A 141,228-nucleotide genomic window follows, 5' to 3' on the forward strand; every position below is an offset into this window, starting at 1 on the left:
ATCTTTGGGAACGATCAAGTCAGGAACCCATTCAAATATAAATCAGTTGGTGTAACTGGAGATGGATTGGCCACACCTTGAGGAAACATTCAGTGTTACAAGGTAAGCTTTAAAATGGAATCCCCAGGGCAAGTGGAAAAGAGGACGCCCCAAAAACACCTGGAGGCGTGATGTTAAGGCTGTGATGAAGAGCTGGGGCCACACCTGGAACACACTTGAGAGGCTAGCCCAAAACAGGACAAGATGGAGGAGGAAGCAAGTACTCATTTTCTTATGTTTCGATGTTAAAAGCTATCAAACAAAAAGTTGGACATGTACTGAAATGGAATCAAATGAATTGAATGGGAAATTAGCCTAGTAGTTGTTTTACTGATTCCCAGTGAAAGTGTTCAAAACCTCTTGAATAAACTAATCATTTTGCCATGCAGATTTCATGATTGCTCTTTTTAAATGGATGTTCAGTGATTATTTGGCCCTCGATTACTTTTTATTTATTTATTTATTTATTTATTGAGGATGCCAACGTCACAGAGTGATTTACAGAAGGGTCCTTGAAATAATAAATAACAAAAATTAAATATAAACTATAAAAGTAATACAAAATAAAATATGAAAAACACACTATTGCTCTCCATTTCATTTAGACTCCAATAGTCTTTCCAAGTGCAAGGCAGAGCAATAACATCGAAACGAACAGAAGTTTTAGGTGAGTCCATGCGATGTGCTATGCGTGGTACACAAATGATAGCCTTCCCCATGCTCACCCCACGCCAAACCGAACTGAAGCACAGGTGTCAGGTAAGGCTAATTAAGGCTCCCAATTGCGCACCGTACACGCCCAGCGCCACACCATGTCCAAAAGTAACCAATAAAATGAAAACAACACAAACGAAATAAACCAATACCCATAAAGCTGACACCATAATGAAAAGCAAAAAATAAGAAAGTAAGTATTTATGGCTCCTACACACACTTTAATAAAGTGGTTTACATCAACCCATGAATAATGAATGAACTTAGAAATTTGGTGATGTGGCCCTTAGTGAAAATGAGTTTGACACCCCTGGCTTAAAGCCTTCTATAAAGGGAAAGTTTATTACAGCATTCTACAAAGAACCTCAAGGCTCTTCCAGAGGGAAAAGTCAACAAATCCTTTTGAGTTCTAAATTTAACCCTTTTTTTTTCTGTATATGAAATTTTCAGGGTTTAGTATGTACACACCAGCAGTCATGAGTGTTGCAGGGCACCTTATGTGAATTCAAGCAAAAATTCATTAAAGATTAAGGAATTGGCATGGGTGACTTAGTTTGGGTTGCTCACGACCATTAAAACAAACCCGTCTGGTTGATCAATACTTCACTATGTGAGGTGAAGTCACGGACTCTGCACCAAAATTACTGAAATTAAGACAAAGCAAATTGACTAAACTGTTGGGGGGGGGTCACTCTTCGTTTTCCCCAAATAAAGACATTAACCACTCTGTTTGAACAGGCTGCAATTTGTACATTTCATATGAAACTCTTTAATGAATAGGCTTACACCCCTTAAATGACACTTTTTTTTCTTCTTTCCATTAAAGTGGATCTCACATGCACACAAACTTTCACTCAGTTGATTTCTTTCAGCAGTTTAAAAACTCAGTGTTAACATATCACAAATCCTTTCATAATGGCCCCTCTTCTCCAGCCTCAGAGCGGAGGTCCACAGCTGCTGTTCTCGCCTCAAGGTGCTGTGCCCCTGCTTTGGAGCTTCTGTCATTAACTGCACCAAATACCAGGAAAGCTGGAAGAATAAGCACTTTCCATGGATGACGTCATCTCCAGGATTTCGCCATTGTATGTCTATTTTAACTTTCTTCACAGAAGAAAACCCTCTTCTACGGCCTGTGAAACCTGCATGGACAAATATAGTGGATGTGAGCTTGTATGTTTTGGATCATGAGCAGATCCTTTCTTCCTCCACACATTAGCTCTTCTTTGGTAGAGGTTAATCTTGGTTCCAGACCTTTTGTGGCTCATATCTGTATTTCTTTGTGAATTCCAATCTGACCTGATTGTTAGTGCTGATGAGTGATATGCATCTTGTGGTTTGGCCTCTGTATTTCTGCTCTCAAAGTCTTCAAACAGTGGATTGTGATACATTTACCCCTGTGGAGGTTGTTGGCAATATACAGTGGTGCTTGAAAGTTTGTGGTGAACCCTTTTGAATGTTCTATATTTCTGCATAAATATGATCTAAAAGATAATCAGATTTTCACACAAATCCAAAAAGTAGATAAAGAGAACCCAGTTAAACAAATTAGACAAAAATATTATACTTGGTCATTTATTTATTGAGGAAAATGATCCAATATTACATATCTGTGAGGGGCAAAAGTATGTGAACCTTTGCTTTCAGTATCTGGTGTGACCCCCTTGTGCAGCAATAACTGCAACTAAACATTTCCGATAACTGTTGATTAGTCCTGCACACCGGCTTGGAGGAATTTTAGCCCATTCCTCCATACAGAACAGCTTCAGCTCTGGGATGTTGGTGGGTTTCCTCACATTAACTGCTCGCTTCAGGTCCTTCCACAACATTTCGATTGGATTAAGGTCAGGACATTGACTTGGCCATTCCAAAACATTAACTTTATTCTTCTTTAACCATTCTTTGGTAGAACGACTTGTGTGCTTAGGGTCGTTGTCTTGCTGCATGACCCACCTTCTCTTGAGATTCAGTTCATGGACAGATGTCCTGATATTTTCCTTTAGAATTCGCTGGTATAATTCAGAATTTATTGTTCCATCAATGATGCCAAGCCGTCCTGGCCCAGATGCAGCAAAACAGAACCAAACCATGATACTACCACCACCATGTTTCACAGATGGGATAAGGTTCTTATGCTGGAATGCAGTGTTTTCCTTTCTCTAAATATAATGCTTCTCATTTAAACCAAAATGTTCTATTTTGGTCTCAGCTGTCCACAAAACATTTTTCCAATAGCCTTCTGGCTTGTCCACGTAATCTTTAGCAAACTGCAGATGAGCAGCAATGTTCTTTTTGGAGAGCAGTGGCTTTTTCCTTGCAACTCTGCCATACACACCATTGTTGTTCAGTGTTCTCCAGATGGTGGACTCATGAGCATTAACATTTAACATTAGCCAATATGAGAGAGGTCTTCAGTTGCTTAGAAGTTATCCTGGGGTCCTTTGTGACCTCGCCGACTATTCCATGCCTTGTTCTTGCAGTGATCTTTGTTGGTCGACCACTCCTGGGGAGGGTAACAATGGCCTTGAATTTCTTCCATTTGTACACAATCTGTCTGACTGTGGATTGGTGGAGTCCAAACTCTTTAGAGATGGTTTTGTAACCTTTTCCAGCCTGATGAGCATCAACAACGCTTTTTCTGAGGTCCTCAGAAATCTCCTTTGTTCGTGCCATGATACACTTCCACAAACATGTGTTGTGAAGATCAGACTTTGATAGATCCCGGTTCTTTAAATAAAACAGGGTGCCCACTCACACCTGATTGTCAACCCATTGATTGAAAACACCGGACTCTAATTTCACCTTCAAATTAATTGCTAATCCTAGAGGTTCATGTACTTTTGCCACTCACAGATATGTAATACTAGATTATTTTCCTCAATAAATAAATAAATGACCAAGTATAATATTTTTGTCTCATCTGTTTAACTGGGTTCTCTTTATCTACTTTTAGGACTTGTGTGAAAATCTGATGATGTTTTAGGTCATATTTATGCAGAAATATAGAAAATTCTAAAGGGTTCACCACAAACTTTCAAGCACCACTGTACACAGCTTCAGCTCTGAGTGATTAATAGTCCATATTACAGTATGTGCATGTGCAGTAAAATGTTAAGCTCCCTGTTAGCTGAGAATGCCAAAAGCTATATGTCTGCTGCCTTAGCATTGGCCATCACAGAGAAACAGTCTCTGGTTTGGACATCAGCATACTGACTGTGCATTGTTCCTGGCCCTGATTCTGAGTCGAATGCGACCCAAGTACCACAGCTTAAACAACCTTCTGATTGTAAATGTCCATGCCCAGTGATGACTGATCGTAACAAGCCAAGAAAACAACTGGAGTCTCAGTTGGAATTAGTGTTGACTTGTTGACAACTTGATTCCAGACATGGCTCAACTGAAATTTTTGATCCTGTAAATGAAACCACATGCAGTAGAATTCCATACCCTTGAGCAAATCCTCCTTCGAGCCTGACAGCTGATTCTCCCACGCGCTCACCATCCAACCGTAGAAATGTCTCCAATACTTTTCCATTCTGACACTGAATCAGCAATATTGGTTGTCCCGATATTCAACCTCAATATTCAACACTAGCTTCAGAGTAGTCTGGAAATAAATCTGAATGAACCTCTAGCAGCTTGCATCACTAGCAGGCTCCAAACAGGCTAGGACAGCCACCCTCAAGATGGTGGCAGCTCAGATTGGACTGGATGCTTGCTTACAGCATCCAGCATCATGGTGTCAGTCATGAAGGATTTCACTGACCCTATTGAGTGGTTTTGGACTCTGTCCCTTGCCTTACCCAGCATGTCTGATTGCAAGCAAGTTGGCCTGTACTACATGCATGCCACTGACATTTGCACTGCTTCATTGGTGGGTCCACCAGCCACAATGTCAGACCTGTGCTGCCCAATCAGCAAATTCAGATGCACTAATGATATGCTGGTGAGGTGTTACGATACTGTTTCACATGTAGTGTAAAACAGGCAATTTTCTGTTTTATGGACAGCATCCTCCTGCCACTAATGAGTCCCATGGAGCCTGCCCATGAAGGACAGGGGCTGCAGCCAGGACGCTTTACATCTCATTTGGCAAAAATTACATCAGACCATTGGATACTGATGGTTGACAATGTGACAGTTTCAGTTCTAACACCAGCCCCCAACTGGAACTAAGAGCAGGCTCAAACATGTTTTTAACAGTTCAGACATTACCATGGGCTGGTCAGCTCAGACAGTGTTGCGACATCAGATGGTCATTTATCTATGGTAGGGATGTAACTGAATTATTCACATTGAACAGATAATGCATCCTTATTAAATATAAATACAGATAACAGTAGGCAGAGTATTCATGTTTTTTGGGATTTTTTGTTTGTTTGGTTTTTTAGAGGGACATTAACCACTTGATCATGGATCACTTGATCATGGATCTTGTTTCTGATTGGCTGCTAATGGCAAAAGAAGCTACTCTGTGCGACAAATTCTGAGTGACAGTACTAGTTAAGATGCACCTGTGATGGAAGTGAAATTCTACACATTGTTAGTTTTAAGTGACTTACTCTCAACCTACACTACAAAAAAGACATCTTAGCAAGTGAAAGTACCTTGAATATAGTGAAATTTATTGAGTATTTACTGCTGTAAGGTTACCAAACATCAAATGTAAGATTATTAAACGTATTTCTAGACTTTTTTTTAAATACCAATTTCAAACTTTAAACAGACTCGTTCTATTAGCTGTTAAATTTGATCATTTTATGCATTTATTTAGATGGTGATTTTAAATTATTTAGATTTAATTTTGGAAGCAAAATTATCTGCCAATTGAATGAGAAAATGTCTCCTCTCATTATCTCTAGCTGCTTTATCCTGTTCTACAGGGTCGCAGGCAAGCTGGAGCCTATCCCAGCTGACTACGGGCGAAAGGCGGGGTACACCCTGGACAAGTCGCCAGGTCATCATAGGGCTGACACAGAGACACAGGCAACCATTCACACTCACATTCTCACCTACGGTCAATTTAGCAGTGGCGTGCACAGACATTTGGGGGGCAAGTGCTCTGGGGGGAAAAAGGGCACTTTTTTGCGCATGTGGAACACCTTATTATAAAAGTCTGAGATTTAACCCTCCTCTTGTGTTCGGGTCGCCACTGACCTGTTTTAGTTTTTAAAGGTGTAAAACAACCACTTAATTTATTACATCAAGGCTTTTTGACTTTGCCAGGAATCTCTAGTTGAACAAAATAGAAAAAGAAATTTTTGTTTTCCTAAATCTGAAAATGGTCTAGCAAAAAATACAATACTTATGTGCAGTTGTTTCTGTATGCGACGGGCTACTTCACGACAAAATAATTACAGCTTGGGCTTAGAGGGCAAACAATACATTTTCACTCGATTCATGTGTTACCTGGCTGGTGGGGCAGGGGAAGAGCTGACTGACTGCCCGATGTGTTGTCTGCGCTACGACAAGGCCGTGGCTTCCAGGACGCTATGCTGCTGCAACCTCACATTGAATGCACTGCACGCTTGTTCACGTGACAGAGCAAGAGAGACAGAGGTCCGGTGTGTGTGCGGAGGGGGCACACATCGGGACATTATTTTCACACACGCTTTTAATGCCGCGGCTTTTCTAAAAGATCATGTCGACATTGGCCTCAGTAAACTGTAAAAAAAAAAAAAATTCAAAAGGGCACTTTTTTGGACAGAGGGCAGAGGGGCAGGTGCTTGAGCACCACCTCGTGTCTATCTGTGCACGCCACTGCAATTTAGTGTCACCAGTTAACCTAACCTGCATGTCTTTGGACTGTGGGGGAAACTGGAGCACCCGGAGGAAACCCACACAGACACGGGGAGAACATGCAAACTCCGCACAGAAAGGCCGTCAGGAGCCACGGGGCTCGAACCCAGACCTTCTTGCTGTGAGGCAACAGCGCTAACCACTACACCACCGTGCCGCCCCATCTCATCTCATCTCATTATCTCTAGCCGCTTTATCCTGTTCTATAGGGTCGCAGGCAAGCTGGAGCCTATCCCAGCTGACTACGGGCGAAAGGCGGGGTACACCCTGGACAAGTCGCCAGGTCATCACAGGGCTGACACATAGACACAGGCAACCATTCACACTCACATTCACACCTACGGTCAATTTAGAGTCACCAGTTAACCTAACCTGCATGTCTTTGGACTGTGGGGGAAACCGGAGCACCCGGAGGAAACCCACGCGGACATGGGGAGAACATGCAAACTCCGCACAGAAAGGCCCTCGTCAGCCATGGGGCTCGAACCCGGACCTTCTTGCTGTGAGACGACAGCGCTAATCACTACACCACCGTGCCGCCCCATGAGAAAATGTAATGCTTAAAATGAGTTTAAACATGTCTTGAAATGGGTGTAGTAATCTTATATTTGGTTTACTGTAATCTTATAATGCGGACCGGCATAGTGGTGTATTGGTTAGCACTGTCGCCTCACGGCAAGAAGGTTCTGGGTTCGAGCCCAGTGACTGATGGGGTCCTTTCTGTGTGGAGTTTGCAAGTTCTCCATGTGTCTGCGTGGGTTTCTTCTGGTTGCTCCAGGTTCCCCCACAGTTCAAAGACGTGTGGTTAGGTTAACATGGAGCGGCCTTGGGCTTCACTTGAGCAAGGTAGCTAACCCCCAACTGCTCCCCGGGCGCTGTAGCATAGCTGCCCACTGGTCTGGGTATCATGTGTGTGTGTGCGCGCGCATGTGTGTTCACTGCTTCAGATGGGTTAAATGCAGAGGAGACATTTCATTGTGCTCAAGTGTACATGTGATAAAGTTGTTCTTCTAATGAACAATTTTCTGACTTCGTCAAGGTTATTATTCACCAATATTCACTGAGCCAGAGGTGGATAATTGTTTTAGTATAAATACACCGATGACTATTACATTTTTTTTATTGTATTTTTAAAAATTATTTTAGTCTTCAAAAGTGGCAGGCAAATGTTAATACGTGCAGACTTCTCAATTATCTTTGCCGACTCACATGAAATACTTTGTTTTGAAACTGATAAAATGAATCACAATTCCAGCTTACCTTTGAATAGTTTTAGACCAAACTTCGTAGCATCTTTAGTACCTTTAGGAACAGCATTTTCTTTCATAATTTGTAATTTTTCCTCACGGTGATGAAGCGCTTGGCTGCCATTTTGCAGAGTCGCTGGATGTGGTTATCGAGAAATAGTCCGAATCTTTCGACCAATCAGTGCACGATTTCTTATAATGACCTCTCTATTTATACTAATAAAATGTTTGATAAACCTGACTATATTTAACATATTTTCACTTACCAAGATGTCCATTTTTGCATAATGATTTAGACTTGTCTTCCGATCAAACTTAGTTAGCTGCAAACAGCTGAAAGTATGTTGTACAGAACTGGACATGGTTAATGCAGAAGAGTTTTTCAAGGGTAGTTTGGATAGTTAATCAATCATTCTTGCTTCCTATAAGGGGTTCTATGTGGAAGTCTATGAAAGGAAAGTCCTCTGTTGTAAGGTTCTTCATCGAACCTTTAAGGGTTCCCCTTGTCAGAAAAGCTGAAGAACCCTCAAGTGTTTTTATCTTTGACATTTTTTTTCTAAGTGCTTCCAATATTAAATTGTTACCATTATAAATAAACCCAAGCAAAATTAGCAAAGTCATGGCCAGCCATGTGTTAGTTTTGGTCACATACATTCCATGTCCGGTCCAAGTTATATGAGTATCTTTAGCTCTGTAGTTGTGATCACAGAGCTATAAATAGTAAATAATTGTATGGACACAGCTTTGCACACTGACCTTGTTAGGTGCTTGCTTGATGCATGTACCTCCATCTCCGTGCTTTTGAACTCATTCAGCTCTTTCCGGATGGCAGCCTGAAAGATAATAAATAAGCAGAGTGCATCACAATAATAGATTTTATCTGTGCATTACTACAATTTCAGTAATAAACTGGTGTTTTTTTGAAAGGTCAGTAGATATGCACATTTTTGAATAGTTTAATCTGACTGTAGACCTTAATAAGGACTCACTGATTTGTTCATTATCACTTACCTTGTCAGCTGCAGACAGTCTAGTCCAGGGTTTGTCAGCTCTCCTGTCATAATCCTGGGCTTTAGCAACCTCTACGTAGTCACTAAAGCGAATCAGGATCTTTCTCTCCCTCAGTTCATCGACTGTTGGCCGCTGATTGAGCTAAATATCAAAAGAAATAATATATATATATTTTTTTGCAGTCCACTTTCCATCAAATCCTGCGCTCTGATTGGCTGGCAAGCGGGTCCGTATCCTACAATACGGACCCCAGATACAGACCTCTGGCAACTCGCTCGTTCACAACAAACATAGTAGCAATTTTTGTCAACACTTATCTTTTTTTTTTTTTAATAAGATTTATTTATAAGATTTTTATCAAAAATCTTATAAATTTTTGCCAGCATTTCTCAGGAGAATAGCATTAATTTGACATCATGGATAGTGAGAACGACAGTCTTCACAGTGAAAGCGAGTTTTACTACCCTGAGGAAGACGAAATAAAAGAAAACATTTCAGGAGAAAGCTAAAAACCTGTAACTGCTGCCAATGCCGAGCAAAAACATGGCTGAATCTTGAATGACTCAGTTTTGTATAAATAGGGGACTACATAGGCGGCAAATGTAGTTTTTTTTTTTTTTCTTGCCATGGAAGTGCACTTGTATACCGAGGAGGAAGCCATTTACATTACAGCCGTGAATGAGGATTCAAAATGGCACCTCGGCTCGGTTTTCCCTTTCGGGCGCTCTTGTTTTCTGTTAGAATTTGGTAAAGAAAAAAATAAATATATTATTTACCAGCTTAAGGTCGGTCCGTATGGTGAAATACCGTGACCTCGGTCTTGAATACTGATCTTGGCCCAGAGGGCCTCGCTCAGTTCTTTCAAGACCTTGGTCACGGTATTTCACGGTACGAACCTCCCAGCTGGTAAATAACATATATGTATGTTTTGCTCAAATAACGTCCAGGCATGTCCTTTTTAATAACACTGAGCAGTCTGCATGTGACACTGATATGTAAACTCAGGATCTGTAGTTTCCTAATTTGGACTGCAGAGACATCACTGAAATGGAATGTGCAAAACAAATGTACTATCTCCTACAAAAAGCTAAGAGTACTGACTAATTTTAGACTTTTTTTGGGGGGATGGTGCATCAAAAAAACCTTTTATTGCAAATGTTTATGTATTTTTACATTATCTCTCTTACAACCCCAAATCAGAAAAAGTTGGGATGATATGTTGAAATTGAAATTAAAACTGAATTTGATTTATAAATAATGTTTGACCTTTGTTGCACTCAAAACAGTGATTGTTTTACCTCATTTTTATTTTTTTCAAAATAAAAACTTGTCAGTTTTGCTTCTTGCAATCCATTTAAAAAAAAGTTGGGACAGTAAAGCATTTACCACTTTTATCATGTTGCCGTTCCATCTCACAACACTTAAAAGATGTTGAGGGGCTGAAGACACCAAGTAATGAAGTGTTTCAGGTCTTATTTTGCCCCATTCTTCCTGCAAACAGGTCTTTATGGTATGCAACAGTACAGTTTTATTTCAAAATTTACTATACATTCTCTCTTGGGGACACAAGGGACAGGAACCCTTTCCTTCCACAGCCATGCCTTTTGTAATGTGTGAAGAATGTGGTTTTGCATTGTCTTATTGAAATAGCCCTGGAAAAAATATCGTCTTGATGGCAGCATATGTTGCTCCAAAATCTCAATGTATTTTTCTGAATTAATGCTGCCATTACAGGCGGCATGGTGGTGTAGTGGTTAGTGCTGTCGCCTCACAGCAAGAAGGTCCGGGTTCGAGCCCCATGGCCGGCAAGGGCCTTTCTGTGTGGAGTTTGCATGGTGTCCGTGTGGGTTTCCTCCGGGTGCTCCGGTTTCCCCCACAGTCCAAAGACAGGCAGGTTAGGTTAACTGGTGACTCTAAATTGACCGTAGGTGTGAATGTGAGTGTGAATGGTTGTCTGTGTCTATGTGTCAGCCCTGTGATGACCTGGCGACTTGTCCAGGGTGTACCCCACCTTTCGCCCATAGTCAGCTGGGATAGGCTCCAGCTTGCCTGCGACCCTGTAGAACAGGATAAAGGGCTAGAGATAATGAGATGAGATGAGAAGTTTTAACTGCCATTTGTGGATGTAACTCTGCATTGTAGTGCTTGACAAAGGTTTCCCGAAGTAATCCTGAGTCCATGTGGTTATATCAGCTACAGATGAATGATGGTTCTTGATGCAGTGCCGTCTGAGGAATTGGAGATCACAGGTGTTCAGCTTTGGCTTGTGCCCTTCCCCCATACACACTGAAATTCCTCCAGATTCCTTGAATCATTTAAGAATATTATGCATCACAGAGGGTGAAATATCCAAATCCCTTCTTGTCTTTCTTTGAGGAACATAGTTTTTAAACATTTCAATAATTTTCTGATGTACTTGTTGACGAACTGGAGATTCTCGGCCCATCTGTGCTCCTCAAAACTAGGCCTTTCCTGGATACTGATTTTGAACCAAATCATGATTACAATCGCCTGTTCACCTGTTTCAAATTACATAATTATTTAATTGTTTTACCTCATTAGTAGCCCTAAATTACCCCATCCCAAATTTTTTTTTTGGAATGTCTTGCAGGCCTGAAATGCAGGAATGAACGTATACTAACAAATGAAATGAAGTTGACCAGACAACACATGAAATATCTTGGGTTCATACTGTCTTTAATGAAATACAAGTCAAAGTACAGTAAATTTAGAAAGCACTACTTTTCTTTTTATATTTCTGTACCATCCCAACTTTTCTGATTTGAGGTTGAATAACAATGTATGACTGGCTTTTTTTTTCTTCAAATAGATATGTGATGTTTGGAGGATGTCATACCTTTCTATTTAATCTCTGTTTTATTTCTCTCCTCTCCTCTTGCTCTGTCTGGTCATTCCGCTCTACAGAGAATCAGATTATCATGACATAGTGACACACAGGTTGATTTGACTGCTGCAAAAGGAACACTTTCACTTTCAGAAGATTCTGCAGAACAGTATAGTCAGACTTATCGCCTAACTTTAAGCAGTATTATTTGCTAATTGCTAATAACTTCATGAAAAGTTTAATTTGTTAATCTTCAGTAAGCAATACAAGATATTCAATACTTTAATGATAATGGAGACTATGATCATTTGACTTGATATGAAACTTTTTAACACTAATAAAGCAAGAGTTTAAAAATCCCTTGGCTTTTACATTTACTCTATATCTCTAGTCAGTGTTCAGGTCGTTTCCGTATTTTAAACCTGCTCGTACCCATGATGCTTGAAATGCCTGACATTTTAAAATTATTATAATACTTACGTTTTAAGATATTTCGGCTCTCAAGCTCCTCAACGGCCGGCCGTTGACTGAGTCTCCTGTGGAAAAGAAATGAAATCAGGTTGTGAACCACGGGTTTTAAAGAGAGTTCTGATTAATCCACAAATTAAGAGTTTATAGCAAGGAATCTGTGCTTAAAGTGACAGTCTCTAGCCCAAAGTCTTTCTGCCTTGCCTGCAAAACCTGACTGTAATTATTCAGCTGAGGTGCCCTCCAGATTTGGTTTTCAGGAAACGATGTGAGAATATCAGACAGTCGTATCTGTAATAATGCAGTGCCTTACAGAAGCACACGTGTTGATGCAGAGCCTCTTTTAACTCGATCTATAAGAGCTGCTCTACCCATGTGATTTCCACATACTGGTACACTCGGGGGGCGGCACGGTGGTGTAGTGGTTAGTGCTGTCACCTCACAGCAAGAAGGTCCGGGTTCGAGCCCCGTGGCCGGCGAGGGCCTTTCTGTGCGGAGTTTGCATGTTCTCCCCGTGTCCGCGTGGGTTTCCTCCGGGTGCTCCGGTTTCCCCCACAGTCCAAAGACATGCAGGTTAGGTTAACTGGTGACTCTAAATTGAGCGTAGGTGTGAATGTGAGTGTGAATGGTTGTCTGTGCCTATGTGTCAGCCCTGTGATGACCTGGCGACTTGTCCAGGGTGTACCCCGCCTTTCGCCCGTAGTCAGCTGGGATAGGCTCCAGCTTGCCTGCGACCCTGTAGAACAGGATGAAGTGGCTACAGATAATGAGATGAGATGGTACACTCGGGGGTAATGGGAGAGTTTATCCTTTCAAAGACCACATTTTTCTGAATATTTTTGAAATTCATAAACACATTTCAGCTGTGCTTAAGTTATCAACAGAATAATGTACAATAAAAGTCATTTACTCTAATAACACAAGATAAAAAAATAGCCACAAAGTTTTTTTTTGTCTATAGCCAAAAAAGACATTACTTTCCATTTACTATATCTGACATCCTCGCCAATGAATAAGCAAGCTTCTCAACATCTGTACATTTTGCTGGGGATTTCCATAAATGCCCAGATGTAACAGCATGAATATTTTCATGAGGTAAATTTGAGATTCATTTTTAATGGGCCTGTGGAAGCTGAACTTGTACTAATCTGTGTCATTCCCCCAAAACACTGTAAGGGATGAAACAGACATCAAACTGTAATTCACCCTTCCTAGGCAACAAGCATGTTGTTTTGTTTTATCACCTTTTTTAGTATAAATATGGAGGTGATTTATAGAAAATCACGCGCTGATTATCGAGGAATAGTCCAAATTTCTCAACCAATCACCTCAAGCGACTCTGCAAAATCGCTTTGTCACCGTGAGAAAGAATTACAAATTATGAAAGAAAATGCTGTTCCTGAAAGCATGAAATATGCTACAAAGTTTGATCTAAAACTATTCAGAGGTTAGGTGGAATTGTGATTTTATTTTAACTCTATCAAAACAAAGTATTTTATGCAAGTTGGCATAGATAAGTGACAGGTCTGTGCGCGCCGTTATTACACTTGTATTATCCACCTCAGGCTCAGTGAATATTGGTGAATAATAACCTTGACTTTATTATTCACCAATATTCACTTTGCCTTCAGCAAATAATTGTTAAATATAAATCATCCAAAAGTTGCATTTTGGATGGAAATAAGCAAATACTTAAGAGTCTCCAATTAAATAATTACTGCAGTGGTTAATGTTTCAGCTGGCAATAATTTTTTTAACCCTGACTGATGCAGTGAGCAGCTTCTCATTTCTTAAACAACCATGTTCACGTATCCCGTGGTCATGGGAATGATTTATGGTGTTTCAGAAGGGTCAAATTATTGGCCTGCATCAAGCAAACACAACAACTAAGGAGATTGCTGAAATTACTGGAATTGGGTTAAGAACAATCCAACACATTATTAAAACCTGGAAGGATCATAGTGAACTGTCAACTTTGTGGAAGAAATGTGGGCTGAAAAAATTTTAACTGACTGTGACTGGAGATCAATTAAACACTTGGTGAAGTTGAATAGTCAAAAATCAACAGTAGAACTTATGACCATGTTTAACAGTGAAAGTAAGCGCATTAACACAGTACACTGCAAGGAGGACTCACGGGATTGCCACTAAACAACTGTGGGGCCATAAGAAAACTGCTTGTTAGTGAGGCTAATTGGAATAAAATGCTTCAATTTGCATGAAGATTGGACTCTGGAGCAATGGAAAAAGGTCACGTGGTCTGATGAGTCCAAGTTTACGCTATCCTAGAGTGATGTGTGTGTCAGGGTAAGAAGGGAAGCTCATGAAGCGATGCACCCATCATGCATAGCGGCCACTGTACAAGCCTCTGGAGGCAATGTTTTGATCTGGGGTTGCTTCAGTTGGTCAGATTGAGGCTCAGCAATGTTATGGGGCAATAAAATGAAATCAGCTGACGACCTGAATGGATCATGTTTTCTCATCAATGGATTTTTCCTTCCCTGATGGTACGGGCATATTCCAGGACGAGAACACCAGGATTCCTGGGGCTCAAATTGTGAAAACGTGGTTTAGGGAGCATGAGGACTCATTTTCACACATGAATTGGCCACCGCAGAGTCCTGACCTTAACCCCATTGAAAGCCTTTGAGATGTGCTGGAGAAGACTTTTTACTGAGTGGTTTGACTTTCTCATTATGAATACAAGATTTCGGTGAAAAATTAATGCAGTTCTGGACGGAAATAATTGTAGTGACGTTGCATAAAGTTGTTGAAGCAGTGCCATAGTGAATGCGTGCCATAATCAAAGCTAATGGCTGTCCAACCAAATATTAGTGTGTGTGACAGTGAATGTAACAAGAAGCAACTTTCTTGTGAAGCAGTGAATGGAATCATGGTTTAAAACAGTCTTCATCCATGCAATTTCTTTTTAAACCATTTAACATTTATAACTGTCTGGCTACCAAGCTCCAGGGGTCCATGGTCGCACATGTTGAAAAAGATCTAGAAACTGTTTTACACATCTCATCTCCTCTAGCCGCTTTATCCTGTTCTACAGGGTCACAAGCAAGCTGGAGCCTATCCCAGCTGACTACGGGTGAAAGGTGGGGTACACCCTGGACAAGTCGCCAGGTCATCACAGGGCTGACACATAGACACAGACAACCATTCACACTCACATTCACACCTACGGTCAATTTAGAGTCACCAGTTAACCTAACCTGCATGTCTTTGGACTGTGGGGGAAACTGGAGCACCTGGAGGAAACCCACGTGGACACGGGGAGAACATGCAAACTCCACACAGAAAGGACCTTCTTGCTGTGAGGCGACAGCGCTAACCACTACACCACCGTGCCGCCCCTGTTTTACACATTTCATTTGAAAAACAAAGATTAAGTTAGGTCGTGACCAAAATAAAGGCCTGGTTTGTGAAGACAGCAGCAATAAACCTAATACTGGCTGAGGAATGGTTGGCTTGTAGCTTCCACCCTGTTTTCCCATTAATCTTCCACATTTTCCTTGCATGTTCTATCTATGGGTCGAAGCCCTGTGCTTTTGAGACACTTTCTAAAACCGGATTATAAAAGTTAGTTGACTGTGCATTGTAATTCATTCTAATTATTAGCTCAAGTGAATATTTTATAAAGGACATATCATTAACTTGTATTTACATGTGTGCCTGTGATGGAGTCCCACACTGGGCCAAGTGTTTCTGGGATTAGCTCAGGATAAAGTGGTGACTGAAAATGAATGAATAAATGTATTGATGTTCTCAAATTCTGCGCAAGGCCTCGAGCAAGAACAGTTAAAGTAAACCAGTTGATGGAACACAAATACCATTTTAATTACCACAAAATTACTATCTTTTGTCTTTGGATGACCGTTTCCCTTGAGTGATAGACTGGGCGATAGAATGTGTGGCTCTGTATTCCAGTAATAGCTAAAGTGAGTACCAATTTCCTAGATTCAGTATGAATGAGAGAGTGTGCAGCGCAATCCAGTATTTATCTGTGCAAACTCCTAAAAATAGCATGCATGTCTTACTCCTGCAAAGTGCAGAAAACTGCAAGGCTATAAATAGTAAGGTTGTCGAGACTGCGTTGATGAAGAATCAGGCATTTTTTTCTGTGAGATACCATGTAGAGTCTTGGCTGAATTGCTTTTTATGCTGATTCAAGCCAAATTCTTCTTGTTTTGAGCCTCTAATTGCTTTTATTATTATTATTATTATTAAGTGTTCTAACATTTACCAGATGTAATTTAGTCATTTTCCCATCTGCTCCCAAATACAGGCAGAGGATAATAAATGTCTTTCTTGATGAATATGAAACCGCCACCCCTCTTTTAAAATAACCAGAGAGCTCAACTATGTCTGTCTCATATCTGTCTTACTACGTAATTTATGGTTAACCTACCCCCCCCCCCCCCCCCCCCCCGCCTTTTCCTTTTATCCTAAGCAGCAAAACTCCTTTTCTCCAAGATTTTTCTAAAAGAGTACCTTCTGCATTTTTAGAGGCAAAGGGGGTGACACACAGATTATAGACTTTTAGTTTAATATTGTTTACTACTTGTTATAAAGTATTCTTTAATTTAGAAAATATTTAATTGCATTATTTTTGAAAGCGTTTTTCTTGACATTTCTTCATATGCCTAAGATCTTTACACAGCAATGTACATACGTATGTTTTCAGACATATCAATATTGTTATATATGCATATGCCCAATCTATGTGACCAAAATCGACTTTATTTTGCCTTCACAGCTGCTGCCACTGCAAAGCAGTCTCTAACACTATGTATCAGGCATACATTCTGTACAAAATATTTGTAGAAAAAAAAAGTGTGTGTGTGTCAGAGAGAGAGAGAGAGAGAACAGAACAGCAGGTGCTACATTAAGTGGTGAGAAATACCACGAATTACATGCACTGACAGCACTGTGTATTGTTATATGCTTTTTATATTGAGTTTAAGTGTTTGATATGAAATGAAAAAAAAAATCACCTGCTGAAATAGATTTGGTGGTTTATAGTAGCACAAAGCAAAATTCTTATTTTCAAACCTTAATACTTTTCTTCTAAAGATGCTTATTTGAAAATATTGTGTGTTTTTAATTTGGCCTGCAGCTAGAAATATGACTGATTTTCATTTTCTCACTCAGGGCAGCATGGTGGTGTAGTGGTTAGCGCTGTTGCCTCACAGCAAGAAGGTCCGGGTTCAAGCCCCGTGGCCGACGAGGGCCATTCTGTGCGGAGTTTGCATGTTCTCCCCTGGTGCTCCGGTTTCCCCCACAGTCCAAAGACATGCAGGTTAGGTTAACTGGTGACTCTAAAATGACCGTAGGTGTGAATATGAGTGTGAATGGTTGTCTGTGTCTATGTGTCAGCCCTGTGATGACCTGGCGACTTGTCCAGGGTGTACCCCGCCTTTCGCCCGTAGTCAGCTGGGATAGGCTCCAGCTTGCCTGTGACCCTGTAGAACAGGATAAAGCGGCTACAGATAATGAGTTGAGATGAGATTTTCTCACTCAAACATCTGCAGTACATATACTGTACAATAAGGACACACGTATATGTGAAATTTTGCTGATGGTGCAGACAAATAATAATCGGTGTAAAATGCTCACCAGGGTGATGTATTGATTCTCCTGGGAAACATTGTATTAGACCATCATCACGCCTTGCTGAGACGGTTTGTTTCATGCGTTTCAGGTAAAGGTAATTTTGCCAATTTATACACTTTTTTAAATTTCACCAATCTGTCAGATTTTCTTAACTGGCAAAATCTGGGTAAAGTTGAGGCTGAAATGTGGCCTTTTCCATTATGTTTTAAAAAAAATCAATTAAACACACAAGCAGTTCCAGAAATATATTGTACTTGCAGTCACCCAGCGATAAGTCTGAGGGAAGATACAGATTGTATTACATATACCTGATGAATGCTTCCTTTAAAATACAAGCAACTTCACATAATTTTCACAAATTAAACTGATGAAAAGAAGCAGACCATGAACCGTTAAGTGATTTTTTTTTTTTTTTTTTTTTTTAAATCTCACCTCTACAATCCCAATCTATGTTTACATCAAATTTAAACAGAAATGTCACTACTGACCAATACAGGTTATACTGTGAAAGTGCATGATTTGGGAATGCTTAAAGGAATACACTTTTTTTTTTTTAAGCATTATTCATTTCAAGATTAACATAATTGTTTAACTTGGCAGTGCAATCTTTAATTCATTTATTTTTTGTCACTGAACGTAGTTTATTTAGTTTTTCTCACATTGTCATTTGACACATTATTGATTTGAACAATTTTTATAATTGAACAACTCTTTCCTGCCTACAAGGCTTGAGACCTGTACAGAATAACAATCACGGGGCCCGAGTGATTGCTCGTAGTCAGTGAATGAGTAGTGAGTGCTTACTTGGCGAGCTTCATTTCAATTTGCTGGCGGATTTCTTGTCTCTCCTGGTCACTGCGCACAGGGAAGATGTTCCTGTCTTCCAGCTCCTGTTTGCTGGGTCGATTCCGCAGCTTCACCGCCAGCAGCTCCTTTCTCATTCTACGCGGCAGTGTGCCTGTACACAAACACATCCTCTTCTTTAAAGTGGAACAACACAATAGATAAAGCTACTTCCTGAACCCCAAGCTGAAGTTGATGAAACTATACAAACTGTAAAAAAAAAAAAAAAATTATCAAGTGTCTAAGAGTAAAAGTGCACATCCAGTATGAGCCTCCTTATTAATATAAGTGCATTTGTGGTAAAAGAAAATATACATGTTCCAAAGTGATTGAAATACTGTTCTATCCCTGATACAAGAAGTACACTTGTTTTTTGGAAGGTATGAGTCAAAACGAAAAAATAAGTCACAGAAATAACCCCTGCCATTTCATAATTAGCGTGTCTTATTAATATACTGTATTTTTAAGTTATTTACCAGAAATGACAGACTCGTTCCAGCTGTCGATGTCATATATGATTCCTGAGGCATCAGTGAAGCAGTTGCTTTGTCTCATGTTCTCTTTATTCTCCTCTGCCTCCTTTCTGCTTTCCACCTCCCCACTTGACTCTCGCTCCGTACTGTGGGCAAAAGGTATTTCTATTTATTCTACCCACATTCACTGGATATTAGCAATCACATGCTCTGATTGGCTACTCTACTACTAGAATATCAGCTCATATACTGTGAGTAGAGAAAAACAAAATGGTGGCTTTATAAAGTATTTAAAAGAAACAGAAATAGCTAAAAGAATATAGTCATGTGTGGCGGCATCCCCCCCCCCCCCAAAAAAAATCCTCCTGTTCCACACTCCAGCTCAGTCGGTCGCAGTAATGAACCTTTAAGTCGGTTTGCCAACCGCAAAAAAAAAACATAAAGAAGAACAAAATGGCAGAGTGTTACTGAACCAACAGAGGACAAAATAAAAACTATTCGAAAACAAAACCCCCAAAAATACAAAAATAAGCAACAAAATATGGAATAAAAGTATTTGATGGTAAGAACATCTTTTTTTTTTTAATTTCTCAATTATTATTATAGCTTTTTTCACAAATTGCTACTGTCACTTCGCTGGTTTGTTTACATTCTAAGTGGAAATTATTTTGTCGGATGTTTTGTATAAAGTTTTTATTTATCAAATTTGCAAAAAATAAAAACAAAAATGCTCTGTTTCTTAAAATCCAGTGAATGTGGATAGAATAAAACAGTTATTCCATTCAATCTGGTCATACATGGCTTATAGCCAACTCAGCGCTACGTGCCTCGTCAGCTATCAGCTCATGTATGACTCGATTTCATGGAATAACTGTTAAATATATAGTCATATTTTACACACAATCAGAACCTTTATGACAGAGCTCATCATAACTTTACATTTTACTAACTTCCTCCAGCTTGCCCATTCTCTTCTGTAGCTTTAGGTGGTGGTGTGCTTTGGCATCAATAGTTCCAATATAGTGCATAAACTTTCTCACCCCAGAACCATACCTCCTCAACCCAGCCTCATGGATGAGTAAAGACTTTTCAAGCAAGTGCTTGAACACAGGACAAGATCTTCATATCGTGAAATCAGTAAGTACAATTGTGTTCACCCTGCTGCTCACCTGGAGAGGTAACGAGTCAAGCAAAACAGACTGGAAATCCTCACTCACCTATCTTGCCGAAGCTTTGTTGCCAGGGCACGGTGCAGTTCCTCAATGATACTGCTAGGGGGCAAAGGAGGATGCAAGGTTCCTATATGAGGTGAACTCACTGTATTGGAGAAAGGCCCTCGAAGAAGTACAGGACTAGGGCCTTCTGGGACTCTGGGCACCTCTTTAGGGAGAAATGAGTTGGGCTGAGGCACTGCTGTGAGAGTGAAGCCAGCAGGGTCTGAACAAAAATATGCAAATACGAAAATGTTTGAGCTGTCTAAATATTTCTCTAAATTGTAAATTGTGTTCATGCGAACCAACTCACCTTCCTCAGTGTTAAACTGAGTGACCTGAATACAATGATTGCTCAGAGGAGACTGTCTTTGAGGCACTTCATCTTGCTCTCTTTCCTCTATATTCGCATCTATATCCTCATCTACGGGAGTGGGGTCTTCCTCTTCTTCCTCCTCCTCCTCATCAACCTCTTCCTCCTCCTCCTCTGGGCTGTTAGGTTCTTCTGTTGTTGCACCATCTTCTATGGAATCAGGAACTGACAGGCAAGAGAACCATGTTTGTTGAAGCTCAACAGACCCACATAACTGGCACCATAGTAGTAAAAAGCGTGAAGTAAATATTGCCACCTATTGGCCTAAGTGTGTAGTTTGCAAGAAATAATTTTCCTAGTTAAAAAATACGCGTTTTTGAACGTTTTCAGTGATACAAGTCACAGAATCTGTAGTTTTTGTAAGTCGTGGTGACTGGACCTACAGTTACAGTCTTGAAGATGTTTCTCCAAACTGTAGAACAAGAACAACAACTTTATTCATCACACGTACACTTAAGCACAGTGAAATTCCTCTCTGCATATAACCCATCTGAAGTAGTAAACACACATGCGAGCAGTGAGCACACACACACACACACACACACACACACCCAGAACAGTGGACAGCTATGCTACAGCACCCGGGGAGCAGTTGGAGGTTAGGTGCCTTGCTCAAGGGCACTTTAGCCCAAGGCTGCCCCATGTTAACCTAGCCGCATGTCTTTGAACTGTGGGGGAAACAGGAGCACCCGGAGGAAACCCACACAGACAGGGGGAGAACATGCAAACTCAACATAGAAAGGCCCCCATCGGCTGCTGGGCTCAAACTCAGAATCTTCTTGCTGTGAGGCGACAATACTAACCACTACACCACCATGCCGCCAGTACGACTTTATACTTTGTTCTAAACTACTTTTATCCTGTTTTTAATGTGTATATATAGGCTTATTAAGTGTTTAGGTTTATATACAATGCAGACAAAATATGAAGCATTTATCTATCTATCTATTTATAATTCTCATTATTATCTCTAGCCGCTTTATCCTGTTCTACAGGGTCGCAGGCAAGCTGGAGCCTATCCCAGCTGACTACGGGTGAAAGGCGGGGTACACCCTGGACAAGTCGCCAGGTCATCACAGGGCTGACACATAGACACAGACAACCATTCACACTCACATTCACACCTACAGTCACCAGTTAACCTAACCTGCATGTCTTTGGACTGTGGGGGAAACCGGAGCACCCGGAGGAAACCCATGCGGACACGGGGAGAACATGCAAACTCCACACAGAAAGGCCCTCGCCGGCCACGGGGCTCGAACCCGGACCTTCTTGCTGTGAGGCGACAGCGCTAACCACTACACCACCGTGCCGCCCTCTATTTATAATTTTTTTTTAAAATGTAATTAATTAATCAATCTATTTATAATTGATTGATTAATTAATTACATTTTTAAAAATCAGTTTTCTCCCTAAGAAATTCCCAATTGATGAGACATATTGTCACACTATTGTAATGCTGAGTTATGGGTTAGGATAGGCTGCTAATGGCCCTTACCCGTAGGTAGACGCTCATGTTCTGAGCTGAGATACTCCATGCTGCTGATGCTGAGGATAGGTCCATGTGAGCCAGGAAGCCGGAGCTCAGCATCCGAAACACTCTGAATGGGAGAGCTGATATTCAGAGAGTGGAGACCACTGGCCAAGGCCACATCTACAGAGATAGATAGATAGATAGATAGATAGATAGATAGATAGATAGATAGATAGATAGATATTTAAAATAGTCATACTAATTAATGCTTGAACATTTACACATTCAGCAACAATTACACATACACATTAAGAAGAACTTATTGGGAACCATCAATTATGCAACACAACTTGTAACACACACACACACACACATATATACAGTGGTGCTTGAAAGTTTGTGAACCCTTTAGAATTTTCTATATTTCTGCATAAATATGACCTAAAACATCATCAGATTTTCACACAAGTCCTAAAAGTAGATAAAGAGAACCCAGTTAAACAAATGAGACAAAAATATTATACTTGGTCATTTATTTATTGAGGAAAATCATCCAATATTACATATCTGTGAGTGGCAAAAGTATGTGAACCTTTGCTTTCAGTATCTGGTGTGACCCCCTTGTGCAGCAATAACTGCAACTAAATGTTTGCGGTAACTGCTGATCAGTCCTGCACACTGGCTTGGAGGAATTTTAGCCCATTCCTCCATACAGAACAGCTTCAACTCTGGGATGTTGGTGGGTTTCCTCACATGAACTGCTCGCTTCAGGTCCTTCCACAATATTTTGATTGGATTAAGGTCAGGACTTTGACTTGGCCATTCCAAAACATTAACTTTATTCTTCTTTAACCATTCTTTGGTAGAACGACTTGTGTGCTTAGGGTCGTTGTCTTGCTGCATGACCCACCTTCTCTTGAGATGGACAGATGTCCTGACATTTTCCTTTAGAATTCGCTGCTATAATTCAGAATTCATTGTTCCAGCAATGATGGCAAGCTGTCCTGGCCCAGATGCAGCAAAACAGGCCCAAACCATGATACTACCACCACCATGTTTCACAGATGGGATAAGGTTCTTATGCTGGAATGCAGTGTTTTTCCTTTCTCCAAACATAACGCTTCTCATTTAAACCAAAAAGTTCTATTTTGGTCTCATCTGTCCACAAAACATTTTCAATAGACTTCTGGCTTGTCCACGTGATCTTTAGCAAACTACAGACGAGCAGCAATGTTCTTTTTGGAGAGCAGTGACTTTCTCCTTGCAACCCTGCCATGCACACCACTGTTGTTCAGTGTTCTCCTGATGGTGGACTCATGAACATTAACATTAGCCAATGTGAGAGAGGCCTTCAGTTGCTTAGAAGTTACCCTGGGGTCCTTTGTGACCTCGCCGACTATTACACGCCTTGCTCTTGGAGTGATCTTTGTTGGTCGACCACTCCTGGGGAGGGTAACAATGGTCTTGAATTTCCTCCATTTGTTCACAATGTGTCTGACTGTGGATGGGTGGAGTCCAAACTCTTTAGAGATGGTTTTGTTACCTTTTCCAGCCTGATGAGCATCAACAACGCTTTTTCTGAGGTCCTCAGAAATCTCCTTTGTTCGTGGCATGATACACTTCCACAAACATGTGTTGTGAAGATCAGATGTTGATAGATCCCTGTTCTTTAAATAAAACAGGGTGCCTACTCACACCTGATTGTCATCCCATTGATTGAAAAGACCTGACTCTAATTTCACCTTCAAATTAACTGCTAATCCTAGGGGTTCACATACTTTTGCCACTCACAGATATGTAATATTGGATAATTTTCCTCAATAAGTAAATGACCAAGTATAATATTTTTGGCTCATTTGTTTAAGTGGGTTCTCTTTATCTACTTTTAGGACTTGTGTGGAAATCTGATGATGTTTTCGGTCATATTTATGCAGAAATATAGAAAATTCTAAAGGGTTCACAAACTTTCAAGCACCACTGTGTGTGTGTGTGTGTGTGTGTGTGTGTGTGTGTGTGTGTATATATATATATATATATATATATATATATATATATATATATATATATACCAGTATATACACACACAAATAAAGTGTTCATTTTATTTTAGCCTGCTTTAATTTATTATGACTGCTCATCTGAATTAAACAACACCTAAATGGTAGGGGCAGAGCAATCTATGGTGCTGGTACATGTAGCCAGCACCATTGTGGAGTTTTAAAAAGCTTCCTGGCCACTTGATAAGACACAACTACCTTGTGAAGTACCATTCCCTGCAGAGTGTATTAATAGTCTTCTAATCATAAGCAGTTATTATCACAGGGAGGCTACTGACTAGATATTTTTAGTTGATGAATTGTTCTCAACCTAGCAGTGATGCCGAGGACATTGTCTCTGCTGTGCTGAGAACGATCCATCAGCTAAATAATAGCTGGTCAGTGGCGGCCCTGTGAAGGTCTTTTTTGCATTGACAGACATGATAGAAGAGCACTAACGTATTGTACGTATCTATCGATGGGCTACAATCAGTAATTCTATACATAGTAAATAAACAAATTCAGTGCACTCCTCTAAAAGGCTTTCTATTAAGTCACACAATATTTTACCCCTTTATTCATATGTCATGAAAAACGCAATGTATTCAATATGCTTAAAATGAGCTCAATCTATTTATTACCCTACGTATAGATCTTATTCAAGTATGTTGCTATTCGTTATATGTTGGATGCTTCATTGTATATGAAGCTTTTTTTCTCTATGAGACCATTTAAAACAGTAAATTGACTGATGTCATCCCTCACCTGTGGAGCTCTGCTTCATTTTCTCGTTCTTCTTTTTCCTCCACTTCCAAGGCCGGAAGAGACGCCCCAGCGTAGCCAGCTTGCTGTGACGGCGGATGGGAGGAGTGTGCACACCGCTTACCAGGCAACTGGAGCGCATGACCCTCTGCTGCTCCATCACATCTACAACACACATAAAGAGGGAGAGAAGAGTGAGTAAACAGTGAGTACAGTACAGATGCTTTCTACACACAGGTAATTGTTACAAGCTGATCATGTCCAGTGTAACCAGATGACTGACCATGGAGTATCAGTATTCAAGTAAATAACTATAGTAAATATCATCACTGATCCTGATGAAACTGACTGTATTGATTTTCAGAATAGAAGCAGTGAGGTGGGTGTGACTGCATGATTTTACACCCGCAAATCAGAAAAAGTTGGTATCTCATCTCATTATCTCTAGCCGCTTTATCCTGTCCTACAGGGTCGCAGGCAAGCTGCAGCCTATCCCAGCTGACTACGGGCAAAAGGCAGGGTACACCCTGGACAAGTCGCCAGGTCATCACAGGGCTGACACATAGACACAGACAACCATTCACACTCACACCTACGGTCAATTTAGAGTCACCAGTTAACCTAACCTGCATGTCTTTTGGACTGTGGGGGAAACCGGAGCACCCGGAGGAAACCCACGTGGACACGGGGAGAACATGCACACTCCGCACAGAAAGGCCCTCGCCAGCCACGTGGCTTGAACCCGGACCTTCTTGCTGTGAGGCAACAGTGCTAACCACTACACCACCATGCCGCCCAAAAAGTTGGGATGGTTTGGAAAATGCAAATTTAAAAAAGCAGTGATTTTCTGAATTTACTCTGACTTGTATTTCATTGCAGACAGTGTGAACTCAAGATATTTCATATTTTGTCTGGTCAACTTCATTTCATTTGTTAATATACATCCATTCCTGCATTTCAGGCCTGCAACACAGATGAGGGCAGTTTAGGGCTAGTAATGAAGTAAAACAATTAAATCAATATGTGATTTGAAACAGGTGATTCTGATCAGGATTTGGTACAAATCAGTATTCAGAAAAGGCCTATTGTTTGAGGAGCACAGATGGGCCGAGGATCTCCAGTTCGTCAACAAGTGCATGAGAAAATTATTGAAAAGCAATGTTCCTCAAAGAAAGATAGGAAGGGATTTGGATATTTCACCCTCTATGATGCATAATATCCTAAAACAATTCAAGGAATCTGGAGGAATTTCAGTGCATAAAGTGCAAGGGCGCAAGCCAAAGCTGAACACCTGTCATCTTTGATCCCTCAGACGGCACTGCATCGAGAACAGTCAACTTCTCTGGGCTCGGAGGCGTCTGGGACGGACCATCACACAGTGGAAATGTGTATTGTGGTCATATGAATCAGTATTCCAGGTCGTTTTTGTAAAGCAAATGGATGCCATGTGTGCCAGACCAAAGATGAAAAAGACCATCCAGACTGTGACCAGCAACAAGTCCAAAAGCCAGGGTCTGTCATGGTATGGGGTTGTGTCAGTGCCCTTGGCAAAGGTAATTTGCACTTCTGTGAGGGAGCATTAATGCAAAAAAGTACACTGAGATTTTGGAGCAACATATGCTGCCATCAAGATGACATCATTTCCAGGGATATTTCAACAAGACAATGCAAAACCACATTCTGCACACATTACAAAGGCATGGCTGTGGAAGAAGAGGGTTCCTGTCCCCTCTTTTCCCAATAAAGAATGTGTCATGAATTTTGAAATGAAAAATATGACAATAACCCCATACTGTTGTACACCTTAAGACCTGTTTGCAGGAAGAATGGGACAAAACAACAGCTGAAACACTTCATCACTTGGTGTCTTCAGTGACTAAACATAGTGTTGTGAGAAGGAATGGCAACATTACAAAGTGGTAAATGCTTTACCATCCCAACTTTTTTTTTTTAAATGTGTTGCAAGAATCAAACTTGAAATGTGTTTGTTTAAAAAAAAGTGAATGAGGTAGAACATCAAATAATGGGCTGTTGTACGGTTTTGAATGAATACAGGACAAATATTATTTAAAAATCACTGTTTTCAGTTTTAATTTCAAATTCAACATCCCCTCCCAACTTTTTCTGATATGGGGTTGTCTGCATCTGAGCAGTATACCAGAAAAAAAGTTACATTTATCTAAAATTAAATTTATGAAATGAAAGCTTCTTCCAGTTTTGGCATGGCTGACCAAGGTTTGTTTATATTTAGCAACCAACAATGTTACACAACATGATAATAATGTTATAATGAGCTATGACCAGTAACCCCAAGAGAGCTGCAGAAGGCTAGTAGGAGTGGGTTTGTAATGAGTTTGCTCATACATCCAACTGCATATGAGTCAGTGATAGGATTTGCGAGGAGAACTGTACACATAAAGGGACTGGCCCTATCTGATCACAGAAGTGACAGGGCTACAGACACACCAGCAGTCTTATTATTTTATTTTATTAACCCTATTGAACTTATATATTAGGGTTTATGTAAGGTATCATTATAGAAGCACCACAGAACAGATAATATTTAACAGTGGCATGCAAGCATGTGGCACTGGTGAGCTGACCAGGTATTGCAGCATTGTTATCAAGTTTATAAACACATCACTTTCAGTGCTGGGTCAGTAGAAGTCCATTCACTAAAAATATACAGCCGATAGCAGTCCTTTGAAACTTCTCAATGATGAAGAAATATAGGATGATTAACACAAATTGTGCATGGGAAAAGTGTCTGTCGCTGACCAACCTGTAAAAAAAAAAGCAGAGCAACTTTGCAGCACATGATGCAAACAATCATAGCAAATGTGGTAGGGCATGGCTACCCTTCTAGTCACCCCAGTAAGACATTTATTATTATTATCCATCCATCCATTATCCATAACCACTTATCCTGTGCAGGGTTGTGGGCAAGCTGGAGCCTATCCCAGCTGACTATGGGCAAGAGGTGGGGTTACACCCTGGACAAGTCACCAGGTATTGCAGGGCTGACACAGAGAGACAAACAACCATTCACACTCGCATTCACACCTACGGTCAATTTAGAGCCACCAATTAACCTAACCTGAATGTCTTTGGACTGTGGGGGAAACCAGAGCACCCGGAGGAAACCCATGCAGACACGGGGAGAACATGCAAGCTCCACACAGAAAGGCCCCTGTCGGCCACTGGGCTCAAACCCAGAACCTTCTTGCTGTGAGGCGACAGTGCTAACCACTACACCACCATGCCACCCATTATTATGTTGTCTTCATCGTCATTGCAGTTATATAGGATCTGAAACTGAAGGACTTGAGAAAGCTTCATGTACTGGGCTAGCTTGAATAATAACCCAATGCTCGATATAACATCCCTGTGAAATCTGAAAGTTAATTTAATCAAAGTCCAATTTGTGAACAACTGTAATGTCAGGTTGAAACAAGCACAGTCAACTAGTTAACACACTACTCCTTGGCCCCACTGACCACAATGATAAGTTGAGCAAACACTGTTCAAACTTTTTTTAAATACATTAACAATATTCCTTATTCGGAGGCATTGCATTTCTTCAGTTCATGATTAATTGCCATTAGGTAATGGTACTAAATTCATAATGTTAGTGTACTTAATAAGATGTAGCCTAATTTCAATGGTTGCTAAAGTAGCTTTTATTTTATTTTTTTTGCATCTTGCTAGATGACAAGTAAATGTTGCATTGCTTAGTTGTGTGCCTTATATGTGTAACTCAGGCTCCCACTCAGACCAAACACAGACCGGTGTAACCATCCATCCATCCCTCCATTATCTGTAGCTGCTTATCCTGTCCTACAGGGTCGCAGGCAAGCTGGAGCCTATTCCAGCTGACTATGGACGAGAGGCGGGGTACACCCTGGACAAGTTGCCAGGTTATCGCAGGGCTAACCTAGAAACAAACAACCATTCACATTCACACCTACGGTCAATTTAGAGCCAACAATTAGCCTAACCTGCATGTCTTTGGACTGTGGGGGAAACCGGAGCACCCAGAGGAAACCCACACAGACATGGGGAGAACATCCACACAGAAAGGCCCTCGTTGGCCGCTGGGCTCGAACCCAGGACCTTCTTGCTGTGAAGCGACAGTGCTAACCACTACAACAGGTGTAACCATATAATGTTTATGAGGTAAAGGAGTAGATCTGGAGGGTCCTCAGACATAGTGTTTTGGTAAACTGGGATGTATGGATGCTGTCAGTCCCCACTTGCTTGCTCACTTGAGTTTGTTGACTGTGTAGTGGCTGGCTGCTTTATGTCCCGGGGCTCCCTCATGCCTGTGTTACCTTCTGGCTCTCCCCTTTTAGTTATGCTGTCATAGTTAGTTGCCGGAGACCCTGCTTGTATGCAGTGCAATATGTATACTGTTCCTACTTATTCAGGTGACATTGGGCATACCTAACAACCTGTGTTTTCTCTCTCTTCTTTTCTCCCTCCACGCCCAACTCTGTCCCTCTGAGTTACATGTCGGTCCTGGGATCGAGATGCTGACCTCTTCTGCTCCTCGGACCTGCCTGATCCATCCTGGTGCCCTGTGTCTGGTTGGAGTCTCATCGCATCGCTCCTGTGGAGGGCGGCCCCATGTGGACAGTTGGGGGTCGCGCCTGGAGGACACTCTGGACTCTTGCAGTGGTGCTTTTGTGGCTGGGGACTGCAGTTGACTTGCTGACTTTGGGACTACGGTTGTCGTGAACGGTTTTGTGCTCGGGTTTCCGTCGGTGGGGGGTTTACAGTATCAACGAAACTGACTTTATGTTAGGACTGTTAATGTTACAGTCATGTTGTCTGTTGTTGCCCAAATGAGGATGGGTTCCCTTTTGAGTCTGGTTCCTCTCAAGGTTTCTTCCTCATGTCGTCTGAGGGAGTGTTTCCTTGCCACCATCGCCACAGGCGTGCTCATTGGGGATAGATTAGGGATAAAATTAGCTCATATTTTAAGTCATGCAAATTCTATAAAGGGGCAGCACGGTGGTGTAGTGGTTAGCACTGTCGCCTCACAGCAAGGTCCGGGTTCGAGCCCCGTGGCCGGCAAGGGCCTTTCTGTGCGGAGTTTGCATGTTCTCCCCGTGTCTGCGTGCGTTTCCTCCGGGTGCACAGTTCAAAGACATGCAGGTTAGGTTAACTGTTGACTCTAAATTGACCGTAGGTGTGAATGTGAGTGTGAATGGTTGTCTGTGTCTATGTGTCAGCCCTGTGATGACCTGGCGACTTGTCCAGGGTGTACCCCGCCTTTCGCCTGTAGTCAGCTGGGATAGGCTCCAGCTTAGCTTGCCTGCGACCCTGTAGAACAGGATAAAGCGGCTAGAGATGATGAGATGAAATGAGATGAGAAATAAACTTGACTTGAATATCATTTTCTATGGATGTGAATTAGTATTTTGACCCACCCTAGATTGCCACTCCAGTAAAGTCATTGGGGTTAAACTGTTCCTTATGACCTACAGACGACAGTTAGAACAAGTATGCCTTGTAAGGTGTAGCAGATAACACAGCCTGAGTGTATGTAGACAGACAGAATAGATAGATAGATAGATAGATAGATAGATAGATAGATAGATAGATAGATAGATAGATAGATAGATAACCATAATGAAGGTGCAGCTCTTCACACGCGACTGCGAGGAAGGCAACTCGGGTTCAAACACACACACACACCCGCCTTGTTCACTCAGCACACAAGCCGAACTGTCTGTTCTTAAAATAGCGTTTTGTGGGCAGAGGACAACGGCGCCGTCAGTGGGAATCAGGAGAGCTCCACTGCTCTCTGTGCTCACTGACTGAGTGTATGGACCTCTTCTCGACCTGCCTCTAGAGCCTATGTCTGCCCAAATAAAACACGTGACCCGGGTCAAGCCCTACAGAACCGCACAGCTCGCTGTAGTTCGGCAAATCCTGCGCGAGCTGTTCACATGGTTACAGTTACTCCTGACGCGGATGCGAGCAGCGCGCGCGCCCCTCAGAGACACAGGCTGCGTCCCAAACCTTATGCTGCATATCTTACTATATGCTGCAGTGCATACCACATAGTACTAGCACCCGGACACCATTTTGGATAGTCCTATCCTTACTTTTTATTTAGATATAGACTACAACAACCTGGTAAATCCCAAAAGCTTTTCTTTAATTATTAATGAGCAACAGATGGATGCTAATTGTGCAGTAGATATTTTGGGGAATGCGCTATATATATATATATATATATATATATATATATATATATATATATATATAGTTTATTGAGTCTACCACATATATTCCTACCGTTAATCTAATCTAATCTGGACATCCTGTTTAGTATGTGTTTGGAGCTGCGCGAGGGGCTGTTGCTACGAGAAAGTGTACAGCAGGGGGATGATGGGCGGGGCTACGAAGAGAAGGGTGGCTGTTGCTATACGGAAGTGCTTGCAGAAGATCACAACCAGCCAATCACGGGCCGGCTATTCATAATAAACATGTAATCAAGCACACCACCCTTCTTAATAGAATAAATGGGTGGGTCACAACCGTAGGGCCAATCTGAGATGCATTTAATGCAGTATTTCTTTCTTTCTTTCTTGCTACAAATTGAAGCACAAGCTTCAGTTAAAAAAAAAAAAAGGAGTGTGCAACTGGAAAAGATACGCCCATTCCAGCATGGGAGTGTTTCAGTGTTTCAGGAAAATCCACGGGAGACCAGTTTATTCATGAAAGAGCAAAGCAGAGCATTTTAATCACGCCAGTGCAGTCAGAACATGAATCCAGTATACCAGGGAGAAAAAGAAATACTCTGACAATGCACTGGGATACTTTGAATTGCTCACAAGATTTTTACATTCTGTTACCACTTTAATAGTATGTAAAATTTACCACATCTACCGTATCTAGGATTGGAAAAGGATAACCATTGCAGCTGATCTGGTATCAGGTGTTGCAACGTTGCTAGGGTTTTATACACTGTATACATTGTTTTGGAGACATCTAACATGTTGGTTAGGTACCATAGTTGATCTTTAGTCCATGCCCAATTTGCATTAATTGTCTTATATCCCTTCAGTCAACTGTAATTTCTGACCACAAGACTGCTGTTTGCCAGACATTAGCTGGACATTGTTTGTTTGGCAGACTGTCCTCAATTCAGCAGTGATACTGAGGTATTTAAAAATCCCAGCAACACTGCTGTGCCTGATGTATGTAATGCACCTCCCAAGTAATCTATTCACTGGTGAACCTGTGATGGATGGGGCATAAGGTGCTGTGAGATTTTGCATAGTAACAGAAAACAAGACATCTACGAAGTGAAACGAAACGGTGATACACTTAAAGGTTAGTTTATTTTGATTCGTTACATAAAAAAGACAAAAGAACAAGATAACATATAACAAAATAACATGAAGAAAAAAGGGAAAATGGTTTGTGACTGGAAGAATACAGAGTAAGGTCCCAATTGAATTTCAACATGTTACAAAAGTAATAATAATAAATAACTTACAATGCATCCATCCATCCATTATCCGTAACCACTTATCCTGTGCAGGGTCGTGGGCAAGCTGGAGCCTATCTCAGCTGAGTATGGGTGAGAGGCAGGGTACACCCTTGACAAGTCACCAGGTCATCGCAGGGTTGACACATAGAGACAAACAACCATTCACACTCACGGTCAATTTAGAGCCACCAGTTAGCCTAACCTGCGTCTTTGGAGGAAACCCACGCAGACACGGGGCGAACATGCAAACTCCATACAGAAAGGCCCTTGTCAGCCACTGGGATTGAACCCAGGACCTTTTTGCTGTGAGGCGACAGTGCTAACCACTACACCACCGTGCTGCCCACTTACAATGTAAAAGTGTCAAAATATAAAAGAAAAAAACAACTTTACAATAAAGTGTACATGTTAAGAGAATTTGATTTTGGCCTCCTTGCAATGCCACAGCTGTATGGCTCAAAATGTATATATTCAGTAGAATTAAATGCCAGACAATCGTACACATACCACAAGAAAATTAACATGTTTTAGGTTTAAAAAGGCATTCAACTTTTATTTCTTCAAAGAAACAATATTCCTGTCACGCTGAATAATTATGTACTATCCGGACACACCAAAGAAAGACTGCACTCTCAGTTGAATGTAGTGTCTTCTACTTGTAGGTATGTCAACAAAGCAGCATTTTAAAATCTAAATCAATAAAATACTGTAAATAAATCTAAATATTTTGTAATATATAAAAGTATATATTTAAGATGAATTTGCTAGACATTAGATGTGTAGACACCATTTATACTATTTATGCTTTTTAATGCAGTGAAAATCTTATTTGAAATATGCTTTTGTATCAGGTTTATCTCACGACGTATACACGATTTCCTACCCACACATGATCTCGTATCACATATGATATGCATAGGTTAGTTACACTATTTAAAATGAACCAGAATAAATAATCTGAAAGACTGAGAGATCATTAGAAGGGAGCCTCCATGACAGAATAGCTATTGGCTGGCTATACTCTGATGCCTGTGTAATCTATTCATTCATTCTCAGCCTTTCAGGCTATGCTAGGCAAATGCTGAGAGGCTGTTATTGTAATGCCACACCAGAGCTGAAAGAGAGTGACTTTATTCAATTCATTACTGACTGCATGGCTTAATATTGTGGTCCTGGCTATCAGAGTCAGGATGGCCATCTCTTTCTGTTTGCTCAGCCAAAGCTGCATTTCAGTATTGGTAGAGGCTGAACTGACTGAGAGCCGTTTGGCATTGTGTCTCAGAATGCTTCTCTACAGAGAGAGCTGCATCAAGAGTTAACGTTTGAGTGGAGCCACAATAGACACTCCCTCATTGCTGCATTGACCACCTTGTCTCTGTATGAGATTATAAGATAAGGTCTGGCCAGACAGCAGCCTTTCTGTGACCTTTGTCTGTACCAACAAAAGGGAAGAAAACAACACAGAATTATTGAAATGGGAAAAAGAGTGGCAGATAACTACCAAGTACTCCTGTTGTACTGTTTTGACCATAAGCTCCAAAACATCCTCAAAAAAAAAGTCTCTGCTGAAAGTATTGGAACAGAAAAGCCAATTCTTTTGTTTCTCGTATACACTGAACACATTTGGGTTTGAGCTCGAAAGATGAATGAGATGACGGATCAGAATTTCAGCTTTCATTTACTGATATTTACATCTAGATGTGCTAAACAACTTGGTACATGGTACCGTTTGTTTGAACCCACCCATTTTTCAAAATGATCAAATATACTAGAACATGTGACTGATGGGTGTTTCTTGTTGTTCAGGTGTGTCCTCTTCGATTGGTTGAACAATTAATAGCTTTGAATATCTAGTCTTGGTTTGAGCCCTGGGTTTTGCCTGTAAAGATTGCATTTGTTGTTACAATGAGTAAGCCAACATGAAGACTAGAGAGCTATCTATGGGAGAAAAGCAAGTCATTTTGAAGCTGACAAAAGAGGGTAAATTAATCAGAGCCATTGCCCAAGTATTGGGCATAGCCAATACAACAATTTGGAATGTCCTGAAAAAGAAAGAAACCACTAGTGTCTAACAGCCAAATATCAAATAGGTTGGCAAAGGAAAACAGCAGCAGTTCATGACGGAAACACTGTAAGAGCTATGAAGAATATCACAAAATCAACAGTCAGTGACATCACCAACAACCTCCACAGGGCAGGGAAGAAGGTATCACAATCCACCATCTGAAGAAGACTTAGAGAGCAGAAATATAGAGGCCATACCACAAGATGCAAACCACTTATCAGTAGTATGAATTAGCAGGCCAGATTGGAATTCATGAATAAATACAGGGATGAGCCACAAAATTTCTGGAACAAAGATTAACCTCTACCACAGTGATGGAAAGGCCAAAGCGTGAAGAAAGAAAGGATCTGCTCATGATCCAAAGCATATTAGCTCATCAATCAAGCGTGGTGGAGGTAGTGTCATGGCTCAGGCTTCTGGAAAGGGCTTACTAATTTTTATTGATGTAACTCATGATGGTAGCAGCAGAATGAATTCAGAAGTCAACATAAGTATTCTGTCTCCCAGTTAACAGAGAAATGCATCCAATCTAATTGGGAGGAAGTTTATCATGCAGCACGACAATGACTCAAAACACACTGTCAGTACAATCAAGGACTTCATCGGGGGGTTTACACTGACAAGTCAACTATCAGACCTTATATAGAAATAAAATATTCTCCTGTTCCACACTCCAGCCCAGTCGGTGCCAGTAATGCACATTTTAGTTGGTTAGCTTTTTACCAGCACGTTAAGTGCCCGACTAGAGGGAGGAACATTTTGGACCATGTTTATTCTAACATCAAGCATGCTTACAGAGCTATTCCCGTCCCTCACCTACAGTAGGCCAGTAAGATCACCTCTCCCTGCTGCTCGCCCCAGCATACACCCCCCTCAGACGGAGATCACCACCAGCCATAAAGACTTTTACAACCTGGCCCGAGGCTGCACTCTCTCAGTTACAGGACTGTTTTGAACACACTGCATGGGATGTATTCAAACATGAGGACCTGTCAACATACACAGAGTCTGTCTTATCCTACATCAAGTTCTGTATCGAGAATGTTACTGTGGTGAAATGCATACGTGTCTTCCCCAATAAGAAACCCTGGATGACCGGCCATGTCCGCACGCTCCTCAGGGCCCGTGACTTAGCATTCAGTTCAGGTGACGGAGCTCTGTATAGTGCAGCCCGAGCTGATCTGAAGAGAGGAATAAGGGATGCTAAGGCGGATTATAAGAGGTAGATAGAGAACCATCTCTTAGACAACAATCCACGGCAGGTATGGCAGGGCATACAGAGCATTGGCAACTACAGAGGCCATGTAGTGACACCCAGAGGCTCAGATGTATTGCTGGTAGAGAAGCTGAACTGCTTTTTTGCATGCTTTGAGATACAACAGCACATAGCCACTCCACCGCTGCCTGCACCAACCCCTAGCCTCTCCTCACTGACTGTTGAGGATATGAGGTGGGTGCTCAGGGCAGTGAACCCCAGGAAAGCTGCTCGTTCAGACGGAGTGCTGGGGAAGGTGCTCAAGGCATGTGCTGACCAGCTCTCAAGAATTTTCACTTCCATCTTCAACCTCTCCCTGTCACAAGCTGTCATTCCATCCTGCCTGAAATCATCCACAATCATCCCTGTTCCAAAGAAACCTACCATAGACAGCCTCAAGGACTATCGCCCAGTCGCTCTCGCACCTGTCATCACAAAGTCTTTGAGAGGCTGGTTCAACATCATATGTCATAGCATAGACATCATAGCATGTCTCCCTCCCAGCTTTGACCTACATCAGTATGCCTACCGTGCAAACAGATCTACTAAAGACGCCATAGTCACAGCTCTGCACACTGCCCTATGCCATCTGGAGCAGCATGGGAGCTATGTGAGAATGCTCTTCGTAGACTACAGCTCGGCTTTAACACCATCATCCCAGACATACTAGTTGTCAAACTGCTGGACTTGGGCCTTCCCTCACTCACCTGTTCCTGAATAAAGGACTTTCTGACAAATCGCTCCCAGACAGTGAAACATGGCCTTCACTTTTCCTCCTCCCGCACATTCAGCACCGGCTCTCCCCAGGGCTGCATGTTGAGCCCCCTACTCTATTCTCTTTACACACATGACTGCACCCCTGCCTACCCTGGAAACACCATCATTAAATTTGCTGACGACACCACTGTGGTTGGGCTGATCTCAGGAGGTGATGAGATGAACTACAGGAACAAGGTCTTGACATCGACAGAGTGGTGCTCAACAAACAATCTGTTACTGAACACCTCAAAAACTAAAGAAATCATTGTCAACTTCAGGAAGAACAGGGCTGACCTCATCCTCCTCTACATCAATGGTGACTGTGTAGAGAGGGTCAACACCTTCAGGTATCTCGGCACCCTCATCTCTGTAGACCTCTCCTGGTCTGCAAACACCACGGCAGTTCTCAAGAAGGCCCAGCAACAACTACACTTCCTGAGGGTGCTCAGGAAGAACAACCTGGATAGTAAGCTGCTGGAGACCTTCTACAGATCCTGCATTGAGAGCCTGCTGACATACTGCATCTCTGTATGGTATGCCAGCTGCACTGAAGCAGACAGGAAGAGGCTGCAGAGAGTGGTTAAAACAGTGCAGAAAGTCGTCGGCCACTTTCTCCCCACCTTGGATGACATCTACAACTCTCAATGCCTCACCAGAGTGAGAAATATTGCTAAGGACAGTTTTCACCCGAGCCATCATTTGTTTGACCTGCTGTGCCTTCTGGGAGGCGCTACAGGTGCATCAGGTCCAGGACTAACAGACTCAAGAACAGTTTTATCCCTAGAGCCATAATCCTGCTGAATGCTAACATGCACTAACCCCATTCCTTGTTGACTGTTCCATATCATTTATTATCTATCATTAGTTATCTACCTCGATAGTGCAGTAATAACAAATGCACTATGCACTTTGCTTCTTTTTTTTTTGGTAGATGTACAGTGGTTGAAAGTTTGTGAACCCTTTAGAATTTTCTATATTTCTGCATAAATATGACCTAAAACAACATCAGATTTTCACACAAGTCCTAAAAGTAGATAAAGAGAACCCAGTTAAACAAATGAGACAAAAATATGATACTTGGTCATTTATTTATTGAGGAAAATGACCCAATATTACATATCTGTGAGTGGCAAAAGCATGTGAACCTTTGCTTTCAGTATCTGGTGTGACCCCACTTGTGCAGCAATAACTGCAACTAAACGTTTCCGGTAACTGTTGATCAGTCCTGCACACCGGCTTGGAGGAATTTTAGCCCATTCCTCCGTACAGAACAGCTTCAACTCTGGGATGTTGGTGGGTTTCCTCACATGAACTGCTCGCTTCAGGTCCTTCCACAACATTTCGATTGGATTAAGGTCAGGACTTTGACTTGGCCATTCCAAAACATTAACTTTATTCTTCTTTAACCATTTTCTGGTAGAACAACTTGTGTGCTTAGGGTTGTTGTCTTGCTGCATGACCCACCTTCTCTTGAGATTCAGTTTATGGACAGATGTCCTGACATTTTCCTTTAGAATTTGCTGATATAATTCAGAATTCATTGTTCCATCAATGATGGCAAGCCGTCCTGCCCAGATGCAGCAAAACTGGCCCAAACCATGATACTACCACTACCACGTTTCACAGATGGGATTAGGTTCTTATGCTGGAATGCACTGTTTTCCTTTCTCCAAACATAACGCTTCTCATTTAAACCAAAACGTTCTATTTTGGTCTCATCCATCCACAAAACATTTTTCCAATAGCCTTCAGGCTTGTCCACGTGATCTTTAGCAAACTGCAGATGAGCAGCAATGTTCTTTTTGGAGAGCAGTGGCTTTCTCTTTACAACCCTGCCATGCACACCATTGTTGTTCAGTGTTCTCCTTTTGTAACCTTTTCCAGCCTGATGAGCATCAACAACGCTTTTTCTGAGGTCCTCAGAAAAGACAGATCAGACTTTTGATAGATCCCTGTTCTTTAAATAAAACAAGGTGCCCACTCTCACCTGATTGTTATCCCACTGATTGAAAACACCTGACTCTAATTCCACCTTCAAATTAACTGCTAATTCTAGAGGTTCACATACTTTTGCCACTCACAGATATGTAATATTGGATCGTTTTCCTCAATAAATAAATGACCAAGTATAATATTTTTGTCTCATTTGTTTAACTGGGTTCTGTTTATCTACTTTTAGGACTTGTGTGAAAATCTGATGATGTTTTAGGGCAGGGGTTTTCAAATGGCCCTTTTCCACTACCCTTTTTCAGCTCACTTCAGCTCGCTTCAGCTCACTTCAGCCTGACACGGCTCGCGTTTCGACTACCAAAAACCAGCACGACTCAGCTCGCTTCAGCCCTGCTTAGCCCCTAAAACTCGCACCGTTTTGGAGTGGGGCTGAAGCGAGCCAAGCCGTGCCGAGTGAGGCTGGGGGCGTGAGGAGACACTCCCCTGTGCACTGATTGGTGAGGAGGAGTGTCCTCACATGCCCACACACGCCCCGCGAGCGCGCTGGGATCTGTAAACACCGCAAACCCGGAAGGAGAAGAATTACGAGAATTTCTGAAGCCTTATGCGCCTCGCCTCATCTATATGCTCTTGCCAGTATCTGTTGGCGTTGTCGGTGACAACAAGCCACAGCACCAAGACCAGCAACACTAACGACTCCATGTCCTCCATGTTTATTGTTTACTATTCGGGTCGTGAGACTACCGCTTAAAAGATCACTGATGTCACTGTTTGCGCTGCTTAACGACATCACCTGACGTCCACCCACTTTCGCTAACTCCACCCAATGTGTCCACCCACTTCCATCCAGCACGGTTCAGCGCGGTTGTAGTCGAAATGCAACTCCAACAGCCCCGCTCAGCCCAACTCAGCACGGCACGGCTCAGCCCGACTCAGCCGCGTTTGTAGTGGAAAAGCGGCAAAAGTGTGGGAGAGTCAGCCCCCCTCAGACAGCAAATAAACAACAGCGCCCCCTTACAATTTTTGTTGTTGCTATACTTAATGTTCCATTCGTATTTTTAAAAAATGGTTGTTGTACACATTTTTATTTTTTCCTTTTACACATTTTAAACATCTGTGCTTTTTGAAAACATTTTTTTACACATTTTAAACATCTGTGCTTTTTTTAAAAACATCTTGTTTTACACATTTTAAACATCTCATAGCATCGTTAGCTAGCACCTCTTGGCAGACAACACACTGTGGCAGTGGAGCATCTTCAGATCCAGTCCATGAAAATCCAAACTTTAAATAATCGTGGTCATACTTCCTTCTTTTTTTGCTTGGCCCAGACTCTGTCTCCTCACTCACTGTAGCTTTAGGTACTAAAAATCGATCCATTCTGTCTCTGGCAAAGGCTAGCTGAAGTTCGCTAAATGTCCGCAATAGTAACTTATTCTGGTTTATTTTTCCTCACGTTGTGCCCCCCCCTGAAGAACTCTGGCGCCCCCTAGGGGAGGCACGCCCCACACTTTGAAAAGCCCTGTTTTAGGGCATATTTATGCAAAAATATAGAAAATTCTAAAGAGTTCACAAACTTTCAAGCACCACTGTATGTTGTGTGTGTTGTATGTTTTGGGTACTCTTCTATATTATGTGGTCTTGTGGGTGTTTTTCTTTTTTTTTGCTGTTCTATTCCTCTGTGGTCTTGTTCTATTTTTATGTGGTCTTGCAATTGAAGGTTAGCTTTTAATTTCGTTGTACTTGGTACAATGACAATAAATTCTGATTCTGTTTGCCAACTGCCAAAAAACTGCCAAAAAACAAAAAACTGCCAAAAAAGAAGAAACCCCCCCAATAAAAAAGTAACAAAATATGGAATAAAAGTATTTGATTGGAAGAACGTATCTGTTTTTATTTTTCAAGAATTATTATTATAGAATTTTTCATAAATTGCTACTGTCATTTTGCCGGTTTGTTTACATTCTAAGCGGAAATTATTTTGTCAGACGTTTTGTATAAAGGTTTTATTTATTTATCACATTTGCTAAAAATAAAAATGCTCTGTTTCTCAAAATCCAGTGAATGTGGATAGAAGAAAACAGTTATTCCACTCAATCTCATCGTACATGGCTTACAGCCACCTTGGCGCTACATGCCTCATCGGCTATCAGCCCGTGTATGACTCGATTTTGTGGAATAACTGTTATATTTATATAGCGCACACCCCCTAGCTGATGATCGAAGGATCAAATGAAATGTAATGTATAGCTTCCATTTGTACTGACCCAGTCAACTGGTCTGAGAGCATCGAAACCTCAAGCTATGAATATCTAATAACGCTATAATGAAATGTGCTTTTAATATTGAAGACATGCCAAAGAACCCACTACAAATGTATCTTCAGCATCCTTATTACTTTCACCTGACAAACTAATCTTTTAGCTTGGAAAATCCCACAGTGCCATGCATGTTTGGTATTTAAGTCCATCGGGGAAGCTGCCAACAGATATGAGTTGTTATTTTGGTAAAGCAATTCAATCTAGACAGTGTATTTTTCTATTAATTGCATACATTTCAACATTTTATTATTTTTTGCAATATTTGCCATTTTTTTTATATTCACAAGTTATGTTTAGCTTACTTGCAACTGTACCATTTAGGACATAATATACTTTAGAGTTTTTTTGCAAGAAGGCTGAAAACTTGTTGTTCTTTTCGTCATTTACCCCCAAGCTCAACAACTGTGCAGCCATCTGTCCATAGAAAACTGCCTCTGGTATAGTATCCATATGAAGTCTCCAAGTGGAACAAATAATAAAATGAGTCTCTGATGATCCTTGCACTTGGGTCTAAGGCATTACACAGGGTCACTTTGAAGTAACAAACAGATGAAACCAGACAAAGTTTGGAATGTTCTTAAAGTAGACTATAATATTTGAGTTAGGGATGTGATGGTAGATCAGTATGATGGTATACCATTAAAAGAATATTTAAAATAGCTATAGCATTGCTATCATGCTACTGGGTATGTGACATCACATTTCCATGTGTAGCAAAACATGTAAAGAGAATTGTATACTTTTTAAACTGTATACATGCCTGGTAAAATTTCTGCATTTCTCCATTATATTATAGGCTATACAAAGATAAGAGCAGCTCTCTTAAGTCCATTTTAGAAGTGTTCCTGACAAAATAATTTAATACTGGCACAGACGCCGTAATGTTATATGCCATTAAATGCTATCCTGTTTGAAAATGTGAACCTGTAAGAGGATACTGTGATATACCCAAACTTTGATATTGGATTCTGTGGTTATTGCACTGTTGCACCCCTAATGTAAATACAGTGGAACAAATATCTATAAAGGTCAGAAACTGTCAGGATTTACTGAGAGTCACAGTTGTGAATGTCTGTAAGTAGGAAGTTTTTTTCTGCCATGTAAGCAGTAACAAAGCAGAATTTGTTGTTGTCTTTATCCTTCCCCTTTAAACATAGATAGTAAATTACTATCTTATGTGCTAAAGATTTATGCTGTGCAAAGATTTGAAAAAGACTTGAGACTTGGAAAAACTTGGGTCCAAAAGGTTCAACTGAGTCCAAAGACGACGACAAAGGAACCGGTGAAGGCATTAGAGGCATCAGGTACCAAAGTATGTACATATACGGTACCTTCAAGTGTGCCGTACATGGCCATGGCCTTAAAGGCTATCATGCAAAGAAGTCATCCCTACTCCAAGACCAGCATAAAAGAAAAAAAATAGTGAAGTTTGCAGGAATGTTCTCTGGTTCAGTGAAACAGAAAGTAAATGGTTTGTCCACAGTGATCAGTACTATGTATGGAGAAAAAGGGAGGTCTTTTAATCTGAAGAACACCATACCAATGTTGAAGAATGGGAGTTCATCATGTTGTGGGGATGTTTTCCTAGAAAAGGGACTAGTCCACTTCAGAAAATAGATAGCATCATGAAGAAGGAGGATTTTTTAGAAATACTGAATCAACACCTAAAGGCATCAGTCAGAATGTCACAACTGGGTCTGGAGGCCAACAAAACTGACTGAGTTATACCAGTTCTGTAAGAAGTAATGGGCAAAAATTCAGGCAAAGGAAAATGCCAAGCTTGTTGAAGACTACCCCAAGCATTTGATTTAAATTAAGCAATTAAATGTCAATGCCACCAAATACTATTCAAGTGTATGTAAATATTTGACCTACTTAAAATCTGCTATAGTATATAAAAGCTGAACTAAATTTGTCTTGTAGCCATTATTTTGAAATTACTTTTTATGAATATAAAGTAGATACCCTAATTGACCTAATGCAGGAAATGGATGTTAACATGAAATGTGTGGCGTTGTGAAAAACTGAGATTGAATATCTTTAGTCTAGGTGTATGTAAACTTAAACTCTATATCTGGTAGGAAATTCAGACTTTTAAATTCATAACAAACACTATTTTTCTCTCTTAGCTCTTTCTGTCCTCACTCAGTAGTGGGGAAAAAAAGAAACAAAATCAGGTGGGCGGGCTCTCATATAGAAAACATTCTATTGTCATTTCCTCTAAATTGAATCAGACCAATCCTAAAAACACATACACTGTAAAATCTTATTTGCTGAGTTCACTCAAGTGTTTCTCGGAAATCGAATGCCAGGGGTTCATTTGAGGTAAATGATCTGCTTTTGCATAAGTTACATAACTAAATTAAGGAAAATAGGAGTTAATACAATCAGTTTCCAATCTCAATAAACTCAATGCATCATGACCCATTATCTTCTCATGGTTAGTAGGCAAAAAGGAGTACTAAAAAAAAAAAGACAAAACATCTACAAGGTAAGAGCCCATCATCTTTAACAGTCAAGCCTGTTGATGCAATTCACTTTAATATACAATTATATCAGTGCTTCATAGCTAAAGATAAAGTAATGCACAGAAGTGTAAAGCCCAAAATGCATTTTAAAGACACCAGTATAATCTTCATCTCAGTTGTTAGCAATGTAAGCAATATTTAACACGTTTTAACACAGACACATTGGGATGTTTAGAGATCCTACCCTGCATACGAGCAAATCTTATCTTATAAACCATGGTCAGAGATCCACAAAAACAGTGATCACTGTAATACTTTTATGGTTCTTTGGATTGAGGGCGCTTAGCTTCCTAAAATTTTCTGCTTGGAAACCTTCCTAGGAAATGAACACTCAACTGAAGGGCTTGATATAGAACTTTAGAGAGTACCTCCAATTTAGGGACTCTCCAGCCCTTTGTCCTAAAGGTGTACAGAATTTTAATGCAATAAGTGAGTGTGTCTGTGAATATTTGTGTTAGTAATCTGGTGCTCTCTATGGTGTTGAAACCCATATAGCTGATGGATAGAATGAGCTTCTTTTTGCTCACACCATTCACTCCTAATGCTACTACAAGAAAACCAGAAATACTAGAATACTATTGAGTGGGTTGTACTTGAAATCTGTCTCTGTGTAGGTGTTTGGATGAATTAACAGGCTGTAAATGTTACTCTCAGTGCTTCATTCACTAAAAAATTAAATAAAGCCAGTCATAGCCTTTTATACATACACATAGGGAATATAAATGATTGCAATTTGCAGAGTATCTATTACAATGTACTGCTACAGCATGATGCAGCATAAGCCCCCAGTGTAGTTTCAGCCAGCTTAGCTGCTGAACACAACACTTACAACCCCCTGGTGGGTTAAACACAAGTATATCCAGAATCGTGTCCACTGTTTAGGCTGTACATTATGTTTGCGCAGTGATTCTATACAGGCTGCATATGAGTAACTTAAAAGTAATTTCCTCCAGACTGTCTCTCCTCATTGTTCCTTTCTACCTCCCTTCCCCCTCTTCATTCCTTTCTCCCCACCCTTCCTCTCGCTTACTCTGTCTCTCCTAAGCTCAAGCTCTATCCTGTTCTCTTTAGGCTGCGTCACAGTGATGCTCTTACTGTTTAACACACACAGTGCCTCAGTGGGTGACTTCACCATCTACTGAATCATTACCACCCAGCAGAGCCCCGCTAATATCAACGACTATGAACTGTTATGAATCAGCCTTTGAATAGACAATGCCATTTCCGGAACATTCTATGTGCAGAAAAGAGCACCATCACATCCTTCACCTAGTCAATATTAGCCCTATTGTAACTGAGTGCAAAGTGCTACAGCAATGCATTTTTGAAGGTCACCACTGACCACTGATCAGCCATGACAGATTCTCCATGGAGATTTCATAAGACGATCCAAGAGTGTTTCCCCCCCCTCTACCTGTCTCTCTGCCTGTTGCACTATAAAAAGATGTGTTGGACCTCAATGCTACTTTGACAGCAATACCTGCTTATTTACTGACTCTTTCCATTTTTGATGAACAGAAATATTTAGAATGGGCTTCAGGAAGAGTTGTGTCAATGCTACACTGGATTCTTGACCATATTTATAGGAATAGTCAAACAAAACTCATTATTCATGTTTAAGGATCCCCTCAAATCCAAAAAGGAATTCTAGTCATTGTAGTAATTGGGAAAGGTGACAGTTAATATTTCACATTGTACATTCCTAGCAACAAACTTCTGGTTATAAGCATAGCTATTTCTCAGACTCGAGATAGAGTGAATCATATTTTTGTTGCAAGCATGGAGAGTTCACTGAATCACAAATTGCACTGCTGAGTGTACTGTGTTTTAACAAATCACATCATAAACTGATGATTCACAGGATTCTCCCAGCAGCCTGCTGGGTATCAAACTGCTTCATACTTTTAATAACAGTTAGATTAAATATATTTAAAGCCTTCATCTCAGTGCATGGTCCAAAAAGCCAAAACAAATTCTCCAAGGCATGACCTTCTCAGATATAGAGAAGCTCCTGCCACTTTGCAAGCTCAAAATGACATCTGCAAACACACTGCCTGGCTAAAAAAAAAAAAAAGTCACTCTAATATAAATAATAAAAACTCTAATATTTCGTTGGAGCACCTTTAGCTTTGATTACGGCGTGCATTCACTGAGGCATTGTTTCAACAACGTTATGCAACGTCGCAACATTTATTTCCATCCAGAGTTGGGTTAATTTTTCACTGAGATATTGTATGGATTACGAGAGAGTTAAAACACTTAGTAAAGTCTTTTCCAGCACATCCCAAAGAATTTCAGTGGGGTTAAGGTCAGGTCCTTCTGGTGGCCATTTCATGTGTGAACATGATTGCTGATGCTCCCTGAACTACTCTTTCACAATTTGTGCCCAGTGAATCCTGGGATCATAGGATTCTCCTGCTGCTTAGTACTTTTGTCAATACTTTTGTACTGCTTGTCATCCTGGAATATGCCGGTGTCATCAGGGAGAAAAAAAAAACATTGATGGGATAATCTAGTCAATCAGTACATTCAGGTAGTCAACTGACTTCATTTTATTGCCACATTACATTGCTGAGCTGCAACCTGACCAACTGAAGCAACCCCAGATCATAACACTGCCTCCAGAGGCTTGTACAGTGGCCACTATGCATGATGGGTGCATCGCTTCATGTGCTTCCCTTCTTACCCTGATGCACCCATCACCCAGGAACAGGGTAAATCTGGACTTATCAAACCACTTGACCTTTTTCCATTGCTCCAGAGTCCAATCTTTATGCTCCCTAGCAAATTGAAGCTGTTTTCCCCAATTTCTTTCTTTCTTTCTTTCTTTCTTTCTTTCTTTCTTTCTTTCTTTCTTTTTTTTTAATGGCCACACAGCTGTTTAGCCCTAATCCTCTGGGTTCTCGTCACATTAGTGCATGGGAAAATGCTCTTATATTCACTGTTAAATGTAGCAATTTTTAAAAAATGATTCAACTTCAAGTGTTTAGGTGATCTCCAATCATGATCATGCTGAAATTTTTTCAGACTACATTTTTTTCCACAAAGTTGACCACTATCTTTCCAGGTTTTAATAATGCCTTGGGCAGGATTTAACCCAATTCCAGGAATTTCAGCAGTTTCCTTCATTTTCTTTGCTTGATGCAGGCCAATAATTTGACCCTTCTGAAATACAGTAACATCTTTTCCTTGACCATGGGATACGTCTTCCAACATGGTTGTGAAAGAAATGAGAAGCTACTCAGTGTATCAGTTAGGGTTAAAAGAATTATTGCCAGCTGAAACACATTAATCACTGCAGTAATTATCTTTGCTTATTTAAATCCAAATGGCAACCTTTTTTTGGCCTGACAGTGTATATTGCTAACTTTAGTCCAAAAAACACAAAGCCTGTTAAACAGATCCAAACATCAAGGAGAGAAAAATATCCATGCGTCTGTAATGCTTGGGTGTGTTATTATGAGATACTTTACATACAGCCATTAATTCATACCACTTTATACCTTAGATCAGTGGGTTTAAGTGGTCATATTAGCAGCTGCTGTGAGTAAAAGCGGCATATTTTAAAATAAATAGCTACACTCAACATTCTCTGATTATATTTATATCCTGATTCTGTATGTATACTGATATTTATATTCCAAATTCTGTGTTTTCTCTTTCCATCTCATTTGTAATGTCTATTTTGAAACTGTTGTACACTAATCAGCCATAACATTATGACCACTGACAGGTGAAGTGAATAACATTGAACATCTCATTACAATGGCACCTGTCAAGGGGTGGGAGCAAGAGACCAGTCAGTTCTTGAAGTTGATGTGTTGGAAGCAGGAAAAATGGGCAAGCATAAGGATCTGAGTGACTTTGACAAGGGCCAAATTGAGATGGCTAAATAACTGAGTCCGAGCATCACCAAAATGGCAGATCTTGTGGGGTGTTCCCAGTATGCAGTGGTTTGTACCTACCAAAAGTGGTCCAAGGAAGGACAACCGTGAATCAGTGACAGGGTCATGGGTGTCAAAGGCTGATTGATTCACATGGGGCACGAAGGCTAGCCCATATGGTCCAATCTAACAGAAGAGCTATTGTAGCACAAACTGCTGAAAAAGTTAATGCTGGCTAAAACCTTTTTCAACAGTTTGTGCTACAGTAGCTCTTCTATAGGTTTGGGCCATATGGGCTAGGCTTTGTGCACCATGCAAATCAATAAGCCTTCGACACCTATGACCCTGTCGCCGGTTCACCTTCCTTGGACCACTTTTGGTTGGTACTAACCACTGCATACCGGGAACACCTCACAAGATGTGCCATTTTGGAGATGCTCAGACCCAGTCATCTAGCCATCACAATTAGGCCCTTGTCAAAGTCGCTCAGATCCTTACACTTGCCCATTTTCCCTGCTTCCAACACATCAACTTCAAGAGCTGACTGTTCACTTGCTGCCTAACATGTTCCATTGTAATGAGATAATCAATGTTATTCACTTTTCACCTGTCAGTGGTTTTAATGTTGTGGCTGAGCGGTGTATGATATATAGGAGCAATGGTTTAAGGATCACTGAAGAGTTTCAAAATAAGTTTTATCCAACGAAAATGACTATTTATATGGCAGGTCTATAAAAATCTACTTGACTGGATAACCTGATTTTTACTGGCAGCCAAGGAAATAATTCCCGATACTCAGAAACCTGAATCAGTGAAGCGATGACATTTAGCTACATAAGACTACTTCCGGTGGCACAGTGGTGTAGTGGTTAGCGCTGTCGCCTCACAGCAAGAAGGTCCGGGTTCGAGCTCCGTGGCCGGCGAGGGCCTTTCTGTGCGGAGTTTGCATGTTCTCCCCGTGTCCGTGTTTCCTCCGGGTGCTCCGGTTTCCCCCACAGTCCAAAGACATGCAGGTTAGGTTAACTGGTGACTCTAAATTGACCGTAGGTGTGAATGCGAGTGTGAATGGTTGTCTGTGTCTATGTGTCAGCCCTGCGATGACCTGGCGACTTGTCCAGGGTGTACCCCGCCTTTCGCCCGTAGTCAGCTGGGATAGGCTCCAGCTTGCCTGCGACCCTGTAGAACAGGATAAAGCGTCTAGAGATAATGAGATGAGATGAGACTACTTCCACCTATCCTCTCTCACACACACACAGCAGAAAAAGACACTGTCAAACACTTAAGATGCGTCTGACGTGCTGGATTATTAACTATAACAATAAACTTAATGAAACAAACAAACAAAAAAAACCCATTAAGCATAGGCTGTCCAGATTTACGTTCTTTACTCTCTGTTCTCTGCTGAAGGCCGTGAATTTTTACTGATGTTAGTTAATGGCAGCACCCCCTGTTCAGATACAAAGTACCTCCTGAGGAACTCGGATATTTTTGTCACTTTCCCTATCAATATTGCATTATGTCTGCTATATTAGGGTACAAGCTGCATCACGACACCTGCTGACCCTAGTGAATCTATGATCTCCTCTTTCACAGCTTAGCATCCTCAAGTCACTATGAAGCCATTATGCTGTAAAACAGTTTGACATAAATTTCCCACAATAACAGTTTATGAATCTTGTAAAAAAAAAAAAAGATGGTTTATTTATAAAACTAAAGTTTATGCTTAAATCCTATATGACCAGATTGAGTGAAAAAAAAACCCAATCATTTTTCATTTTACCAACATAAACTGTTATAAATTATGGGGTGAGGATGTAAAAATATAATAAATAGACATAAAGCACTGACTCATCGAGGAAACATGATTGATTAAGGATCAGACTGAATGAAGACCTTTGAATTACACATTCTGTCACACATTATTCAGTACCTTGCTATAGAGAACCAGCTCTTTCTTTCAAGTGGTTTTAGAAGCGAGTGATGAGTCATAGCCCACCGTTAGGAGAAAAGTGGCCAGGATGCATTTCTGACCAGCACTCAGGGACATAGGCCTTAGTGACTAATCTGTATTAAATTCAGTCCCAAAAGAGAAAGTCATTAAAAGACCTAAATACAGCAGCATTTCAGGAGAGCCTTAATTAAAAGGCACTTAACAGGGTTTTAATGATGTCTTATGCCATACATGCTTTCATGAACTTCAGCACCATAATTGCCACCAAATAAAAATTGCCTTAGGAAAATACAGTTTATGTTTCATTACATAGTAATTAGCGATGTTACATAGTTCATGGTGCTACCTTTATGAACAGACGAATGTTCTAATCATCCTGATGTTCTGTATATCAGACTGTATAATAATTTGAAAGTTATCACTAATTATACTTTGGAAAGAAATACTCCTAATTCCACTCAAATTCTGTGTGAACAGTGTTCAGTTAAATTCTACATCAGATCTGTGTAAAAGCTGAAGAAAATAAAAATCATCTATTTTAAGGTATTTGCTGGCAGCAGCCCAAGAGTCTTCCTACGTGCACTATTGTTCATTATGACTCCTTGTTCTCTGACATTTTTCACCTGTTGTCTCTGTCATTCAGTCCAGCTTTTCTTGCAAATGGGCTCATCTGCTTTTTTTTTTCTTTAATATTGACAAAATGCACAAGAATGTAGCAGGAGGTCCTCTGTGAACCCAACCGAAGGCAATTTAATGAGAGAATCCAGACTAAGAATAATAACTGTAAGGTCCTCAGGAACCAAGCTTAAAAAAATGATATTTATGCTCAAGATATTGCCTGTACTTATTCAAGAGCAGAGAACTTATCAGCAGTCTCAAGATCAAGAGCCATGATGAATATATGACATAAAGCTAGAAATGATGACGGACATGTTTAGCCTGATTGCATGATTCATTATAAGATGCGACATACTGTTAACCTCATTATGCGATTTTCCCTCAACCTGGAGCTCCTACAGGAGAAAGAACAACAACTATCAAAGAACTTTTCTGTTTTGATAACAGCAAGCACTTAAAACTTTCCTCCAGCGCTGCAGCAAGTCTTTAGCACACAAAGTATATGAGAAATTTTTGGCACATGGAGTTTAAGCTTTGTAATGAATTATCTCTTAGTTGAGGGAGAAACTGATGCATTACCAACATTACCTTATACTAGCGTAAGTCAATGAGAACCAAGAGTCATTATCAAACCTCAGAAGATTTACTCCATTACTCTCTTTCTCTCAGCTTCTTTCTAATCACTTCTGGCATCTGTGGGTTTTTTTTCTTTCTGGCACTTATTAATTATAATATCTATGAACCAGACATAATCAAATGCATAATTTTCAGGGAAATGCAGAATAACCTTCTAGACAAACAAAAGAATGGCACATTGCACAGAAATATTAGCTGCTAATCATAGTTCCCCGAGAATAATACAGATTAAATGGCTTTCTGTGAGTCATGCACACCCCTGAAAAATGTCTCGTATGAAATATATGAAGCTGACTCTCACTAGGGGTGACATTAATACTAGGTCTGCTTGCCAGACTGTTGAACAAAGTCACTTTCCAGGGTATTTTTTGCTCACTGGCTTATCACTTTTGTGATAGATGTGAACAACATAATCAAGCAGAAACTGCAGTGTTACCCAACCACATCTCTTCTGTTGGTCACACTCTGAAATAAGCCGTACTTATCAAGTCTAGGGGAAAGAGACTGTGCATGCCTACATACTCAGACTAACAAACTGAGATGGATTACAATTGTGTCTTTGTGCTGGACACCTGCTGAGTGTCAAGTGTGCCAGAACAAGAGGGCCTTGCTTCATTACCACTGAGGTCACAACCAGGATTAAATGGGATGGCCATGACTTAGATTTAGATTAATAGTATAGAATATGATTTACAAAACAACAACAAAACCATATGCCAAGTAATAAACAATCTTGCTTCAAATTGCTCAGAACAACCCGTTTTAGGAGAAAGAGCAAGTATATGATTGACTAAAACTTCATTAAGGTTTGCTACAAAATAAGTAAAGGAGACATACTGTATATGGGATGTGTGTTGCACATCGGACAGACTGATAGATAAAAATGATGTAGATAGCACGATATGGACATCTGTCAGAAAAAGTGCTCTCCAGTGAGTGAAGCCCAATTTCCACCCATCCTCATCCCGACTGACTTATTACATTCAATCCTCCATCCTTATAGAGGCAACAATGCACAGTAGGCAAGTGATAACAAATAGCATCAGACATCAGATCCCCAGCCATTCTTGTAGCTTAATATATAACCATTATTGTTTAGGCTATTTACTGAACAAACCTGATCTTATATTAGGATAGATGATAGCCTGTGGCACTACAGAAAGACAAAGGATATGCCTCTGTCTCTTCACTGAAAATACAAAGCAACACAACCCATTCTGTCTGCTTCATCATGGACCCAGAGAGTGACATTCATAATGCAATCATATTATTCTTGTGCTTGAATCAGATGTGCATTGATTTGTGTTTATGCAAAGCCTGAGATCGAGGATCAGCCTGGTGATTTCATTTAGCCTCTTCCAACGTTCACGCGCTCGCCTTCCGTTTCGCAACATCAGCACCACTTAAGTGAAAGCCTCTTTAACACCGGAGAGAGAGAGGGAGAGAGTCTCCATTGCGCGCAGAAACTGAAACAGCGCTCGTGTTAATGGCATCCTTAGACAATAATAAATCGCATTATAGCTCACCTGCACTGTGTGTGGGATCGATGCCCGACTCGCTGAGGATGTTCGGGTCACTTTGAGACCTGCCTCTGTGCAGCATGCATTTATCGTCTGAGGAAGCCATGGAGGACGCGCTACAGCGCAGGAATTAGAAATAAAAACGTGTGGAGCTGTAAGAGGCAATCAAGGTCAGCTCACTGAGAAGGTGAAGGCGAAGAGACTCGATCCAAGCATCCGGCGAGCATGCTTGCACTGGAAGAGCAGGCAGTGTGTGTGTGTGTGTGTGTGTGTGTGCGTAAGGGAGGGGGGTGTTGATGCGCTCCTGTAGATTGGGGCAGGGAGAGTGCACAGATTTCCATGAACTGCTATTGCTGTATGAGTAACACTAATACGACCCTGGTTTATATTTTGATGGGCTTTTATTAATGGGGTGTTTTATTTAAATGGCATATTCCATATGTGTGCAATTGAAATAACCCGACATCATCCCAGTGGTAACAGGGTGACACTGCAGCCAGAGGCTTGGATTACAGTTGAGCATGATAATGAATAGACAGTGGTGTTCAGAGTACAGTGAGACTAATCGTTGATTGAATGTGTTATTGTATCCATATTGTCAAAAGATTTTAGCAATAGACAGGCAGGTATTTTAAACCCAAGATGATTCATCTGCTGTTTCAATATTGTTGTTGTTGTTGGTGGTGGTGGTAGTGTTGGGGTGGTTTATTTTTGTTTGTTTTTTGTTTTGCTATATTCCTATTCTATTTAATCTTGAGAAAGACGAAAAATCATAGACATTTAGAATGAGACAAGAAAGAATCCATCCATCCATCCATCTCCCTCCCTCTGTGATGTTGACCATTTTCACTGCTTTGTACAAAAGGTCACATTTTCCTCATGCCTAAGCGAAACATGTGTTCAGAGACACTCAGATGGATTTTTATCTAAAATGAATCATAAGGTTTTGCACAAACTTGTGGAGTCCATGTCAGCTTCAGTGAGTACTGTTATTACAGGAAAAAAAAATGGGTGAGGGGACATGCCAAATACTAAGAAAAAAAAACCCTCCATGTAAAATTCATGTAAAAATTTCAAAGATTCTACTTTAAAATAAAACTTTTTCACTAGTGGTCTCAGACCTTTGTTTGTTTTTTCTGTAACCACTTATCCCATGCAGGGGGCAAGCTGGAGCCTATCTCAGCTGACCATGGGTGAGAGGCAAGGTACACCCTGGACAAGTTGCCCGCTCATCGCAGGGCTGACACACACATAGAGACACAAACAACCATTCACACTCACTTTAAAGCCACCAATTAACCTAACCTGCATATCTTTGGACCGTGGGAGGAAACCCACGCAGACAACATGCAAACTCTACACAGAAAGGCCCTCGTCGGCTGCTGGGTTCGAACCCAGAGCCTTCTTGCTGTGAGGTGAGAGTGCTAACCACTACACCACCGTGCCACCTTCAGACCTTTGGACCCCACTATCTCATCTCATCTCATCTCATTATCTCTAACCACTTTATCCTGTTCTACAGGGTCGCAGGCAAGCTGGAGCCTATCCCAGTTGACTAAGGGCGAAAAGCGGGGTACACCCTGGACAAGTCGCGAGGTCATCACAGGGCTGACACATAGACACAGACAACCATTCACATTCACACCTACGGTCAATTTAAAGTCACCAGTTAACCTAACCTGTATGTCTTTGGACTGTGGGGGAAACCGGAGCACCCGGAGGAAACCCACGCGGACACGGGGAGAACATGCAAACTCCACACAGAAAGGCCCTCGCCGGCCACGGGGCTCGAACCCAGACCTTCTTGCTGTGAGGCGACAGCGCTAACCACTACACCACCGTGCCGCCCGTAATGGCAGCATTAATTCAGAAAAATACATTGAGATTTTGGAGCAACATATGCTGCCATCAAGACGATATCTTTTCCAGGGCTATTTCAATAAGACAATGCCATGGCCTAAAGGTTAGAGAAGCAGCTTTGGGACCAAAAGGTTGCCAGTTTGATTCCCTGGACCAGCAGGAATGTCTGAAGTACCCTTGAGCAAAGCATCTAACCCCCAGGCTGCTCTGGATATGCTGTACATTGCTCTGGATAAGTGTGTTTGCTAAATGCCTATAAAGGAATGAAACTGAAATTTCCACATTTAAAAATACTGTAAAGAGCAGTAAACAGTAATGAATGAAACAAAGATGATAGTTAGTGTGGCAACCCTTTGCTTAAAAATAGTCTCAGGTCCAACTTGTGCAGTTTTATAAGGACATTAACTGTAAGTTTTACTGATCATCTTCCACAACCAGCCCTGGTTCTTCTGGGCACTTTGACTGTCACACTTTCTTCTTATTTTTGCAGCAAAACCCAGCAGCCTTCATGTTTTTTTTTTCCTGAAAAGTGGTCTCTCACTTAATACGCTGCTTTCTTTGCTTACATACAAACATTTCTCTGTAACATTTAATTTTGTGCTGGAAAACTAATATTTGGAAACTATTTTTTTTTATTGTACTGACTATAATGTCTCATCTCATCTCATTATCTGTAGCTGCTTTATCCTGTTCTACAGGGTCGCAGGCAAGCTGGAGCCTATCCCAGCTGACTACGGGCGAAAGGCGGGGTACACCCTGGACAAGTCGCCAGGTCATCACAGGGCTGACACATAAACACAGACAACCATTCACACTCACATTCACACCTACGGTCAATTTAGAGTCTTTGGACTGTGGGGGAAACCGGAACACCCGGAGGAAACCCACGCAGACACGGGGAGAACATGCAAACTCCGCACAGAAGGGCCCTCGCCGGCCACGGGGCTTGAACCCGGACCTTCTTGCTGTGAGGTGACAGCGCTAACCACTACACCACCGTGCCGCCCACTCTATAATGTAGAGATCATAAAATAAAAATCCATAACAAAGTTTGTACTAAAAATAGGGCGCCTAAGACTTTTACACAGTCCTGTATATAGTGAAAGACAGGCCAATCTGATGTTTGTTGTGTGATATTTTTATTCCTAATTTAAATATTCGTACCTCTCAGGCCCCCTGCAGGACATGCACGGTGTCGATGACAGCTTTCTGCGCAAAACTGCGCCGTGGTGAGCGGAAAAAGGCGCTCTTCATTCATTGGTCAGTTCAGATGACTGCAATAAGGAAGCGCTGCTGGAGGAAAGCCATCCTCGCGCAAAAATGGCGGCGCTCAAGTGGGGTTGGGGTGCAGTGTTTATTTGGATTTTTGTCGGTTTATTACTCATTTGTGATTGTGACAGTGTTGAAAATTCAAACGAGTCCGATGGAAATAAGGAAGTCGATCAGAGCGTGTCACAGCACGGTGAAGAAAGCAGCAATGAGGAGGTTCAGGGTGAAAAGCAGCAGTGGCAGATGACAGACTTTGGGATAAACGATGCACTTGAAGATAACAAAGCTGACTCTGGGATGAATGATTCTCCTGGAGAAGGCAGAACTTTCACACCACCGCCTGCTAAAGACCACTTTCAGGAGGAACTGGTGATTCGGCCCCTCCATTCAGGAGACATCTATGCGAGTTTCCAGTTTCACACACAGTTGGACACAGATTTTGTGCAAGAAGCCAAAAAAGGTTGTCTTTAAACCCAGACTGTGTGCAGTATAGCTGTTTTGTCTTCAGTTACCGCCCTCTTGAATAACAGTTTCAACCTCAGATGTTGTGTCTCTAACAATCATTTGCTTAGTATAACTGACGAGACTGGAATATATACAGTACAGTACATTGAAATGCAAGTATTGAACTGCCTTAATGGCCTATATTTACCGTACACTACCGTTCAAAAGTTTGGGGTCACTTTGAAATCCTTATTTTTGAAAGAAAAGCACTGTTCTTTTCAATGAAGATCACTTTAAACTAATCAGAAATCCACTCTATACATTGCTAATGTGGTAAATGACTATTCTAGCTGCAAATGTCTGGTTTTTGGTGCAATATCTCCATAGGTATATAGAGGCCCATTTCTAGCAACTATGGCCAAGTTTACATTAGACCGTATCTGTCTCGTTTTCTTCGCGGATGCACTGTCCGTTTACATTAAAACGCCGGGAAACGGGAATCCGCCAGGGTCCACGTATTCAATCCAGATCGTGTCTGGTCCGGTGCTGTGTAAACATTGAGAATACGCGGATACGCTGTGCTGAGCTCTAGCTGGCGTCGTCATTGGACAACGTCACTGTGACATCCACCTTCCTGATTCGCTGGCGTTGGTCATGTGACGCGACTGCTGAAAAACGGCACGGACTTCCGCCTTGTATCACCTTTCATTAAAGAGTATGAAAATACTGCAAATACTGATGCAAATACTGCCCATTGTGTAGTTATGATTGTAGTTAGGCTTGCCATCCTTCCACTTGCAAGTGGTAAGTGACGCGCATGCCCGACATGCACTGAGATCACACACACAGCGGCTCAGTCCCAAATCACTGCTCGTGCACTCCACTTGTGCGCTCTGTGAGCTGCGCAGGGCCGGAGTGCGCACCCTCCAGAGGGCACTCGCTGTTCAGGGCGGAGTGATTTGGAGCGCAGGATGCCTGCGGAGCCGAGCGTATCTGTGTATTGGCGTTGCTGTGTGCACACTAATCGTTTTAAAAACGTGAATCTAATGATCCGCTGATATGGTCTAATGTAAACCCCACCTATCACTCCAGTGTTCTAATGGTACAATGTGTTTGCGGCTAATGGATGATTAGAAAACCCTTGTACAATCATGTTAGCACAGCTGAAAACAGTTGAGCTCTTTAGAGAAGCTATAAAACTGACCTTCCTTTGAGCAGATTGAGTTTCTGGAGCATCACATTTGTGGGGTCGATTAAATGCTCAAAATGGCCAGAAAAATGTCTTGACTTATATTTTCTATTCATTTTACAACTTATGGTGGTAAATAAAAGTGTGACTTTTCATGGAAAACACAAAATTGTCTGGGTGACCCCAAACTTTTGAACGATAGTGTATTTCATCATCTAATCCTTCTTCTTCTGGCTGTTCCTGTTAGGGGTCACCACAGTGTATACAGTGGTGCTTGAAAGTTTGTGAGCCCTTTAGAATTTTCTATAATTAGATTAGATTAGATAAAACTTTATTGATCCCTTTGGGAGGGTTCCCTCAGGGAAATTAAGATTCCAGCAGCATCATTACAGATAAACAGAGAAAAGAAATAGAGAGAACTTCTAGATAAATTAAAACAAGTATTTATATATACAAATATATAAAAATAATAAGATATGGGGAAGAGAGGAAGAAGGAAAAAAGGTGGGGAGAAGGGGGGGGGGGCGGTAGGAGAGATATTGCACATTGTCCGGTATTGCTTATTGTTAGGCTAGGCTACTGCTCCTTCCCGTCCTCTGTCCTCCTGTTACCCCTCCTCCCCCCCAGAGAGGAGTTGTACAGTCTGATGGTGTGAGGGACAAAGGAGTTTTTGAGTCTGTTCGTCCTGCACTTGGGAAGGAGTATTTGGTCACTGAACAGGCTCCTCTGGTTGCTGATGACGGTGTGCAGAGGGTGACTGGCATCGTCCATGATGTTCAATAGTTTGTCCATAGACCTCTGCCACCGTCACCAGAGAGTCCAGCTTCACGCTGACCACAGAGCCGGCCCGCCTGATCAGTTTGTCCAGCCTGGATGTGTCCTTCTTGGATGTGCTGCCCCCCCAGCACACCATGGTGTAAAACAGGACACTGGCGACCACAGACTGATAGAACATCCACAGGAGTTTCCTGCAGATGTTAAAGGACCGCAGCCTCCTAAGGAAGTATAGCCTGCTCTGTCCCTTCCTGTATAAGTGTTTGGTGTTGCAAGTCCAGTCCAGCTTGCTGTCCAGCCACAGCCCGAGGTACTTGTAGGAATCCACAGCCTCCACCTCGACTCCCTCGATCAGAACTGGTCATGACCTTGGTCTGGACCTCCCCAAGTCAATGACCAGCTCCTTGGTCTTCGAGGTGTTGAGCTGCAGATGGTTCCTGTTGCACCACACAGCAAAGTCCCTCACTAGGCTTCTATACTCCTCCTCTCTGTCATCACTGATGCACCCAACGATGGCTGTGTCATCGGCAAACTTCTGAATGTGACACAGCTCCAAGTTGTAGCAGAAGTCCGCGGTGTACAGGATGAAGAGAAGAGGGGCCAGCACCGTGCCCTGGGGTGCTCCGGTGCTATTAATCACAGTGTCAGACGTGATGTCCTTCAGCCTGACGTACTGCGGCCTGTCAGTGAGGTCGCTGGAGATCCAGGTGACCAGGCAGGGGTCCACTCGCATCCTGTTCAGTTTGTCCTGAAGCAAAAGGGGCTGGATGGTGTTGAAGGCACTCGAGAAGTCCAAGAAGAGGATCTTCACTGTGCCATTTCCCTTATCCAGATGCGAGTGGGCTCGGTGTAGCAGGTAGAGGATGGCGTCTTCCACACCGACACCATTTCTGCATAAATATGACCTAAAACATCAGATTTTCACACACATCCTAAAAGTAGATAAAGAGAACCCAGTTAAACAAATGAGACAAAAATGTTATACTTGGTCATTTATTTATTGAGGGAAGTGATCCAATAGTACATACCTGTGAGTGGCAAAAGTATGTGAACCTTTGCTTTCGGTATCTGGTGTGACCCCGTTGTGCAGCAATAACTGCAACTAAATGTTTCCGGTAACTGTTGATCAGTCCTGCACACCGGCTTGGAGGAATTTTAGCCCATTCCTCCATACAGAACAGCTTCAACTCTGGGATGTTTGTGGGTTTCCTCACATGAACTGCTCGCTTCGGATCCTTCCGCAACATTTTGATTGGATTAAGGTCAGGACTTTGACTTGACCATTCCAAAATGTTAACTTTTATTCTTCTTTAACCATTCTTTGGTAGAACGACTTGTGTGCTTCGGGTTGTTGTCTTGCTGCATGACCCACCTTCTCTTGAGATTTAGTTCATGGACAGATGTCCTGACATTTTCCTTTAGAATTCGCTGGTATAATTCGGAATTCATTGCTCCATCAATGATGCCAAGCCGTCCTGGCCCGGATGCAGCAAAACTGGCCCAAACCATGATACTACCACCACCATGTTTCACAGATGGGATAAGGTTCTTATGCTGGAATGTGGTGTTTTCCTTTCTCCAAACATAACACTTCTCATTTAAACCAAAAAGTTCTATTTTGGTCTCATCCGTCCACAAAACATTTTTCCAATAGCCTTCTGGCTTGTCCATGTGATCTTTAGCAAACTGCAGATGAGCAGCAATGTTCTTTTTGGAGAGCAGTGGCTTTCTCCTTGCAACCTTGCCATACACACCATTGCTGTTCAGTGTTCTCCTGATGGTGGACTCATGGACATTAACATTAGCCAATGTGAGAGAGGCCTTCAGTTGCTTAGAAGTTACCCTGGGGTCCTTTGTGACCTCACTGACTATTACACGCCTTGCTCTTGGAGTGATCTTTGTTGGTCAACCACTCCTGGGGAGGGTAACAATGGTCTTGAATTTCCTCCATTTGTACACAATCTGTCTGACTGTGGATTGGTGGAGTCCAAACTCTTTAGAGATGGTTTTTTAACCTTTTCCGACCTGATGGGCATCAACAGTGCTTTTTCTGAGGTCCTCAGAAATCTCCTTTGTTTGTGCCATGATACACTTCCACAAACATGTGTTGTGAAGATCAGACTTTGATAGATCTGTTTTTTAAATAAAACGGGGTGTCCACTCACACCTGATTGTCATCCCAATGATTGAAAACACCTGACTCTAATTTCACATTCACGTTAACTGCTAATCCTAGAGGTTCACATACTTTTGCCACTCACAGATATGTAATATTGGATCATTTTCCTCAATAAATAAATGACCAAGTATAATATTTTTGTCTCATTTTGTTTAACTGGGTTCTCTTTATCTACTCTTAGGCCTTGTGTGAAAATCTGATGATGTTTTAGGTCCTATTTATGCAGAAATATAGAACATTCTAAAGGGTTCACAAACTTTCAAGCACCACTGTAATGTCCCTCCATGTCCTCCTGTCCTCCATATCTTCTGTTACACCAACCGCCCTCATGTTCTCCTTCACCACATCCATAAATCTCATCTTTGGTCTTCCTCTTTTCCTTCTATCTGGCAACTCCATCTCCAACATTCTTTTCCCGATATACCCTGGATCTCTCCTCTGTACGTATGTGTCCAAACCATCTCAATCTCACCTCTCTCACTTTGTCTCCAAGCCGCTCTACATGTCCTGTCCCTCTAATATACTCATTTCTAATCCTGTCCAACTTTGTCACTCCCAGTGAAAATCTCAGCATCTTCAGCTCTGCTACCTCCAGTTCAGCCTCCTGTCTTTTTGTCAGTGCCACTGTCTCCAAACCATACAACATAGCTGCTCTTTCTACTGTCTTGTACACTTTCCCTTTCACTTTTGCTGGCAACCTTCTGTCACAAATCAATCCTGATGCTCTCCTCCATCCATTCCAACCTCCTCTTCTTCACTTCTCTTCTGCACTTGCCATTACTTTGTACAGTTGACCCCAGGTATTTGAACTCCTCTGCTTTGTTTACCTCTATTCCTTGTTGCTGTACCATTCCGCTGTCCTCACGCTCATTCATGCACAAGTACTTTGTCTTGTTCCTTCTGACTTTCATTCCCCTTCTCTCTGCGTACCTCCATGTCAAAGTTTTCTTCCACTTGCTCTGTGTTCTCACTACATATCACAATATCATCTACAAACATTATTGTCCATGGGGCCTCTTGCCTGATGTGGTCTGTCAACCTGTCCATTACCATTGCAAACAAGAAAGGGCTTAGGGCTGAGCCCTGGTGCAATCCAACATCCACCTTCCGTCATTCCCACACTTCACATTTCACTGCTGTCACACTGTCCTCATATATATATTATATCCTGCACCAATCTCACATACTTCTCTGCCACTCCCGATTTCCTCATGCAGTACCACAACTCCTCTCTTGGCACCCTGTCACCCTTCTGGCCTTCTCTGTACTTTTCCATCAGCATTCTCAAAGCAAATATTGCATCTGTAGTACTCCTTTCCTGGTATAAAACCATATTGCGGCTCACGTATCTCTACCTGTTCTCTTAGCCTAGCTTCCACAACTCTTTCCCATAACTTCATGCTGTGGCTGGTCAACTTTATGCCTCTATAGTTACTGCAGCACTGGACATCGCCCTTGTTCTTGAATATTGGTACCAGTATACTACTCCTCCACTCTTCAGACGTCCTCTCACTTTCCAAGATCTTGTTACACAGTCTAGTCAAAAAGTCAATTGCCATCTGTCCTAAGCATCTCCATGCCTCCACTGGTTTATCATCTGGACCACTTTTCATTCTCTTCATATCTCTCCTTACTTTGTCTGCTGTACGTCCTGATTCACTATCTCCACCTCAGCCAACCTTCTCTCTCTTTTTCATTTTCTTCATTCGTCAGCTTCTCAGAGTACTCCGTCCACCTTCTCAACACACACACTTTACTTGTCAGCACATTTTCATCTGCAGCCTTTATCAGTCTAACCTGCTGCACATCCTTCCTAGCTTGATCTTGTCTTGCTAATCGGTACAGGTACCCCCCTGTCCTTGGCGTCTAACCTTTTCATATATTTATATATCCCTATAATAATGTCACAAATTATTAGCAAGCCCAAGGAAAATTCATCGAGTTTAATAAACATACATCTTTGGTTGTATAATACTGAATGTGTAGACACAGTATCGGTACCAGTCACAAGTTTGTACACACTTTCTAATTCAGTGGTTTTTCTTTATTTTCATGAGTTAAAAGACACTTCATGTCTTCAAATAATGATGGATGTTGTTTCTCTTAACTTGGGGCCTGTTTACACGAGGACGCTGTCGGGTAAAAACGACTAAATATTTTATCGGAAGTGCCTTTCGTCTACATGGGGACGGCGTTTCCGAGGCTGAAAAACGGAAAAAATTGAAAACGCCTTCCAGAGTGGATAAGTTAAAAACAGCCCCCGTTGCATATCCGTCTAAACTACCCAATACGCGAAACTCTGCTCGGATCTGCTCACGTCGGGTACGCGTTTACATCATACATATGTCATATACTGTACATGCCAGCCCGGGAAGTAAGAAAGTAAGTAAAAAAGTAAGAGCATGTCTGATTACATCGATCCAACGGACCTTCAAGCTGCTCTGGCAGCTTTAATAAACGTCCAGGAGTTCTTCAAACATCTATACCGAATCTGCACATATACCGTTAATGAACAGAGGCGGGTATAGTATGCTCTTACGTTTTTACTTACTTTCTTACTTACCATAGCCAGAGTAGTCTAAGTTTTCGCAGTGCAGATCAGACAAGACGGAAGACGTTGCGCATGCGTGCAGACATAGCGGAGGTCTTTCACAGCACCACCTAGCCGCCTGGCATGCACATCCAATTGAATTCCACACATTTATGCGTCACCGTATAGACGCAGATTTCCTCCTTGAAAACGGTCGTGTAGACGCGGAAAAAAGTGAGAACGAAAACGGACTTTTGCGTTTTTGTTTCAGACCGTCCCCGTGTAAAGTGGGCCTTAGTTGAGCGGTTCTTGACATAATATGGATTACTGCAGTTGTTGAATAAGGCTGTTTACTGTATGTTTATTATTTTACTATTTACTGTTTGATTGTCAAATGCATTAAGAAGGAAAGAAATTCCACTAACTTTTGACAAGACACACCTGTTAATTGAAAAGCATTCCAGTTGACTACCGCATGAAGCTGGTTAAGATAATACCAGTAGTGTGCAAAATGTCATCAAGGTGAACGAGCAAGTGTGTCCAGACTTTTGACTTGTACTGTATGTGCCAATATCCTTATAAGCTAAGTGAGTGTCTTGTTTCTTTTTCTCAAACTTCCTTGTAGTGTCCCACTACCGTCTGTTCCCAAAGTCTCTGGGCCAGGTGCTGTCTAAATTCTCGGTGCGAGAGCTGCACATCTCCTTCACGCAGGGCTACTGGAGGACCATGCAGTGGGGGCAGCCATTCATTCCTGCTCCTCCTGGAGCTGAGCTCTGGGTTTGGTTCCACAACACAGTGCTGGAGTATGTAGATATAATGGACATTTCAGACAAAGTTTTACAACATTATTAAAATGACTTCTCATTTGATATGCAGATATCATGTTAGATTTTGAAATGTTGTGACTAATAGGAAGTGGGAGCACATTTTTGCAATGCTGAAGAGTTTGGTAAGAACGGGAATAAGGTTTCAGTATTGACTTGAAGTGGATGTAGTCCTCTTACAAAAGCCATAAAAATGTTGGATATACGTCGACTATTATGGCTCCAGTTTGAAATGGAGCATAATTTTTCAAACTTTAACAGTGTTGCTAAAATCGTGTTGACTGAAGCCATTGTGTTCTGTTTGGTTTTCCAGTGTTGATGAGAACTGGAAGGAGCTCACCAATGTTCTGTCAGGCATCTTCTGTGCTTCTTTAAATTTTATTGACTCAACCAACACGGTAGAGCCAACTGCCTCTTTCAAACCCCTGGGACTGGGAAATGGTATGAGTGTGTCTTTCAGTTATTTTAAAGTGTTATGATTTTTGAGATGTTTTACAAATTTGTTAATTTATTCTTTTTTTTTTTTGTGCAGTGACTGATCATCGTTTCCTTCGTTATGCTACATTGCCACGGGAAATTGTCTGTACAGAGAATCTGACCCCTTGGAAGAAGCTTCTTCCTTGTGGCTCCAAGGTGATTGGTGTTTCTTTTATCATCAGTACATGTGATCCAGTCGGTTTTCATTTATTCAGGTGACTTTTTAAAAGTCTTGTAGAAGTCAGTCTATCACAGGACTTGGAACATTTGTCACTTATTTCGAGTTCTAGATTGCATTAATGCATATTGCACACTATATGCAAATTATCGATTACATATCATATATGGCCAAAAGTTTTTGGACACCCATGTGTGGGTCTTGTCACAAAGTTGGAAGCACACAATTGTCTCGCATATCTTTGCATGCTGTAACTTTACAAATTTATCTTTACTGGACCTAGAGGGTGAGCCTCAACTTGTTCGAGCATGATTCTGCTCCTGTGCACAAAGTATGGTCCATAAAGACCTGTTTTGCCAAGGTTGGTGTAGAAGAACTTGAGTGGCCTGCGCAGAGCACTGACCTCAACCCCACTGAACATCTTTGTGCTGGATGAACTGGAACACCGACTGCACTCCAGGCATTCTCGCCCAACATCAGTGCCTTGCCACATTCCAAAATCTAGTAGAAAGTCTTTGCATAAGGATGTTAGAGCAGCAAAGAAGGGGACCAACTCACTTTTTATGCCTGTGGTTCTGGTACGGAATGTTCAAAGCACATGTGGGTGTGATGGTCAGGTGTCCACATACTTTTGGCCATACAGTCTGTATTACACTGACAGTAAAATTTTCACTGTAATAATGTTCGTGTCTGATGTTGAATATTATTTTGACAAATGTGTAGTCGAGAAAGTGTAATAATGCACACAGACTTAATCATGGGGCCTTTTACTGACGTCACAGATTTTTATCACGCAACATCTGCCATGTTACTGGGCAAACAAAGAAACATAGCTGCGACAGTTAATAATGAAAATTGAGACGACTGCAGTCAGTACAATTTATCTGAAATGATTAAATATTTGATTATACCAGCAGATCACGTTACATCCAAAAGCTGAAACATGCAGACATGACTTGTGTTCATGTGTGTGTGTTCACTGCTTCAGATGGGTTAAACACAAAGGATGAATTTCGCTGTGCTTGAGTCTACATGTGACAAAAATAAAGGCTTCTACTTAATTTACCCCTCAAATGTCCACTTGAAAAGTATACAGCAAACCAGCTACCGGATTTGGGCGACTACGACATCCTGAACTATTTAGTATTTGGGACTTTTAGATGCTAAAGGCATATGAAAGTATAGATGCCTACTAGGGTTATGACTATGAAAGTGTTTTCAAAATTTCTACTTTCCTGATGTTGCATTTGGTGAACTTTTACTCATATATTACTTTTTTGAAGTTATTTTTATTGGGTCATGCAAAAACCTCCCGCACCCAACATCACCTCACTTTTGATAAATACATGTATATTAAATAAATGATTTATTTATTTAATATACATGTATTTATCAAAAGTGAGGTGATGTTGGGTGCGGGAGGTTTTTGCATGACCCAATAAAAGTAACTTCAAAAAAGTAATATATGAGTAAAAGTTCACCAAATGCAACATCAGGAAAGTAGAAATTTTGAAACAACCCTAATGCCTACCAGTATTTTGAGAGAGGTTTCGTGCTGGAATGTTATGGGAAATTCCTGATAAAGATAAGCTCAAACATGGACTTCTAATAGTAATAAACAAGCCAGAGCCTAGATCTAGCATATTTTATGGTGTTAACCCAAGTCTACATTATCAGTACATAACAAACATGCTGCTAGTCTAGACAAGCATTTGATCTAGTAAAATATATCGCTCCTAAAGCCCACATCCGGATAAACAGTTCAACATTTGCCATTTGGCATGTTTTTTTTGTAGTGTAGTAGAGCTGGTAAGTATGACATGCTTGTGTATGTACCAGTAGACTGTACTGAGTTGTGCCAGACCATGCGACCTGTTAAAAGCTTTACTATCTAGACCAAAGTTCTGTCCATGTTACGCCAACTTATGGACTTGTTGAATGTTAACTTGAGTATGTCGAGGCTAGATCTACATCGATGGGATTTTTATAACTGAATAGCATTGAGCTAGAAAGTGTGAAGAGAAATAACAGGTTCACAGAGCTTTCATACTAACCTGATATAAAATGTTCTCTACACACATGGGAATGCTTTGTTGGCATGCAGTCTTCCTGTTTAACTGCAGCATGCCATTTTTCTTGTATTTCTGGGTTTGCCGGGAAGCAGTGAAAAGTTAAACCGGGCTTATCTCCACGTCTGTTATTACATCCAAAAGCACTACAGGTCTCTGGCATTGTTCTTCTTGAGGTAATTTCTACAAGTTTATCTGTAGATGTTTACTGAATTGGGTTTACAGTCACACGCATACGCTTGTACCGGTCGTTATTCAGCGATATGGCCAAATAAACAAATCCGCAGTTGCGATGACATCACGGAAAAGGCCCCTTTGGTCCACTGGGTAAAATATTCGAATGTTATAATGCTCAACTTTTTCAAAATTATATCATAAAACTTTTACACCATATAGTTACAGGCTGTACTGTATGATCAGTAGTTTATGGCTGTTTGATGCAGCAAATTTTATCCTGTTCCCAAACTTAATACAGATCATTTTGTGTTCCATGTTTGTTTGATTTTTGGTGACTGTAGGTATGAAGTATTCCATAGTTCACTGAGGTTATTATATAACACCAGCATGTAACCATATTACGTTTGAGCCCATTTTACTGTCAGTTTTTGCACTTTTTATTTATTTTTTGTCTGTATTATAGGCCTCAGTAGCTGATTTTTAGGTCGCTAGTTATGAAATATTCCATAGTTCATAGATGTCATGAGCACAGTATAGTAGAGTCAAGTCTTAAATTTTTTTTTAAACATATGAATTTATAATTTATCCCTAATGAGCAAGCCTAAGGTGACAGTGGCAAGGGGAAAACTTCCTGAGACAACATGAAGAAGAAACCGTGAGAGGAACCAGACTCAAAAGGGAATCCATCCTCATTCGGGCGGTAACAGATAGCGTGATTTATAAATAACTTGCTTTTATAACTGTGTGCTGTATGGTCAAAAAGTGCAATTGTGTAACCAGGAAACTCATAGTTTTGACATGAAGTCTATTTTGTTGTGGTTATCAACTGTTCATTGGTGGAGACTTGTGCAAAACTGTTCATGACAACTGCAGTCCTAAAGTTATCATGGCAACGGTTTTTCTAAGCCATTGTGGCAAAGTTGTTTGTACTAATTGTCCAAAGCCGCTATCTTAGTCTGTCTTTAGGTTGTCCGTATAGAGTCCTCTTCCACAGGAGCAAAGCAATGAGGACTCCAGGTAGAAGTAGGGTATCGGAATGAATCAGGCAGGTCCAGAGAGCAGGAGAGGTCAGCATCACTAGTATCTCAGGACTGGCATGTAGAGAGACAGATTAATTGTTGGGCATGCCCATTGTCATGTAATGGTTAAGAACAGTGTATGTTGTATGCTGAGTGCAAGCAGGGACTCTAGCAAAATGAACTACGACAGCATACGTAACTGAAAGGGAGAGCCAGAAGGTAACGTGAAATTTGACTTGGAGCCAGTGCCACGTGGATAAGATAGGGGTGCTGTGGTCATATCTTCTGGTATTAGGAAGAACTCTTGCTGGTGCATTCTGGACTAACTGGAGTTTGTTTATGCACTTCCTGGAATGTCCAGGCAGAAAGGCATTACAATAATCCAACCTAGAGGTAACAAAGGCATGAACTAGTTTTTCTGCATTGTGTCGTGATATTTCTTATCTTGGCAATATTTCTGAGGTGAAAGAAAGCTATCCTAGTAATATTATGTACATGAGCTTCAAATGAAAGATTGGAGTCAGTAAGGTCTTTTACTACTGCACAAGATTAAACAGAAAGGCCATCCAGAATTACTGTGTAATCAGAAAGCTTACTTCTAGCTGCACAGTGTCTTAGTACGAGTACTTCTGTCTTGTCAGAATTAAGTAGAAAGAAGTTAATAAGCGTCCAGTGTGTAATGTCGTTTACACATTCCTCAGTTTTATTAAGCCGGTGTCTCTCAACTGGCTTTTTAAAAATGTATTTTTAAATACATTTCTGAGTGGATAGTATCTCCATCCTTGACTCTTGTATGCTGCATAAATGGGAATTAAAAAAATATATATTTTCGAGAGTTAAAATCGACTGCCAAGTTGGCATTCGAGCTGCCCCACTGAGCCAGCCAGCCCTGAGTCCGTGACGTCACAGCGGTAACCAGTTTTAAGGCCGAGGCCTTTTACAGCTATAGACCAAAGTCATAAAAATTTATGGTGAAAGTAAGAAATACGGTTACCGACTTGCTCAACTAAGACTGATTTGACTTCATTGATTGTGGGTTGACTCTCATTAAAACAGGATAGGTGTTATAACTTATGTAACATGCATACATTTTCACTGATAAAACGTAAAAGGCTAATTAAATAATCAGATGAACTGAAACAGTGACATTCTGAAGCAAATTAAATAATCTAATACCGGTAACTTAAATACACAATGCAAGTTACATGTATTAATGTAAATGCAGATAAACAACGTGTTTGTTTTTTTTATCCAAATGAGAGTCGTTTCTTACCCGTCTGTGTTCTTGCTTCATGAAGGCCAATCTTGTGGCCGATTGTTTTGAAACAATCTGACTTTCAGTTGTTCGTTCAGTTCTCCATTCGTTCACTTCTTCCACGTAAGGGCGAGATGGCAGCAATATCCAGTGCAGAAATCAGACGGCTGGCTCATTCATTCACTGTTTTCTTCATACTGCGTGTTCCGCTATTACTGCTCGGCTCAGGCAATTACTAAAATCCGGGACGGAACAGAACATCACCAGTTTTAGCAACAACCGCGGGGAGGTCACTGCCAGAGTGATATGTCACATTCCGTTCCGTCCCGGGTTTTAGCAACAACCCTCGGCTCACGCTCTGGGAGAACTGGTGCAACTGAACTTACTTTCCTTTGAAAATAAATAAATACTTTTATCTTGTGGTTTTCTTTAATTGTTGTTACTGCACCCTCTTTCAGTACGGGCGTATAGCCAACGCTCCTCAACAGATCAGAGGTTTTGTACGAGTCTTCAGTAAAATGTGCAGAGCAGAGGAGAGACCACTTCGTAGGCGCCCAATGTGCCCGTGAACTTCTCACAAAATGCATCCAAATCTTTGCAGTTTGAACATTCTTGGACCATGGATGCAACATAAATCCACCTTTTGTCGTGTTGCTGCACCGGTCAGTAACCCATCTACGTGGTATGGTGATAAATTAGCTCAAAATGGAGGATCGGAGTTGCAGTCAGCTCTGTATTTTAGTATAGCAGAAATGGCGATGAGATCGATACACTTCCTGCTGTGATGTCACGGACGTCAAGGTCATTCACTCAGACCGCTACCTATATGAATCATTTTAATCATAAAAATTACAATATAAGATTTATTGTTAACGCTTAAAACTATTCCTGTGCCATTCTTGAGGTCTCAAGGCATTTCTAAACAAAAAGTGAGGCCATGGTTCTGCATATATGCTTTAAGAATATTACGTAGAGATACAAGCCCAGTTCCAAAAAAGTTGAGGCGCTGTGTAGTGTGTTTAAAAAAAATAATAAAATTTTAAAAGGATGCGATGATTTGCATAACATTACAACCTTATATTTAATTGAAAATAATACTTATCAAATGTTGAAACCGAGAAAATTTTGTTATGCAAAACAGTTCCACAGTTGTTTCCGGTTCAGACTATGCTGTGCGCATTTGGCTGCTGCGTCTCATCGGTGCTTCTGTTGACGTCTTCTACCTTTTTGTTTGCTTTGGAAACTTAATTTTGCTTTGTGGTGATGCTCAATGATCTGGTCCGTTTTAAAGAATTGGCTTGTTCCAGCCTCCCGCTCCTGTCCTAAGTTCACTCCTGAGCTCAGAGTAATGAAGGCCACTAGCTGGCGTCTTTAGTTCCTTTTTAAGAAAACTGGCCTTACTCTCTACTCAGTTATACACATATTCACAAGTATAGGGATGCCCTAAATGCTGCTCCAGCTGTTACTTTGTCATTATAAATGGTGCTAAATTTAGGTCAAGAACACACTTCAGGACTGTTAACAAATTCCTCCAGCCTCCTGTACTAGCATGCCTTTTATACAGCTGAGTAGTGTCAGGCTTTTTTATGTTCTTTTGAAAACAAAATCAACCAAATCTATTGCTATTTTCTGTTTACTTCTCATTTGTTTTCCCCTGTCCAATTACAAAACCCATTTACTGTATTTTATACCTGTTGACTCTCATTCTCTCTCTGAATTCATCATTAAGTCAAATCCTTCCTCCCATCAGCTCGACCCTGCCCTCACCCCTCTTAAGTAGACATATTCATCTATAATCAATATTCCAATCGTGATAGTAATTAATTGCTGCAGGTACCCCCATCCTCAAGAAACCTGATCTGGATCTCTTTCCAATTGCAGACCTATGTCAAATATTCCTTTCCTAGCTAAAATGATGGAAAGAATGGTAGTGACACATTGCCATACTTTTCTTTATGATGATGCACTTTACGAGGGTTTTCAGTCTGGTTTCCGTACACAGCGCTGAGACAGCTCTTCTGCGAGTTGTTAATGATCTCCTCCTTTCTCCCGATAGTGGTTTGCTCAATATCCTCCTTGACTTAAGCGTAGCGTTTGTCATGGTTAATCATGATGTACTCATTTCTCGTCTTTCTTTTATTGGTATCACTGACATAGCCCTTTAATGGCTCAGGTTGTATCTCTGTCAACAGTTCATCATGTTAGGTCCACACAAGTCATCCACCTGTCCTGTTACCTGTGGTGTGTGTTAACTGATTCCTCAGGGATCAATTCTTGGGCCCCTTCTTTCTAATCTACATCTTACCCCTCAGTCAGATTATTTGTAGCCATGGCTTTAATTTTCATTGGTATGCAGATAATATTCGGGCAGATATCAGTACATGCTCCTCCACAGACTCTCCTTCCAACAAGCTAACTGATGATTGTATATCTGATTTAAAGCTTTGGATGGAGGATATCTTTCTCAAGTTAAACAAATAACTGAGGTTTTACTTCTTGGCCCTAAATCCTTACTATATCAGTCCACCAATTTTTCTCTTTAGTATTGGTGTGCTTCTTAAACCTGCTCCTGTTGTCAGGAATCTTGGTGTACCATTTGACCCATCCCTTAATTTTGAGCTACATATCAAGTCCTTCACCAAAATTTAATTATTTCATCTCTATAACTTTGCTCATCTCTGCCCATTTCTGACTAGTAATAATGTACAAACTCTGGTTCATGCTTTCATTATGTCCCACTTGGATGACTGTAATTCCTTCTTCATCAGCCTCCTGGCAAATCTTTAAAAAAGCTACAGTATATTCAGAACTCTGCAGCTAAGTTCTCCACCAATACCAAGCGCTCTGCTCATATCACCCACCCATCCTCTCTCAATTACACTGGCTACTGGTTCAGTTCCATATCAAGTTCAAAATCTTGCTTCTCACCTTCAAAGCGCTGCATAACCTTGCTCCTCCCTAGCGAAGTGAGCTCCTGATCCCTTACTACACAACCCCCCACCACCACCACCCCCAGGTCTTCTACCAGTAATCTCCTTGCTGTCACACGCACCAGACTTTCCACCCTGGGAGGCAGGTCCTTCAGTGCCATGGCCCCCAAATGTGTTCCACATTTGGGGGCCATGGGGGTCACTCAATCTCTCGATGACTGACTGCTTTTCTTTCTCTACTTTCAAATTTGAATTAAAGACTTTTTTGTCTTCAGTGAATACTACTTTTCCTCCTTTACTGCTTAATTTGCCATTTTCTCCTTTCCTGTTCTGTTCCTCTATATAAAGGTGACCTTGGGTTTGTGAAAGGTGCTATATAAATGTAACTACTACTACTTTTTTAAAATATATGCTCATTTTGAATTTGATGCCATCAACACGTTTGGAAAAAACAGTTGAGACAAGCATGTTTACCACTGTGTTGCATCACCTCTACTTTTAACAACACTGGGTAAACATTTGGGAACTGAGGAGACCAGTTGTAGTTTTGAAAGAGAAATGTTGTCCCATTCTTGCGTGATTATACAATTTCAGTTGCTCAGCAGTTCAGGGTCTCCTTTGTCGTATTTTGCATTTCATAACGCGCCAAATGTTTTCAATGGGAGACAGGTCTGGACTCAGGCGGGCCAGTTTAGCACCCGAACTCTCTTACTACGGAGCCATGCAGTTTTAATATGTGCAGAAAGCAGTTTGGCATTGTCTTGCTGAAAGAAGGAAGGCCTTCCCGGAAAAAGATTTAGTCTGGATGGCAGCATATTGTTCTGAAACATGTACATATCATTCAGCATTAATGATGCCTTCCCAGATGTGCAAGCTAGCCATGTCATGTGCATTAATGCACCCTCATACCATCACAGATGCTGGCTTTTGAACTATGCACTGATAACAAGCCAGATGGTCCCTCTCCTCTTTAGCCTGGAGCACATGGTGTCCATGATTTTGAAAAAAGAATTTCTACTATTGATTCGTCAGACCTCAGGACAATTTTCCACTTCACCTCAGTCCATCGTAAAAGAGCTCGGGCCCAGAGAAGGTGACTGTGTTTCTGGATATTGTTTATATTTGGTTTTAACTTGCATTTGTGGATGCAGTATTGAACTGTTTTCACAGATGATGGTTTTCTGAAGTGTTCCTAAGCCCATACGATGATTTCCACTCCAGACACGTGTCTGCTTTTAATGCAGTGTCGCCTGAGAGCCTGAAGATCAGTCATCCACTGTCAGTTTTCAGTCTTGTCTGTTGCGCACAGAGATTTCTCCAGATTCTCTGAATCTTTTAATGATATGTACTATAGATGATGTGAGGCCATTATTAAAAAATGTTCTGTTTCCGGTCCACCGGCCGGGTGAGTGCCGTTTGTGCGGGTGAAATTTTTTTTTTTAACACCGGTTTTTCGACATTTTTTTTCGGGTTCGTAAATCTAAAATCGAACTTGACATTTACGCATTCCCAGGGCTTTCCACTAAGGCTCATACTAGCCAGCCATGACAAATAAGGAGACCAATCCCCCTGTGGGAAATGGTGAGAGGGATGCAGTGCGCGTATTGCAGGCTATGAGGCTCCGATGCTCTGAGCCTGTGTGTGTGAGAGAGAGAGAGAGAGAGCAGCCCCACCTCTCTCTGCTCCCTGAGTGGAGCTCGTCGCCTTGGTAACGGTGCTCAGGTGCAGGGAAGAGATGCAATATGACAAGCAAAGAGCGCGTTTTCTCAGAGTTCCCTCTCCTCGAACAACGCTGATTTACACGGAAACGAAAGGAGCTATTCACAAAATTCTTGCACATTGAGTGCTACAAGGCTCTCATGAACACATTGATGTAATTTTTTGTCCCTAGTGTAAAAAATGTGGACAATAGAGCGAGTTGAAAACAAGTGACATTTCTGATTTTGCAGTCAGAGCGCAGCCAGGTTTATAATGGGAGTCTATGGGGCAGCGCGCCTGTCCTCTCCCTACTTTCAGGCTTCTCATTCAAAAACTGTAAGTCCTATCGCTCAGGTAGACACATTGTGTGAATCAGGACAAGTGTGACTACTACTTTTGAGAAAATTGTGTGTAGAGTGAAATTTGTGGCTGAAAACACAGTTTAAATGAGAGAGTTTGAGCTACTTTTTCAAGCTCTCTACACTCTAACTTAACGAGCATCACTGAAGTGTAACGCCATAGACACCCATTATAAAGCCGGAATTTCTCCAGATTTGATCATGGTGTTTGTTTGATCTGTGACTGATCAAACAGTATAGAACCCAGCAAAAAGCAAAAAAACCCAGCAAAAAAAATGTTGAATGCCAGATCCACACAGGAGAAGTTTGTCTACGTTTTAAAATTTGAATCATGTCTCTAGGTGAAAGCATGCCAGAGTGGCGGATGTTTGAAAAACATTGAATGTGCGATTTTTTTTTTTCCAATTAATTCCGTAGAAAATGAATGGGAAATTGTGTGATTTTTCGCGACTACGTTGCGAAAAAAATCGTAGAATGCTGAACAAAGTAATAGCATAGCAAGTCTAATCGAGCCGCACGTTTTGATGTATTGTTTGTCTGTGTGCGATGTACGGTTATTCAAAATCGAAATTTGTACAGAAGATGAAAAACGGAAGAACAAGAGTTTGCTGTGCTTTGCTCCCTATATGGGAGTCAATAGTTTGCAATGCATAGCACTGCATCACTAATAATAAACTCCTGTGCACGCAGTTCCCAGGATTAAATGTCTTTTCCACAGACCATTTATTTATTCACTTTACTCAAATACAAAGTAAAATGGCAGTAAATCATCTTTCTTTTCTTGCGTATTGCATCATGAGGCGTTCCTGGCTTGTAAATCTCTTATTTTCAGTGCATGACACATTCATGCAACTGAGCATGCTATGAATTAACAACGACAACAGTCTGCAACACATTTCTGCCTCCGCAGAGTGCGCGCGCACACCGCATGTCGGGGCCACGGATGAGTTACTCTCCCTTGATCAACGAAGTCGGTGGGGAATTTGTGGTTATTATCGGTACAAACAGCGCGAATCACAACTTAAATGAGTGCGGTTCAGTTTGACATTATTGTCAGTCCGTTAGATAAACATTTAATTTTGTGAAAATCGAAAATTAATACTTAGAGCCTGTGGGCTACAAAAATAAGTCATTAGAGTAGCCGGCTGGACTTAATTGTGTAGTCGGCTGTATGGCCGGCAGCCGGCGCTTGTGGAAAGCCCTGTCGAATCAGCTCTGCGCATGCGCCGTGCGGCACAAAAAAATGGCATCCACCATGAAGGAAGGAGATCCGGAGTTTTCAAATATTTGCTTAAGTGTGAAATCGCAAAATGGTATTCTAGCGAACAACAAAATAGTAAAGATTCAGAAAAACAAATCATTCAGTGATCATTTTAATAGTGTAATTTCATCCGAACTAGGCCTAACGGTCGATTTAGAACTACAAAAAGTCCGTGTGTCGGACATTTTAAGTACCTTTTGTAAAAGTTTTGCAAATGTTGCAGTCAGCATTTAAAATGCTAACTTAAAGTTTTTGTACAAGTTTCAGTTGATTAAATGGTCATATTTTATTAAATGTGTCTGCTTTTGTAATAAAGTACTGAAAGAAAAAGCAAACACAGCATTGCGATTTCTTATCCATCCATTAAAAAAAAAAATCCCCCTCTCCCTACTGAGAATTTTTTTGCTCACCCGGTGGACAGGAAACAGATTTTTTTTTTTTTTTTAAGGATGGCCTGATCCCCCACATTCTTTGCAATTTTACATTGAGGAATGTTATTCTTCAATTGTTGCACTGTTTGCCCATGCAGTCTTTCACAGAGCAGTGAACCCCTCCCCATCTTTACTTCTGAGAGACTCTGCCTCTCTGGGATGCTCTCGTTTTATTTATTTATTTATACCCAATCATGTTACTGACCTGTTGGCAAATAACCTAATTAGTTGTTGTTGTTTTGTGGGTATGTATGCATGTATGTATGTATGTATGTATGATTACACAACTTTTTCAGTCTTTTGCTGCCCTGTCTCCTTTTTTTAAAATTTTTTTTAAAGCATGTTTGTGATAAATTCAAAATGAGCATATATTTTTCAAACAAATAGATTTTTAAGTTTCACCATTTGATATGTTGCCTTTGTACGATTTTCAATGAACTATAGGGTTTCCATGTAAGGTATTAGGCAGAGACCCGTCCACCCGTAAATTTGACGGGTGATTGCCGATTTCAACGGGCAAGTATACACACAGACGATAATGCCGAAAATTTTCGCACATGAATACTCCCACATGTCGTCCGATAAATCCAGTTATGTTCCGCCCACACACGGACTGGCCATCGGGAGTAGCGGGAGTTTTCCCGGTGGGCTGGTGGTTCAGCGTGGGCCGGCGGAGAAAAAAAAAAAAAAAAAAAAAAACAGTTGCGCGCTGGCCTTTAATATGATAAGCAATGTTAACAGTTTCTTTAACAAACTGTTAACATTGCTTATTACAGTTGCGCGCTGGCCTTTAATATGATAAGCAATGTTAACAGTTTGTTAAAGAAACTGTTAACATTGCTTATCATATTAAAGGCCAGCGCGCAACTGTTTTTTTTTTTTTTTCTCCGCTGGCCCACACTGAACCACCAGCCCACCGGGAAAACTCCCGCTACTCCCGATGGCCAGTCCGTGTGTGGTTCCGCCATCATTTACAAATCGTAAGAAACACAGTTTAATACGAAAAATACTGAAAACTTGAAATGAAAAATCAGAATATTTCATCGTTTCCGCCATTTTGGCCCGCACTGAATCTTGTAACATGCGGACTGAATAAATCGCGAATTCTGATTGGTCGAAAATTGCCAAACACCCTGCGTTGTAGTTTCCTCTTTCTTGGCGGGAGAACCACATTTTTTTTTGCTGACTCACTCTTCTGGATCAAGATGAATCCCAACAAACGCCCCAAATTGAATGTGACAAAAACTGATTCGTTTTTCCACAAAAAGACAGAAAAGGTATGTGTGATACATTGATTAACAAGGGGGGTTCATTGGGGTATGGTAAAATAGAATACTGTTGGGTTTTTTTTTTTATTAAATACTGTAACTAGATCAAAAGATTATATACAATTCATTGTTGTTTATTTTCTTTTCACTTTTGTTACCAAATCAAACACCATACATACATCTGATACATTCAGGAGTGAAACTGAAAAAAATACAAAGTAAAAATATGCAATATTTCTGATCAAAAATTACACGCCATTTCACCCTGAAAATGTCCTAGAATGCAGGAAATGAAGTCTAAATTTCAAAAATTTTCTGGGGGGGCATGCCCCCAGACCCCCCTAGAGGGACTTCGCGCCTGCAGCGCTCGTCTTCGCACCTGCGGCGCTTATCAGGATTATATAAAATATTATTTTTGACTGGTAAATTTCTTTTTCTGCCTAATACCCTATTTCCATGATTTGCAAATCATAGCATTCTGGTTTTTATTTACACTTTACACCTTTTTTGGAAACAGGGTTGCAGTGTATATAAAGGAAAAAGGTATTTTGGAACACCAAACTTTACCTTAATTTACATACAGAAACTGATGCATACATATTTACATCTACAAACTGATAATGATCAGTTAAATAAGGCCTGAGCTGGGAGAGGGCCATTCCTTTAATTCCTGCAAGGTCAAGCAAAGGGACACGACTCTGATCAGAGACCATTAGTCGGCCATTTACTACTTTAACCAGTACTATCTCTGTGCTACGATGGGGTCTAAATCCTGAATGATATTTCATGAATGTTATTCCTATGTAGATATGAGCATAACTGCTGTGCCACAGTATATTGGTACTGACAAGAGCTGTCTTTCCAGGCTGAAGGTCCAGGCTACCTAGGCAGGGGCATCTGTGTGGCTCATTGGATATTTCTATTCAAATGGCAGAAGGGTCTGTCCAATAAAAATAGGTTTTGCTTTGCAAGAAAAAAAATTACAGGGAACATGCTTATGATTCATAGCAGGGCAGTTAACCTTGCCTTCTTTTCTGTGTGCAGGCTGGACTGGCTGTGCTAATGAAGTCTGAGAAGCTTTTCCACAGCAGTTTTCACTCGCAGGCTGTGCATATTAGACCCGTCTGTCAGGTGTGATCTCTTTTAATCTCCTTATATAAATGTTTTTGGACAAGCAAACCTATAAACACTACACCTTGGGTTTTCTCTGGTCCCAACCTACCTTCTAAAACATTTTCCAGCTACATTTACAGTTATGTACAGTATTGCCATCAAGACCCATTGAAATATATGACTACATATAGGCACCACTCTCCTTTTACTCCATTAGGGTTCTATATCCTGATGACTATTGTTTAGCAATATACAAAAAAAATTTAATTGAATGGTACTGAAAAGCAGAGGTGCAGCTTTATCATCACATCAGTTCCAAGGCCTGCTCCCACAATACTGATAACTAATAACTATAACGATAATTATAAATAAATCAGTCCCCTGCAGTTTATGTGGCTGGTAGTCACACCAGACTGATAACGATATCTGTAGCCCAGACCTGGGTTTACTGGCATTGGTGAGATTACTTCTGGAGCGAGATCACCCCCCCCCCCCAAAAAAAAAAATCCATCTCTTTCCATTTCTTTCTTCCCTTCCTCCCTCCGACACTTAACTGGGCCCACTGTGTGTGTGTGTGTGTGTGTGTGTGTCCATAATTTCGGTGTTTGAATGAAGGAATGTGTGTATTAAAATGTCTGAGGTGTTAAGCTGTTTAGTTTAATTGATGGCCCCCTACACTACAATGTTCTCAGGAATCAGGCTGTATTTTAACTTTGTAAATCAGTAGCACTGGTATTGTGGGATTATTAATAATTAAAACGTAAAGTGCTTGATTCCATTCCACTCCACTTGCCATGAGCATTAGGCGGTGAAAACATTTTGATTGCTGGATACACTTTTTATGTATCAGCACGTGGCAGATTTCTCCAGCACTGCTGGCAGTATTGTCACACTGCTCTAACCCTCTTTTCTTTATGTAAAACTCCTAAATGTTCAAAAATGAATTTAAGTGAAGTTCTGTGGGTACCTGATTTTCTGACATTAGCTCTGTTATAAAACACTTTATTCAGGATTGGCAGTGTTCAGGGACAGCATGGGAATTAAGACAGACCCTCAGTGTGGTGTTTGATCTCTACACCTCTGGCCAGGGCAAAAAGGGTAAGAGGAGCATTCCTTTCTTTTACTAGCATACAATTACACATGCAATAAAATGGCCAAATATAATTTACAGTCTACCTTTTTAAATATGTGTACTTCTTAACAGATTGGTCCCTTTTCAAGATGTTCTCTCGCACTCTGACTGAAGCTTGCCCTCTCGCATCTTCTAGCAAAATCTATGTGGATGTCACAGACAACCCTGAGGTAAAGTTTTGGCTTTGTTTTAAAGTATTGATGCTGTGTTCATGTACTGTACTGCAACCCCAAATCAGAAAGTTGGGATGGTATGGAAAATGCAAATAAAAAAGGGGTAATTTTTCTAAATTTACTTTGACTTGTATTTCATTACAGACAGTATGAACCCAAGATATTTCGTGTTCTGTCTGGTCAACTTCATTTCATTTGTTAATATACATCCATTCCTGTGTTTCAAGCCTGCAACACATTCCAAAAAAAAATTGGGACTGGGTAATTTAGGGCTAGTAATGATGTAAAACAGTTAAATAATGATGTGATTTGCATTCATGATTTGGTATAAAATCAGTATCCAGGAAAGGCCTAGTCTTTGAGGAGCACAGAGGTGCGAAGTGTCTAGTTTGTTAACAAATGCGTGAGAAAATTATTGAAATGTTCAAAAGTGGTGTTCCTCAAAGAAGGATAGGATGGGATTTAGATATTTCATCAAGAATCATCTTTCATCTATAGCTGAATGGGCTCAGGATTATTTTGGCAAACCTTTGTCAACCACTACAATCCAGAGTTACATCCACAAATGGCAGTTAAAACTTTGTGCACAACCCCGATTCCAAAAAAGCTGGGACAAAGTACAAATTGTAAATAAAAACGGAATGCAATAACTTACAAATCTCAAAAACTGATATTGTATTCCCAATAGAACATAGACAACATATCAAATTTCGAAAGTGAGACATTTTGAAATTTCATGCCAAATATTGGCTCATTGGAAATTTCATGACAGCAACACATCTCAAAAAAGTTGGGACAGGGGCAATAAGAGGCTGGAAAAGTTAAAGGTACAAAAAAGGAACAGCTGGAGGACCAAATTGCAACTCATTAGGTCAATTGGCAATAGGTCATTAACATGACTGGGTATAAAAAGAGCATCTTGGAGTGGCAGCGGCTCTCAGAAGTAAAGATGGGAAGAGGATCACCAATCCCCCTAATTCTGCGCCGACAAATAGTGGAGCAATATCAGAAAGGAGCTCGACAGTGTAAAATTGCCAAGAGTTTGAACATATCATCTACAGTGCATAATATCATCAAAAGATTCAGAGAATCTGGAAGAATCTCTGTGCGTAAGGGTCAAGGCTGGAAAACCATACTGGGTGCCCGTGATCTTCGGGCCCTTAGATGGCACTGCATCACATACAGGCATGCTTCTGTATTGGAAATCACAAAATGGGCTCAGGAATATTTCCAGAGAACGTTATCTGTGAACACAATTCACCGTGCCATCCGCCGTTGCCAGCTAAAACTCTATAGTTCAAAGAAGGCGGCGTATCTAAACATGATCCAGAAGCGCAGACGTCTTCTCTGGGCCAAGGCTCATTTAAAATGGACTGTGGCAAAGTGGAAAACTGTTCTGTGGTCAGACGAATCAAAATTTGAAGTTCTTTATGGAAATCAGGGACGCCGTGTCATTCAGACTAAAGAGGAGAAGGACGACCCAAGTTGTTATCAGCGCTCAGTTCAGAAGCCTGCATCTCTGATGGTATGGGGTTGCATTAGTGCTTGTGGCATGGGCAGCTTACACATCTGGAAAGACACCATCGATGCTGAAAGGTATATCAGGTTCTAGAGCAACATATGCTCCCATCCAGGCGACGTCTCTTTCAGGGAAGACCTTGCATTTTCCAACATGACAATGCCAAACCACATACTGCATCAATTACAGCATCATGGCTGCATAGAAGAAGGGTCAGGATACTGAACTGGCAGCCTGCAGTCCAGATCTTTCACCCATAGAAAACATTTGGCGCATCATAAAACGGAAGATACGACAAAAAAGACCTAAGACAGTTGAGCAACTAGAATCCTACATTAGACAAGAATGGGTTAACATTCCTATCCCTAAACTTGAGCAACTTGTCTCCTCAGTCCCCAGACGTTTACAGACTGTTGTAAAGAGAAAAGGGGATGTCTCACAGTGGTAAACATGGCCTTGTTCCAACTTTTTTGAGATGTGGTGTTGTCATGAAATTTAAAATCACCTAATTTTTCTCTTTAAATGATACATTTTATCAGTTTAAACATTTGATATGTCATCTATGTTCTATTCTGAATAAAATATGGAATTTTGAAACTTCCACATCATTGCATTCTGTTTTTATTTACAATTTGTACTTTTTCACAACTTTTTTGGAATTGGGGTTGTAAAAAGGGAGCCTTATATTAACTGTGTACAGAAGTGTCGTTGACTTATTATCTGAGATGGGCTTGGAGGCATCTGAGATGGACCATCACATAGTGGATACTTGTATTGTCAGATGAATCAGTATTCCAGGTCTTTTTTTGGTAAGAATTGAATGCCATGACGAAAAGGATTGTCCAGATTGTTACCAACAAGAAGTCAAAAAACCAGGGTCTGTTATGGTACGGGGTTGTGCCAGTGTCCTTTGCAAGGGTAACTTACACTTCTGTGATGGCAGCATTAATGCAGAAAAGTACATTGAGATTTTGAAGCAGCATATGCTGCCTTCATGCAGCCATCTTTTCCAGATATATTTCAACAAGACCATGCAAAACCACATTCTGAACACATTACAAAGGCATGGCTGTGGAAGAAGAAGGTGCCTGTCCCCAGTCGAGAATGTGTGGCAAATTTTGAAATGAAAAATGACGACAACCCCATACTGTTGCACACCTTAAGGCCTGTTTACAGGAAGAATGTGACAAAATAACACCTCCAGTACTTCATCACTTGGTGTCTTCAGTCACTAAACATCTTTTAAGGGTTGTGAAAAGGAATGGAAACATTAGAATGGTAAATGCTTTACTGTCCCAACTTTTTTTGAAATGTGTTGCAAGAATCAAAATTGAAGTAAGTGTTTATTTTGAAAAAAAAATTTAATGAGGTAAAATATTAACGTGCTGTTGTATTGTTTTCAGTGCAATACAGGTAAGTTATTTACAAATCATTGTTTTCATTTTTAATGTGAACATCCCATCCCAATTTTTTTTTTTTCTGATTTAGGGGTTATTGATATTTTAGGATTTTTCAATCGGACAGTGATGTAAGCTTTACTTTCACGAGCGCAGAAAACTGCCCCCACAGACAGAACCTTCTGTTTTAAAGCTTCTGGTGTTATATAAAAAAAAATCTCCATCCTTTTGGAACACAGAGCAACTTAAACTAGTGATGTTAATCGAAGCACACACTGTGATGTACAACAATTTCTCAGAACACTTCAGAGCCATGGAAAATTACACATGAAGCCACATCCATTTTTGATTACACCACTGTTCATTTTTTCCACTGCACAGGAACATGGTGAGTGCTTTGCTCCTTTACTTTTCCAGAGCATTGCAGAAGTGTCTATTCAGAATCAAGTTCTGTCTTAACAAATCACATTATAACAAGCGGGAATCTAGCACAAGTTATTTTAATGATGGGTTATAATAATGCAATTACAATTGCAGTAACTATTTATCCTCTTTGCTAATGACAGACAATATGATGACATGCTTTCTTCAACAAAAAAGAAAATTTTAGACTAATTCTAGTCATTGTTGGCAACTGTCGGTGCCTTTTTAAATATGGTACTGCTCTGCATTTTATCTGTTCCAACTTCTTAGGAAACCTCAACAGTACAAACTATTGTAAGCGTTTGTGAACATGTCCCTACGATTATATTTATCATATTGCCCAATCCTGTTTTAAAATCCTGAGCAGGAATTCTTTGTAGCATCCTTTCAGCTAATTCACTCAGTAAACAGTGATTTAATGTCCTCGCATGTCTGACTGAAGACACCTATATTGGTTCCTGTTAGTCACAAGACGCATGGCATTTCCCCTCAGATCTTCTGCTCTTCACTTTGCTAAGACCACCTCATGTCAGGCACAGCTAATAAATGGCACCAGCAAATTTGGACTTTCTGCAGAGCGTGGTCTGAGCATTTGTTGCTACTTTTTTTTTTGAGGTCGTCTTTGCCTGACAAGTGTCATGGTTCACTTGACTTATCTGATGTAGCTTATTTTGCTTCACTGTCAGTTACCTGAAATGAAGTTTGAATCAGCAATTGTTCCTGGGTTAGTAAGACGACCATGTATCTTGTCTTTTTGTATAGCGAATCCACACTCTAGGACAAAAGTAATGCATGCCCTGTGTGCTTGGGAATTGTTCACACAAAGGGGGTTTTAGTCTAAGCCCTCTATTTTGCCAGATAACAATTTGGATGTTGAGTGGCCACTCTCCTTTTCCTCTATCGAAAATGCTGTTGAGGTTCTATGGGGTTTTTTTTCCTTTCCAGTTGCACTGCTGTGTTGTTTCCAACAACTATTTCCAGATTTTGTTGCTAACTAAATTACTTTCGACTTGATTTTTATAAATATTAGTCTTTGAGTTAGTTCTCAAGATGTATGCCTGGATACTCCTTGCTTAGTGCAGGGATGAGAGTGACTTGCCTCTCTCATTCACACAACCTATAGAGTAACCACCTTTTTAATGAAATGCTTGCCCTCCTCAACACGTATTAGCATATCATCAGGCCAAATTTGGTGACAACCCTTTAGGGAGCTTATGGTCAGAATTGCATCAGATTACCTCCTGTGCACGTCATGCACAGTGCTGTTGCTAAGGAGTAGAATGGTATCAGCTGTGCTGGCTCATCACCACTTGTACCCAACACTGTGTTATGGATGTGACAAGTTGAGAGAAGATGCTCTACTTGACTGTGTTGATTGGTCAGTTGGCTGAGGCCATCATTTAAGAATAAAAAGCAAACACTTCTGCTCATGTGAGAGATGAAGAGCCACAAGCAAGCACTTAAAAAAACAACAACAAAGATGATCGCGCCAACATCCCCTTCAGAGAATTCAACTCCAAAGCAGAAAGCACTTTAACAAACCCCAAGCCAGGAAACCTGGAATAAAGGCCCTCCTTCTTGCCTTTTAAAAGGACTTCCTAGCTCAATGTGTAGCTGGGAAGCAGCATTTGTAGCATGGAAACAAAGCAGTCCCTTTTGGAATGCTACACAGGAGGTGCTCACCCATAAGAAAACGTCTCGGCAGTTAGATTATTACTGGTGCAACACTAACTTAAATATTTTCAGTAACATAAAATCACAAAGACTGCTGGCTGACTGGTGCTATAGTGACTGAGACTGACTTGGATTGTTCTGAACAAGACAAACAGGATGAGAACAGAGGGAAGAGACAGGCATAAATAAAAGTTCAGATGTGAGAGCCAGTGGCTCTTTTGTATATTGCTTCTGTCCCTCAGGGAGCAGTGGTCATAAGCATAATCGCTTTTCTTGTCTTATGTGTTATTCTTGTGTTTAATATATCCAACAGGGTGAGCTGTTTGACCTGAGCCCAGCCACACCGGTCCTCAACACGACTGTAGTTCTGGGGGATCGCAGGACTTATGCCGTGTATGATCTAACCAAAGCAGAGACTTTTGGCCAGCTACGTTCTCTCAATCTCTTAATGCGCTGGAAAGGGGAAGGTGGTAAGCATCTCACTCCAAGAATGTATCATCCTGCCATTGTCTCTTGCCTATTAACATTTAGGCATGTGATTTTTGGATTTGGCCTTTTAAATGAGAGAAAAAATGTAATGTTCCAAAACATATTTGTGTGCCACTATGTTTTCCTGCTATCCATTAACATGCATATACAGTACAAAAAAAAGGGAATTTCCTTCACTGTGCAACTGTAAGAAAATATGGAGAAAGTAAGCAGCAGTGCTTTTGTTCTAAAGAGGCAGTTGTACACGAAATTCCAGATTTAGAAAAAAAAAGGGAATTTCCTTCACTGTGCGCCTGCCTGCCTGCTTGGATCAAAAACTTGCACTGCAATGGTGCATTTGTAAGCTACATTTAAGGAAAGAACACCCACAGCTCATCGCTGCTGGACCGCTCCTCCAGATGGGGGATGGAGGGGTGGTTTCCTCTATACACTGAAGATATTTGAGTTTGAAAGGTGAATTAGACAGTAGATCAAAATTTCCACTTTAATTTCCTGATATTTACATCTAGATCTTGTATCGAGTGTTGAGCAACTTGGAACATGGCACCTTTTTGTTTGAACCCATCTGTTTTCAAGTGTTAAATGGGACTGACGGGTCATAGTTTCTTGAGCCCTGTCTACTTATATATAATAAAAATAACCAATAGAATAAATAAAATATAATAATGTGGATTAAAAACATGAAAACTTATAGCGATTTCATCTCATCTCATTATCTCTAGCCGCTTTATCCTTCTACAGGGTCGCAGGCAAGCTGGAGCCTATCCCAGCTGACTACAGGCGAAAGGCGGGGTACACCCTGGACAAGTCGCCAGGTCATCACAGGACACTTATAGCGATTTTTTTTTTTTTAAATTAATTATTAGTATTTTTTTTATTGACAATGGAAACTTTAAAGCTAGATATCCTTTCGATTTCATAAAATCGGTGAAATTTAGTTCCCTCTGAGATTTGGGCATTGTGATGTATGTTTATTTCTGTAATATCTAAAAAAAAAAAAAAACAGGCCATTCTGTGGCTGGGAAGTTATTTAATTTGAGGGGATTCCTGAGCAAATAATGTGCATGAAATCGCTTGCTTTGCGAAGTCAAGCAGACAGGAAGTCCGTGTGCGCATGCGCTGGTTTACCACCTTCTTTTGGGTTTTACGGCAGCTGGCATCCCCAGTGTTGCATTACTGCCATCTACAGATTTACCTTGACCATGCACTGACACTTGCGTCATCTTGTTGCTAAACGAACAGCTGATCACACCGAGGTGCTCGCTGACCACCAATATTTATCAGTTTGGTCCTGCGTTTCCTTTCCTTCGCAACATAACGTCTTTTCTTCTCACTTTCTGTTACTGTAGTTGGTCCTCCACATTTAATTCGCACACTCACGTCCTCCATTTTTCTCTCCTGTTTCAAATTTGTATACAGTGCCTTGCACGAACAGAGAAAACCCACCATGTGATGCATGATGTAGTATCTTGAATTGGGTCATGGTGAAGCAGGCAAAAATGGGGGAGAATTTAGGGCCACGTGGCCCTAAATTTATTAATTGTTGTATTTAATAAATAAATAGGAAGTCTGTGATTCGAATTCAGTAGCTTTCGGTCCACTAAACAAAAATAATTGGGTGTCGGGGAAAATTCTTTTTATGGCCTACACTTGAAAAATCTGAAAGGCAGTATAGCTTTAAGAAATAGTGTGAAAGTTACAATAACTTGGAGGTTTTGGTTGAGTACATTGGACAATTTAGAGTTAATCAAGAACATTTTAGTTATATACCTAAGCAATAGTTTGAGCAATATGATTTAACACAGTTTTTAACTATAGAATCCAGACTGTTGAATAATTTAGCAGCAGAATATTTGAAGGATCTACAGAGCAATTGTACAAGCATTGGATGTAGCCAATACAACAATTTCAAATGTCCTGAAAAGGAAATGAATCCCTGGTGTACTACTAACCAGGCATGTGGTTTGGATTTGGTCTTTTAAATGTTCAAGTTCAAATTTCATATTCATGCTCTGCTGGTATGTATATGTCTGCCAGCTAGGTCTCTTTCGCTCGCGCTCTTGTTACAGGAGTTACTGAAGACACAAACGCACAAAAGTAGACTAGCAATAATAAGACACGGGTGTGAATCATCCTGTGTTACCTGCTTGTTAGGCCTGCCTTCATGCCATTCGTAGCTGAAGCTTGACCACATTCCAGCTGCCCAAATCAGCAGGAGAGAGTAATTGCATATGTATTAGACCAGAATGCTTTGCCATTTGGACTCAAGTCCCTCCTGTTTGGGGTTGGTCTAGCATGCAGGAATGTATACTTGGGAAGAAATGAGTGGCAAATGGAGGGAAATTGCTGGGTATTGCTGTGGACAAGCAATTAATATACAACCCCGATTCCAAAAAAGTTGGGACAAAGTACAAATTGTAAATAAAAATGGAATGCAATGATGTGGAAGTTTCAAAATTCCATATTTTATTCAGAATAGAACATAGATGACATATCAAATGTTTAAACTGAGAAAATGTATCATTTAAAGAGAAAAATTAGGTGATTTTTAAATTTCATGACAACACCACATCTCAAAAAAGTTGGGACAAGGCCATGTTTACCACTGAGACATCCCCTTTTCTCTTTACAACAGTCTGTAAATGTCTGGGGACTGAGGAGACAAGTTGCTCAAGTTTAGGGATAGGACTGTTAACCCATTCTTGTCTAATGTAGGATTCTAGTTGCTCAACTGTCTTAGGTCTTTTTTTTTTGTTGTATCTTCCATTTTATGATGCGCCAAATGTTTTCTATGGGTGAAAGATCTGGACTGCAGGCTGGCCAGTTCAGTACCCGGACCCTTCTTCTATGCAGCCATGATGCTGTAATTGATGCACAATGTGGTGTTTGGCATTGTCATGTTGGAAAATGCAAGGTCTTCCCTGAAAGAGATGTCGTCTGGATGGGAGCATATGTTGCTCTAGAACCTGGATATACCTTTCAGAATTGATGGTGTCTTTCCAGATGTGTAAGCTGCCCATGCCACACGCACTAATGCAACCCCATACCATCAGAGATGCAGGCTTCTGAACTGAGCCTTGGGTCGTCCTTTTCCTCTTTAGTCCGAATGACACGGCGTCCCTGATTTCCATAAAGAACTTCAAATTTTGATTCGTCTGACCACAGAACAGTTTTCCACTTTGCCACAGTCCATTTTAAATGAGCCTTGGCCCAGAGAAGACGTCTGCGCTTCTGAATCATGTTTAGACACGGCTTCTTCTTTGAACTATAGAGTTTTAGCTGGCGTCGGCGGATGGCACGGTGAATTGTTGTTAGGTTTATATAAGTATTATTCTTGACCAAGAAGGCAGTAATTTATTAAAATGGTGACAAAATTAAGGATTAACTTAAGGTTCAGTTAAACTTAAGGTTCAGTTAAAAATGACCTTCTGTCTCGGCTGGACATTGTTTGGGAACATTTTGTTTCTGAAATGTGTATTTTTGATCAGATATGTGTCTGAACGACGCCAAGGTCTGTTTTGATGTCAGATCGACCCACACACACTTTAATGTTGGATGTAATGGTAGCCTTATTGCTGAACAAAGAGTTAAGACTTTATATTTTAGAGCTTTTTAAGATCCTTTATTATTTTGGACTATTGCATATGCTATGGCAGTGATTTTAAACTGTTCCTGTGTAGCCTGACCTTCGTCCAGTGGAGAAGAACACTTCTTTGTTAGACCAAACATAGTCTTTGTTTAAAACATTGTCGTAAAAACATCTCACGCGCTTTGACGTGCGTAAATGAAATTGCTGAATTGCTGAAATATTATTTTGCTTATGATTGAAGGTTTCATTCACACACACATACATATGGAATTAAGATGTGATTTGCTGACCTAGCACATAGACACAGATATCAAAATGATGTCACTCACTCACACCCTCCCATAGACAGAGACACACACACACACACACACACCCCCTTCTCTGAGGTCACATACAAACACACACACACATTTGACAGACACAGTAGCCGTTTGGAGAGATTATGATTTGTTATAAAAGGTGTTTGTAATCTTTCATCTTTGGCGAGAATACTGTGAATAAACAGCAGTTAAACCGATCTCTGGTTCTCTGTTTTTTTGCGGTGTTCCGTCCCAGAATTCTGCAGGTGGTATGAGGGCAGGGGTCCCGAGAAATAAGTTGACCGATTGACCTTCTAACTGGATTGAACCTAACAATTGTGTTCACAGATGATGTTCTCTGGAAATATTCCTGAGCCCGTTTTGTGATTTCCAATACAGAAGCATGCCTGTATGTGATGCAGTGCCGTCTAAGGGCCCGAAGATCACGGGCACCCAGTATGGTTTTCCGGCCTTGACCCTTACGCACAGAGATTCTTCCAGATTCTCTGAATCTTTTGATGATATTATGCACTGTAGATGATGATATGTTCAAACTCTTGGCAATTTTACACTGTCGAACTCCTTTCTGATATTGCTCCACTATTTGTCGGTGCAGAATTAGGGGGCTTGGTGATCCTCTTCCCATCTTTACTTCTGAGAGCCGCTGCCACTCCAAGATGCTCTTTTTATACCCAGTCATGTTAATGACCTATTGCCAGTTGACCTAATGAGTTGCAATTTGGTCCTTCAGCTGTTCCTTTTTTGTACCTTTTAACTTTTCCAGCCTCTTATTGCCCCTATCCCAACTTTTTTGAGATGTGTTGCTGTCATGAAATTTCCAATGAGCCAATATTTGGCATGAAATTTCAAAATGTCTCACTTTCGACATTTGATATGTTGTCTATGTTCTATTGTGAATACAATATCAGTTTTTGAGATTTGTAAATTATTGCATTCCGTTTTTATTTACAATTTGTACTTTGTCCCAACTTTTTTGGAATCGGGGTTGTAGGACTATACGAATAATGACTCCGTGACCTGAGCAGCACTGTGGAAAATTAGCGCCAGGTGAATGTCCAGCATGGAGAATCGGGGGCAAATTATAGGGACATCAGTAAAGATCTGTGTCTCCACATTTTGATTCATATTTACGAATTACATGCTCACACTATACCTGTATTGTTGTATGAGATTCCCATAATTTTCTTACTACTACTCTGCTTACTTGCTATAATTGTCAGTATTGATTTTAGTAATTTAATTTCAAATCAGTACATTAAGTTGTTAATGTTATGCTGATATTTACATGCTCTCTGATCATACATGAATTTGACTATATGCAACTTTGATGAATAAGTACTGTAGCTCAAAGTTCTTATCTACTAAAGATTCAATAGTATGTTGCTTGGTCACTTTCAGTAAACCACCTTATAGGACGTTATTGAGAATAGTTAAAGAATTTTTTTTTCTGGTTTGCTTGTTTATAAAATCTGAATATTTGATCTCATCACCTGTCGCAGGAGATATGCTGCGTCCACTGCTCCATGCAGAGCGCTATGTGGCAGGATTTGGACTCCAGACGGGCGAGATACACACACTTATCTATAATAACCATCCATACAGAGCTTTCCCTGTGCTCCTGCTAGAGTCGGTGCCCTGGTATCTGCGACTTTATATTCACACACTCACTATCACCAGCAAGTCACGTGAAAACAAACCAAGTAAGTCCTGTCGATTTAATATACGGTTCTGTGGTACCAGTATGTCCAGACTCTTAATCTAGCTTGCAGGGTGATGGTCTTGATTTGACTCCCACCAGTCCCCAATACATTTTTCCCCAGTTATCTCATCTCATTATCTGTAGCCGCTTTATCCTGTTCTGCAGGGTCGCGGGCAAGCTGGAGCCTATCCCAGCTGACTACGGGCGAAAGGCGGGGTACACCCTGGACAAGTCGCCAGGTCATCACAGGGCTGACACATAGACACAGACAACCATTCACACTCACATTCACACCTACGGTCAATTTAGAGTCACCAGTTAACCTAACCTGCATGTCTTTGGACTGTGGGGGAAACCGGAGCACCCGGAGGAAACCCACGCGGACACGGGGAGAACATGCAAACTCCGCACAGAAAGGCCCTCGCCGGCCACGGGGCTCAAACCCGGACCTTCTTGCTGTGAGGCGACAGCACTAACCACTACACCACCGTGCCGCCCATTTTTCCCCAGTTATTTCCAGTATAATCAGATTTCACCATCAACTTGTTTTTATTACATAATTGGTAGTAAAGTAAAAAAAACAAACAAACACAAAACACCCTGCTGATATGTTATTGAGGATAACTACTATAACTGGGAAACGTTATTTTAATGAAGACGTTAGAACTGTACTTTCTTAACTGATATTAAAATAGTTTCTCGTAGTAGATTGAGATTTTTAGATCCCTACTGTAAATCAGTAAACTGTGGTAGCAACCACAGTAATTTATCAAGTCTTAGTTACTTTAGTTTTTATGCCTCTGCCACGTAGGCATTATGTTTTCAAGTTGTCTGTGTATCCGTGTGTCTATCCATCTACCCTGCCAGATTCTCATTGGCACAGTATTTCAAGAACAAGTGGATTAAGATTTGTATGGAGGTTATTGTAACCAGCAGATAAACTGATTTTTAGAATTTGGAATTGAGCCAAACAGGGTCAAGGTCAAAAGTCTGGAATAAGTTTTTCTTCAATTGCTTTCTTCCTGTTTGTTGGCAGTGGAGGCATCCCTGTTGACTCTGTTAGCATTTATTTTTGTTAAGTTTTTAATAGATTTCATGAATTGTTGCATGTTGATTTTGTTGGTTTTTCCCCTTTGTAAGGCTACATTCACTACCAACCTTCAAAAGATCGCTTGCGTCCTCATCTTCTTGAGATGCTCGTACAGTTACCCTCTCATTCAGTCACTGAGGTGACGGTGCAGTTTGAACGAGCTCTACTCAAATGGACAGAATACACTCCAGATCCAAACCATGGTTTCTATGTCGGGTAGGATGCTCTTTTTTTTCAATTTGTATGTTGAGGAAATATAATTGTGCTGAAATCAGATATGGATAGAAATGTTCTTTAATCTATGATAAAGCCAATCTTCACAAAATGATTAGATTCTTGTAGGCATATAAAAGATGTATTGTGTGACAAATTGCCATATAAATTTATGATTAGCTTGAATAGATGAAATAAATTGAATCGTGACTATCAGGCTGCTTATCTCCTTCGGACATAATGTGTACAATTGTACACATGAAGTTCCATAGCATTTTTCCTTGTATCTGAAGGGGATAATCAAGTTTTTCCAAGCTGTAATTACATTGTGTAGACTGCAGAGGAGGCAAATAAAGTGAACTAGCAGGAATACACATGACTTCACCATAGGCAGAAGTAACACAGCTCTAATGCCTCGAAAACCCATGAAAACACAGACCTAAAATGGTAAAGAGCTGTTGTAGAATTGACTGCACAAATAGATTTAACAAGAAATTGGAGCTACCCTTTAATAGACTGCCAAAAGCTAAAGAAATAATTGTTGTTGGAGATAGTAAAATATTCATAAATGTTTAGTAAGAACAGTTCTATTTGTTATTAACTTTTTCATTATTAATAAAAGCAATATTTTATTTAATAGGCTATTATATTTTACTCCAGCCTTTACAAATTTGGGCAAATTATTGTTCATTACTAAGAAAATTGTGGGGGGGTTTTATTTAACAAAATTAATATATAACTTGATGATAGGAAGGTAAATTGTAGCAATTTTTGTTGATTTATTTTTCAAACATATCGGGGGAAAATCGAATTGTGAATTGTTGCATGCCTAGTTTTTTGACATAATGGCTTTGAGCTTAACGTTAAGGAATAAAAGTGTGATTATTTAAAGAAACTTAACAAATCCTGTGTTTGGATCCAAAATTGTCTTCTAGATCGTCTGTGATAAGTGCTCTCGTGCCAAGTGTTGTTGCCATGGACATCAATAGCACTCAGGAGCGCCCACTTTTCAGCAGCTTGTAAGTACAAGCTTTGTTTATATGTCTACAAATTTATGTGTAATATGCAAGATAAAGGGAATTGCATGTCAAGTTCACATTTAACAAAATCAAAGATTTATTATATAAACCCTTTTTTCACACAATTGCTATATGCCTGCATAAGAGTGTTAACAAAGTTAGTGATAAAAACCTATAACTTTTAGAGTAAAGAAAAAAAAAAAGACTAAAATTTTCCCCTTTTAAATTTCTAGTTTCCATGCCAAAGAGGAGTCAAGCTACTTTATGCGTGTGTACACCGAACCTTTGCTGGTTAATTTGCCCACACCTGATTTCAGCATGCCCTATAATGTTATCTGCCTCACCTGCACAGTTGTGGCTGTGGCCTACGGCTCTTTCTACAACCTACTGACCCGCACTTTCCAGGTGGAGGAGCCGAGCCCACCGCTAGCTAAACGGCTAGCCAACGTAATCCGCCGCATGCGGGGAGTGCCACCGCTGTGAAGGACATGAAATTAACTTTGTAGTTTATTGAGCAGCTTAATCTGTGGACAGCTTGATTTGGGGGAACCCTCAAGTGTGTTTTTTTTTTTTTTTTTTTTTTATGTAAACATGGCTGAGAGGAGAAATAGTCCATGGAGAATGCTGCAATGTAAAGCTTTACCAAGAACCAATTGTTATGGGTCTGTGGTTTTTGTATCTGTTAACACTGGAGAAAATGAACTATTTAATTTTAAGGCAAAAGGGATTCATTTACATCTGGGTATTTTAAAATTGTACCATTTTGTGTATTGGCAGTTGCTTATTCCATTCATCTAGAAGATAAACTTGCAACAGAGTGGAATGTGAAACCTGTTGGATTACTGTACTTTGGGAATAAGAAAGCCATTGTTCATTCTATTCTGGAAATCCAGTGAAGATGGAAAACAGAATGGCGAGTGAAATCAAGCAAAAAAAAAAAAATCCTTAAGTGTATTGTACCAATGTTGTTACTGTGAATTTGCTTACCCTTGGAACTATAAGCCTTGCTTATTTCTTAGAAAAAGGGCCTTTAATTGGGAGATTGTTTTAACTGGCCTGTGATGAGCACACAGTTGTATGTGTAAACCAGACAGGAATCTAAAATGTACTAAATTGACCCTTCTGTGATTTTATAGAGCACAGGAATGTATGACATTTTTAAATTGACGTACTCCGTCAGCAATAGAACTATATTTACTAAAGTGGTTAGAGAATGACATGTTCACCTAGGACTATTGTTTTTGGCAGTCACTGCTCTGACGCATACTTGGACCCAGACAGCATAAATTTAAATTGATCAGTTGGTAGAATGTAATAAAATGTACTAGTAATCACAGGAAACATCTGGTAAATGTAAATTGTACATACTTTAGATTGTCAGGACCCTGCACTAACATTTATAAACATCTGTAAGTGACTTAAGGTGACATACCTACTGAATGGTGATGTAACTGTTCATACGGTAAGTAAGAACCTTAATTTAAGAAGTTTTCCCTGTCTGCCTTATGCAAATGAGGTTGTACAGAAAAGTTAACACTTAGCTCTAACCTGTGGTTAATAGACTCAATGACAGTTGGCTTGTGTGTCTCAGTTTGATTAATCCCTAGACAGTTTGCATTCCTCTGAACTTGGAGACGAATGATCCATTTCCTTTTCTACCTAGCAGAGTCTATCATCAAGATAACAAATACCTAAAATTCCTTATTTTTCTTTTCTGAGAAACCTTTCACATGCTGCTATATTTTCTCTGTCTGGCCCTCTAGAGGTGCTGCCAAGCTCTAGGAGACGTTGGACACAAAAAGCCTTTTCTTTGCTCACTGTTCCCACATATTTAGGTTGCAAGTCAAGCCCAAGACGTCTTTTACATTCCTAAACACTGATGTTAGTATGAAGACAGCTAGTAACATCGGTCATAGCAAGATGGAGTAGTCATATGAAGAGAGAGAAATTTTCACATTTGTTCAGGCTTTGGAACTTGACTTTAAAACTACCAATAATTCTACATGCCATGATTGGGGTTTATTCCTGTGTTTTAATAAATAAAATCCACTGAAGTGTACCAAAATATACAATGAGTTTTAATGTCATTACAGACAGAAAAAAATGGATTAAAATATTCCACTGAATTCATGATACATATGTCAGAATAAAACTAATCTAAATGTAGTTAATGATGACCAACCTGTTAAGTTTCCAAAAAGTTCAGAATGGATATTTTTCTTCCACTCCTTCATTAACTGAGATATGAGCAATAATGTACGAATCTACTCCCATGGTCATTAACCCACTTCCTGGAGCTACCTTTCTGCAAAACTTAGGCAGTGATAGATTTTGATCCATCTGTCCTGAAAGAAGTTGAAGTGACCAAGTATGATCTAGGAACATAGACCTCTGCTGCCTAGAAGATTCTGCTACACAGATCTGGGACCAACAGTCACTCACGCAGACACAGCTGTTCAGAGATGTTTCTCAGTTTATTGAGAGACAAACAAGAGTGAGTGTATATATATCTCCACATTCAAGAGTGTGTTGTAGCTAAATGATTGAAAGATGGGTTTTAGGAAGGAAAGTTAGCTATGTATGACAGGGTCATGTCAATGGGTGATGAAGCGTTACATCACTGGTCAGGATAACCTGATGGAAACAGAGAGCAGATGTGTGAGTGAAGAAGTTTCAAGGATTTAACTAGAGCTAGCAAAAAGAAGTAGCAATCAAACCAGCCCGTACCAGTTGCAAACATATCTTTCTCAGGTCAGTTTAAAACCATTCAAGGCTTTTTCAGAGGGACTTAAATGACTAATATTGACTGACTGCAGATGCACTTAGAATAGAAAGGCAGATGTCCCAGAAAAGATTTATTTTTTGGTCTAAATGTCTGTCCATATACCAGATCTAATTAGCAGGGTTCACTGCAGGCATGGCCACATGTGGTCCTGCAGCACTTCTGCTGTCCGGGACAGTCGCCATCATGGTAGCAATACTCCGCACACATGGGGGTCCCCTTAGGCAGGGGGCATCGACCACGCTTCACTGTAAGAGACAGACCAAAGAAACTTGTCCAGTCATCCGCCACATGTCGAAGTATGCAGAGGTTCAGTGCAATCTAGTAGCTTGTAGATGAATATAGAAATTCATGTGTCAATGTGCATTAATTTATTCTTTCACTGATGGAAGATGTTTTATTTTATTCACTGAATATCCCTGTTCTACTTGGTTCACCTGTAGAAGGAGTCATGCACTCATGGCCACAGCCATTATGGCAGCATTTCTCTTCATTGGGACAGTCGGTGTCTTTAGTGCAGTATTCAACACACAGTCCTATCCCCCACTTCCGTTGAGGACAGATTCCTGGTTTAACTACAGGACAAGACAACAGGCTCAAAGCATCCAAATAATCACTCATGATGCTATTCTACTGTGCATTACACACATTTATATAATCTTCAGAAGCTTACTGGTTTGGTTGTGCACTAAGACACACATTTTTGAAGTGGTGGAAGCAGTCTACAGAAATCCTAAACGACTAAAATATGCCTTTGTCCCTGAGGACAAAGCCCTTATATGGTGATACACTGTTTGTACCTTCAGTATGGTGTTTGACCTAGAAAGGTGTCTCCAGATCTTCATATCTCCAACATATTTTGTAATTATAGTCTAGTTATATGCCTTGATTCTTTTAAAAAAAAGGTATAGTAGGCTACACCCACGTTTTAGGTGAAATATGTATATTAAGAATACCACCCAGGTGATGAGCAAAAGTATTCCCCCCCCTTGCAGTCCAACAGATATACTGTCTGTATAACCTAGTAGTTTATATTAAAATTGTTTCAAATGCATAAACAGTGCAAGATCTAGTGAGGTGAAATAAATACATATACACTTCACTAAAGAAGTTCAACAAACTAATTAACTCCAGATTGCTGCATATCCTTCACCAGGAAACTGAAGTAGCTAAAATTGCTTAAAACATTTTAATGAAGTGAAGACAGACTGATCTGAGGAGCTCTCACCTGTGCAGTTAAGTGCTGTGTATCCTTCAGTCAGGGTTAAAAGCACAACAGTAAACAGACAGAGGAGTTCCAGCTTCATCTTCCCTGCAGTCTCTTACAGGACTGAAGTTGAGAGAGAAAGACAGGCTGGATAAGGGGAATAGACTGAGGGTGGAAATGAGTTGCCTGCATGGTCCTTCTGCCTGCCTGCTCTAGATTCCTCCAAAAGAAGAAAAGGGGAAGGGAAAAAAAACCCTGCATGTAGGAGTTACTCATAAACACATAGGTCGCTAGCTAATTTTGAGGAATTATGCATGTTGTAGTCTTGAATAACCTCTAAAACTTTAAAAATAATTCTGCTTTCTTCTAAAATATTACAATATATTTTAAACAAAAGTGGGATGGATATTTAAATTATTCAGTAACCAGGTTGGGGCGGCACGGTGGTGTAGTGGTTAGCGCTGTCGCCTCACAGCAAGAAGGTCCGGGTTCGAGCCCTGTGGCCGGCGAGGGCCTTTCTGTGCGGAGTTTGCATGTTCTCCCCGTGTCCGCGTGGGTTTCCTCCGGGTGCTCCGGTTTCCCCCACAGTCCAAAGACATGCAGGTTAGGTTAACTGGTGACTCTAAATTGACCGTAGGTGTGAATGTGAGTGTGAATGGTTGTCTGTGTCTATGTGTCAGCCCTGTGATGACCTGGTGACTTGTCCAGGGTGTACCCCGCCTTTCGCCCGTAGTCAGCTGGGATGGGCTCCAGCTTGCCTGTGACCCTGTAGAACAGGATAAAGCGGCTAGAGATAATGAGAGATGAGATGAGTAACCAGGTTGTCCCTACCACTACTGATTTTTTTTTTTAAATTAAAATTCTTCCCTCTTGCCTGGGCACAATTACTACATTTACATGCACAAAATATTCCAGTTTTTGCTCTTATTCCACACATGATATTCCTTCTAAGCTCTTTACATGGCGGGAAAAAAAAAAGATTACACTAATATTATTCCCATTTACATGCAACTCTAATGTAAATCACCCCCATGTTGGTTTGTGTATAAATGCACAGAGCTGACTGAAAACAAAGAAGAGGCTGTGAATTGAAAACTGCCAGAAAAACCCATTATCTGGAGCCGCTTATCCTGTTCTACAGGGTTGCAGACAAGCTGGAGCTTATCCCAGCTGACTATGGGCGAGAGGCGGGGTACACCCTGGACAAGTCGCCAGGTTATTGCAGGGCTGACACATAGACAAACAACCATTCACACTGACGGTCAATTTAGAACCACCAATTAGCCTAACCTGCATGTCTTTGGACTGTGGAGGAAACTGGAGCACCCTGAGGAAACCCACACGGACACGGGGAGACAGAAACTCCACACAGAAAGGGCCTCGTCGGCCACTGGGCTCAAACCCAGGACCTTCTTGCTGTGAGGTGACAGTGCTAACCACTACACTGCCGTGCTGCCCTGCCAGAAAAACCCAATATTCTGAATGTGCTCTATATATTGTATGTTCAAAGAATGCTCCTAAAACCTGAATAATATCAACATATCCCCCGTCTTAATCAGAAAATGCTAAACGTCTGAACCACAAGCAACCCAAGGCTGAATAAAACACAGCATTCCTGTTTTGCAATAACGTTAACTTGTAGTTTCAATTACAGCCTTCACTGCATGAAAATTGTACATAGTTGGGATAAAATGTTGTTAGGTGTTAGTGTCCAAAACTTGTCTCACATTTAGCAAAACTGAACTGCTTCATCATACTAAAACAAATATGATGAGAAACTTTATATGCAAGTCTTCAAGCTGCATGCAGAACAGTAGCTCCTTCAACACCTATCCCTAAACTGACGTAACTTTAGGTAGGTGTGCTGAAAAAAGGTAAAATTTGCATAAAAAACTTTGAAGCAAAACTGACCCATCCCCCGCCCCAACATTCCAGACACATCCTGTCTGTCCTGTCCCCTATTGATCTCTCTAAATGCTGTACTGTTTAACTTGTTCCATGGTGAAATGCTGCTTTAACAATCCAGTCAACTCAAAATGAAAAGTGCATGCTTTATATCAATGCCTGTATTTACTTAGAGGCAGATGTTAAGGATGGTGTTTACAAACAAAGAGGTATTACACACGTAGATGAAGTGTATTTTATTAAGATGAAAACACTACAGGAATTCATTCACATGCCTTATGTAAACTAAAAGTGGTTGAAAAAGGAGTGCATGCCTTTCACAATGTTTCATTCCCTTTCTACTTAAACAGCTACAGGGATTTAATAAAAATAAATCTAAATGCTCTTTGTGGTGGGGATAGTGTAGTGCATATGTGCCAGTTAAAAAATTTCTTAAAGTACATAAAATAATCGCAGAAAAATACTACAGCCAGCAGTCCTTTAACCATATTAAGTAAATCATAGGTTTGGGAAATGTTGCAAGGTTTCACTAGAGGAATGCAACTGCCAAGGAGTCTCAGGCAGGATTATACAATAACTATCGTAAATTGAATTATACTACAATAAATTCATTTTTATCTAAATAATAAATATAAACATAAAAAATATTGGAACATTAAACAATAAAATGTGTAGGAAAAACCACTAATCTCTAATGTTTCACTTCTGTAAAGAAGTACCTTAACTAGAGCTGAAATTACTGGGTCAAAAAGTGGGTAAATTAGTGGGCAAAACTGTAAAAAGACTTCATTAAACTATCAAAAGTTCTCCATGAACTTCTTTCCCTTAATGTGTTTGATCAATGTGCATTCATGAAACTTGTAACATGATCCATTTTATACTGCACCCAATAATATTTGGATACAATTTCAAAAATACATACTTTATAAAAAATAGATTTCTACTAAAGCTGTGCTTGAACCACTTCAACTTCAATGCATAAACTCACATATATGTGTAGTGATTATTTACATATTATTTAGACATACCAGTGTGCAAAATATGATGAAATAATAAAAATAGTGGTATGTGTCAATTTCTTATTACCATATGATTATCTTCTGCAACTTAAATCAATCCCTTAGTTTGCACCATGACTGTCATTATCATCAGTGTTAAATGCCCTATGTCAGTTTGACCTGAACTATCCCTCACTTTCTAAGAGGTTCTCTTTAACTACAAACTCCTTCAAATCAGGCTGATTCTCAACATCAACACCGAGCTCAAGGATCTCATGCAGCAGTGCCTCCCAACGCCGCTTATCCTTGGAAATCTTCCAGCAGAGCCGAACATTGGCTTGCAGAAGTGGAACTAGCAGCGGGTGGAGTTGCTTTTGCTGTATCTTTTGCATGTCTGTTGAGGGCACAAGTTTGTTGAGGGCATACTCGCAGTGCTCTTGTGCCTCGCTCAACCTCTCCAGCTCCTGGTAGCAGCTGGCTACTGCAGAGAGTGTGAAGAGCCTGTGAATTTTGTGAGGTGAATCCAGTTTCTCCTGGAGGTGCAGTGCATTAACCAGAATACCCAACGCTTCCTCGTAGCGACCAGAACGCACCAGCGTCTGCCCACTGCGCAGTTCACCCAGGTAAAAGAACTCCAGGAAGGTAGGTGAAGCTCGCACTTCAGTCAGTGAGTGCAGATGTGAAAGGTACTGCTCGAATGCACGGCTCCGCTTGCCAATGGTCTCGGCTGCAAAATTCCGGCGCAGCTTCTTACGTGGAAAGTGGACTCCTTCCATGGCTTCTCTGTGTTGCCTGCGCAGAAGATGGTGCAGCCTCTCGAAATCGGTGTAGCGACGTGCAATGACTGCAGGGGTTTTGTCAAAATTGCCAGAGTGGATGACATGAATTGTGTAAAGCTGTTTGAAAGACATGATTCATATGCATTAAATTTCACACATGCAACAACTACAAGTAACACCCACTGATTTAAAAAAAAAAAAAAGTGTCATCGCCTTCCTGTTTGACTACTATTCATCATCTCAGCAAGCTCCTACTCTGCCCTGACTGGTTTGTTTCAGATTATTTTATAAATGACAACATGTTTAAACATGTTCCTTGGTTTACTGTACATGTGCAAACTGTATTTCTAATACTACGTTTCCAGTCACTTTGCTATTAACCTCCCCGTTCAGATCTACATTTTCACTCTTCCTATGGCTTTGCCTACATTAACCCTGACTGTCATAACCCTGACCCCTGCCAAGGATTAGGACCATGGTTCTTAGAATAGCCTTAATAAACAGACTCTGCAATTACATCCTATTATATCACGTGTTACAGATAAATGATGTTACTGCTTACCACATATTTCGAGTTTGCCTCTTGCACTACGCTGGCATCAGTCACTTCAAAAAGGAGCTTTTCTAACACACAGCGAGTGCGCAGAGTTCTCCAGCTCTCCTGTAGCTGTCGGGTGAGCATGCTGGAGCCCTTCAGAGTCTGCCCAGTCGGGCTTATATCTGAAAAGCCCAACAGAAATTAAAATGGAAATGGGAAACAAAGAGAACTGACTGTTCCCACAACTCTTTTTTTTGTAAAACGAGAAGTGAAAGTACCCGTTGATATTTCTGTCCATCTATTTACATGTTTACCATTTCTTCTGTATGCTGACTGACCAGCAGAATTCCTTACTTCACATTACAGCTCAGAAACAACTTCTTGGAAAGTACACAGAAGTAAGCATATGTGGTAACTTTAATTTTCCAGACAACTTAACAACCCGCGGATTCACTTCAAACCACAACTTAGATATTTTTTCCCCTTTGAACCATGTAACCAATTCACGTCTTATTGAACCCAGACATCATCGTAGAACATAGCAGTACTCATAGTAACTTCTGTAAGAAGTACATGTAGTCGTCAACTTACAACCTATGCGACTTACGACCGATCGACTTTATGACCGTCTGGTTATGACTGGCAAGTGTTTCCCAGCTGAGCTAGCTGAGCGTACGACAGTTTCCGCCCCAGCTCCCGGCAGCGTCTCTCGCCGCGGACAACAGTTTCTGCCCCAGCTCCAGGCATATGCGCAGTCTCTCTCGCACTCCCTCGCGCACTCTGTCATACAGTTTCTGCCCCAGCTCCTGGTTTATGAAACGAGCAAATGCTCCCGCCAGCCCGAGCGCTGCAACAGCTGATGATGACGTAGACGACCCACAGCCAAGCACCAGTGACGCCAGCGGTCACTAAATTTTGTATTTTGCCATGTTTTACATTTGTATTTTGGTATGTTTCAAACTAAAATGTTTTCTATTTTTCACACCTGTAATTCGTATTTTTTGTTTTGCACATATTAAACTAATTGTACTGTACACAGTGTAGTATGCAGTGTTTGACTTAAACCAAATAATGAGCCAAGGTAATGAAATAAGAAAATGTTGATAAAATAAGACTTTAAGATTTATTTAAAATTTAAATTTTTTTAATTTTAACTTTAACTTTATTTAAAATTTTTATTTTTATATCTTTCTTCTTTATTGTTCAGAATAAAGTAATCAATCAATCAAAGATGATTACAATATCATTACACATCACAATATACTTACGTTCGTTTAACATAGGCCGACTTACGACCAGATTGGTTTACGACCGGTCAGTCGTAACCAAACGCAGTCGTAAGTCGATGACTACCTGTACTCATTCGCTGCTCAGAAAATCCGTAAGAACTACTCACTCTACTTAAGTTAGAAATTACGTTTTGTTTCGAATGTAATAATCTATGCCAATGTAAGTAGAAAGTGCACGACCAAGTACTTAAGAACTACCTGTGCTGCTGCAGGTGTTCTCTATGGACTCTGCAAAGCAGTCCGAATCACTGTCTGGGCCAGATGTTTCTCCTGCATCTTCTGAATCCAGGACACCATCGCCGTCAAAGCAGAGTGTCCCACTGAGCCTGGACGAGATATTGTCTGTATCATCCTCAAGTTCAGAGCTTTCTGGAAAGTCATCGGTGTCGTCCGTGTCCACATGGAGCTCTCCTTCTTTGAATAGCGAACGGCGAAGTCTGTCCAGCAGCTTCGAGGCCATCAGGACAGTACTGGAAAATATGTCAGTGTGAATTTGAGAGCCAGTGCAAATCTGAAAAACCCCAAACTTCTCAAATGTCATATCTCGACTGCAAAGACAATAATAATAAATAATAATAAAGTGGATGCTCTCAGACAGCCTGCATGGACTGCAATGGAAAGAGTGAAAGCTCTGTCCTTTGCTCATATTCCAGTGATGTGTGAAACCAGAGAACAAACCCTGAAAGAAAACGAGCTGCATTTATGTTTAATTCATAAAGGGCTGTAAGAACATGAGACTAGAGGAACAACTTAACCAGGCAAAGGCAGCCCTAGTTTAGGGTTTTGAATGCAGTATTAACATGAATAACTCCAACTCTGTGGAAAACTGGACATCTTGAGCCACAGTCCACCTGTTGAATGTTGTCCAAAGTTGAAATCTGGTTACTAGGGACAAAAATGGCCTTCTTTCTAAACCGTAATAAATAACCATGATTCATGTATAACTTTTAATTTAAAAAAACCTAGAAAACAGCCTGTCGCTTGAAAACAAGCGCGTTAAGCCAACACACCAACCAACACACCCAGCTCCGGCTAGCCAAGCAACAGATTAACAGCAGAGATAAACACTTATTTATACCAACTGTTTCATCACAAAATGCAAATTAAGCTTTAAGACTGTGAACAACAAATTGAACTTGGATAATTTATCTGTAAACGAGCTTTTCCATAAACACAGCTTTACACTCGTCGGCTAACATAAGTAGCTAGCACAAGCTAATTCAGCTGACAGGACTTTAACTTAACGTCCGATACGGACTGCATCAGATTACAGCTAAAGTTGAAAAGGAAATATAAATTTACCAGAAGCGCAGGTTATAAAAACACACAGCTTATAATCATTCATGTCGGGAATTACACAGAAGTCAAACATGAAGAAGGTTCATGTCGGCGAAGTGCTGGATTTGAGGAGTTCAGTTCTTCCACTTCAGTAAACAGACACGTCCAGAAGCAGCGAGCGTTATTCCTGCGTGTATTTACAAACTTAATTATATTAAAGAATTACAAACACAACATACAGCGCTTACTATTATTACACAAGCGCCTCTTCCATTCCCGTGCCCTCCAGCAGGATAATAAACATGTTCAAATACCGCTGTGTGTGTGTGTGTGTGTGTACACACTGAGCAGAGGTCACTACAGGAGTGGAGCTGCTCAAGAGTTCAGCTAAAGTATGGACAGACCCTTATCCACCACTTTGCTTTCTGTATTGCTATATACGAGGGTAAGTCAAAAAAGTTCAAGACAAATGAAAACAGCTATTTCTCTACATGTCCTCCATTTAAGTCTAAACACTTCTGCAAGCGATGATTCCGGGGGAGAATTCCGTATTCGTTTTTAATTCCTTTTGAAATTATAACATCTGTTTTAGAACTTTTTGACTTACCCTCGTGCATTCTATTTAAAACACTGCAAACATTAAATATGATTATTTAAAGTTAAATTACTTCTAGAAACTTACACGATAGATAGATAGATAGATAGATAGATAGATAGATAGATAGATAGATAGATGATCCTGAAGGAAATCCAGTGGCTTGGTACTACATGCAGGATTAAAATTAAGTTGTATAAAGCAACTGTACTATACATAAACATGGTTTACACATTGAAAACATAAAATGTGATTATTTAAAGTTAAATTACTTCTAGAAACTTACACGATAGATAGATAGATAGATAGATAGATAGATAGATAGATAGATAGATAGATAGATAGATAGATTATTGATCCTGAAGGAAATCCAGTGGCTTGGTACTACAGGCTTAAAATTAAGTTGTATAAAGCAACTGTACTATACATAAACATGGTTTACACATTGAAAACATAAAATGTGATTATTTAAAGTTAAATTACTTCTAGAAACTTACACATTACATAGATAGATAGATAGATAGATAGATAGATAGATAGATAGATAGATAGATAGTTTATTGATCCTGAAGGAAATCCAGTGGCTTGGTACTACATGCAGGCTTAAAATTAAGTTGTATAAAGCAACTGTACTATACATAAACATAGTTTACACATTAAAAACATAAAATGTGATTATTTAAAGTTAAATTACTTCTAGAAACTTACACGATAGATAGATAGATAGATAGATAGATAGATAGATAGATAGATAGATAGATAGATAGTTTATTGATCCTGAAGGAAATCCAGTGGCTTGGTACTACATGCAGGCTTAAAATTAAGTTGTATAAAGCAACTGTACTATACATAAACATAGTTTACACATTAAAAACATAAAATGTGATTATTTAAAGTTAAATTACTTCTAGAAACTTACACGATAGATAGATAGATAGATAGATAGATAGATAGATAGATAGATAGATAGATAGATAGATAGATAGATAGTTTATTGATCCTGAAGGAAATCCAGTGGCTTGGTACTACATGCAGGCTTAAAATTAAGTTGTATAAAGCAACTGTACTATACATAAACATAGTTTACACATTAAAAACATAAAATGTGATTATTTGAAGTTAAATTACTTCTAGAAACTTACACATTACATAGACAGATAGATAGATAGATAGATAGATAGATAGATAGATAGATAGATAGATAGATAGATAGGAAGGAAGGACGAAAGCTAACATATTTTCTATTAAATATAATTTAGATGTAACAGGTGGAAGTGTGTTTTCTTTACATCCACACACAGCACTACACACTTTAGAACATTTTTTTTCCGTCGCTATGGAGTGAACTGCTGCCCTGATTTGCGTAGGGAAATACAGAAAGCTCAGTTGAAATGAAAAACAGATTGCTGGAGAGGATTTCAGAATAAGAGCTTGACTACATTCGAAACAGCAGCACTGAACCACTGGTGTGTGTGTGAGAGAGAGAATTCGTTCCCGGTGTTCTGTCTCCCCCTTGTGGACAATCTTCAATAACGCATGAGTTCACATTTCAGAATATACTGTATAGAAAATACTTTAACTCCGTTAGTAATAAATACACAGGTGATAATAGAAAATCGCGCCCGCTGATTGGTCGAGAGATAAGGACTATTTCTCGATAATCACCTCGTGTGACTCGGCAAAATGGCGGCCAATTGATTTGTCACCTTAAGTGAGGAAGAATGTTCCTAAAAGCACGAAAGAAGCTAGGAAGTTTGATCTAAAACTAAAGGTAAGGCAGAATTGTGATTTATTTTATCTATTTCAGAACAAAGTATTTTATGTGAGTCTGCGCCCTGCCTTTATTACATTTGCATTTCAAATATTTTTTTAAATACTATTTATATATATTTTTTTTAAATAAATCACCTGTGTAATACTAAATTATCCGCCTCAGTGAATATCCATCCATTTTGGCATATCACTACAGTAACGTGGCCGCTTCAGCCATCTAAGTCTCTGGGGACCATTATAGTAGTGGTTTCCCGTTGCCTTCTACTGGATCATTATAGAAGTTTTCTCCTGTCAACTATTCACAATTTAGAGCCACCAATTAGCCTAACCTGCATATCTTTGGACTGTGGAGGGAAACCAGAGCAAACACAGGGAGAACATGCAAACTACTACACAGAAAGGCCCCTGCCGGCCGCTGGGCTCGAAACCAGAACCTTCTTGCTGTGAGGTGACAGTGCTAACCACTACACCACTGTGGTGTAGACAAGGTCTCACCTTTGGTGAATTGTTAATTATTTGGATAAAGGCGTGCTCTCGATGAAGCTCCCCAGGAAAGGGTGTGCACCACTGATGGTCACAGAAATCCTCAAAAGACATCTCAAGGCCATTTTTGAAAACTTACCAGAACCCTGTTATCATCTCATGTCATCTCATTATCTCTAGCTGAACCAAGAAAAAGAACCAAAGCATTTTTTCAATTAAAAAAAAAAAATGTGCAAACTTCACAAAAGCATCTCAGGGAATAATATAAAATAATTGAAAAGTGTATGGAATATACCATTTAAAGTCTCATCTCATTATCTCTAGCTGCTTTATCCTGTTCTACAGGGTCGCAGGCAAGCTGGAGCCTATCCCAGCTGACTACGGGCGAAAGGCGGGGTACACCCTGAACAAGTCGCCAGGTCATCACAGGGCCGACACATAGACACAGACAACCATTCACACTCACATTCACACCTACGGTCAACTTAGAGTCACCAGTTAACCTAACCTGCATGTCTTTGGACTGTGGGGGAAACCGGAGCACCCAGAGGAAACCCACGCGGACATGGGGAGAACATGCAAACTCCGCACAGAAAGGCCCTCGCCGGCCACGGGGCTCAAACCCGGACCTTCTTGCTGTGAGGCGACAGCGATAACCACTACACCACTGTGCCACCCCATTTAAAGTCATCACAAAATAAAGATATGTTTGAGTGTAGCTTTTTGGACCTGCTTTTCATTCTTCTTGGCTGTAGATTCTCTTAAATGTGATGATTTGTTGAGAAGAGGCAGCAAGATGTTCTGAATTCTGGCTGGACAGCAGAGCCACTGTTTTGCTTCCAATCCACTGAGGATCAAGTGTGTGCACAAAGACAAAAGGTCCCAAGGGTCAACAAGGTTCTCTTCCACCCTACTAACAATTACATCTTGCAAATGTCAGCATGTGCAGAAAGTCAAAGAAAAACCAAGAAGGTTGCATGACCTAATGCTCATATTCCCACCACTGAGTCTGGTCATATCTCTCACATGGACTGTCTGTTCAAATCAGTTACTCTATTTTACAACTTGTGCACTTTATTTGGATATTGCAAAATATTTGTGCTATATGGTAACCTTTCTGAAATCTTTCCTTCATGCACTGTACACTGAGACTGTTTTTATGCAGCCACCAACACTCTACGGCATTCACATCCTTCATCTAGGTACTGAACAAAAAGACCTTGGCTGGTATTATAGATTTTGGCCTCAAGTGCAAAAAAAAAAAAAAAATTCTCATAACCCATGAAATCTAATCCTATACTTAGACCTAAGACTGAAAGCAATGTCTAAAACTTCGTTAGCCTTAAGAATACTCATAAATGGGAAAGTGTTTGAGTGCTTCAGAGGTGTCTCAAACTGTTTAGAGTAATGAAAGGTAGTAGGATTAAGAGTTTAAAAATGTGCAGTTTATCCTTCATCTCATCTCATCTCATCTCATCTCATCTCATTATCTCTAGCCGCTTTATCCTGTTCTACAGGGTCGCAGGCAAGCTGGAGCCTATCCTAGCTGACTATGGGCAAAAGGCGGGGTACACCCTTGACAAGTCGCCAGGTCATCACAGGGCTGACACATAGACACAGACAACCATTCACACTCACATTCACACCTACGGTCAATTTAGAGTCACCAGTTAACCTAACCTGCATGTCTTTGGACTGTGGGGGAAACCGGAGCACCCGGAGGAAACCCACACGGAGAACATGCAAACTCCACACAGAAAGGCCCTCACCAGCCACAGGGCTCGAACCCGGACCTTCTTGCTATGAGGCAACAGTGCTAACCACTACACCACTGTGCCACCCAAAAGGAAAGCTGGGAATGAATAACAGACAAGAAAATGGTCATTTAAGAGAAATTATTTGGAGATGAAGCTTACCCAGATAGCAAAAATCAGTTGAATCAACATTGAAATAGCGTTTGGCAGAAAACATTGAAATAATGTTGAAATGATATTGAAAGTGTCCCCTTGAATTTGGGTTGAATCAACGTTGAATTTTCAACCCTATCAGCATTGAATCAATAGTGATTCAACCATCATCTAAATAGAAAAGATGATGGTTGATCACTATTGATTCAATGCTGATAGGGTTGAAAATTCAACGTTGATTCAACCCAAATTCAAGGGGACACTTTCAATATCATTTCAACATTATTTCAATGTTTTCTGCCAAACACTATTTCAATGTTGATTCAACTGATTTTTGCTATTTGGGAATTGCTCAAGGGCACCTCAGCCCAAGGCCGCCCCACGTCAACCTAACTGCACATCTTTGGACTGTGGAGGAAACAGACACGGGGAGAACGTGCAAACTCCACACAGAAAGGCTCTCGCCAGCTGCTGGGTTCAAACCTGGAACCTTCTTGCTGTGAGGCGACCGTGCTAACCACTGCACCACCGTGAGAAATTGGGTTGATGTTGATGTTTCACCGTACACAGTGATGGAAAGGCCTGTCTGTGGACATGAACCAGATATGATATGAACCAGAAAGGATTATACAGTCTTTACCTGGACAATAAAATATTGCCTAAATACAGTACGAGCAGTTAAACTTACTGTACAATTCAAATAACTGCCTGACTAACAAAATATTTGAATATTTGCTCCGGTTTCCCCCACAGTCCAAAGACATGCAGGTTAGGTTAACTGGTGACTCTAAATTGACCATAGGTGTGAATGTGAGTGTGAATGGTTGTCTGTGTCTATGTGTCAGCCCTGTGATGACCTGGCGACTTGTCCAGGGTGTAGATACCCTGCCTTCCGCCCATAGTCAGCTGGGATAGGCTCCAGCTTGCCTGCAACCCTGTAGAAGGATAAAGTGGCTAGAGATAATGAGATGAGAATACATAACATGTCATAATAAGTCTGTATAGTAATCCTCAGTCACTGTTTTATCCTACTCAGTATGATGGTGAATCTGGAGCCTATGCCAGGAACACTGGGCGTGAGGTGGGATGGGGTTCTTGTCCATCAGAGTATCATGTGTACAAGCACATGTTCACTTAACCACTATTTTTAACCACACTACCACAAAGAGGAGAACTGGCCAGTGTTGTTGAAGCAAATTTCTTCAGTCACAAGCACGGACAGTCTATGGTCGCAAGTCTCGTCGTCAACGGAGCTCGAGCTCTGCTGAAAGTTCTTCTGAGAGACGGTTATTTGGACCATTCCAAGTAGCGTCCAGTATGGTAGAATTTTCTGTTCGTTTTTTCCTTACATGTTGCACACACAAGATTTGCACATAACCATAAATAATAATCTATTCTTCATAGTTCATTGTGCTCCATTAAAATTCTAAATTAAATAAATGAAATTCAATGAAATATAGGAAACCCCCTCCCACAAAATGGTCTCACCCAGAGTGCACCCCAGGCTCCCGTCCAGTGGTGCAGTGTATGATGACAACAAAATCAACATATATTCAACATTGATCAAATGTTTCCTTCAACCATTACATTGATTCGAACACATTTTTTCAACTTTTTATTTTATCACTGGTTGATTAATGGTTGATCTACCATCAGTGTTCAACTATAACTGTAAATCAACCATCTTGACCAAATATCAACATTGAAATAACATCATTTGCTATCTGGGTAAATATGTCATTCATCTTATTATCTCTCTAGCCGCTTTATCCTGTTCTACAGGGTCGCAGGCAAGCTGGAGCCTATCCCAGCTGACTATGGGCAAAAGGCAGGGTACACCCTGGACAAGTCGCCAGGTCATCACAGGGCTGACACGTAGACACAGACAACCATTCACACTCACGGTCAATTTAGAGTCACCAGTTAACCTAGCCTGCATGTCTTTGGACTGTGGGGGAAACTGGAGCACCCGGAGGAAACCCACGTGGAGAACATGCAAACTCCGCACAGGAAGGCCCTTGCCAGCCATGGGGCTTGAACCTGGACCTTCTTGCTGTGAGGCGACAGCACTAACCACTACACCACCGTGCCGCCCAGCTTTTACTTACTTACACACACACACACACACACGGTGCGATTTGCTGGGGGGGATCATCCCCCCCTCTGGTTTTTATCTCTGCTGAAAAAAAATCCTCGGGGACAACCCCGTCAATAAAACAAACAAACCAAAAAAAAAAAAAGTTGACATGACAGGCATGTTGTGACAGTTTTCTATGGTCTACACCCACGTGCAATGAACCGGTGCTACAGGTGCTCTAGCCCCTGCCCCTTTTCTGTTTGCTGTCCAAAGTGCCCTTTTCATAGGGACTGTTTTGTTGTTTGGTTTTTTTTTTTATATTTGTAAAAGATAAGTTAGCTCCAACATCAATATTCTCTACAATTTGACAATAATATATGAAATTATAGATTTATAAAATAATGTTTTTCTATGTAAATGCGGGCATCAATCCGTGACGTCATGCATTCAGTGCGCCTCCGTGCAGAATGCGCCTGCAGGCGGTTGACAGCGGGAGACAGTGCGAGGAACGGCATGGTAAGGTCACACTGAAAGTCTCCTTTCATTTCTTATCTGAACATGCAATATTGTGCAGCTTAGAACACAACAGTAAATGCGTAGGGTTGTTTATCATGTAATGAAGCCGCCTAGGCTATATTTAAACCGTTTGCTCCATCCATTTCATTAACGTGGCAGATTCGGAAACTTTATTTTGAACGACGGCGTTAATAACATATTCTAGCAGCTTCGAAAACTTAAGGCTGAATGACGACGTCCACAACATATTCTATCAAGACTATATGTTATAGTAGCTTAGGTTAGTTGAGTTAAAACATAGGGAAACGTTTTCTAAATAAGTGAAAGCCTGCATTATGCAAAGATGCCAAGGAAAGAGAGGATAAAGAAGCAGAAAGAGAAGGAGCTGCGGGAGGCAGCAAAAGGCAGTGGATCTCTGTCCAGTTGGGTCAGAAAGAAAACTACAGGTCAGACTAATCTTCACTTAGTGAAGATATCCATATTGAATACAGTGTTGTCATAGACATTTTCAAGAACATGGCAAACCGAAGACTGCTGCTTTGAAGAATACTGCAGCATTTAGATGGATCTCACACACACACACACAGAATGTTCAGTTGCAATTGAAATTTAGTTTTGAATAAAGTTAACTTGTGTGAAAAATTTGTTCCAAGTGCCCTTTCTTGAATGTTGAGCCCCTGCCCCTCCAAAGGTCTTTGCACGGCCCTGATGGTCTACATTGCACTCACTTTCAAAATGACCGGAAGTGGCAGCTTTGATGTTCACGAACGTCCCCAGCAAATAGATACATTGTAGATAATAACAATATCTTTGCGTTCTCTGCAGGGATGCAAACAGCGCGCCTTTTGGCGGATGCCGCCTTTTTCACGGCCCGATTTTTTTTTTTTTAAGGGGGGGGCGTTGGAGTGTCTGATTATAATTTCAAAGTAAATTCTGTATTAAAATTACTAAATAAGCAAATCCGTTACAGTCCATAAAACAGGAAGTATAAGGATGAGAAAAAAACAGTTTAAATCGGAAAGCTGCGCACAATGTGAACTGCGCCATCAGAGCAAACTGTTCATTTAGTATTCATGTATTTTAGTGATTTTCGAGTCACTGTCCATTTAATCCGGAGGGAGAGAAACATCACAGCAACGCGACAAGCAATGCGAACTTTGTTGTGTGTTAGTGTTCGTGTATTTAGTCAGAGAGATAGGAAGATGAATTTACTATCTCTGGTTTAGTGTTCGTTTTCATTTAGTGTTATTCAATTAGTGTTTAGTGTTATTGAGCTGTTAGCCTATTGCTACCTTAATTTTGTGACGTTTCATGATAAAAAAAAACCCATCCCCCCCTTCTGGTTTTTTGACAAATCACACCCTGTGTGTGTGTGTGTGTGTGTGTGTGTGTATATATATATATATATATATATATATATATATATATATATATATATAAAACACGTGTGTGTGTGTGTGTGTGTGTGTGTGTGTTATATTTGCATTATCACTTATACATAATGAACTTTAATTCTATTTTTTATTGTTGTAAATTTTATTAATTCTACCTTAGATATCATGGTAATGTGTAAATAATGTAATGTATCTACATTGGTTGTAAATTGAATTAAATTCAAAAAATATACATATCAGGCCTATGGATCAATATCGACAGGATCTGTGGCATTTTGGTGTAAAATAATTCAGAGGAAATGTTGTAAATGAAAAGAATAGCAGGGGAAAGGGGAGGAATGACGGCAGATGTTGAAGAACATCAGATTAAAAGTTAATTTAACAATGACAAAGCAAACTAAGAAACGCAATTTCTGAGAAGAGTTAAATATTATAAAATATCCTACAAAGTAATTTTTTTCCTGAAAGATTTGAGACAACGTTGATAAATAAGTGTAAAACTTTTCCCTCCTCGTTCCTGTCAGATAGTGCTGTTGTTTACACGGAATGGCCAACAGGTGGCAGTAGTGCACTTTAACGCCAATTCAAAGAAGAAAAAAACACTCAGGAAGAAACCGCGAAAAGCAAAGTGAACACGGAATGGCAACTAGAAAGTCTACAGCTGTTCGGAAAGTCCTGAAAACAGCTTCACAAGACTCCTCGATGTAAGAATAAGTTTTACTTTTCGCTGTTTAACTTGTTAGGTGCGGTGCAGTTTTGTTGGTGTTTCCTCGTTGAACACACAATGCACGACATCCAGGGAGTTGGGAGCCATTTGGGATCCATTCAGTGTGTTTAACCAACGCTGTAAAACTAAAATCTAGGAGTTATGATCGCTTGTGGATGATTTACAATCAAGTAAGAAATAAGACACGAGAAGGCATGCTGTTCTAGGAAACTAATCAACAACGGGGTGGTGTGATCTGATACCGCTCAAAGTTGATTATATCTCTGTTACTCAAACACCACAGAAAGCTGGTTAACGATTAAAAGACAGGTTGTACACTTTAACCGTTTATAGTTGCATTTTAATGTTGTAGAAAAGTTAACTTTTGTTGTCATTTACATTATAGTAACTATTTTAAAAAATTAATTCTCTCATTATCATCTCTTTGTTTCCAAGCCAAAGAACTATGCTGCTTGTTTTGTTAGTAAGGAATGGGATAACTCTGTCCTGAAGACTTTCCAGTGGCGGAAAACCTACCGCCCTTGAAGACACTGAGGCCCCTTCCATGAATGTTAAATTTACATTCACACATTAGGCTTAAGGCCAATTTATGCTGACAACCCAGTCCTCGCAGATAGCGTCTGCGTAGCCCCCCCACCTTCACAGACGCTCTGCGCGCACCTCCCAAAAATTGTGACCACCGCAGAAGCCTCGCAGACAAGAGGGCTCTGATTGGTCCACTCTACATCCGCTGTACACGCACTTCCGCTTCCCTACTTTCCCGGTTTGGTTTGTTTTCATGACCGCCATTTTTAAAAACACGAGCGAAGATGGAGCAGCACGAAGAGCGGTTGATCGAGGAAGTACGTACATCTATACGACTCCAGTTCTAGTCATTATAAGTAACCGGAGGATAAACACTCCACTAACCACACCCACCAGCTACTCCTAGCGATTTCGCGACTTCGCGCCCCCTTGCGTTGTGGCGGTGAATAACACCGCGCACGCCTATTACTCCCCGCTCAACGATAAATTACAACTGTCTGCGAAAAGCTATCTGCGAAAGCCTTGTCGCAAGAGCATGCAGAGGCCTTTAGATTATTACCCTGTCCACACTAGGGATTTTGTATCGATACGAAACTACTTTCGTACCGCAACACCTGTCCACACTAGCAACTATACCGGTACTGTAGCGGTATAACTGTATCGGTACGAAACCCACAAATGTATGGGTTTCGTACCAGTACAGTATCGGTACTGTAGCGCTTCGCTGTAGTGTGGACAGATGAAGCGGCTCTGTATCGATACAAATATAATGCGCATGCGCAAAGTCACACACCTCAATCGATGTCTTCGCTGAATAAAATGGTGAAGAACGGAGATTCGTTTGTTTCTTTCTCAACTGCCTCACGCGTTTTATACGATTTGACTGAATAAATGACCACCAGAAATACAGACTGTACATTGACAACAAAAAGCGCACACATGTTTCATCCGCCATATATTCTCAGAAGGAAGTTACTCGGTAACCACGGAAACATTTCGCGCACGCGCATTTCAACTACCGTGAAAGAAAACCACAAACATTTCTCGCTAGTGTGGACAGATGCACTAAACTGTACCGGTATACTTTGTATCGATACAGTTATACCACTTTCGTACTGGTATAAGTGTGAACACAGCATATATGAAGTGTCTGCCGCACAAGTCCATAAATTGCTACTCATTTGAATCTTCAAGGCTGTGCTGTTATAGAAATGAATCAGCACCTGCCAGCCGGTCAGATTCAAGAATTCAACAGCAACTTTGTTCAGAAAAAATTATAGCTACTTCACTGATAAGAAATGAAATTAACGATTCAGCCAGAGGAGGCAGTACGGTGGTGTAGTGGTTAGCACTGTCACCTCACAGCAAGAAGGTCCTGGGTTTGAGCCCAGCGGCTGGCAAGGGCCTTTCTGTGTGGAGTTTGCATGTTCTCCCCGTGTCTGCGTGCGGGTGCTCTGGTTTCCCCCACAGTCCAAAGACATACAGATTAGGCTAATTGGTGGCTCTAAATTGACCGTAGGTGTGAATGGTTGTTTGTCTCTGTGTCAGCCCTGCAATAACCTGGTGACTTGTCCAGGGTGTACCTCGCCTCTCGCCCATAGTCAGCTGGGATAGGCTTCAACTTGCCTGCGACCCTGTCGGACAGGATAAGCGGCTACAGATAATGGATGGATGGATTCAGTCAGAGCCAGAATCTTGCCTTGATGTAGCATGCTTTATTATATGGTGCTAACTGCCAAAATTTTTTATTTAATTTATTTATTTTCTTCTTTTTTTTTTTTTAAGTTTGGCATCTGGAAATGATGACAGCTGTGGAAGCAACAGTGGAGCAAAAAGGAAACCCAAATGTAAAGCTGTTAACTCACATTTTCTTTCAGTCAAGATGTTACAATACACAGTATCACTGTTTATGTAATAATATTGCCATCCCTTTTCTTCAGCTTCTGGGACAATTGTGAAGTCTCGTTATATGCAGATTGAAAAGAAGGCAGTTGTAAAGGTAACAAAATATTGATCTTCCTCACCAGCTTAATGCATCTTGTAGAATACAGAATAGCCATGGTTTGATTGCATGTTTAGCTCCTTTCTTTTTTTTTTTTCCCCACTCAGAAAAATACACCAAATGAGTCTGTTCTTGTGCCACCCATTCCTACTTCACCTAAAGTTGGTAGTGGCCACAAACCCAGATTTGGTACACCGCCAAGACGGACATTACACGCTCAGTCGGATCAGAACTCTGTGTGTAAGTTTATGAACGCTAATGACTTTTTCCCCCCTCTCATTTATTGAAGGAAAACTCCACCATGTTAAATGTATGTACGTTAAAATATGGATGCAGTTGTTTAGCGATTCTGCTGCTAATTTGTTGGTTGGTGCAGTATTTTTGTGACCACTGCCTCACATAGAGCCTGTAGCCACTTTGTAATTGTGATGTAAGAATGAGTGTAACAGTCGCGCACTGTGCATGCACATACACGTGTTCCAATTAAAATGACTAGTGAGTGTATACAGTTCGGTTCACCATTCGAAATAAATGGACTAGACTAAAGAAATTGTTTTCAGACATGTTTATGCTTATTACCGAGGGAAAGTGCGTTCCTGTTTTAAAATATACTCTCGGTTGTCCCCCTTTCCTGGCCTTCTTTGGCCATTGGTCCCATGTGTGATGATGTTGAAAAGAGTATTGAGACTGCTGAGCTCTAGCGCCAGGCCTTTTCCGGGAAATAAGAGTTTCAGTCATGGCAACAGTGTGTGTATGCCAGCCTCGGTTCGGAGGTTTCAGTTTCGAAAACTGTAAGAGGTAAGAGTAGAATAATATAAAGTACAGACATTTGGTGTATTTTACTTTTGTGATTTTTTATTTATTTTTTTTTAATTCATTTTTGTGGCTACTGCCTTATAGAGGAAAAAAAATAATGCGTGTGCATATGCATGCTATATTTACTGTATGGACATGGTATCAGAAAATTTTTATTTATAAGCAGTAGCCACAGGTACCCATAGGGTACCTATTTTGTTTATTCCCATGATGGATATTAATGATTTCAAACACACAAGTGATAATGGTCTGTTTTTGCGGTTAGCTCCTAAAAAAAACAAGCACAGGAGCTTCGTTTCTCACTTGCCATTTCTGGAGCATTCGTGAAAAATCTAATGTAGAGTAAGTGGAGACAACAAATGCTCCACAGTTGTGCTTGGGCACAAACTTCCAGAATGCAGTACAGTTACACAACGTAGTTGCTCCGAGTTATTGCAGGGACTTACCTCAGCTAGAGATGACAAGCTCAATGATGCTGATAGCAGTATTAGTATGAATGTTGTATCTTTGAAACCCTTTGTGTTTGAGGCAAAATTTGCAGAGGAGTAGGTGAAAAAGGTTGACAAACTAAAGGAATAAAGTGCTGAAGAAAATAGACCAACTTGTGGTGCAAGAAGTTCAAACATTTAAAAAAAAAAAAAAAGTCACCTAAAATTTAATCATAAAATTAATCCTTTTCACCATTGAAGATCACACATTAATTATAAATGCTAATGTATAAGTCATACAAGGTGGATTTTCCTTTAACAAAATTTGATGATGCTGGTAACTCACATTTGCATTCATGTTGTTTTATGTGATTAACTTGAATCGCTGCAAAACTCCCACCAGCAGTTATACCCAGCCTTTTAGAGTCTCCAAGTCTTGGTGGAAATGTCTTGCAGTCAACAGTACTGGATGGTCACTGCATACGTCCAAACTTTGATCTCTCTGTCATTAAAGGTACAAATTAAAGTGTCTCCTACCCCTTTTCCACCAGTGTAGTTCAAGTGCTGGTTTGGAGCCGGTGTCTAATCTCAAACCAGTTCTTCTCATTTCAAAGGCCAAAGAACTAGCTCTTGGTCCGGAAAACTATAACAAGAGCGGCACCAACACTTTGCTTGTATATAACTAAGCACCGCTTATGCTGGGCTGGGGGTGGGATTATCGTGGCCAAGAAGAACAGCTAAAACTTTGTGACTGCAATTTTTACAACGGGGGGGGGGAACCCCACAATCAGTCTCTTCCGCCTAATCAAGTTGTCCACCATTGTGTTTCCCAAAGGTCTGAAATAGACTTGTGGTGGTAGCTGGTGGAAAGGGCTAGCATGACCTGATGATACAAAAATGGTCTCCTACATGTAATTTTGGACCATGTTGGAATCTGCGCCGCTGGTGCAGATTGAAAATCTGATCTACTCTTGCTGCTCAGTGAATTCCAGATATTGTCTGTCAGCAACAATGATGGGTTTCAGAAAAACTGACCCTTTTTTAAAAAAAAAATTTTTTTTGTTAAATTATTTCATTTTGACTTACAAAGAAGGAAAATGGGGAAGTCATGGCCTAATGGTTAGAGAAACAGCTTTGGGACCAAAAGGTTGCTGGTTTGATTCCCCAGACTAGCAGGATTGACTTAAGTGCCCTTGAGCAAGGCACCTAACCCCCAACCGCTCTGGCAAGAGTGGTGGCGTACCTTGTGTCTGATTAGCCAAAGAAAAACTGATGATGTGATCATCAGTTCGGGCATTGAACCCAACTGACTGACTGACTGACTGAAGAAGGAAAAGAAACCCTATCTGTTTGCTTTTAAATTTTTTATCTGTGATTTCTGATAAAATGACCTATGGATTTTTTTTGTAAGTGTAACAAAAAATAAAATGACACTACATAGATTGTTAATGTACTTTTAATAATCAATTAAACAGGCTAGGAAAAAGCACTTTTATAAAGCTGAATGCACTGACTGGACTCAAGCGTTCCATGTTGTCATGGTAACACTGACAATAACATATAACATGCAAACTGATTAGGATTGTCTACTACATGAAAGCTCTCCATTTTGCTCCAGTGCATTGCTGGGAAAGTGGAGACTCATACAGTGGTGTAATGATGTGGCTGTCTGTCATGTGGACAGATCAGTTCTTAGAAGGATTACAAGTTGAACCAATTCCAAATTGGCACTAGTTCACATTGGTGGAAAGGGGATATCGGACTCTGCATTGAAAGTATAGAATACTGTCTCTGATTGGCTTCATATTACAGTGTTTTTTTTTTTCTCCAGAAAACACAGCCCCAACATCACACCCAAGTGCAGTGGACCTGAATGCTAAAAAAAGAAACCTGGAGTTAGAAACATTTCTGTTGGCCTTCCTCACTGCTAAGGTTAGATCCAGCGATGATTAGGATAATCCGACAAATCAAAGAATATATTCTAATTTGTGTGATCAAGTTATTTTGCAGCCCATATTTTCGAGATTGTCATTCAAACACAGATTTAGCCTGCAGTGTAGTACATGGTGTTATCAATAGCATCAAAACATCCCAGTTTACCAAAGCTCTCTTTGCCCTTTAACCCCCATATCTCCATATTTATTGAAGAGAAAAGACTAAAGTGGGGTTTCAACCTAGACATAAACTGTACCTGAGTCCTGAACACTAACACGTGTATTTCTTACACAGGGCTTTGTAAGAAAAAGGTCGCCTTAATTATTCTATGCACTAATAGAGCCTGCACCTATTGATTTGAAGCAGACATTGTGATAGAATAAACATTTTCAGGAGCTGTTTCAATTATAATGGTATGTGCCTGATTTTTGTTAATTATGACTTCTTGAACGTAACCTCTTAATCGCTGTTTTGGGTTGCTCTAACTAGAAAATTAATTATTTTACTTGGATCGTGGCTAAGAAAAAGTAAAATCAGGCTAAGCTGCAATGAGAACACGACAGGTGGGTAAGTGAATAAAAGGGAACCTGAAATATAAAATTGTTGGATAAAATGGGTATTGGCTCTTGATACTGACAACAAGGATTAGGCCATTTAGGAGTAGGAAACTTAATAAACTACTGAAGAGTTTTGTGCCAGTAGAGAAGTGATTAGCAACATTATCAGGATGATTGTGAACATTTGGCATTTGATCAGTTAATTGTAGCTCCTCCCATATGTGCCAACTCTGCTCACATGGTAACTGAACTTATTTTGGAGCCATGTTCTCTGGTGGAAATATGCTATAAGAATCAGTGCTTGATCTGTGTAATTAAAGAACTTAATTACGAAGTCAATGAATTGGGATGGCGACATCTGTATATCTGTACTTTTTGACATTTGAATTTGTCCTTGTATCAGTCTTCTTTTCATGTTGAATTTTTTTATCCAGATCGAAAACAGTACACAAAAACTTAAAGAAGAAGCAGAAAGAAATCTTATTACTCTGATGGAAGAAGAGGAAAAGCTGCGTTCAAAAGTTATGAACAAGAAACGACAGTGCCTTCATCTCGAAAAGCAGCAGCAGCTCGATGATTTACTTGACCTGCAGGTTACATTTTATACATTTTAGTTTTACTTTTAAGTTTCAATATTGTATATTATTTTCATAATTAGGTGATGCTTTGTGGTGTGTTTTCTCAGACTGTCGCACTAAAACCGGTCACTGCAACTGCAAAGCAATTCACAGAGGAGTACAAGACCTTTGCCTCAGCGATAGACACAACACGGCATGAGCTACCTATTAAGAACTTGCACCTTGAAGAAGATAGAGGGGAGTTTCTGGGTCAGTGAATAGTTTTGTGGTGTTGTGGGTGTATCCCCCCGGCAAAAACCCCCAAAACAAAAAAAAAACCCAGGGCAGTAAACCTCATCTCATCTCATTATCTCTAGCCGCTTTATCCTTCTACAGGGTCGCAGGCAAGCTGGAGCCTATCCCAGCTGACTACGGGCGAAAGGCGGGGTACACCCTGGACAAGTCGCCAGGCCATCACAGGGCTGACACATAGACACAGACATCCATTCACACTCACATTCACACCTACGGTCAATTTAGAGTCACCAGTTAACCTAACCTGCATGTCTTTGGACTGTGGGGGAAACCGGAGCACCCGGAGGAAACCCACGCGGACACGGGGAGAACATGCAAACTCCACACAGAAAGGCCCTCGCCGGCCCCGGGGCTCGAACCCAGGACCTTCTTGCTGTGAGGCGACAGCGCTAACCACTACACCACCGTGCCGCCCGGCAGTAAACCTGTAAAACAAAATATTAGGGATGCACCAATTGTGAAATTATGGGCTGATACTGATTGTTTAAAATAGCAAATTGGCCAATACTAATACTGATGTTTTTTGTTTTGTTCATTTTGTTGCCCTCTTAAGTCATGCCAGGGTCGTTTCCAGCCAGTGGCTGTTATGGGTGGTATTATAGTACCACCTATCGGATGTTCTCCAACTCTGCAACTGGGTAAGCTACTGTTGTCCGGGTTTGACCGCAAATAGCAAACCCAAAATTTACCCAGCATAAAATGGATGCTACAAAACAGATAAACACTGCCATTAGTGAATGTCAACCTATTTGCCGATAGGTTTATGGCTGTCAACAAGGTGAATATTGGCTGATGCCGATGTACGGCCAATAAATTGATGCATCCCTAAAACATATTTTCATTGGGGCTCCAGAGCCTGTTGCAAAAACAAGCTTATTTAGCACTGGCTGTGTTTGGATCTCCATATGTGCATTCATGATAATGAACAGTGTCTTGAGAACTGCATGGATGCACACTATTGCTAAAGTGGTGTAGTTTGAAGACATTTTGGTCTACAGTAGACTTTTTTTTTTAATATAGAATATATAAAACACAGTGGACATGTTATTTTAAAACCAATTGTGATTGTTGACATACAGCAATAGATTAAACAATTGTTACTATTTGAAAATAATTACATGCATTAATAGGAGGGTCACAATTCACAATGCCCAGCCACCTCATTTTACCCACAATCTTTTCTCATATTTCAGATAAAGCAGTTGTCTGTCTGAAGCATAGTCAGTGTATCTTGGAGCAGTACATGAAGGATGTTTCCACAGACAGTGAAAGCACTGCATCAGGTCTTAAAGAGATAAAAAGTGCAGCACATGAGATTGACCAGCATCTCCTCAGGTACAGCAACATCCATTACACAACAAATAGTCTCAAAATTCCTGTAATATAATATTAAACAGTGCTTATTTGTTATATTGTGTGAATACTGTAGTTCATCCAACCCCTTACTTTATCTTACAGTACGTCGTCTGATCTGTTGGAACTGTCCTCATTAGTGAGTCAGGAAATGGTACTGGTCCAGCAGTGTTTGGAGGAAGATAAAATTGGATTTAATACAGTAGAAAGTCTCTTTTCAGATTAAAGTAGGTTTTTTTTGTGACTGTATAGAGTAATTATTAAAGCATTGAGAATTTAGTTTGTGTACTATTTTATTGATTTTCTTCGAGCAGTGTCATGAGTGATGATTTACTCTTGATTTCAGGCAGTTGTATGATTCAGAATTAAATTGTTACAGACTAATAATTCTGAATGAATGTGACTTGATGTAAAGAATTAATATGTCTAAGTTAAATGGAGTGATGGTCTAATATCTTTGATATTCTGAATCACCCATCAAGACTCATTTGAAACTGTACAGTATATAGGACTGTGTTTTCTGTGTGCCGTTGAGATGAAATGTGTATGTAATTAAGCGTTTATTTAATATTTGTTCAGGGATCTAGATACACCACTTTGTTAGGTACACCTATAGTCAACATTAGATTGGTTAACATTATGTGCCCCCTTTTAAGAAATTGTGTAAAACATTACAAGAGTTCAAATTTATTACTGTTATAGACCTGAATTTCCTAAGACCAATTTAATACTGTTTTCTTTTGAAAGTGAAAGCATAAACTCTAATACTGAAGGAAAGGTTGGATGCAAAAAAGATGATCACTTAAAATTATACATAAAAGTAGAAATGGGTAAATACAAATTTTGGAATGATTATTGAAAAAGTATTAGAGACAAGGAACAATGGTGTTCATTTCAATTTTATTTTGAAGTTTAAGAAATTCCTTAACCCTTCGGTTTTTTTTTTTTTAATATTCATTAGGACATGAGATTCTACTGCTGCACAGTGTAGAGTAAAACTGCAGTCATGACAAATTATAAGGTTTAAATTAATTGAGCAATGGCAGCGAACCTGGCTTTGGAAAAGCCATGACTCTCTCAATTTTAAAATAAAAAAGCCTCAATTAATATCCATACACTTTTAAGTAAAACTTCAGTTAAAACTAAACCTGCAAAACATAAACACACAATTTCATTTCTGAAGAGCTAGGTATAAACGGAAGCTTATTTACATCCGGGTGAAAATAACCACACAGTGGAGCTATTTGCACACTTAAACACCAATTAAAAAAAAAAGCAAACAAATACAAAAGTGCACATGTGCACCCATTACTGGCACATGCTTGACCACATGTTCTTGGCTCGCCAGCTATTTACAGCACTGCACAGTAAAATAGTCAGGGTTACCCGGAAATGACGTATTTTATAAATGCACTGTAAGAAGTGACGTTTTGTTGTCAGTGATTGAACTGCAGGGCGGAGTGGGTTACCTTAGGTGAGTGTGCTAGTTGTTTTGTTTATTAAGCAGATGTGCTTAAAGTAAATTTATTTCAAATTCAGAAGAGACTTTGATTTATATTTTTGATTTTATACACAACTTCAACCAGCACAGTAAAATCAGCAAGCGGGTGGAGTCTCGAGTTGTTGGCTAATAGTTATCAACAACCTTTTTTTTTTTTTAAGAGAACTAGTTACACATGTAACCGGAAGGTGAAGTCAGTTTTCCACGTCATTTCCGGTGTGGTAGCCGTAATAATAGGATGTCTATGGCTGTAGACGTTACCTCGTTAATATTAGAGTATAAAGGCAGGTATCAGGGTGCTGTATAACTACTGCTACACTTCCGGATTTTGCTGTTTAGGTTCTAGTTCAAGCTACGCTGGCAATATTCTGTCGCCATAGCAGGGCTCTGTTTGTATTGTTTCTTTTTATTGATTGATCGATTTGAAATTTGCTCGCGTCTCTCCACCCCGCGCAGCCGCAGTCTGACCTGTTTATTGGTTGCGTCTGTTCCAGACAGTGCTGCTGGTGTCACTTTCGTGTTTTTAACATTGGCTGGCGGATATTAACAAGACCGCTTCAACCCATGGTAACTTTCTTAGTTTTTTTTTTTTAACGGTGAGATTATTGTTTTAAGAAGTACACATTGAACAAAACGCTGTATTAATATACATTTGTCTTCAGCAGCTGAGCCTTCCACTGCTGCTTTTTGTTTTAACATTATTGTAAGTTTTATTTTGTTTAACATATTTGAGTAACCGCACTTTTTTTTTTTTTAAGTGATTTTTTTTTTTTTGTTCCCTGCCTTTTTATAGAGGTGTTTACCAATTGTTTTTACAGGTGGCTTTTCTTTTGTTTGTCTTATTTGGTGTCTTATTTTGAGTTGATTGCATGTTGAACTATTTTTGTGTATTTATTTCTTTAGCTGCCTCATAATGTGACACCTCTTTATTTTCTGGGTACCTCGATGCGGTTTTCTCTCCTTTAGTTTTGTATTCTTAATTTTAACTTTGTTTTTTTGAATGTGAAATTAAACTCTATCTTGTTGTGAACTAAATGAACCATGTCTCTTTGGTGAACTTGCCTGTGTGGGAACCCCCCTGGCTTTATTTTATGAGTCAGGTTCAATTATAACCTTTTTTTTTTTTACCATTCAAGTGACTATTCTTAGGGTGGTGTATTTGGACTTTAGTGCTGTAAAAGCCAAAATCTAGCTAAGGACCTAATTCGGTGGTATTATTATTATTATTATTATTATTATTATTATTGGGAAGCCGGGCGGCACGGTGGCGTAGTGGTTAGCGCTGTCGCCTCACAGCAAGAAGGTCCTGGGTTCGAGCCCCGGGGCCGGCGAGGGCCTTTCTGTGTGGAGTTTGCATGTTCTCCCCGTGTCCCCGTGGGTTTCCTCCGGGTGCTCCGGTTTCCCCCACAATCCAAAGACATGCAGGTTAGGTTAACAGGTGACTCTAAATTGACCGTAGGTGTGAATGTGAGTGTGAATGGTTGTCTGTGTCTATGTGTCAGCCCTGTGATGACCTGGCGACTTGTCCAGGGTGTACCCCGCCTTTCGCCCGTAGTCAGCTGGGATAGGCTCCAGCTTGCCTGGGACCCTGTAGAAGGATAAAGCGGCTAGAGATAATGAGATTATTGGGAAGCCATGGCCTAATGGTTGGAGAAATGGCTTTGGAACCAAAAGGTTGCTGGTTCACTTCCCTGGACCAGCAGGACTGGCTTAAGTGCTCTTGAGCAAGGTAACTGCTCTGGCAAGAGTGGTGGTGAACCTTGTCTGATTAGCCAAAGAAAAACTGATGATGCAATTATCAGTTCGGGCATTGAACCTGACCAACTGAACTGACTATTATTGACAAACTGTATTTAGAGTGAGCGTTAAATTTAGGTGAGTGAGAAAGGCGAGAATATTTGTGTTAATCGGCTCCAATACAGATATATAAATTTGTGAACCAATGCCATGTCTGTGTCTCCGCTGTGCTGCGAATAATAACCAAGCCGAATAATATCTGCTGTTGTGGTCTTCTGGTGGTCCCTTTTCAGTGATGAATAGAATATCTGCATACATGATCTGTATGAAGTCAGTAATTGTATACTGGCAGGACTACATCTGATAAAAGGGCCAGAGAATGCAGCTCTAAGCTGTTAGTCACTTAGGCTTTAGCTATAAAAGTGGGTTCGGATCAAGGACTTCTTTTTGGCAGATGTGAACGTAATAAATACACTCTTGGCTCTCTAAATTACCTAATAAAAGGACAGCTAAGTCCTTAAAAACGGCTAGTGGCCTAGTGGTAGCGTGTCCGCCTCTCGATCGGGAGATCGTGAGTTCTATTCACGGTCGGGTCATACCAAAGACCATAAAAATGGTACCTACTACCATCTGGCAAGGCACGCTGCAATACAGATGCGAGTGGGGAGTTAAACTCTCATGGTTGGATTAGATGAGCCTTTATTATCTCTACCTGAGAGAAATTTGAGGTTACCAGAGGACTAGCCCCCCACTGTAACCCTAGCTATGTAATAGGCGAGAGGCCAAGGGCTGTGGAAACGGAGATCGGCACCGCCCGATGCGCCACATGGCGCGGGAAGGACTTTAACTTAACTAAGTCCTTAAAATCTGTTATCAGCATGGTAGTGCAATAGGCATCATTGCCGCCTCTTAGCTCTTGGGTCCCCAGTTCAATCTTGCACTCAGGATATTGTCTGTGTGAAGGTTCACATTTGGGGTGAGTTTTCTCTGGTTTATTTCTGCTGTCCAAAAGTGTGCGTGGAGCCTGCAATAAACTGGTGTCTTGTATGGGGTATTACCGCCTCATGCCCAGTATTCCAAGATTAGGGTCTGGATCCATTGTGACCCTTACCAGGCCAAAGTAGTTATTGAAAGGAATGATTGAATGATTCTTTATCTAAAGATAAATATAGAACTAATAATGAAATGGTTATGCAAAGTATCTTTTGTCTAACATTGCCTGTATACACCAAGGTAAACAGACTTTTTCAGTTTTCTACTCAAGCATTTCAACAATATGCTGTATTCTAGCTTGGCTTTTTGTGTGTAGTGGACACATCTAATACGGTTGAAACAAAAGTTGCAATCTGCTCCATGCATAGGAAGCCACCCTGTGAGAAGATGGGGGGTCAGGAGCGATGTGGGGCTGAAGCAAAGCCAGAAGAATCAGTTCCACGTGGTACCTGTACCACTATGTGTCCCATCTCAGAAGTCAGGCGGCGGGAAAAACACAGGCAGTTACACTGCTTTGAGCTGGAACGTGGGACAGAGAAAGAGCGCATGCCCCATGCTGATCTCTCTCGCACTGTTAAAGAGTACTCTCGTCCTGCAGCTGGTAAAGATAGCACCAGAGCCTGTGATCTGCGACCACCGGACGTTCTGTTCAAGACAGTGTGTTACTTGGTGGATGAAATAGCAGCCTCCCCTACATTGCAGCCCTGGACTGAGGTCAGCAACTACATACAGATGTATTACATTGTAAGAATTGTAGTTGTTAGCAAATCTGCTGGAAGGCACATTAAAAAGCACCTCTGATTAAGTATCATCAGATTAAACTCGGAACATTTACAACCCTTCAGTGCAGGCATCTTGTGCAGGAATTACGACTTATATGTTAACATTTGGTATCCTTCTTGACAAAGGTAGTCCTTTTTTTTTATTCTACTTTTGTTTCCATCCTATGATTTTGCATAACTTTCTGGTATTGACTACTTTCATGTTACCCATAATGCTTTGTGCCTTGGGGGGGAACCAAAATATAAACAAACTAAAACAACACTGCATCGCAGACTGACAGTAATTTTTCAAAATTAAATCTCCCTAAAACCTTCAAAGAAGTGTCAAAACTAACTAAATGGAAGCTCGAAGAAAAGCCTTTTTTGTGGACTTCAATTGGTTTAAAAAAAAAGCACTTGTAAATATTGTATCTAATGCTTTAAACATCTCTACTTCGGGTGACAACCAGCAGCCTTCTTCATCTGTCAGCATGGCTGTTCCAACAATTACTTACATGCACAAGTTAAAAGATTGGGAGAAGAGCTTTGGAAGATCGACACTGCTCATAGAAGAATCCACAGTGAAATTGTTTTTGCTGGGTGCTGGTTATGATGAGAAGGCCGTAAGAAAATACAAAACGCTTTGTCCATGGGAACACAAGCAAGGAATTCACTCCGTTAAGTACTGTAAACACAGCAGAACTGTCAAATTTCTTTAAGTTGACTTTGATTTCCTTCACTCTGATTTTCCTTGAGCTCATATGCTACCAGATTATGACAATCTTTGGGCTATTAGAGGAAGCCGTTAGGATCATTTGCGCTTTGTTCTGGGCGTTGATCCTTCAATAAAGTTATCCTTTTCAGTTCTTTGACTTGTCCTTGTTTTTCGGTTTTCACACTTTTTATGACCAAACACAAAGAGGGGTTGTAGGTTTCATCATGAAACCTACAACCCCTCTTTGTGTTTGGTCATAAAAAGTAGTCATGAAAGTAGTCATGACTTGGATCATCAGACTTTACTCCACCACTAAAGTGTGCAGAACACAGTCGCATGTTGTCAGTGTAAAATTTTTGATGGCGAATTCTGTGTAACTATGGTTTGTGATGCTTAGCCTCTTGAGGTATTCTATAAAACTTTAAATCGGGAAAATTCATTTTCCCCCATGTGAATTCGAAGAAATGATTGAGGTTATATGACTTCGTAAACAAATATAGTGCCTGGTTACCCCCACCCCCAAGGTGCAAAGCATTATGGATAATGTGAAAGCAGTCAATGATGCAAAGCAGTGATGACTGGTATATTGGAACATGGTTGCTGTAATGGCTTGTCACCCTTGTGACATTAGAGAAAGGAAACTACGGTGTTTGGATTCAGGTCACACCAGATCAGAAATCACTCCCCCCACCCCCCAGCAGACACTGTAATTCCTAACAGCATTGGTAATGTGAAAAACCTTCCATTGTTCAAATATATTGGAAGCAGAAAGATTTTTCCCCACAGAACCCATTTTTATTAAAATTGACTTTAGCCCCTTCTGATGTAATGTGTACAATTGTACACATGAAGTTCCATAGCATTTTTCCTTGTGTCCGAAGGGGATATATTCCAGTTGTCATTATTTACAGGCATAACTCTATTAATGTTGGTTGTGGTTTCCAGCACTGTAACAAATTATAGAAAATTGCAGACCCACTGGCTGTGCTTCACAGACTCCAGGGGTTCCCTGAAGCCCACTTTGATGACCATGGCTCTATAACTTCAACAGCTGACCTCTTCCTGATGATTGTGTAATGATGCAGCAAGCAACCCTCCTTTTTTTTTTTTATTTATGCACCATAATAATGTAACTCTAAGTTCCATTTGAATGAAGTACATTGTTTAAATAATTGTTCAGGTGTGGTGTCAAATGCAAGTGTTATTGAATGCTCACCTTTTTTTAAAAATAGCCACCATCTGTATTTCCATGTATACCGTATCTTTTTCTCTGGATGTCATACAGGTCTACAGCTTTGTGTTCGACCGTTTGCGCAGTGTGCGGCAGGACATGGTCATCCAGCGTGTGTCTGGCAAGGAGTGTGTGGCAGTGCTTGAGAGAACAGTGCGCTTCCACCTCTATGCATCATACCGGCTGTGTGGTGAGCCTCTGCAGCTCTATGACCCCTATATCAACAACACACACCTTCAGGAGTGTCTGAGCTGGCTGCTGGAATGCTACAGTGAGGGACAATATGAGCATCAGGCAGAATTCCAAGCTCTCAGCCTGCTCTACAACCTGGGTGCGTAAATGGATGGACTTGTTTCCTTGGGCTGCATATATAGACAAATCAAAGGAGAGCAATTTGTTGAACCACATGAGTGCATATGTATGAAAGGCAGAATGAATATTACAATGGACTAACCCCATTTCCAGAATAGTTGGGATATTTTCCAAAGTGCAATAAAGTCAGATTTTTGTTTTGTTAATTCATGTGAACGTTTAACTGACAAAAGTACTAAGAAAAGCTTTTCAATAGTTTTACTAATCAACTTGATTGTATTTTGTAAATATAAACAAAGTTAGAATTTGATGTCTGCAACACACTCAAAGTTGGGACAGAGGCATTATTACCATTGTAGTACTTCACCTTTCCTTTTGATAACACTTTATATGGGAACTGAGGATACTAATTGTTGCAGTTTTGCAATTGGAAATTTTGTCCCTTCTTGCTTAATACAAGACTTCAGCAGCTCAACAGTCTGTGGTCACCATTGTCTGATTCTCCTCTTCATGATGTGCCATACATTCTCAGTAGGAGACAGATCTGGATTGGCAGCAGGCCAGTCAAACACAGGCACTGTGTCTACAAAGTCATGCTGTTGTAGCCTGTGCAGAATGAGGCCTGGCATTGTCATACTCAAATAAGCAGGAAAATATGCTAACTTTTCTGGAAATGGGGTTAGCACTAAAGGGCTCCCAGTGTTACCAGGATAGACTCTAGATTTAAAATGACCCTGACCAGGATAAAATAGTTACTGGAACGAACGAATGAATGAAAGGCTCATTTCTTGTTGGTACCAGAGATGGACAAAGTACCCAACTTCATTACTTAAGTCAAAGTACAGATCCCACTGGTCAAATGTTACTCCGATACAAATGAAAGTTGTACGAGTACAGTCAAATTTTTACTTAAGTTAAAGTACTGAAGTATTTGCTTTTAAAAATACTTAAGTATTAAAAGTACATTTTCTGTCAATGCATTGTTGTATTATTGCCACAACGCTTTCAAAACCTAATGCCTCTGAAACAACTGACTGGATTTACTGACTAACCTGTAGAATAAACACCTGGTAGAACATTACAAAATGAAATACAACTGAACTGAAAAAGACCCATGATCATTTTCATTTTTTTTTTATAAATTGTAATCCTCCTCCCCACCCCCACAAAGCAGCATGGTAGTGTTCTGACCCAGCTCTGGCAGTGTGCGTGCACATGTACTGTATGTGAGTGTTACTCAGAAAGACAGTGGAATAGCTGTAAATGCAGCTTGCTCAGAAAATAAAAGTGACAATCCAACCTGATTAAAACCCAGGTCCACACCTTGAGCTAAATAACTGCCCAACAGCAACACTGCTTTAAGCAAGACCAAAAAAAAAAAGTGCAAGACCATCATCTGACATCAAAACAAAAAATTCCAGCAATTTGTTGTGACTGACTAGTGTAATACTGTCCATCTCACGTGCGTGCGTGTGTAAGTGTATGCATTCATGCACATATGAATCTGCCTGTGGAATCATGTCAGTGAAGCTCCACCTGACATGCTGGCAAACTCTTTTCAAACTCTAAGGTGGTGTTTACATTAGACCGTATCAGCGGATCATCAGATTAACGTTTTTAAAATGATTAACATGCACACAGCAACACCAATACACGATTCGCCTGCACACAGCAACGCCAATACACGGATACGCTCGGCTCCGCAGGCATCCTGCGCTCCAAATCACTCCGCCCTGAACAGTGAGTGCCCTCTGGAGGGTGCGCACTCCGGCCCTGCGCAGCTCACAGACCGCGCGAGTGAAGTGCACGAGCAGTAATTCGGGACTGAGCCGCTGTGTGTGTGATCCCAGTGCATATCGGGCATGCGCGTCACTTACCACTTGCAAGTGGAAGGATGGCAAGCCTAAAGACAATCATAACTACACAATGGGCAGTATTTGCATCAGTATTTGCAGTATTTTCATACTTTTATACTCTTTAATGAAAGGTGATACAAGGCGGAAGTCCGCGCCGTTTTTCAGCAGTCGCGTCACATGACCAACGCCAGAGAACCAGGAAGGTGGATGTCATAGTGACGTTGTCCAATGATGACGCCAGCTAGAGCTCAGCACAGCGTATCCGCGTATTCTCAATGTTTACACAGCACCGGACCAGACACGATCTGGATTGAATACGTGGACGCTGGCGGATTCCCGTTTCCAGGCGTTTTAATGTAAACGGACAGTGCATCCGCAAAGAAAACGAGACAGATACGGTCTAATGTAAACTTGGCCTTAATCATATTGGGTAGCTAACGTTACTAGAAAAGGTTTCTACATTTTGTTTATTTGGCAAGATTATGCTAAAACATTTTTGAAAGGACTTCAGATAAGTTAACGTTATTCATGTTAGCGTAACTCCGTTTTTACGTGCTAACTAACAGTGTCCAAGTTAACTAGCTGTGTTATCGTTAGCCGTAGACAAGACTATGGCAACTTGGTGGGTAAATCCATAGACAGTCATTTGACTAATCGGACTGTGTAGCTCTTGCAATGTTATCGCTAGCTCTAAAAGCACATAAAACTTCTCTGCAAGCTTTCTCTTGGACTAAAACATTTACATACCTCAATATGCTTCCGCAGGTGGGATGGCGAGTTTTTGTAGGCTGTGATGTGCTCTGTTTTAGGCAAACAAAGCAAACATGTAAAATGAAATGACTCTCTATTCCTTTCAGAACCTGAAACATGGGTTCTAGCTATAGAACTGTGGGTATGTGCATTCCCCAGAAGAACTGCCTCCTTCCATTCTGCCATTGACTGATCGTGTTAAATAACGCTGCGGAGAAATCACTGAACTTGATTTTATCCAGTCTATGGACGTGGCGTGACCCGAGTGATTGATAGACTGTCTCAGTGTCACCTGCGAAAAAACCAATCACGTTTTAGAAAAGAAAAGAAAAAAACATCCACTTTCAAAGCCACTTCATAGTAACGAGGACCTTGATAGAAATGTAGTGGAGTAAAAAGTACGATATTTGTCTTTTTAAATGGAGTGAAGTTAGTCATAAGTTAAAAAAAAAAGTAAAGTACAGATGCTCAAAGTGTACTTAAGTACAGTACTCAAGTAAATGTACTTCGTTACTGTCCACCTCTGGTTGGTACATGCATGTGAATGAGCAATGCATTTACATAATTCCAGAGGCTTATACCTCTGTAAGTAGCCGACTGAAATTCAGGTGGGGTTTACATTAGACCGTATCAGCGGATCATCAGATTAACGTTTTTAAAACGATTCGTGTGCACACAGCAGCAACGCCAATACACGATTCGCGTGCACATAGCAACGCCAATACACGGATACGCTCGGCTCCGCAGGCATCCTGCGCTCCAAATCACTCCGCCTTGAACAGCGAGTACCCTCTGGAGGGTGCGCACTCCGGCCCTGCGCAGCTCACAGAGCGCGCGAGTATAGCGCACGAGCAGTGATTTGGGACTGAGCCGCTGTGTGTGTGATCTCCGTGCATGTCGGGCATGCGCGTCACTTACCACTTGCAAGTGGAAGGATGGCAAGCCTAAAGACAATCATAACTACACAATGGGCAGTATTTGCATCAGTATTTGCAGTATTTTCATACTTTTATACTCTTTAATGAAAGGTGATACAAGGCGGAAGTCCGCGCCGTTTTTCAGCAGTCGCGTCACATGACCAACGCCAGCGAATCAGGAAGGTGGATGTCACAGTGACGTTGTCCAATGACGACGCCAGCTAGAGCTCAGCACAGCGTATCCGCGTATTCTCAATGTTTACACAGCACCGGACCAGACACGATTTGGATTGAATACGTGGACCCTGGCGGATTCCCGTTTTCCAGCGTTTCCAGGCGTTTTAATGTAAACGGACAGTGCATCCGCGAAGAAAACGAGACAGATACGGTCTAATGTAAACTTGGCCTCAACTACAAGCCCTTTGGTGTGCTGTTATGAAGCTTCTTTCCATGAAAATCTGATTTTCTACACACTGCTTGTTATTTGGTAAAATCTTTGTGTGTATAATTTTTATTTTTAGGTTCCACAAGGACATTGCAGTGTGCCCTCGAGCTGCCTGAAAGGGTGCGTGTCTCTCCTTCAGTTCAGTTAGCTCTGGCAGTTAATAGGGCTTATATGGAGCGCAACCCTGTACGCCTTCTACGTCTGGCCCAGAAACTGGACTTCATACAAGCCTGTGCCCTTCACAGACACCTACTTTCCTGCAGGAGTGATTTGCTGCTCCTCTATAGCCATGGACACAATAGCCGAAACTGCCGCTTTCCCATCCAGAAGTTAGCAGAGGTTCTCTTCCTGGAGTGTTCACTCACTGGTCAGCTTTGCCAGGCACATGGAATCCAAGTGAGTGGGGACTGTGTGGTGTTCTCTAAAACCTCCTTTTGTGAGAGCCCATGTAAAGAGTTGCAGTGTGCACAAATGCACAAACTAGTGGATGATAAGCAACAAAACCTTTCAGTAGGCAGTATCATTCATGGCATTGCCTGAACACGTGGTTAAAAGGGTGGTTCAGTCAAAAGTACCTCATTTAAATGTACACTTTTTTGTTTGTTTTAAATGTATTACTGTGAATGTTCTGCCATAGTTTTTAAAGTGTAATTTTTGGAATTTTGCGATATGCATATACAGTAATAAAGCATTTGCTTCAAAGTTTTGCTTTTGAGAAAATCCAACATTTTAAACTGTTCCTGGAGTGTAATGTGATTTAAACATAGAATGCTAACATGTTGAAGGAGATCCTTAGCATCTCATCTCATTATCTCTAGCTGCTTTATCCTGTTCTACAGGTCGCAGGCAAGCTGGAGCCTATCCCAGCTGACTACGGGCGAAAGGCGGGGTACACCCTGGACAAGTCGCCAGGTCATCACAGGGCCGACACATAGACACAGACAACCATTCACACTCACATTCACACCTACGGTCAATTTAGAGTCACCAGTTAACCTAACCTGCATGTCTTTGGACTGTGGGGGAAACCGGAGCACCCGGAGGAAACCCATGCGGACACGGGGAGAACATGCAAACTCCGCACAGAAAGGCCCTCGCTGGCCACGGGGCTCGAACCCGGACCTTCTTGCTGTAAGGCGACAGCGCTAACCACTACACCACCGTGCCACCCCATCCTTAGCATTATTAAGGAAAATAAAGTGCTTGTGAAGACCATATAGAAATCCATAAATTTTGTTTTTATTTATATTATGAAAAAAAAATGAGACCAATCCACCTTGCTGCTTACTTGATCCATCTTACTTCTGGCTGGAGCTCATTGCTTCACTTCTGTGGAGGATGACCCTATATGGACAGCCTAAAGATACACTTTGAAGATGACTTTGGACAATTAATACAAATAGTTTTGCTAAAATGGCTTAGGACTGCAGTTGTCATGAACAGTTTTGCGCTCAAGTCCCCATCAGTGAACAGCTGATGACTTTAAAAAAACAGACTTCATGTCAACTATAATGAATTTCTGGTTACACAATTGCACTTTTTGACTATATATGACCGTTATAAAAGTGAGTTGTTTATAATCCTGCTATCTGTTATTACCCAACTGAGGATATGTTCTCTTTTGAGTGTGTTCCTCTCAAGGTTTCTTCCTCATGGTGTCTCGGGGAGTTTTTCCTTGCCACAATCACCTCAGTTTTGCTCATTAGGGATCAATTCATATGTTTAAAATTGACTGCACTACAATGCATACCACACAGAGGGAAGGTCTGATTGCATCACTGAACTCAGACGGACACAATGATTTAAATCTGAAGGGGCTATTAACAAATTGCAAAATGGGAGTAATTTTAGAAAAATGGGTTCACCTTCTGGAAATCTGGAATTTACCAATAAGTATGGCATTTTAAACAGTGTAATTTTCTGAAGTTGGCACTACATGCCACTCCAGTCCAATAGGTGGCGGTAAAGCACCTTAAGCTCTCAAATATCAAAGAAGAAATGGAAATCCCATAATAGACAGTTTGCATGTATGTCATGAATCTCCCATGATGCTCTCCAATTTTTTTGTGTCTGCCATCTTTGTGGTATAGCATCCATGGTGACTGAGGAGAGTACATTGGCGAACTGTAGTTTTTTGCAAATATATCACAAATTGCGTAATAGTGACAAGGTCAGATACAGGGAAAAGATGATAGAATGTTCAGGGATAGATCTGTACAGCAATGTTGTAGAGTATGAAGACAATGTACGGATGTGGCCGAGTGTGAATTACTCAGACATTGTAAATTACCTGGTGTTAACTACTAGCTTCGTCACTGGTACCAATTGATGTACATTATCATTTACTGTTTAGCGCAAGTTTACTTTAACCTCCTAAGGCCCAAGCTGTTTTTTTACATGCATTTTTTATTTCTCTTTGCTATTTGGGCTTATTAGAACCTGATTAGAATAAAAACTAAGCATCATCTTTTGATAAGATGTACTTTTAGAGAAAAAGTATGTCCACATATGTGGATTCTTGTTCCGAATTTCCATAAAGTGCTGTCCACGCATGTGACCGCTAAGCCCTAGGAGGTTAAGGATCTAGTAGGTTCCTGATGTGGGCAAATGTTAAAACACAAACCAAAGAAAACCCCAAAACAACCTAATTATTGATGTCTTCTAAGGCAACATTTTACCGAGCTCAACTACCTACATTTTACTGGGGCTTTTTGCTATGCATTTGTAACTGCAATATAAATTGGAATAGCGCTTACATCTATATCACTTACAGTATGTCACATCTTTATGTGGCAGAGGGGGGGCCCCCCCTAAAATTATGTTCATCCTGGTGGCATCCGCAACATCTGAAAGAGCTTTCTCCACCTTGAAAAGGGCGTTGACGTACCTTCAGTCTTCGAGGACCGAACGACTTTAACTGTACACTGCTACATGTACATAAAAATATCGTGGACACCATGGACTTGAAACCTATTGCTGATGCCTTCTCGTCTTTCAACAACAAGAGAATGCGCTACTTTGGTTCCTTCAATTAAGCAAGGTACATTTGAACATTTTATGTGTATTTACTCACATGTAAACACAGTAGAAAGTACCAAACCCATGGTAAGAGGGTGTTATCCTCTCAATGATACTAAGTAGACATAATTACATTATAGTATCATTGGTTCTGTTTTATATAGAAAAAAATACATGGACGAAATGTACTCTAGTAGAGACATTAAACTTGGTTTTACTCCAGCAAAATTGGCCTCTCAAAATGTAGGAAAGAGCGTTTTAAAGTGTTAAAAATTCCAAAATTTCCCGAGGGGCATGCCCACAGACCCCCTAGATTTGGCGTGCTTTCGACGCATGACATGTTGCCCCGCCATCCAAAACTTCCTGCTGCCATCTCTGTATATATTTTGTCTATGGCTCACATAAACGATTACGGTAGAAATATAAACTTACTCTTTACGAAATGATCTGCACATATTTGTACCTGGTCTCTTATATGTCCGATTTGTTCAGATTTGCAAGCCACTGCCTCTGTCGTCTACAGGTTAGGTCTTCCATTTGGGGTCTTTCTTGCATTTTAACAGTGGGTAAACTAAACAATCTGACTCCAGCCTTGGCAGAATTGTTGGAGCAGCCGATAACTGCGCAAATTTGCGGCATTCCGTATTAAAGTACTTGTTGCTACGCATGTGCTATTCCACAAAGATGGTGGACACAGCTAAATCAGAGAGGGTCATGGGACATGTGACGTAATGTGCAAACAGTCTAGTCAAGTTTATTTGTATAGCGCTTTTAACAATAAACATTGTCGCAAAGCAGCTTTACAAAATTTGAATGACTTAAAACATGAGCTAATTTTATCCCTAATCTATCCCCAATGAGCAAGCCTGTGGCGACGGTGGCAAGGAAAAACTCCCTCAGATGACATGAGGAAGAAACCTTGAGAAGAACCAGAATCAAAAGGGAACCCATCCTCATTTGGGCAACAAATACGTGTGTGTGTGTGTGTGTGTGTGTGTGTGTATCTATCTGTCTGTCTGTGTGTTTTATTTACCAGCTGGGAGGTCCGTATCGTGAAATACCATGACCAAGGTCTTGAAAGTACTGAACGAGGCCCTCTGGGCCGAGGTCATGGTATTTCACGATACGGACTGACCTTAAGCTGGTAAATAATATATTTATTTTTTTCTTTACCAAATTCTAACAGAAAACGAGAGTGCCCGAAAGAGAAAACCAAGCTGAGTCGCCATTTTGAATCCTCATTCACGGCTGTAATGCAAATGGCTTCCTCCTCGGTATACAAGTGCACTTCCATGGCAGGAAAAAAACTACATTTTGCCGCCTATGTAGTCCCCTATTTATACAAATAGGAGTCATTCAGGATTCAGTCATGTTTTTGCTCGGTGTTGGCAGCAGTTATAGGTTTTTAGTAGGGTTGTCCCGATCCGATTGCATGATCAGAAATCGGCCCCGATCACGTGACTGTGGACTTGATCCGGACTCGGGCTTTAGGTTCCGATCAGGTATCGGATAAACTGAGGCGCGGGATTTGCTGCTATGTCTGCTGTGTGGAGATATTTCTGAGTGAACGAGGAGAACGATGCCATAGCAAACTGTGAGCTTTGCAAACTCGGGATCTCGAGAGGTGGGAAAACAAAGGGTGCGTTTAACACAACTAATTTAATAAGACACCTAAAAAACAAGCACCCGACCCAGTACAACGAGTTCAGTGTGGCAAACAAGCCAACCAGCCAGCCAACACTCGAAGAAACTTTGAAAAGGAAAGAGAAAATGGCCAGCGACAGTAATAAGGCAAAACAAATTACAGAAAAGATTGCCCAAATGATAGCGATGAGTGACCAACCATTCTCCCTGGTAGAGGACGCTGGATTTCTCCTGCTTTTAGAGCACCTGGAACCTAGGTACAATATGCCCTCACGTCACTACTTCGTTGAAAAAGCACTGCCAGCACTACAGAAAAAGATCCGTGACAAGCTACTTGTGCAATTAGCAGAGGCGTCTGATGTCGCGTTTACCACAGACATCTGGAGTTCCTCTGTGTGTCCAATGTCATTATTAAGTCTCACTGCGCAATGGGTAGACAGCAAGTTTGTTTTACGTCGTGCGACCTTGCATGTCAGGGAATTCCGTGGATCCCACACAGCAGAACGTATCCAGCAGGCGATAGAAGAGATGCTAAACAACTGGGGAATCGACAAAAAACGAGTACATGTCATTTTGCGCGATAATGCTGCAAATATGAAGAGAGCCATGCTGGATTTGGGAGTACAGAGTGTGGGCTGTGTCGCGCATTCTTGTCAGCTCGTTGTGCATGAGGGCCTGCTTTCACAGCGTAGTGTCACATACGCACTAGCCAACGCGAGGAAGATTGTAGGCCATTTCAAGCACTCGCCGCTGGCCTACTCCCGTCTGGAAGACATACAGATGGACTTGAACATGGATGTCAAGCGCCTGAAGCAAGATGTACAGGTGAGATTTCTGTTTTCATTTTCATTCCAATTCCATTATTTATTTCTATTCACGTTGCTCTGCACCTGGTTTGCCAACAGAATTTCTTTGTAATAGTAGTGAAGTGAAGCATACTCTGAATACAGTTTATTATGATATGGAATGAACCTTATTTTCATTATAGAATATGAGAACTGTATAACAATAATACAAATTATTGGTATTATTTCTGATGTGCAGACAAGATGGAACAGCAGCTATTACATGCTGCAGAGTCTGCTGGAACAAAAACGGGCTCTCAGTGTGTATGCTGCTGAGCGCACCCTACCAGCAACACTGACTGCCCACCAATGGGAGCTCATGACAAAGACAGCAGAGGTTCTCGCTCCCTTTGAAGAACTGACCAGAGATGTGAGCAGAGAGACTGCATCTGCAGCTGATGTTATTCCTACCATCACTGGTAATTTTTATTTATTGTTTTATTTTGTAACATGTTTGAAACAATCCATTAACAAACTATCCCTTTCATTCATTCATTAGTCCTCAGACGTGTCTTGTCTCGTGAGGATGACCATGACCAGGGGATCAGGACCATGAAGAGGACTCTCCTGGAGGCAGTGGAGAAGCGCTTTGCTGATGTGGAAACAGAACCCATCTTCTACATGGCCACGCTACTAGACCCCAGATACAAAGATGGGCAAGTACACTTAAATTAAAACGCCCCTTTTGGTCAACATGTTATCACCAGTAATATGAGCCAATATTTTATTTCCCTTTTAATTTAGAGTTAGTTATATGGTGATTTTAATTGTTTATTAATTTATTGAGCACATGTGTAATTCAATTGTACTGAACTACTGTGCTATGTGGTGTCTTTCTTAGGTTGTTTTGAAGTGTAAGTAATGGTACATTTATCTATTTTCAGTTTCTTCAACAAGGCAGGCCACCTGACGCTTGCCAAAGACAATCTCATCCAGGAGGTGGCGAAGATGGAGGAGAGGAGGGCCACCAGTGAAGAGCCAGAGGCCACAGCAGAGCCAGTGAGCAAGTCCCCATGTTTTGAAGGATGCAGCAGCCTGGCCAGTGCCTTTGAGGAGATCTTGCAAGAGAGGCAGTCACAGGCCCGGTCAGTGAGTACCACATCAGCAGAGGTGCAGGTGCAGACCTACTTCTCACAGCAAACCACCCCCAAGAGGAGCAATCCTCTTCAGTACTGGAAGGATCATGCTGCTCAGTTCCCATCACTTGCTGCTGTTGCTACCAAGTATCTCTGTGCCCCCTGCAGCTCTGTGGACAGCGAAAGACTTTTTAGTGCTGTCGCAAATGTCCTTGATGAGAAAAGGAACCGGCTCTCATCTGACCATGTTGAGATGCTAATTTTCATCAAGAAAAACATACATACTATTTTGTAAATGTAGAGAAGGAGAATACGAGTTAGATTGAAGTTCCAAAAAGCACAATACAGGCCTGACTTGATTGCAGTAACTTTTATTTGCGCATTTATTTGCATTTGATATTTTGATGCCATGCCTATTTTTAAGTTAAGCAGCTATTTGTTTTAATACTAGACTATTGAGTCTTTAATGTTGCACTAGGTTCTAATGTTGCACTATTCCTAATGTGAAGAAAATTTTATTCTATTTCTGAGTTGTTCTGACTTGAGACTGTAATTCAACCTACCTCATAGAAGTTGGTGGAAAAAAATAAAAATAAGGGACATCCTGGATTTTATTGTTTGCTCTTAGTTCATTTCATAATGTTCTATAGAAGTATCGGATCGGGACTCGGTATCGGCAGATACTCAAAATCAAATGACTCGGACTCGGGGGCAAAAAAACGTGATCGGGACATCCCTAGTTTTTAGCTCCTCTTATCTCATTATCTCTAGCCGCTTTATCCTGTTCTACAGGGTTGCAGGCAAGCTGGAGCCTATCCCAGCTGACTACAGGCGAAAGGTGGGGTACACCCTGGACAAGTCGCCAGGTCATCACAGGGCTGACACATAGACACAGACAACCATTCACACTCACATTCACACCTACGGTCAATTTAGAGTCACCAGTTAACCTAACCTGCATGTCTTTTGGACTGTGGGGTAAACCGGAGCACCTGGAGGAAACCCACGCGGACATGGGGAGAACATGCAAACTCTGCACAGAAAGGCCCTCGCCGGCCACGGGGCTCAAACCCAGACCTCCTTGCTGTGAGGCGACAGCGCTAACCACTACACCTTTTATTTCATCTTTCTCAGGGTAGTAAAACTCGCTTTTGCTGTGAACACTGTCGTTATCACTATCCGTGCTGTAAAATTATTGCTATTTTGAATCCTCATTCACAGCTGTAATGCAAATGGCTTCCTCCTTGGTATACAAGTGCACTTCCATGGCAGGAAAAAAACTACATTTTGCCACCTATGTAGTCCCCTATTTATATAAAATTGAGTCATTCAGGATTCACCCATGTTTTTGCTTGCCGTTAGCAGCAGTTAGAGGTTTTTAGCTTTCTCCTGAAATGTTTTCTTTTATTTCTTCTTCCTCAGGGTAGTAAAACTCGCTTTCGCTGTGAACACTGTCATTATCGCTATCCATGCTGTAAAATTAATGCTATTCTCCTGAGAAATGCTCGCAAAATTTATAAGATTTTTGATAATCTTATGAATAAATCTTATTTAAAAAAAGATAAATGTTGACAAAAAATGCTACTATGTTTGTTGTTGTTGTGAACGAACGAGTCGCCAGAGGTCCGTAACCGGGGTCTGTAACTGGGGTCCTTATCGTAGGATATGGACCTGCTTGCAGGCAATCAGAGCGCAGGATTTGATGCCAACCGGACTGCAAAAAAAATAAATGTATATATTGTTATTAAGGGTTGTTTTACAATCAGGGTATGCAAGCTAAAAATCAAATTTAACACTTATTATCTTTAATATCAAAAGGCTTGACTAAATAAACTTGGTTGTTTATTGTAGCCCTGTGATGGCTCTATTTACCATGCAAAAAAAAATTGGTGATAACGTTATTTTTGGTGAATGTATGGCAATATATGTCATATTTAACAAAATTACTCGTGTCATTTAGAAAAAGTGCTTTTTTGACCACAGGTAGCTCCAAAAGGGATGCACTTAAATCATTCTTTATACCATGAAACAAATATTTGGTTCCATATCATTGGAAACATAGTTAAGTTTTAATATTGAATGCCAGTAAGTTTTCAGACTATTTTGATCAAATTAGTAATTGTGTCAAAAAAAATTTCCTCTCCGAGATAGCTAATTTTTCAATATAAAATAACATATCTAAAATGATTATTTTCATCCAAAAATGTGGTCAAGATATTGGGACATAAATATTAGAGACAACTAACACAAAGCTTACAGCCTTATATTTAAAAGCACTATGGAAGTAGTGGATTCTGAATTCATCTCATCTCATTATCTGTAGCCGCTTTATCCTTCTACAGGGTCGCAGGCAAGCTGGAGCCTATCCCAGCTGACTACGGGCGAAAGGCGGGGTACACCCTGGACAAGTCGCCAGGTCATCACAGGGCTGACACATAGACAACCATTCACACTCACATTCACACCTACGGTCAATTTAGAGTCACCAGTTAACCTAACCTGCATGTCTTTGGACTGTGGGGGAAACCGGAGCACCCGGAGGAAACCCACGCGGACACGGGGAGAACATGCAAACTCCGCACAGAAAGGCCCTCGCCGGCCACGGGGCTCGAACCCAGACCTTCTTGCTGTGAGGCGACAGCGCTAACCACTACACCACTGTGCCACCCGGATTCTGAATTGTCAAAAAAAAAAAAAAAAAAAAAATGTCCTCTCCGAGAATCACTTCATTTGTTTCTCCCA

At 40.8% G+C, this 141,228-nt stretch overlaps 7 protein-coding genes across 12 annotated transcripts; 4 read left to right on the forward strand and 3 right to left on the reverse strand.

The window, feature by feature from the left end:
- Nucleotides 1-8,467: 8,467 nt before the first annotated feature.
- phactr3a (phosphatase and actin regulator 3a) lies at nucleotides 8,468-52,014 on the reverse strand. The gene is made up of 12 exons (XM_060936670.1): nucleotides 51,915-52,014; nucleotides 24,918-25,079; nucleotides 22,141-22,296; nucleotides 20,583-20,807; nucleotides 20,276-20,495; nucleotides 19,062-19,204; nucleotides 18,547-18,700; nucleotides 12,133-12,188; nucleotides 11,665-11,726; nucleotides 8,808-8,948; nucleotides 8,553-8,629; nucleotides 8,468-8,507 (listed from the first exon to the last, which is right to left on the reverse strand). The coding sequence occupies exons 1-12, from the start codon at nucleotides 52,012-52,014 to the stop codon at nucleotides 8,468-8,470; spliced, it is 1,536 nt and encodes a 511-aa protein (XP_060792653.1).
- Nucleotides 52,015-55,057: 3,043 nt separating this feature from the next.
- pigt (phosphatidylinositol glycan anchor biosynthesis, class T) lies at nucleotides 55,058-94,021 on the forward strand. Its single transcript, XM_060937979.1, has 12 exons — nucleotides 55,058-55,497; nucleotides 62,779-62,956; nucleotides 63,291-63,418; nucleotides 63,510-63,610; nucleotides 77,144-77,230; nucleotides 78,223-78,310; nucleotides 78,417-78,514; nucleotides 83,844-84,000; nucleotides 89,428-89,628; nucleotides 90,768-90,933; nucleotides 91,866-91,949; nucleotides 92,183-94,021. Exons 1-12 carry the CDS (start codon nucleotides 55,089-55,091, stop codon nucleotides 92,430-92,432), a joined length of 1,947 nt encoding a protein of 648 aa, XP_060793962.1. The 5' UTR covers nucleotides 55,058-55,088; the 3' UTR covers nucleotides 92,433-94,021.
- Nucleotides 94,022-94,404: 383 nt separating this feature from the next.
- Nucleotides 94,405-96,099, reverse strand: wfdc2 (WAP four-disulfide core domain 2). Its single transcript, XM_060937980.1, has 4 exons — nucleotides 95,960-96,099; nucleotides 95,169-95,306; nucleotides 94,837-94,979; nucleotides 94,405-94,583 (listed from the first exon to the last, which is right to left on the reverse strand). The coding sequence occupies exons 1-3, from the start codon at nucleotides 96,036-96,038 to the stop codon at nucleotides 94,846-94,848; spliced, it is 351 nt and encodes a 116-aa protein (XP_060793963.1). The 5' UTR covers nucleotides 96,039-96,099; the 3' UTR covers nucleotides 94,405-94,583; nucleotides 94,837-94,845.
- A 1,965-nt stretch (nucleotides 96,100-98,064) lies between these two features.
- On the reverse strand, nucleotides 98,065-103,076 carry snx21 (sorting nexin family member 21). Of its 3 annotated transcripts, none has more exons than XM_060937982.1 (4): nucleotides 102,974-103,076; nucleotides 101,646-101,917; nucleotides 100,183-100,340; nucleotides 98,065-99,737 (listed from the first exon to the last, which is right to left on the reverse strand). In XM_060937982.1, exons 2-4 carry the CDS (start codon nucleotides 101,905-101,907, stop codon nucleotides 99,027-99,029), a joined length of 1,131 nt encoding a protein of 376 aa, XP_060793965.1. In that variant the 5' UTR covers nucleotides 101,908-101,917; nucleotides 102,974-103,076; the 3' UTR covers nucleotides 98,065-99,026. The 3 variants fall into 3 exon arrangements, with proteins under 3 accessions (XP_060793965.1, XP_060793964.1, XP_060793966.1); XM_060937981.1 differs by having other exon boundaries at nucleotides 102,750-103,073; XM_060937983.1 differs by having other exon boundaries at nucleotides 102,965-103,070.
- An 8,991-nt stretch (nucleotides 103,077-112,067) lies between these two features.
- Nucleotides 112,068-120,964, forward strand: haus8 (HAUS augmin like complex subunit 8). 2 transcript variants are annotated; one of them, XM_060937985.1, is made up of 10 exons: nucleotides 112,068-112,174; nucleotides 114,508-114,569; nucleotides 114,663-114,721; nucleotides 114,832-114,964; nucleotides 116,372-116,482; nucleotides 117,800-117,900; nucleotides 118,895-119,053; nucleotides 119,146-119,287; nucleotides 120,526-120,667; nucleotides 120,791-120,964. In XM_060937985.1, the coding sequence occupies exons 1-10, from the start codon at nucleotides 112,110-112,112 to the stop codon at nucleotides 120,909-120,911; spliced, it is 1,095 nt and encodes a 364-aa protein (XP_060793968.1). In that variant the 5' UTR covers nucleotides 112,068-112,109; the 3' UTR covers nucleotides 120,912-120,964. The 2 variants fall into 2 exon arrangements, with proteins under 2 accessions (XP_060793968.1, XP_060793969.1); XM_060937986.1 differs by having other exon boundaries at nucleotides 116,375-116,482.
- A 727-nt stretch (nucleotides 120,965-121,691) lies between these two features.
- On the forward strand, nucleotides 121,692-132,605 carry sac3d1 (SAC3 domain containing 1). Of its 3 annotated transcripts, XM_060937989.1 has the most exons (5): nucleotides 122,210-122,474; nucleotides 122,685-122,753; nucleotides 125,285-125,630; nucleotides 127,678-127,954; nucleotides 131,980-132,605. In XM_060937989.1, exons 3-5 carry the CDS (start codon nucleotides 125,304-125,306, stop codon nucleotides 132,441-132,443), a joined length of 1,068 nt encoding a protein of 355 aa, XP_060793972.1. In that variant the 5' UTR covers nucleotides 122,210-122,474; nucleotides 122,685-122,753; nucleotides 125,285-125,303; the 3' UTR covers nucleotides 132,444-132,605. The 3 variants fall into 3 exon arrangements, with proteins under 3 accessions (XP_060793971.1, XP_060793972.1, XP_060793970.1); XM_060937988.1 differs by lacking the exons at nucleotides 122,210-122,474; nucleotides 122,685-122,753 and adding an exon at nucleotides 121,692-122,159; XM_060937987.1 differs by lacking the exons at nucleotides 122,210-122,474; nucleotides 122,685-122,753 and having other exon boundaries at nucleotides 125,277-125,630.
- An 81-nt stretch (nucleotides 132,606-132,686) lies between these two features.
- On the forward strand, nucleotides 132,687-139,079 carry LOC132896860 (zinc finger BED domain-containing protein 4-like). Its single transcript, XM_060937984.1, has 4 exons — nucleotides 132,687-137,390; nucleotides 137,610-137,829; nucleotides 137,910-138,066; nucleotides 138,295-139,079. The coding sequence occupies exons 1-4, from the start codon at nucleotides 136,692-136,694 to the stop codon at nucleotides 138,779-138,781; spliced, it is 1,563 nt and encodes a 520-aa protein (XP_060793967.1). The 5' UTR covers nucleotides 132,687-136,691; the 3' UTR covers nucleotides 138,782-139,079.
- The last annotated feature ends 2,149 nt before the right edge of the window (nucleotides 139,080-141,228 follow it).

The sequence above is a fragment of the Neoarius graeffei genome, chromosome 13, assembly GCF_027579695.1.
Source record: "Neoarius graeffei isolate fNeoGra1 chromosome 13, fNeoGra1.pri, whole genome shotgun sequence".
Classification (NCBI taxonomy): Eukaryota; Metazoa; Chordata; class Actinopteri; order Siluriformes; family Ariidae; genus Neoarius; species Neoarius graeffei.

Excerpts from the sequence above, each read along its gene's own strand:
- phactr3a (XM_060936670.1), bottom strand. The coding sequence starts at position 52,014 with ATGGCTTCCTCAGACGATAAATGCATGCTGCACAGAGGCAGGTCTCAA. Across the intron at positions 20,496-20,582 it reads TCAGTTTAACACTGAGGAAG|ACCCTGCTGGCTTCACTCTC; the intron begins GTGAGTTGGTTC and ends ATTTTTGTTCAG. Across the intron at positions 8,949-11,664 it reads AACAGAGATTAAATAGAAAG|CTCAATCAGCGGCCAACAGT; the intron begins GTATGACATCCT and ends TTTGATATTTAG.
- pigt (XM_060937979.1), top strand. The coding sequence starts at position 55,089 with ATGGCGGCGCTCAAGTGGGGTTGGGGTGCAGTGTTTATTTGGATTTTT. Across the intron at positions 62,957-63,290 it reads TTCCACAACACAGTGCTGGA|TGTTGATGAGAACTGGAAGG; the intron begins GTATGTAGATAT and ends TTGGTTTTCCAG. Across the intron at positions 78,311-78,416 it reads CTCTGGCCAGGGCAAAAAGG|ATTGGTCCCTTTTCAAGATG; the intron begins GTAAGAGGAGCA and ends ACTTCTTAACAG.
- wfdc2 (XM_060937980.1), bottom strand. The coding sequence starts at position 96,038 with ATGAAGCTGGAACTCCTCTGTCTGTTTACTGTTGTGCTTTTAACCCTG. Across the intron at positions 95,307-95,959 it reads CACAGCACTTAACTGCACAG|TTAAACCAGGAATCTGTCCT; the intron begins GTGAGAGCTCCT and ends CTTGTCCTGTAG. Across the intron at positions 94,980-95,168 it reads GTGCATGACTCCTTCTACAG|TGAAGCGTGGTCGATGCCCC; the intron begins GTGAACCAAGTA and ends TGTCTCTTACAG.
- snx21 (XM_060937982.1), bottom strand. The coding sequence starts at position 101,907 with ATGGCCTCGAAGCTGCTGGACAGACTTCGCCGTTCGCTATTCAAAGAA. Across the intron at positions 100,341-101,645 it reads GAACACCTGCAGCAGCACAG|ATATAAGCCCGACTGGGCAG; the intron begins GTAGTTCTTAAG and ends TGGGCTTTTCAG. Across the intron at positions 99,738-100,182 it reads AGGCAAACTCGAAATATGTG|CTTTACACAATTCATGTCAT; the intron begins GTAAGCAGTAAC and ends TCTTTCAAACAG.
- haus8 (XM_060937985.1), top strand. The coding sequence starts at position 112,110 with ATGGCAACTAGAAAGTCTACAGCTGTTCGGAAAGTCCTGAAAACAGCT. Across the intron at positions 116,483-117,799 it reads TGATCTCTCTGTCATTAAAG|AAAACACAGCCCCAACATCA; the intron begins GTACAAATTAAA and ends TTTTTTCTCCAG. Across the intron at positions 120,668-120,790 it reads ATTGACCAGCATCTCCTCAG|TACGTCGTCTGATCTGTTGG; the intron begins GTACAGCAACAT and ends TTTATCTTACAG.
- sac3d1 (XM_060937987.1), top strand. The coding sequence starts at position 125,277 with ATGCATAGGAAGCCACCCTGTGAGAAGATGGGGGGTCAGGAGCGATGT. Across the intron at positions 125,631-127,677 it reads CATTGCAGCCCTGGACTGAG|GTCTACAGCTTTGTGTTCGA; the intron begins GTCAGCAACTAC and ends GATGTCATACAG. Across the intron at positions 127,955-131,979 it reads CAGCCTGCTCTACAACCTGG|GTTCCACAAGGACATTGCAG; the intron begins GTGCGTAAATGG and ends TTTTATTTTTAG.
- LOC132896860 (XM_060937984.1), top strand. The coding sequence starts at position 136,692 with ATGGCCAGCGACAGTAATAAGGCAAAACAAATTACAGAAAAGATTGCC. Across the intron at positions 137,391-137,609 it reads GCCTGAAGCAAGATGTACAG|ACAAGATGGAACAGCAGCTA; the intron begins GTGAGATTTCTG and ends TCTGATGTGCAG. Across the intron at positions 138,067-138,294 it reads GACCCCAGATACAAAGATGG|TTTCTTCAACAAGGCAGGCC; the intron begins GCAAGTACACTT and ends ATCTATTTTCAG.